Source organism: Tamandua tetradactyla, chromosome 24 (assembly GCF_023851605.1).
Source record: "Tamandua tetradactyla isolate mTamTet1 chromosome 24, mTamTet1.pri, whole genome shotgun sequence".
NCBI lineage: Eukaryota > Metazoa > Chordata > Mammalia > Pilosa > Myrmecophagidae > Tamandua > Tamandua tetradactyla.
This window is the reverse complement of record NC_135350.1, coordinates 16,502,118-16,646,296: the sequence shown is the minus strand read 5'-3', so window position 1 is coordinate 16,646,296 and position 144,179 is coordinate 16,502,118.

Below are 144,179 nucleotides of genomic sequence, written 5' to 3'. Positions count from 1 at the left end.
TAGCCTGCTATTTAGAAATAAGAATGAAGGCAGTCAGGTTGGAATTAAGGTAATTCAGCATACAAGGGTAAGGAAGACATTTCTTTTATTTTAGTACCTCATTTATTCTATGAGATCAAAGCAAGAGCAGTTTATTTTTTCCAGAACCTAAATTTTGTGTAGCACATTATCTAACCCAATCTGTCTAGATAGATCCGTTAAACAACCAAAACATAGGGAGCCCAGCATGGGAATGAGGGCTGGTAATCCTGTTTAGCTTAATGTAATGCCTGGATACATTCCAGAGTATGTTAAGCAGATAATCAAAGCTATTGGTAAAGTCCCCTGAGGGATGGGATAAAAAAGTATGGACTATTAAACTTTACCACCTGAAACCCTTGATACTATGTCAAACATTACTGACTCCCAAGTCAACAGGCCAAGCTCTTAATCTTGAGGTTTACTCTTCTGAAGTTTATTTATGTAGCTTAAGGAGAAATTTAGCATATCTATAGTTATGCCTAAAAGTTACTTCCAGAGGACCTCTTTTGTTGTTTAAATCTGGCCTCTTTCCCTAAGCCCAACTCTGCAAGTAAAATCATTCCTTACCCCCTACGTGGGACATGACACCAGTGAAAGTTTCCCTGGCAACGTGGGAGATAACTCCCAGAGATGTTCCTGGCCCTGGCACCATGGGATTGACAATGCCTTCCTGACCAAAAGGGGGAAAAGAAGTGGAACAAATAAGTTATTAGTGGCTGAGAGAGTTCGAATAGTGTTGAGAATCTACACTGGAGTCTACTCTTACACCAGCATCAGCTGGACGTTGCTATCTATCATACTTTACCAAACCTCAACCAAATCATCCCTGCCAACACTAAAGAGCACCTAGGGCTTTATATGAGATTTGACAAAATTTCCATGCACTGTGATTACTTTCCAGAAACCTAAAACCTCCAGATGGGTTCCTAGGCCAGATAAGTCCTGAAATGTAGAGGGGCCAGCCCCTCCGAAACATCAACTAGCTCCAAATCCTTATCCCACATTATCATCAGTCATTTCCAACATGAAAAAGTTAGAATGGGCATAACCCAAATACCCTTAAAGAGTGGGAAAAAGATCAAAGGTGATGGTGGAGTTATACAGAGAAGGTAGGGTTAATAAATGTGTGTTATTGCTGAATCATTATATTGATATTTCTTTTAGTCTGCATTGTCTTGAAGCAGCTAGTAGTAAAAATTTAAAAGTGTGGAAATATAATGCACACCAATCTCTGATATCTGTTCTACAATTAATTGCTGTATTATGCTTTGAAATTTATTGCTTTTTTGTATATTTGTTATTTTTCACAAACAGGAAAAAAAATCGATTGCAATGAATGCACAGCTCCATAATGATACTGTGAGCCATTGATTGTACACTTTGGATGATTACCTGGCATGTGAATATACTGTATAAAGAAAAAAAAAACAGTGGGAGGATAAACCCAAATGAATAAAGAGACTTCCGAAGGAGGAGGGGATAGAGTGTGTAGGAGGCGACACATGTAGAGGCAAGACTGGTGTGGGAAGACGTTGAGATACATGACTTCTACTCTGGAATAATATAAATGTTTCACAAATTTTTAATAAAAGAAGACTAAATCATCAAGCACAACCACAAAAAATTTTTGATGAAAAAAACACACCAAAAGTAACCTATGACTTTGCCACCAAAAAAAAAAAATTGATTGTAGTGATGAATGCACAGCTCTGTGATTATATTGAGAAGCACTGATTGTACACTTTAAATGAATTTTATGGTGTGTGAACAAAACATATGTTTATGATTTAGTTTTCTTTTATTAAAAATTTGTGAAACATTTATATCATTCCAGAGTAAAAGTCACGTATCTCAACATCTTCCCACACCAGTCTTACCTCTACATGTGTCGCCTCCTACACACTCTATCCCCTCCTCCTCCGAAGTCTTTTTATTCATTTGGGTTTATCCTCCCATTGTTTTAAACAAATGTTTAAAATAATATGTTTTATTTTATTTAAAAATCTGCTTTAATTTGTCACATAACTAAGCATTCTCTTTCCTCCTCAATTTAGCCAGCTTCTACCAAATCTCAAAGTTTACTGTCTTGCCCTAAAATTCTTTTTAAAAACCATAGTCTCAAAACTTTATTCCAGGGTGGGCCACGGTGGCTTAGCAGGCAGAGTTCTCGTTTGACATGCAGAAGACCCAGGTTCGATTTCCAGTGTCTGCCCATGCCAAAAACCAAACAAAAGAACCACTTTATTCCATACTTTTATGATTTGAGATTTGAACATATACTTAATAATGTACATTTCTTATAGTACAGATGGCTCAAAACAGCTGAAGAAATGCGATTATGTCAATAAGTTTTTTGGATTTAGAAATCTGCTGGGAAGAAAACCTGCAGTTTTTTTACTATAACTCTTGGCGCAGCTTTCTTTGTCGTAGATGTAACACTGCAGCAAATCTGAGGCCTGAAGTTCTCCAGCTAATTGCATTTGACCAGCTCCTGAGCCTGGATTCCTGTCTACTCGAATGTCCAGTATAAATCATTGCTAGTTGAAGAGGCTCTCTAATGTATTTTGCAGAAAGAATTGAAAATGAAGACAAACAATATTCTTTTTAAATAATGACATTTTAACTTCTGGGATAAAGACACATTTATGTACATGAGCTGTACCCCAAGAGGAAGCCACTTGTTCCTCCATTCACTGTAGTGGCCAGATAAATATTTGTCCTGTATTGAAGGTACCTGGGGTCTATAACCTTCTTTGAGAAAGAAGAATCATTTTTATAGCTTTGTCTACCACTATGTTGACCTTTCAAACTGTAATTCACTCTCACCCTTCATTCAGCCTTCCCACTCGATTCTAATAGCCACATTATAAACCCACTTAGTGCTCAATTACATTATTGAATTTTTAAAAATATTTATGATTTGATATGCTATCTGGGCTCCATTTCTTAATAGTATCAGAAGAAAAGAGATGATGGGGTAAATACGGAAAAATTTTCACAGTATGCTGAGCAATGATTCAATGGGGACTCATAATTCTATTTTACATATTTTTGTATATGCTTGAAATTTCCATAAGGAAAAGTAAAAATAATCTCTGACTCAATATTTAGATTTGTGTATGTCTTCAGTTGTGTGTGTGTGTGTGTGTGTGTATAGGTGTGTGTGCATGTGCTGCATAGGAATGTGTCCACCTTTTTCTTTTAATTGTAAATTCCTGAACCATAGGGGCAATAAAGTTTCCTTTTGAATAAATTAACCATTGGTGGGACATAGATATTATGTGTACTCAGAGTTAGAGGGGATATAAAAAGTATGTCTTTGACCTCAAACTCTTTACAATTTTAGCCAGAATAATTACCATACAAAAACAATTAAAATTAGAAATGGAATATCATTGCAAGATTTAAATATTTTAGAGAATAATCAGAGAATTAAAACAAGAATTCAATGTGGAGGGCATATTTGTCAGGCCTTTGAGATAAATCAGATATGAGGGTGCTAGGAAAAGAGAAATGGCTTCCTCTGCAATCTCCCCTAGTTCTTTTGTAACTTACTTTATAAAATGGATAAACTGCTCAAAAGTTTAACAGACAAACAGTTAATGACTTCCAAAATAATTGAAGGGGAGTGAGAATCAGGGATTCCTAGAGTCATAACTATTTGGTGGATGTTGCTTTTAGCTCATTGCTGACTATAATATTTTAATGACATTTGCACATAGGGAGAAAAGTTTGATGTTCTGCATAGTATTGGCATCTCTTTTGGTTTGAAACATTTATACTCCAAAGGGACTATTTTTATCTAGTTCCATGGAGACAGAGTTTGGTATAAGAATGGGAATTTTAGCAACCACAACACAAATTTATGTGCTTATTCTAAGATATTCTTTCCAGGGAAAGACCTGCTGGGTCTAAATAAAATCTGAAAAGGTTTTTCCAGAGGTCTGAATAAGCCAACACCAATTTTGGCACTGAAATCTCCACATAATACAAAATATGTTACGGGAAGCAAATTTTCCTACATCTGCCAAACTGGTGGGTAAACCATATTACACATCTGCTGGGACTAAAGTTTTCCAAGTTTTGGGTGGGTTGTCAATTTTCACTGATATAATAATAATAAACTTCAGTGGGGCAGATATCAGGTTTGGATTTTCATCTTGAGTTAAATTAATTGAAAGATAACTTATTCTCTTACCTCAACTCAAAGAGTCTGATAACTGAAACCAAATTTTCTTTGCCATCAGTTTGGACTTTGTCCAATATTTAAGTTCAGTCACAAGCAATAAGAGAAGGAAAGTGTTTTTCCTACATGATTGTCAGCCTTTTAAAAATGTTCAATAAATATGTGTTGAACAAATAAATGTATAATTCCTCACAAGCATAAAGTATCACTATGTTTTGTACAAGAAACAAAAAGTATTCAACATGAAACTTCTTTACCAACCCATGAAAAAAACAAAGTAATTTTCAACTTAAATATATCCTTTTATTCAGGATCCTATATATGTTTTATATATTCATTTGGTAATTATTTTCTACCCAAGGTCTAGAAAATGACCTGTGAATTTCTCATGGGTTTTTATATCATCTAGATAGCCATTTATTTGAATGTAGGGAATTATTTGATAGTTTTTTTCCCATTAATTCTCATTAACAAAAATGCAGGCTCAGCAACCTTTCTAATACCACAAAAGTAAATTTCAGTGGGTCAGCTCAAATTTGGCTTGAAAAGTTGTTGAGAAGCTTATCAGTTTATATGTAGTCTTCTTAAAGAATATGGACTAATATGGCCTTAGTTGCTTCTCGTATAATTGTAGCAAGGGCCTTAAATTATTGATCAGCTCTTTCACTAATAATACACCCCAGTTAACCATGGAAATTTCCATATTAGTTGATTGTATCTTGATGTTTACTTAGACTCTGATAAAGTCCTTTAATCAGGTATCAGGCCCTATTTGGAATTGAACAAATCATATTTTTTTCCTCCTAAACCAGACAATATTTTTGCCAGTTTTGGTTTCTTACTATGCTTTTTGGTACACAAATAAGCACAGTAAATGTTAATATGCATGCTGTTAAATTTTATTAGAGTTGTACTTATCCAGTCATTTATAAAATTACCTGTAAGGAAATGTTACCTGTTTGTCCATATTTATTCATCCATCCATCCATCCATCTGCAAAGGTTTATTAAACTTCTACTGTGTAAATATGGAGAAATTTAGTGTGTGTATGTATATATAATATATATATTTATATAAATAATGTGTCAGCTTGATTTCCAAGTGTTGACAGCATAGAGGGGAAAAATAAGCATGTGCAAACTAGCTAAAATAAAAGACTGCATAAGGTATACATGAAACAAAATAATTGCTAAAGTATGAAAGTTTAGAAGTATGTGGTATGTTTAGGAAATTGCAAATTGGTAAGTGGTATGTGTAGCTTCAGTATAGAGCATATAAAAGAATGGAAGTTGGAGGTAACAAGAAAAAAAAGTTGATGTCGGAGGTTGGAGAGACTTAAATACTGCGCTAGACAATTCAAACTTAGTTCTGTAAGCAATGTGGCCACTGAAGGTTTTTGAGTAGAGAGATGTCCTGATCAGATTCATGATTTAGGAAAACACAGTTGGGGGTGGTATGAAGGATATGTTGGAAAGTGAGAGATGGTTGGCTATCATTTATGAGGTTCTCACAATACCCATGCAAAGGAGGTGAAGTTTCAGTGGTGGGCAGAATGAAAAGGATTTAACAACCGGCCGATATAAGGAGTCATGAAGAGGAAGAGGACTAAGAAAATTTTGAGCCTTCCAACCTCGGAACCTTAGAGGATTTGGTGGTGTTGAGAGAACTGAGCAAGCAGATTACAAGAGTGAGATACATTTTTGTGTATTGCATGTCCTGAGTTTGAGGGAAATGAGGTCTATCAGTGTGTTTGGAAGGCAACTGAAAGTTTGGATCTAGAGATCAGAATAGAAAAATGAAAGGAAAAGAAAGAAGAATATATAAGGGAGGGAGTGTCCTTAGGCAATCTTCTTAGTGTTTTCCATCATCTAATTATATAGCAACATAGATGTACACGGTAGTTTATTTTATTTTGTTTGCTTTTTAAATCAAGAGAATCATTGCAATCCATAATTAGGAAGAGCTGGATATGATGGACACCAAAGACAGGCACACTTCTGGAGAAGAAAAAACTGCAAAGAAGCTTGAACAAAGGATTCCAAGAGGTCAAGGACACTTAGGAAAGAATGAAGTCACTGGAGGTATAAAAAAAAAAAAAAAAAAGCAAGTGGTGATCAACAGATCAACAGTGAAAACAAGATCTATTAGTTTAGACATTTAAAAAGTTGGAAATGTAGGGGTAAGTAGGATGAATGGTACAAAATATAAATTGCAGATGGGAAAGGGATAAGTTTTTGGCAGTGGAGAGGAGGCAGAAAACTTGTCTCTGAAGTCAAGAAGAATTGCTTGTAGCTTGAGTCTCATATGGACAGGAATGAGTTACTGGAGAGGACTCACTGAAATGTGGGAGATCAAGATGGGAATAAAATGGTGGAAAAAGTACTAAAGGAAACAAGAAAAGTTGGGATTAAAAGCCCAGCTGGAGAGTTAGTGTTAGAAAAGAGCAAAATTTTTTCTTTCTCTGATTCTGAAAACACACATACTATTGATGGAGAGAAGCTCAGTGTATTTGCAGTTCAAGAGCTCTGTCTTCTGGGTGAAGTAAGAAGTTCAAGTTCCCTCCTTCCCTTACTTCAAGTTCATTTGCTGAAAATAAGGAATGTAGAATATCTTGTATTTCTGAAATAAAATTGGCTGTTATATTATTTTATGATAGACTGCTGGATTCAATTTGCTAAAATTTTATTTAGAATTTCAACATTTATATTCATCTGCGAGATTGATTTGCTTCATTTTTTTAATATCATGCTAAGTTTTGGCATAATCGTAATAATAGCTACTTTCCAAAACATTTTGTATATGGGAATTATCTGCTCCTTGAGAGTCTGAAAGAACTCATTTCTAAAACAACTGAGACTAGTATATTTTATGAACAAAGCTGAAAAACTTTGGTTCTGTCCTAATTATAGTACTACTCAGGTCTTATATCTTTTGTGTATTATATTGTAAATATATTGTAATTTTTTACATCCTCATTGATGCAAGAGTTATATAAGAGTCTTTCAAAATTTCCTAGTGATTAGTTATTTTCAATTTTAATTACTTATTGACATTAAAATTTAGTGCATTTGTAATTTCAAATTGAGTGATATAATTTCCACTTTTAGGAATAATTGACATTCTATATGTGGCTTGATATATGATTAATTCTTGCAAATATTGCAATAGTGCATTAATGCATATTATATATTATATACTTTTGAGTATTCTAGAAGACATGGATTTGAGGTCTTAAAAATTACAAGAGAGTACAGCTTCTTTGTAAAAGAATGGGGCAGGGGCAGCATAAAATCTGAATGGCATTCAATGTAGATATATTTGCAAAAGACCCATCTAACATTTGAAAAAAAGAAAGAAATGAAGCAGCAGAATTAAAATCTGTCTTGGAGGCAACAAGTCCTAAATCTGACATTGCAGGAAAAAGCTTGAAAAAAATTTTTAGTAGTTTTCAGAAAGAGAAGATAAAAAGAGTGAAAAAAACATTATACATATAGAAGATAAAGAGAAGAAATATAAACTAAAATGTTTTGCTATTTTCAGGTAAGAAGCCAGTCTACTGGGACAAAGAAGCAACAATCAAATCTGTGATAGAAACTTTCTAAGCTAAAATAATATACTATAGTTATTAGACAAAAAGACTCAAGCAGTTCCAGAAAAAACAAAACCCTCAATCTTTTTACTGTATTAATGATACATAATTAATGATAAAAAAGTCTTAATTTTTGAGCAGGTGAAACAAAGCTAAACATGATAACTATAGAGAAAATGTCCAGCTAGCTTTGGTCTTCTCTCTGACAGTTGGCATCTGAAGAGAAGGAAATGAGTTAGAATTAATAAGGAAAGATATGAAGAACACAAAATACATTTTCTCATGTAAAGGGTCAGAAGATGCACCACCCATATATAACATCATCTTCTTAATTAATGACTTTTAATATATAATCAAATAGGTTAAAGGTTTAAGTAAAATTAAGACCAGTTTGCTGCAGCATGACTAACAGCAATGAAACCAATAAAACGAGAAGATATCTAAATGAATCTTACAAATCTGGGCAAAAACAAATGCAACTATAACAATTTATTCTTAAAAGAAAATATTTAAACTATAAAACCATAAATTCAATAACTATAATCTGTGTTTATGGATTGTGTGAACAAAAACATGACAAATATTTGGATGAGATTAGAACAGCAAGAATTCAAACTATACATTTTTACTTTTTGTTTGATGATAAGACAACATAGGTACAATGGTGTTAAAAATTCTGGAGGAAAAAGTAATATATTTGCTCAAAAATGCTGCTGATGCTAAAAGCAGAAAAGAAGAAGAAATTCCATATTGCATAAAATAAAAATGAAAAGTAAAACTAAAGAGGAATTGAAGACAAAAAGCATGACAAGATAGAAGTGTAATAGGGAAAGAATATAGTGTATCTGGGTAATAGAATGAAAACATTTTATTCTGTTCTGATCTGACCCTACAAATTGTACCTATACACCCCAAACACATATTCTTTTTATTCTTTTGCACATTTCAGGTCATTTTCTAAATTCTCTAATATATTCTTGACTTTCTTATAGGAAAACATTTTCAGAGAAATGTTTTTCTTTTGGATTTTCAGCATGATGCTGATGGATAGCTGCCGTGATATATTTTTTCCTCTTGCATGGAGTGAATTATGTCCACGTCTAAGCCTTCCAGCCCACTCAAACTCTTTAATCTGGACCTGGAGGATCAGTTGACAGGCATAATGCATAGTTATTTCTTAGTGGAGTTTCACGCAATGCAGTCTGCAGAAATGAGTAAGGTTAAGAATTAGTTAGACCCTCTGATTCTTCTTCCATTCTGTGAATCTGGGAAACTCTCTTCCCAGCTGAAGCAGAAGATCAGGGTTTTATTCTCTGGATATGGAAAATATATGCTTTCTTCCCTGGCATAGAGGAGGTGGGCACTAATCACAGCTGGGAGAGGGGTAAGGGAAAGTTCGTTGAGATTTCTCAGTCTTTTTCCCCTATCCCTTTCTGAGAATGCTGTGTAGCATCTTATAGTTTTTAGGAAGGAGATTTATGGTGTGAACAGCACAGTAGAGAAGATGGAAGGATAAGATGTCAAGGTTTCCTTCCTGAGAGAGCTAGTAAATTATCTTACACTTACAGTCAATGAGTGTCGTTTATGCATATAGCTTTTTGATATACAACACATAAGGCAGATAACAAAATAACAGCAGGTATTTAAGGAAACATAAGGCATAGAATATGAAGAGAACATAACTCAAAGGAAACCCAGTACTAAGGTAGAAAAATGAACATAATGTATCTGTTAATAATAGTAGGATGCTTCGGAAAAAAAAACAAAACAAAAACAAAAGTTGGAAATAAAAAAGATTTCCTATAAATTATAAACAGGACAGCATAATTGAACAATTCAGTAGAAGAGGTGGAAGATGAGGCTGAGAAACTTCCCAAGAAACTGAGCAAAAATGTTAAAGATGAAAAATAGGAAAGAAAATAAAATGTTAGGACTAGTACAGAAAGTTCAACAACAAAATCAGAGGAATTTGAAAAGGGAGATCAGAAGAAATATATAACATCATCAAAGGCCTATTTCAAGAAAAATTTCTAGATCAAAAGGATATAGTTTTCCAAAGTGTTTAGTCTACCAACTACCTTATATAATGCAAGTAAATAGTCACCCAAGTACACATAATTAATTGTGCAATTTCAGACTTAATGGCTAACAGCACAGCCTATTTTCTGCTTTCCTTCAAATTTTTAAAAGATTTTAAATTTTAAAGATATTTTTATGTTGTCAATTTGATTTTTTTTATGCTTTCTGCCTTTTGTGCCTCTGAGGAGTACCTGTCTCACTCAAATAGTATTAAAAAAATGCACCTAGGCTGTCATCCTTCTGTAATTACTTTGGTATAGGATGTAAGGTAAGCGCTAATCTTATTTTATTTTATAGTTTTGCAAAATAAATGGAAGTATCCGCATCATTTGCTGAATAATTAATATACCTTTTGTTTATTAGGTACAAATTGTTTAATAGTACAAATTTACTATTAACTAATCATATATTTGCATATATACTATTTTGTCAATATAATGCAATATGAATGTATATTTGGTTTCTAGAGTATTAATTGTTTTTTATTTTTCTGTTGTTATAAAAGGGTATATACATTGGTTACTTGTTCTTTTCTAGTATCCTTTTCCAGAAATTCATTGACTATTCTCATCCGAAGTTATTTTTTAAAAAGAACTATAGAAGAAAACTTTCCCAAGATTAAAACAAATAAACCAACCAGCAAACAAAATATTAAATTCTGATTGTTATGTCATTAAATTTAAAATTGAATTTAGAGATAGTCACCTCATAACACTGAATTTTCCCTTTTGTGAATGTAGAATTTCTTTTCACTCTTTAAAGACTTTTAAATAGACCTGCTATTTTAAGAGTTCATCATTTTCTCCATATACTCATTTATATTTTCCTTTTATAACCATATATATCTTATGTTCACTTTTTTGGCTATAATTTGTGGGGTCTTTCACTTGTTATATTAACTAATTATTGAGGGAATCTGAGGACATTGTGTGTGATGTGGCTGTGTGTGTGTATATGAGCATAGACATACATATATGCATGTGTTTTTAAATGATTTACTTTATTTCACACTTTCTTTGCTTCTAAAGTTACTCCAATTATTCTTTTGGACTTTTTAGATAAATGGTCATATCAACAGTAGTTTTGCACTTCTTGTGGCTGCTGGGCTTAAACCATACTAAATTTGAAGATCCACAAATAAATCTCATGTCCATTCACTTGAAGCTATATGTCATTTCTTCTCCTGAAATTTTATCTCACTCTTTGAATTCCTACTAATTCCTCAGGTTATAATGTGCACATTCCTTCTCCAATATTCTTTAAGCCTTGGTCAGGCTCCCTGCTTATGTATTCCAATGTGGTCGTGCCTATAGGAGGACTTGCAGCATTGTATTGAAATGTGTAATGACTTGCCTGTCTCCTCTTCAGCACTGTAAACTACTGTGAAGGTGGGGACTTCATCCTGCCCAGTGCTTTGCCAGGTGATTAGAATATAGGAGGCTCCTCAATAATGTTGTTGCTTTACAAGCCAAAAACACCTGTTGCGAGTTTAATGCGTGCTTTTTATAAGCTAGGAATTATAAATAATTACTGATTATGTTTAATATGTTTAATATTTAATAAGAAAACACTAAGTAGTATCTAATATCTTTTTTACAATTAAGGAACCTGAGGTTCAGAGAGGTTAAGATTATTCAAGGTCACAGCTAGTGTGGTGAATATAGGCTACAAATTCACAACCAGAACTGAAATATTGGGTTACCAAACCAATAAGAATAGAGATGAAAGGGTGAATTTGAAAGATTTAGGAAGTGGAATTGGCAAAACTTGTTGATTAATTGGGTACTGCTGTGCAGGAAAGATTGCAGTCAAGGATAGCTGGCACAGTTCTCGTTTCAGGACACTGACCTTCCAGTAGGAGAAGACAGCAGGATTGGAGTTAAGGAAGAATCAAGGAATGCTGGTTTGCACATCTTGAGTTTCATATATCAGTGGGACATCCAAGTAGAGTTGCCAAGAGGGCAGTTAATATACGGTTCCATAGCACAGTGTGGAAGTTAGGTCAGAGGTCTGGAGTCTATACTAAGAACAGTTTAAAACACTCTAAGCACAGAAACAAAGTTATGTAAAGTAATACTTGGGGACTAATAACGTTATATCAAAATACTGCTGAAAAGGATAATAAATAAAATGAAATAAAATTATAATGCAATAAAAACATTCCCTGAAGTCTGTTCCAGAGTTCAAGGCTGAATAAAAAGTCTGATTCTAATACTGTAAAAGTAATAATAGGATATAGTTGAAATCAGTATAAAGTCATTGAATAGAGAAAATACATCCTGGAATGTGAAAAATTCTCTACTAGGAAATAATAAAAAGCCCACTAATGAGCATTTTGAGGTTCAACCTAGAAAATGAACTAAATGACAGAGGGTAACTATGAAGTTCCGAACAGGGATGTGTCTTGTGAGCTGCACCAGTTCTGGGGAAACTTCTGAAAAGCGAGCTCTTTCTTCTGCCAAATTTCCTAATGGGTCTCCTCATGGCTTGTTTGTGTCAGGTTGAGAATCTTAGCCAGTGATCTTTTTTAACCTTTTGGCCTCTTCCTTCTATACCTGCTTCTGTAGACATAAAGGTAAATTGAGATTGTCTATTGCTGATCACAGCACTCCCACCTCCTCTCCACTCCCAAGCAATTTGAACCAAGTGAATCATATTTTCCAACTGATTCACATTATAATTCTAGACACGCCTTAGCCTCTTGGATTATCTAGTTTCACTTTACAATGGAATCGAATTTCTCACCTCTTTTGTGGTCCATGTCTTTAGGATACATTTCTAGACTCCAGGGTACCTGCAGTGGACTAATACTTTCTTAAGGTGATACAAATTCTCAGTCTCTAAATAATCATCTGTATTTAAGTGTTTAATGTAGTATCTTTTTGACAATGGTGTGCAATAATAATGAAATTTTAAAATGTAAGTGTAGAATAGCAAAATAAAATAATAATGAAAAAAAAGACATGAAAAATTACTTCCCCGAGTACATCTGTTAGAAATTTATAGTCCTTTTGATTACCCAAATATTCACAGAATAACTTATAATCAGATTTCAGAACATTCAAAGGTGGAATGATAAAGAGGCAGAAAAACATGGTATCAAGGATTTTAACATGCTATTTCAGAAAAGGAACACCAATGTGCTTAGAAAAGAGCTGGTAAAAGGGAGAATTATGAGCATAACAATGAAGGGAAATGCTTTCTAGAAAATATTAGACCAGTTTAACTCTCAAAATAAATTATACTTCAATAGTTCACATTTGTGGTATACTTGGTACCTCATTGATTATTCTTGGCTGAAATACAATGAAACACTGTAATATTCCTGCTTTTGGATACCATCTACTACCTCCAAAGATCTATTTTGATTATTATAACTATTACTATCATTTTTTAATGCTAGATCTGCTGAAGGTTGAAAGTAATAAACACAAGCTCCTTTATTTCTTAAGGCCATAGCCAGCTTTTAAAAAGGGAACATAATATTATTACATATAATATAATGTATACCACATATGTCATATATCTGACATATTATGATAACATATAATAATGTTATAATATTGTATTATGCAAGACTTGGGGGTCAAAGATCTGGTAGGATTTTCCATTCCACCTCTTACTAGTTGTATGATATTGGGCAAAGTATTCCACTTCTCTAAGCCTCAATTTCCTTATCTTTAATTTAGGTTTATAATATTTCTCTGAAACTTTTTTTTTGAAAAGATTAAATGACATAATGTATATGAGGTACCTTTTGCTTAATACATCGTGGCCACTATTATTAAGAAAAAATACATAGCACAAAATCATATGGTACCCTGGGAAAATTGTGTATTTGTCCAGATCTTTATGATGGACATTAAAATTACCCTTGTTAAAAATTGTTTTGGGCGGGCCACGGTGGCTCAGCAGGCACAGTTCTTGCCTGTCATGCCGAAGACCTGGGTTTGAGTCCCAGTGCCTGCCCATGCGAAAAAAAAAATGTTTCAAAGACATAATTTGCCAAAATTTAGCTTTTCAACTGAGCACATATATGAGCAGTTTATAATCCAAGAGAAAATAGACTAAAATGCATTTCTGCCTCAATAAGGGTCTCTTCTCCTAGCATCTATGTGAAATTAAAATATCTTCAGGATATATAAACTGTCAGTATACTTTGAAGACTTATTAAATAATTTGTTTCAGTTTAGGGTTCTGTGAAACGATTCCTTATAAAATATATATTTTTATGGGCATCGATGACTTCCTCAGCAAAATAGGCAGATTGAATCGTTTTGAAGATCTTTCACTTTCAGGTCTCATTTATGGCTTTTCCTTCATGCAGAGGATGCCTCTTTAAATAGAAATTTGGAATTAGTAGAGGGAAAGAAGAAAGGGAGACCAATCCTAGTTGTTCCCAAAGGGCTCTTTATGAGAATACTTTCAGGGATTCCCCATTACTGTAAGCTACACCCTGAATAATAACTCATACACTAAGAACAACAAAATACCTCTGCATTCACCACAATTAAGTGAATGAAATGATCTTTTAAGAAAAAAATGAGAGAGATTCAATGATCTTCCAGTGGAAAACCAATTATCTGTCCAAAGAATCATAGTCATACAGTGAGTTCAGTATTTGATGCTGAATTAAAAACAAAATGAAACTGCTGTAACACTAAGAATCCATGTGGTCAGAGTGCACGGTCAGCTCTGAAAATGGACAGATGCCACATCTGAATAACTAACCGCTGTTCTGGTTGCTAAGCTTCATCCAATGCAGGAAGAGATTCATACTAGTGATATTTCTTAATGTATTCATTCCTTTCTTTTTTTTTTTCTTTTTTGCATTGGCAGGCACCGGGAATCAAAGCCAGGTCTCCCTCCGGCATGGCAGGTGGGACCTCTGCCTGCTGAGCTACCATGGCCCACCCAATTTCATTTATCTATTTCTCTGCTACTGACTAAATTCTTAGAAGTCTTTTTTTGTTCTTCTTCTTCTTTTTTTTTTTTTCGCACGGGCAGGCACTGGGAATTGAACCCGGCTCTACGGCATGGCAGATAAGAATTCTACCACAAAGCCACCATAGCCGGCCCAATTTAGAAGTTTTTTAATCCATCATTTAACTGGTACACAATTAATAGGTAAAAATAAAATGAAATGTAGCTATTATAATAATAGCGGGCATATATACTACATTGCAAATGGTTTTAAAATATTTTGAACTATCTACATACTTACATGTTTGTATAAATGATATTATAAGCAACTATTTCCTGCTTTCAAACTTCATTACCATTAAAATTTCCTTGGAATATGCCTGTTCCTTCTAAATGCCATTCAAAATTCTGGTTTAGAAACAGAACTAAATTCACATAGGAGGTAGGTTAATTATAATTGCATTATGTTAAAGTGATTCTTCTTTCGACATCTCTTCATTTTTGCTCACATAGCTTTACCAACCTACAAATGGTCCAGAATGCACCATTTTCATACACACAGAGGAGAGGAGAACTGGAGGTTTTTGGTAAACAGCAGTAATTACTGACACGGATGGACTACATCTCCATTCAGGTGTTCCATAGGCATAGACATAGTAAAATAAACAAAGAAATGGTTGAAACAGATGTATCAATCCAATGTCTATGTCATAGGAGCAGATATTTGTCCTTGCCTTTCTTGCTATCCCAAAGAAACAAATTCACAATTAAAGTACCTCTTAAAAGGAAAAAAAAGAATAACTGAATAAATTTCATAGTAGACAGATTTCATTCATTTTTAAGTACTCTAAAATGAATTTCCCTGAAGTTTTTGTAATGTGATTCAATTTACACAAAATGCACTGATTTTACAGAAACACATTGGTTATATAAGTGCATAACTTTACCAAAGTTCTGCCAGACACAAGGTACTAGCAACTTGGCTCCTTTCATGACCTATGTGGATAGAATTCAGTTAAACCGGGACTGTAAAATTTGTAAAAGTGATCTTTTCTTTCTTGACTACATTTACTATGTCCATTTGTGATTAATCAACATGCTTGATATGAAGGCCCCTTTCCTCTCTCAACATAAAAATGGACTGGAGTAGTTTTCAGAGTGATAGATAATGTCAGAAATAAATCTTTCTGTTAAACAAACAAACAAACTGTTATGTAAATTTTTCATAGGTGCCATTAGTTCTTTGTTTTTCTAAAGGTAGACACTTTGGAAATGATGATATATTCTTTTATATTTACTCCCAAAGATTTCTGAATCATAATTGGGAAAGATGTAAAAGACAATGGAGGTAGGGGGATGGGTCTTATTTTCAGTTGGGATCCTTTAGTTCGGGAATCTGAGAGTTCCTCAAGAGGATAAAAAAAAATGAATAAAGAATTATTTTTCCTTTAAAGGGCAATTAACCGGATGGCTTCAGCCTCTTCAATCTCCCATTGGGTTTTCCATGCATGTCTGAAGAAGGACATTTTGATTAGAGCTTGCTATTCACTTTGGATCCCCATGCTTCTACTTAATTTGTTTGTTGTGCATGGCTTTGTTACTTACCTTGAAGAAAAAGAGAGAGAGAAAATTAAGTTTAATTTAATTTAATTAATCTAATTAAATATATTAGAATAAAAATAATAAAATAATAAAATAATTCAGTCTCTTACTTCACCCTATCTCATTTTCTACATTTTGCTCCATATTTGTCTTCTTATTTCTTTATTGTTTCTCTTCCCCATCTAGAATGTAAGCTCCATGTGAGCAGGGTCTGTATTTACATTATTATTATGTTTAGTGTCTAGAAGTATCTACCATAGAGTAGTTACTAAAAAATTCACAATGAATAAAGAGGGGATGAATTGGTTAAGATACCCTTTCCCTAACTGATAATTCAGAAGCTGGATTACATATTTATTTTAATTTTTCAGAATGGAGGAGATGAGAGGAAGTAGTATACAATTTTAAGTACATGTGAGAATCCAGGTTTTGAGGAGAGACAGCTTTGCATAGCATCATGCATTTAAGTCTACAACTTTCACAGGACAATTCCAGTCATGAGGTAAATTGAAATTATTAGTGTAATTCCAACCTATGCTCCCGGGTCTTGGTCAGTTTCACTGCTATATAATTGACCTCTAGATGATTGGTTCAAATAAACATTAGTGAGAAAGGCTCTGTTCTATTCCTGCTGCTCAGCATGGCTGAAGTCCCATGAGCTTTACAAAGAAGGAAAAGGAGTAAAACAATTAATTCTTCTCTGGAAAGACTAACAGATGTTTCTTACACTATCAGATGACTGAGGAAACAGAGTACATCTGGTCATTAAAAACCTGTAAAAGAATTACATGATTTATTTAGAGAAGAGTCGACACTGTAGTGACTTTGGAAGGGATGCGTACTTATGTTTAAATTTCACTAACATTTCAGTAGTGATGATACACCAAAATTAACATACCAGGTGTTAGTAAGTACATTTCTGGAAGTGGGATCTCTTTTAAAAAAATTGGGGGCTTGCTTTACTCAAGTGAAACATACTGCCTTATGTTTCAAGATTTCAAACATCTGAAGTCCATACGGTTTTGTGATTACCACCCATAAATGTATGGTAGAGAGACTTAATTTGAATAAGTGCATAGTGGTCCCATAATTATACATGAACATTTCAACATCAATAATAAACTTATTACCATGTTCATTAGCTAGGTTGCCTTGCTACCAAAATTCACTACATGAATTTGACAGAATAACTGAATTTAAAGCATTAGGCAATCGAGGTCTTTGCTAGTGTAGAAATCTCTTACTTTTTAAGAACAATTTTTTTGTAATTAGGCATCATGATCATTTTTATTAACATTTTATAATTTTGTAGACTTTAGAATTCATAATCTTCTTTCCTTTTCATCATCAGAAACTAAAAATTGATTCATCTTTCATTTATCATCTTTTGGAAAAATTTATTCATTATATAAATCTGCTCCATCTTTGCTGATTTAATAAGGGAAAAGTTGAAAATTCATTTAGAAAGGAGGAGGTTCCAGTATCTTTAGTTAGTGTCTTTTTATAGGTTATTAGAGAATTAGAATTTTCCAATTTAAGAGAAATGTCATTTGTGTTTATCTACTTTTCTTGATTGGTTCCACAAATAAATTTAGATGTTAGTTAAACTTGCCTATGCTCTTTAATAACTACCTTCCTATGAAAAATGCTTCCTGTGATATTTTGTGTAAAGCAACTTCCCTCATTTCCTAATTTGGGAATTATGTTCCTCCCCATGTAAACAGTTTGTCCCTATGTACTTTATTAACCAACTTCATTAAGTGATGGTAATAGTGGAAGTTGCTTTAAGACATAGGCAATGAGAAAAACTGAATATTAGATCTTTATCGTTTTGATAAGCTAGCTATCAGATTCCAACACTGAGATTAGTTTACGCCCAGGATATATCATATGGGGATATTGTCACTGGTAAGGAACTTTTGACTAGAATAGACTGAAAGTGTGTGAAATACTTTACTTGTTCAAATCAAGAGCCTCAGGGCTCTATGGAATCACTTTCATTCTATAAATAACCAGGTATAAAACTGATCTTTTCTCCCAAGAACTACAGGTTTGTTTAAGAGATAGAAACAAATGATGAGTATAACAAAAGATGGCAATGCGTGCTTATATGGGAGGAAAATCAAAGTGTGGAGGGAGCAGAGGAAAAGAGACAAATGGTAAAAGTCTTATTCAAAAAGGAACATTTGAATAGTGATGTGAAATATGGCTAGAGCTTTTCATGAGGATGTGTTAGGATGCCTTCAAAGGCATTGGAGGAGTATTTCAGTGTCGTAAGTCTCAGCTGCTCCAGAATTGGATGATGTATTGTGCACTCTCTGATGTACAGCAAAAGCAATTTCTGATTAGTGAATAGAGCCACCCCAGGATATCCTCCTGACCCCAACGTGCTCTTTGGTCTACACAATCCTTGTCCTGGGTGGCTTACCTGATGAGACTGCACATAGGCAGAAGTTTAGGCTCCAAGAGGTCTAGGAGTACCCAGATTCTTTAGTGTGTGCTGAAGATTAAAGGGAATAGGAGCTCAGAGAAGAACATGAGAGAAGTCCCTGCACAAGAGTGAGGGGATGGCAATAAGTTGTTTCTCCACATAAAAACGTTTCCCTTATTGTCTACCCACGTACCCCCACCCCTGCAATATAGTTGGGTGTGATATGAGTGGGTAAATTTATCTGGTGCTTCTAAGAGGCAGAAGCATTGGAAGGAAATTTGGGAAATCTCTCTTTTGAATAAGGGTTTAAATGGATTATTGCTTGACTTCTATGACATGAGCTATATCAGGTATTAAAGAAATTTCCTAAGATTTTGCCTTTGATGGTGAGTAAATCTGCCATAGTTTTTGTACTCAGCCTCTAGCTTGCTGGAGAAAAGTTACTAAACTCAAAATCATATCATAATTTTAAAACTGCAAATAAACTATTATTAGACTAGTTTGGTGGGTATTCACTCCATTTTCCTATAGGGATATTTTATTTTCATAAAGTTCACCAGCTTTCATGCAAAACCTTCAGCAGGTTTACACTAATAATCTATCTAACATACTTCCAAATGTCTGAATTTCTATCACACTCAATCCAGGCTGGCCTCTGGGAACCCCAGACCCCGTATTTAGTCATTTGAACCATGCTCAAAAAACTAGTGAAATGACTCCCTCAAGGACACACAGAAAATCAGACAGGCATTTCTCCTTAATGCACTGGAGACTATTATATGTAGTCATTCACCCAGTTATAGAAAGCTGGAAAATTATGACTAGGTAAGTAGAAACAGCAATAATTCCATTTATTTGTTATGGCATAGGTAGGTAACTCACATGCCTTTAGGGACCAGCAGGTGACAAAAAAAAAAAATGAAGCTGGCAGGTGAAATTCAGTAGGTGGTGGTAGAGTATATTGTGCACTGCTGAGACCTTGTCCATCTTAATGAGTTCAAAATTTTAATAACGTATTAGCCACCCAAAATATATCTGCGTATGAAATTCACTTCAGAAGCTTATATGTACTTAAACTTTCTGAGGATAAAAATATGTGATCCTTAGGATGAGTGAGGGTTAAATGAAATAATCTATTAAAATAGTGCCTGGCAGATAGATGGTAAGCACTCCTTATTGTTAGCTATTAGCTATTATCACTAAATAAGAATCCTTCCTTTGCTCATTGGCAGTATAATCTTTATCATGCATTATATTTTCATGTAAGCTAGAGTATGTTTCACTGATGTCTGTCAATTCTTTAGTAACCCATCATTCACTCAACAGTACTTAATGAGCAGTCACTAAGTGCAAATATTGTCCTAGGAGCTGAGTTCAATGGTAAACAAGAGACAAAGCTCTTGCTTTCACTGAGATTAATCTAGTGGTAATAATAGACGCTGTGGGGATTTGGAGCTGTACATACCTCAGAAAAACATATGCTTAAGCTTAATCCATTCCTGTGGGTGTGAACCCATAGCAAATAGGACTTTTTGATGAAGTTACTTCAGTTAAAGTATAGTCTGCCTCAATCAGAATGAGTCTTAATCCTATTACTGGAGTCTTGTATAAGCAGAATGAAATTCAGGTGGAAAGAGAGAAAACCATAGAGGGAGCAGCCAGAAGCTGGTATCAACTGAACCTGGAAGACAAGGGAGAGGCCAGAAAAGGCCAGTTATTCATTTGCATGTTGTTTATTCTCCACTTTTGTCTTTGAAGAAACAGAATTTGTCCTCATTGGAATAATCATTCTAGGCTTTGATTTGTTTTCCTTAATCATTGTATCTCTGTAAGCCTCAGCTTATGTGGACTTATTGAATACCTGAGATACTGTAATAATGCAACATGAAATTTTCTGATTTTATTTGATGCTCCTATACTAAAGGGAACCGGTTTTATAGAATTAAGAAATAGTATATAAAAGCCACAATTCCATAATTGGGATGCAGTTTGTGACCAATGTATAGGGTAATATTTTTCTCTTAGTCTTGTGTTGTAGATTGTGTCTCCCCAAAAGATATGTTCAGGCTTTAACCCCTAGTTGCGTGAATATGATTTTATTTGGAAATAAAATCTAAGAAAATGCTATTAGCTAAAATGAGGTCAAACTGGAAAAAGTAGATGCTAATCCAATATGACTGGTGACATAAAAGGGAAATGTAAAAGGGAAAATTGGATACAGACAGACAGACACAGAGGGAAGACAGCTATGTGACAGAGACAAGGTTATGGGACAAGCCAAAGAATGCCATGGATTGCTGGCAAGTCACTACCAGAGCCCTTATCAGCATAGGAAGCACAGCCCTGCTGAAACCTTGATTCAGACTTCTTATCTCCAGAACTGTAGGACAATAAACATGTGTTCTTTTAAGCCACCTAGGTTATGGCACTTTGTTATGGCAGCTCTAGCAAACTAAGATACCATGGATTTAGAAACCAAAGATACAGAAGTGGAGGTGGCTCTTTTCATCATTATACCTATTCACAGAGTCATAAAAATTCTTCACCCATTTTGAGACTATTGATGTGGTAATTTAGAGGTTTTTAGTATCCAAGGGTCCACTATTGTTCCCTAATTTAGAATAATACTTCCGCATAACCATTTTGGGATTATCATTCCAGAAACAAAATGGGGGGTTATTGACTATAGGCAATTAAGTCTAATTATCTAGGAAAAATAAGGGACAAAGAGAATGTATGGAAGCCCAAGGATTCTTTGTGAGGACTCGTTTAATGACCACTATCAATGATTGAGGCTTTTGGAAGATATTTCAGAGGCAAGGCCTCTAAGTTACAAATCACTCAGGAATAAAAATTTGGGCCATCCCATGGTGCAATGAAACTTGACTGGGTGATGCGCTGACCAATGGCAAGAAGTAAATAGAGTGGAGACAGGATGGAGGATGTTGTGATGCCATTTATGGCAGTTGCAGAAAAGAGCATATATCTATTTTCATATTTTGTTTCTTGCTGTGCTATATATAGATATATTTTAATTTTTTGTCAAATCCTTCCCATTTCCTCCCACTCATGTTAGTTATTCTATAAGTTATAGAAATATCAATATAAGACCATGAAGAATTAGTGACAAAGGGCATAATCTGAGATCCTGGATTTGGATTTGGATGCAATAAACATTAGGATGATGGATGACATTTATTGAAGTAATAAATATATTTTCATTGTATAAGTAGTAGTTGTATTATGTAAGTCAGGGGCGCTTTTAAATATTATATATCTGTATCATCTATTCATCTACCTATCTAGGAAGAAGAGTGCATGAACTATAGTGAATATTGTGAATATTTTACTGGTTGTCCAGCCAGCATTTAACTTCACTTTTCTTTAGTTCAATTTTTGTTTTGGAAATTGTTCTAGTTTGCTAGCTGCCAGAATGCAATATATGAGACATGGAAAGGCTTTTAAAAGGGAAATTTAATAAGCTGTGAGTTAACAAGTTTTAGGCCACAGAAATGTTCCAATTAAAGCAAATCTATAGAAATGTCGAATGTAAGGCATCCAGGGAAAGATACCTTGATTCAAGAATACAGATGAAGTTCATTCAGGGTTTCTGTTTCAAATGGAAAGGCACGTGGCGAACATTTGCTAACAGTCATCCTAATTATACAGGAAAAGCCAATAGTCTATGCAAGGGGTATAGCACAACACAGAGCCATAAGGGCTGGTTCAATCAGTCTTAAAAGAATTTCGAAAGTGGTGGAAGGGGCGGGCCACAGTGGCTCAGCAGGCAGAGTTCCTGCCTGCCATGCCGGAGACCTGGGTTCGATTCCCGGTGCCTGCTCATGTGAAAAATATATTTATATAGTGGAAGAACATGAAGGTGGGCTTGTGTGGATATGGACTCTAAGTATGCAGGGCCAGTGTATGCCAGATATTGTGGGCCATGTTTAGAAATCTATTCCCTTATACTAAAGAGGGAAACCACTTCAGGAGTTTTAACCCAGAGAGCAACATACTTAGATTTGCATTTTGAAATAATCACCCTTTAATACTCCTGCACTCCTACATTGCTATGTTAATGAACGTAACATAGCAATGCTTTTCAATATCTGTTTGTAATTTACTATTCATTACCCTTCTTTGAAAAAAATGCTCTAAATTATTCTTACTTGTATATCAATCCAGATAAACTATTACTTATATCGAGTTTTCCACAAAGGCCCTATTGGGATTTTCATTCATTCACAAACTAATTATTTCTTTAGCTCCAGACTCTTGTGAATTTTCTTTGTGGGGAAGGAAGAAAACACAGAAAATGAACATGTCAGACAAGTTCTCTGCTTTTGTGGAATTTTAAGTTTAGTTTTAGCTTTACTTATAAGTTAATACAGAAAAATGTACCTTTTATAATATCTAGTCACTTTCTAGATGTATAATCTTTCTCTTCAATTATCTAATATTTTTTTAAAATAGTTAATAGTAAAATTAATTTAGATTCTTCCTATTTATTTTTGGGTATTAGAAATGCTTAAACCATAAAGAGACGTATAGAGAGTATAAAATATCAAACTATATGTACCTTAAGTTTATCAGGTCCTAGTATTTTACTATATTTGCTTTATGTCTTTTATTTTTTAAGCTAAACACTTACAGAGGTACCTAAATTTTTGAATTTAGGGTTTACGATTCCCACAAACATGCTTTGTAATTTTCCTATAAATATTGCTTTAAATAGTAGGTAGTATTATTTTTTATAATTCTAAACCTCGCCTAACAGGAATAATTTCTTCTTATGTATCCTTACATAGTATGATTCTTTTGTTCAATATTATATTTTTGATATCTCTATTGGTAGAGGCAGCTCTATTTAGTTCATTTTCACTACGCTATATAATTTAATTATAAGACTGTACCACAATTTATTTATCATTTCCTCTTTGAATGACATTCAGATAATTTCCAGTTTTTTGGCTACAAAATTCAATATGATAGTGAACATTTTTGTGTTTATCTTTTTGTACATTTTATTCTCTTTATACCTAAAAACAGAGTTACAATGTATTAGGGGAAACCCATCTTCTGCTTTATTACACAATATAGGTAGTTCTTCAATAAGCTTATATAAATTTGCACTCACAAAAATGTGTGGACTACAGTCTCTTCAGACTTTTCTCGTATGTACTAAACTATCTCAGTTTTATTTTATTTTGCACTTTCCTTACAGAATGAGTTTGAGTATCAGCATATTATCGGGCAGGGTTTCTCTTTGTGAATCACTTTTTCAACTCATATAATCTAATTTCCTTTGCTATCAATATTTACAGTCCATGGCAAAAAAATAAGGTTAATGCCAACTTATCAAGTCTTTTTGTTTTCAGCCTCCTCTTTGTGGTGGTTTATAATAGTTTCAGTTCCCAGATTGCATTTTTCTATCTCTTTTTAAATTAAATTTAAAAAACATTGTTTGATATACAGATCAGATAAAACCTTAATATTTCATTATAATTCATTCTTAAGGACTCCATGATTAATTGACCGTTGCTGGTGACCTATGCAGGTCAGACTGTTCTGATTGTCACATGGCCCCAGCTGTCTATTATTGTCATGGTCCACATTTACCTACTGGTGTCACTCCCTAGACTTTACCTCTAGAGGATATTCTCATTCTCACTGAGATTCTGGAGCTTGGTATAACTACAGTGCAGCCTGCAAACAGTGAACAACATGACTGTTACAGATACTGTTGCTTCCTGTGCCAATATATGCCTCGATATTTTAGCAGAAGAAATATCTTTTTAGCCCTCTTTAGGGACATAGGGAGAAAATAAATGGGATGCACATAAATGGTTAAAGCAAAACTCTACTTCTTAATGCTTTTGAATTCCATCTTCTATATTTGCTCCAAAGATTTCTGGCATCTCAACTTCTTGTAGAGAGGGTCAGTGTTGTATCCAGGTTCATTAAAGATTCTCGCAAAATTTAGAAACATACTACTGTAAACAAATTTTCTAGTAAGTGTGTCTATTTTGACAAATTGTGACCAACCTAAATTTTATTTTGCCTACGTTTGTCATGTACTCGCAAAGTCCAAAATAAGAATCTTTTTCTTTTTAACAATATAAACCAGCAAATTCCTGCCATTTTTTTTCATTTGTTAACCTTCTCAACACAAGTTTAGTCCTATATTTGACACCGTTGGGCATTCTGGAGTCTGGTTCTAGTTATTGGACTAATGACAAAGGACTAAGACATGAAAGGAATTGCTAACTACCTCCTATATGGGAGCCTCCTCAGGAGAAGAAATAACAGCATTTCTTTAAGCCAAGAAGGAAAGGCAATTTCCAAAGATTGAAAAGAACTTCTTCCTTAGGCAATGGCAGTAAATGGAGAGTGCTTCATAGGGGAAGATGCTATGAATCATTTGTTCCTTCTCTACTTCCCCATTTAAATAGCCCAAGTTTCAACTTTGTAATCAATGTCTTATGGCTACAAATAAAAACCAAATAAAGACGTTTGTTGTGTGCTGCTAAACTTCAGCATTAGTGGAATTCCTAGTCTTTGACGAGCTTTGGTTTATTCCTTAAAGTGGTAATTTGAGCTTTTAAGCTTGGAATTCTTTTGCAATGTTATAGAAATTAGCTACCCTACTGTAGAGTGCTTGAGTTACTCATGATCTACAAAATGCTTTATAGTGCCAGCAACTTTGTCCTCCTGAAACTTGCTCTCAGTGAGACTTGATTTTAGATAATAGGTGATTATCAAATTGGCTATTTTATCATAGAGTGCCAAAGTTTTTATCCTAGAATCTAAAACAATATGAATGGATATTATTGGTCTTCTATCCCATCTCACCGACACAGTCCTAAACACCCTCCATTTTCAAAGTGCCTATTCTCAGTTTATTTTCTTGAACAATTTCTCTATCAGTGGGGGTGTTTCCTTGCAAGTAGTTGAAGTTGGTTTGGCTAACTTAAGCAAAAGGTAAATTTGTTGAATGCATAAGGGAGACACTGAGAGTTTAAAATAGTTAGAAAGACTGAGAACAAGGTTTGAAAATGGACTGGGACCAAGGCAATTCTGAGACCAAGGGGTAGAATTACAGGAAGAGATAACAGCGTTGACTGGTGCTGCCATTGAGTTGAATTAGCTACACCTCTTTCTTCCATCCTTGAGGAATGACTTCATTTTTTACATTATCCCCAGAAGATAGTATCCAATTATGCAAGTTTAGGTCATTTACTGGGTAGCAAAGAAGGGAATTATGATTCTGTTTGAAAGAAGAAATACATACTGGGTGACTAAAATGACAAATGTGTTCTGCAGGTGGGAAAATGATGAGTCAATATCACTTTTGAAAAAAAGATGCAATGTTTTGTTTTCATGTTTTGACACAGTGTGAACTATTTTAATATAGGAATTGAACTAATTTTAAATTGTCATAATTATTTGATTTGTCTTATTTTATGCTTTCTGACATCTATGTTTCTTTATGCTCCCATCTCTCAAGAGTTTATGATCTTAGGGCAGTGCTACAGTGGCTCAGTGGCAGAATTCTTATCTGTCATGCTGAAGGCTGGTTATCCGGGTTCAATTCCCAGTGCCTGCCTATGCAAAAAAAGAAAAAAAAAGTTTATAATTTAAAAAATGTATATATAAAAGTGTAAACACATAAAATAGAGTTCTTCACAATATGAAAATATTATGTTCTTAACAAACTTCATGTACTATATCATATATTTTTAACTTTTTTAATTATAAAATTTAACACATATATAAAGCAAAGAAAGAAAAAAACAATTATTTTCAAAGCACATTTCAACAAGTAGTTACAGAACAGATCCAAGAGCTGGTCATGGGCTATCGTTCCATCATCTCAGATATTTCCTTCTAGCTTCAAAACTCTGGAGACTAGAAGGAATATTAATATAGTGATTAAGCAGCCGTACACATTTGTTAAATCTCATTTTCTCTGTTCTACTTCCTCCTTCTCCTTTAATCCTTCTCCCGTTCTATAGGGATCTTTAGGGAATGCCTGTTCTAACTTTTTCATGTGGGGAAGAGGTGTCCACACTAAAGGATAGGGGATGTAACTAATTGATAATCTTGGAGAGGCTGGTCCCTCTAGGTTTCAGGATTTATCTGAAGGTTTAGAGTACACACACTATCATCTTTTACCTTGCATTTTAATTTACCGTAGACCTTGCCAAATTGGCTTTGTTTTAAACTCTAATTGAGGCCTGATCTCTTTCTTGGTTACCTCAACTGTTAATGTATCCCAGGAAAATACCAGCTGATACACATAAAGCTCAGTGTCTCATGATCCAGAAATACATCCACAACTTCAGGCTGTCATTTTTTTTGAGCATTTTCTAAGAGAGACCTTAGTGTATTTGCTCTTTAGTTATTGGCCCATTCTGCACAGCCCATTACCTCCAAGATTAATCAGTTTCTTATGTGCCCCTCAGCATCCCTCCTTTCTGTAGCCACACCAGATTCCATTATATCACCATTCACCACTATACTTCTCAATCATTGTATCTGTTTCTTCCCCCTCCATCTATTAGACATCTATTATACTTTACATGATTTATTAAGATATACAAACACATCTTTGGGAAACTACCTGTTGCATGCAATTTTTTTTTTTGGTGTATTTGATTTGTTTCTGACAAAAAATACTCAATATCTGATACTTTTGACTTTGCACTCTATAATCTAGAGGAGACCAATGTGAAATGAGTCTTTCCTTGGACTCATTTTGGGAAAATTTTAAACATTATGCATTTGTCTCAGGTTTAGCATAGTATACTTTTGAGACCCATAAGACTCACATATAATGCAAAATGTTTTCAGGACCAATGCAGGAAATTATAATTTCACTGTTATGAAGTGGCACAAAAATAGAAGAGTACGTCTGGGTGTGTTTGTGCATATATGTGTGTATGTGTGTGCATGTGACCCTTTTATTTTAAAAACTCACAAAGAGTAGAAGCACCCCCACAGAGATTGGTGGATTGTATTCTCTCAATATGCTCAGACCTGTTACGAATTCTTTTGGGAGAGATGTGCAGTTCCAGAGATCATTCAGGACCAGAAGCACCATTGCCAGACTGGTAACACCTGGTTGAGGGCAAGCCTCAAATGGGCTGGAAGAGCTAAATGCAGAACAAAGAGACTTGAGACAGGTAACTTTTCTGGAATGTAAGCATAAACAGAAGGATGGAGTAAGGCAGAGTAAAAACCTAACAGATTGAAACCAATAATAGGCTATTGCTAAAAAGGAAATTAATGCAGGGAATTAAAGGCCAGACAAAGTAGTGAGGTCAGTACAAAGTAGCAGATAGAAATCACACAACAAGAAATATCTATGCTGGAGAACAAAGCTGATGTTGGGGAGGTAAAGTTCATAGAGGAGGGATTGGTGCTGAGACAGATGTCAGCATGAAAGAGAAGCAAAAATTGACGACATACCCTGAAAGACAAGGAGTGAGAAACAGCAATGGTTTGGAAGAGTCTTTAGATGATGAAGCTTGTGGAAAGAAATGATGTAGAGGTGCTCCTTACATGCAATAAAATATTGCAAGGGAAACTGGTTAAATTATTTTACATTCTTTTCCTCTAGCTTTAAGAGCATGAGGAAATCTTGAAGACTGTGGGTTCGTATAATTTGATCTAATAATGTCATGTTAATAATAGATTAAGTAAACTAATATTTGTCTTTCAGGAAGAAATTTTAAATCAAAGCCCTTTAGTAGATTTTTGGATTAACATTATCTTAGGAATTGAAATTTAGTTATGAAATTGACTTTTTTCCATTGTGATATGGGGAAAATATTTTTTAACTTTCATCATAGGACATTTAAAATACGCATAAAAATAGAGAAAATAGCACAATGGACATCCTTTTACTCTTGCATAACTTCAACAATCATACATTTCTTACTATTTTTTGTTTCACTTATTGGCCCCAATATGCATTGTTGTTGTTTCTCAATTACTTTAAAGCAAATCCAAGAATTCTATTATTCATGTATAAATTCTTTATTAAGTTTATCTAACAGATTCTGACTCTTTCTAGAAAGCATATGTGGTGTTTGAAGCTGTCATATACCGCAGAAAAGGCCATGTTCTTATAGCCCTTTTGATTAGGTTATTTCAATTGTGATGTGAGCCGCCCCATTCAAGGTCAATCTTAATCTCTTTACTGGAGTCCTTTTTAAGAAGGAAAAGGCCCAGAAATGATACAGAGATGAAATTAAGAGAAACTCAGAAAGAAAAGACCTAGAGAAGCTAGGAGAGGATCCATGAAGTTGAGAGAGGAAACCACTGGAATCAGAAGCTGAAAGCAATGAAACCCAGGAGAAAAGGACCAGCAGATGCTGGATATTTGCCTTCCTATGTGACAGAAGTGTTTCAAATGCTGGCAACCTCTCTTCAGAGAATGTATCATCCTGTTGATGCTTTAATGTGGACATTTTCATGACCTGAGAACTGTAAACTTGTAACTTAATAAATCCCATTGTAAAAACCAATGCATTTCTGTTATATTGCATTCTGGCAGTTTTAGCTGAAACATCATAGTAATACCAGTATCATATCCAGCAAAATTTACAGTAATTGCTTAAGAACAACATTGCTTTTGTCTACAGGAAAATAGAGCTTTTACTATCTTTCTCAGGGCTATATATCACATAAAATAATTCACTTTATCTACTTGATTAAGATGTGAGAGACACTTTACATTTCATCTATAATTAGGCCACCTAGTATTATTTTCCTAGGAGTATGTTTCTGCAAATACTGACAACCTCATCATGCAGATAGATGGACTACAGATTCAGACAACGCATCCATTTTATTTCCTAGTATTCTGATCATGGCTTTTACATTTCCAGTGAGAAGATAATTGGGATAGTATCAGTGACTATCATGGATGAAAAGAAATATTTCATTTCAGCATTGGAAGAAACAAGCATCTGTCCAACTTTAGTGTTGTCTTTGGCTAGGAATGTGTAATTCTTCTCACAGTCCAGACAGGAACAAGGTGGAAGGGACATGTGTTAATTCTTTGTTAACCAGGAACCTCTGTTATAGGTGCTGATGTGAAAGACATTAGGGCACAGATGCCTGAAAAAGCCTAAAAAGATTCTGAAAAAATAGTTTTTCCCATCTGTTTGCTTCTAGAAAAGACCACATAAACCATTTCAGATACCAGAAAGAAATTCTCAGGGACAACTACTTACTTAAAGTTTTCATGCATTCATACAAATAAAAATTCAGATAGTAAAAGGATGATATAGAAAATAATGCTTCTATTGAAAATGACAATTGTTATTTCATGAGCCTATATTACTGCTTTTTGAGGGCTTTTTTGACTTGTATTTCATGTTAGGTGTTCTGTGAGTTAACTCTCTATTATGAAGGCATTTATAGTAAGAAAATGGTGGCATATATGGGTGGTACAGTGTCAACTAAGGTTTTTTATAGGAAAGCTCTATATTGAGGCTGAAAATGAACTCAGTATTAGATCTTGTTGAGTCCATAGACTTTATCTTATTAATTTCTTAATCTCACTAGCACCTGGGTCAGTGCTTTGAACAAGGTAAAAATAGCTTAATGGATTGTCAAAACCTCTTTTTAAAATTGAAGTTTAAAAATATTTATTAACTATGGGAATATGGCAGAGTAAGAAGTTCCAGGAATAAGTTCCAGGAATAAGTTCTTCCACCAGAACAGCTATTAAACAGAAACTGTCTGAATCAGTTATTTTGAAATTCTGGAGTCTGATAGAACACTGTATAACGTTTGAAAAAGAGACTGGCAAATTACGTTGAATGCCAGTAAATTGTGCTCTTTCCATTGCCCATCCCCCAATATTGCACCAGTGTAGATTGCTGGACATACAAATCCAGTTCCCCAAGATTAGTAGTATGGAGGAGTCGTGGTCTGATCACTGATCACTGCTTTTGATTAGTTACGTCAGATTGATGGGGTCCTGACTCTGATGATGGCCATTCTTTCAACCAGCCATGGAAAAAGGCAGTGGAAGAGACTTAAATATGCTATTCTAACTCAGTTGTATAGGACAATTGGAGGACTCTATTTGCCGGGCAGGTACTGAGTCAAGAAAACACAGCCTCCGGGACTCGTGGAAGAAGCTCATGGTGCCCTTCTTGGCCCTCTCTCATTCTCTCCTCTGACCAGTTTAGAGCCAATTTTTCCTTTCTGTATCCCTGACCTTATTACTGCTGGGAAGAGCTGACCTGTGAACTTGCTCCCCTTCCAGGGAAAAACAGCTTTAAACAATGAAAGCAGTGTAAGAAACAATTCAGTGAGGTGCTTGGGACAAAGGCTTACCTGCTTTAAGTCTTTGATAGGGAAAAGGTCTGTTTCCCAGGAAACAAATGGTGCATTCAAACTCCTGTAACCATAGAATTCCTAAGGCTACTAGCATGCGCAAGCCCAGTACAAGGCATAGACCCAGAAATACAGAGAGGCTACTATACATTACAGTTGCCTTGGGCTGACCTTCCTTATAGGAGGTCTAACCTCTGGAGAGCACAAACCAATGCAAAGTCAATTTTTCAAAGATGTGAAAGATGTTTTTTGCTTAGGCTTGCTTGGTTTTATTAGCTTGTGACACTCAAGAAAGTCTCTGTCATATCAATAGCTAGATACAAGCTCAAGAAACAGCCCAGGGACTGAATCTCAGAATTAACAATTTAAATTATTAAAATGCATAGTGCATAACAAAAGATGGCAAGACAAAGAAAAACAGGAAATTATGGCTCATGCAAAGGAAAAGAATAGAAATCCAGGAAATAGCAACAGAGAAGACCAGATTGTATATATACTGGACCAGGACTTTAAAAACTGATTCAATAAAATCAAGGAGATGAAGGAAAAGACACAAGAGAACTACAGGATAGCAGAAAACAATGAATGAACAAAATGAGACTCTCAATAAAGAGATATTTTAAAAAGAAACTAAACAGAATTACTGGAATTGAAGACTATAACAGCTAAAATGAAAAGTTTCCAGGAGGGTTTCAACAGCAGATTTCAGCTGAAAAAAGAAAGAATCAGTGAACTTGAAGATCAAACAGTCAGGATGAGGAGCAGAAAAGAAAAAGATTTATAAAAAGCAAAAATAGCTCAAGACATCTGTGGGTCAACATCAAGAGTACCAATATATGCATTATGGGAGTTCCAGAAGGAGCAGAAAGAGAGATGGGGCAGAAGAAACTTTCAAAGAAATAGTCAGAAAATGTCCCAAATTTAGAGAAGACATGAACATGCACATTCAAGCCAGCCCAGAGAACACCAAAAAGGATAAACCTGAAGAAAAATAGGCCCCATCAAGAATAGGAGATCTCAACAAAACAATTACTAGTAAAGAGATTGAACTAGTTATCAAATACCTCCCAAACCAAGAAAAGTCCAATACCAGATGTCCCCTCAACAAGGGAATTTTACCAAACATCCCCCAAAGACTTACTCCAATTGCATTCAAATACTTCCAAAAAAATTGAAGTTGTTGGGAATCTCATGGATTCATTCTATGAAGCCAGTATCACCCTCGTATCAAAGCCAAATAGAGACACCACAAGAAAGTAAAATTACGACCAACACCACTTATGCTTATATATGCAAAAATTCTCAAAAACTTCTAGCAAACCAAATCTAATAACATATTATATGAATTATATACTGTGATCAAGATGGATTTATCTCTGGTATGCAAGTGTGGTTCAATATAAGAAAATTAATGCAATATACTACAGTAACAGAGTGAAGGAAGAAAACCCATGCTCATCTCAATTGATGCAAAAATGACATTGGACAAAATCCAGCACCTACTCTTGTTAAAAATACTTTGAAAAACAGGAATAGAAGGAAACTTCCTCAACATGATAAAGGACATATATGAAAAACCTGCAACTAACATCCTTTCTAATGGTGAAAGTCTGAAAATTTTCTCTCTAAGATCTGGAACAAGACAATGAGGCTCACTGTCACCAATATTATTCAACATTTGCCCTAAAAGTTCTTACCAGAGCAATTAAGAAAGAAAAAGAAATAAAAGGTATCCAAATTGAAAAGGAAGAAATAAAATTTCCCTATTTATAGGTGATATGGTTCTATATACAGAATATCCTAAATATCCACAACAAAACTCCTGAAGCTAAATCAATTCAGAAAAGTGTCTGGGTACAAGAAGAACACCGAAAATCAGTACTGTATTGTCATGGTCAGGTTCATGTGTCAACTTGGCCAGGTAATGGTGCCTGTTTGACTAGTTGTGCAAGTGCTGGCCTGTCTGTTGCTATGAAGACATTTCATAGAATTAAATAATGATCACATCAACTGCATCCACAGCTGATTGCATTTTAATCAGCAAGGAAACTGTCTTCTACAATAAGTGACATCTAATCTAATCACTGGAAGGCTTTTAAGGAGGATTCAGAAGAGACAGTTTCTCTTCCTGCTTTGGCCAGTGAGCCTCTCCTGTGGAGTTTGTCCAGACCATCCATCAGAATCATCAGCTTCACAGCCTGCCTTATGGATTTTGGACTCTACATTCCCACAGTTACATGAGACACTTTAATATTGTCTCATGTGACCATGAATATTTCCTGCTGATTCTGTTTCTATAGAGAACCCTAGCTAATACAACTTGGTATTAGGAATGGTTCTGAAGAAGCAGAATCTTAAAAATGTTTTTTTTTTTTTATGATTGGTTTTCTACTCTGGGTTCAAAGGCACTAAGGACTCTGATTCCCATAATCAGAATGATACTGCCAATTCATGGGGTGAGTTGGCAAAAGAGATCATCAAAATAACACCATTGGGGTGGGCCACGGTGGCTCAGCAGGCAAGGATGCTTACCTGCCATGCCAGAGGACCCGGGTTTGCTTCCCGGTGCCTGCCCATGTAAAAAAAAATAAATAAATAACACCGTTGGATTCTTCTAATGCTTCACTTATTTGAAACCAGGCTCTGGGGGATAATGTTTTTGACACCTTTATGGAGTTTTGTGGAAATAGGACATATAAAGATGTTGGCAGGTTGTTGTTAAATACACTGTATACATTAATGAGTGAAAGAGATGGGCTTAAGGCTTCAAATGAGAGGCTTATACACCATCTGACAGATGTAAATGTTTCTGTGAGTGTCCTGAAGGAAAATCTTATTTCCTGTAGCCATAGACATGAAATCTCTGAAAATCAGATTCGGAATCTTATTGTTAGAGTAGCAACTTTACAATGTAAACTGAAATCTCAATCTTGCATGTTGTCTGCCATTAAAGTTAGGGGATTGATTGGAAATGAATGGGGCCCTTAAAAATGGGATGGCATCATATGGATGGATAATGATGCCAGTGGCAAGGTTGAAACCCTAGGTCATGCTGAGTCTTCTCTATATAACCCTGTAATAGTCTGCCCTGAGGACACAGCCACCCCACCACCAGCCTGCCCTGAGGAGTTGGCCACCCATCCTCCACCTGAAAGAATTAGCCCCAGAGTGATTAATTCTGTTTTACCAGATGAAACTGCAAATGAATGCCCTGAAGCAAATGGCTTGGAAAATACTTCTAATTCTTTTCATGACCTACCCTGCCACCCCTCATTTCTTCCAGACCTATAACAAGACTAAAGTCCCAATAGGCCCTTAAGGTGAGGTACAGAGTATCACCAATGAGGAAGAATGGTGTACTTCAAAAGAAGTGTGTGAGTTTTCCAATTTATATAGACAGAAATCAGAGGAATATGTCTGGAAATGGCTTTTAAGGGTGTGGGATAATGGTGGAAGGAATATAAAGCTGCATCAAGGTGAATTTATTGATGTAGGGTCCACTAAGCCCACTGCATTCAATGTTATAACTCGAGAGGTTAAAAACGGCATTAAGAGTTTGTTTGGATAGTTGGCTGAAACATGGATCAAAAGGTGGCCGACATTATCTGAGATCTAAATGCCAGAACTACCTTGGTATAATGTAGATGAGGGGGTCCAGAGACTTAGAAAGTTTGGGATCTTAGAGTGGATTTATCATGGAAACCCTACTCTTCCACCCCAAGAATATCTGGAGGATGCAACTTTTACCAGAACAATGATAAATAAATTTGTGAGACTAAGCCACCATCCCTGAAGAGCTCTGTAGTTGCACTTCTCTGTAGGCAAGATATTACTGTAGGAATTGCTGTCACTGAGCTGGAATCTTTAAACACAATGGGGATGACTGGATCCTGAGTTGGCAGAAGCCAGGTGGTAGCACCTAATCACCAAAGACAAGGTGGATGTGGCTATTATAATAGACAGCAAACTCAAAGAGGGAGTCAAAATACTCTAACTCATAGAGATTTGTGGCATTGGCTAGTATGTCATGGGGTATCTAGAAATACAATAGATGGGCAATCTACTAAATTCTTGTTTGAGCTGTATAAACAAAAGAGTTCTAGGTCAAGTGAATGGAAGTCTAACCTGAATTACAAAAACACAGAGTCACAACCCTTTAATCAATTTCCAGAATTGAGACAGTTTACAGACCCAGAGCCCCTCGAGTGAAGGGAAGTCCAGGTCCCTTTGAGGGAGAACCCGGTTACACTGCCACAAATTTATATTGTTAATCTTCCTCCATGCCTTCCCCAAGGAGACTGATGATCTTTACCAGGGTAACTGTGCATTGGGGAAAAGAAATGATCAGATGTTTTGGGGATTATTAGACACTGGTTCAGAAGTGACATTAATTCCAGGGGACCCAAACTATCACTCTGGTCCATCAGTCAGAGTAGGAGCTAATGGAGTTCAGGTGATCAATGGAGTTTTAGTTTAGGTCTGTCTCAGTTTCTGCCTCTAGACCCATTCTGTAGTTATTTCCCCAGTTCCAGAATGCATAATTGGAATAGACATACTGAGCAACTGGCAGAATCCCCACATTGGCCCTCTAACTCATGAATTGAGGGCTATTATGGTGGAAAAGTCCAAGTGGAAGCCATTAGAACTGCCCCTACCAAGCAAATAGTAAATCAGAAGCAATGCTGGATTCCTGGAGGGATTGCAGAGATTACTGCCACCCTTAAGGACTTGAAGAATGCAGGGGTGGTGATTCCCACCACATCCCCATTCAATTCTCCTATTTGGCCTGTGCAGAAAACAGATGGGTCTTGGAGGATGAGAGTGGAGTATCAAAAGCTCAACGAGGTGGTAATTCCAATTGCAGTGGCTATTCTAGGTGTGGTATTGTTGCTTGAGCTAATCAATACATCTCCTGGTACCTGGTATGCAGCTATTGATCTGGCAAATGTTTTTTCTCAATAGCCATTAGTAAGGGCCGCCAGAAATAGTTTCTTTCATCTGGCAAGGTCAACAATATACTTTTACTGTCCTACCTCAAGGGTATAAAACTCTTCAGCCCTATGTCATACTCTTGTCTGCAGGGAACTTGATCATTTCTCTCTCCCACAAGACATCACACTGGCCCATAATATTGATGATATCATGTTGATTGGAGCTAATGAGCGAGAAGTCGTAACTACTCTAGCCTTATTGGTGAGGCATTTGTGTGTCAGAGGATGGGAGATAAATTCAACAAAAATACTTCCACTTCAGTGAAATTTCTAGGTGTCCAGTGGTGTGGGGCATGTTAAGATACCCCTTCTAAGGTAAAGGATATGTTGGTGCATCTGGCCCCTCCTATGAACAAAAATGAGGCAGAATGCCTAGTTGGTGTCTTTGGATTTTAGCAACAACATATTCCTCATTTGGGTGTGCTATAACAGCCCATTTATTGAGTGACCAGAAAGACTGCTAATTTTTAGTGGGAACCTGAATAAAAGGCAGCTCTGCCACAGGTCCAGGCTGTTGTACAAGCTGCTCTGCCACTTGGACCAGATCCAATGGGGCTAGAAGTGTCAGTGGCAAACAGAGATGCTGTCTGGGCCTTTGGCAGGCTCCTGTAGAAGAATCACAATGCAAAGCCTTAGAATTTTGGAGCAAAGCCTTACAATCTGTTGAAGATAAATACTCTCCTTTGGAGAAACAACTTTTGGCCTGCTATTGGGCCTTAGTACAGACTGAATGCTTAACCATGGGTCACCAAGTTACCATGAGACCTGAGTTACTTATCATGGGCTGAGTGTTGTCTGACTCACCAAGCCATAAAGTTGGGCATGCACATCAGCACTCCATCATAAAACAGAAATGGTGTATATGAGATAGGGCCATAGCAGGTCCTGAAGGCACAAGCAAGTTACATGATAGAGTAACCCAGATGCCCTGGTCCTCACTTCTGCCACATTATCTTCTCTTTACCAGACCAGAGCTATGGCCTCTTAGGGAGTTCCTTACAGTGAATTGGCTGAGGAAGAGAAAACTCATGCCTGGTTTACAGATGGTTCAGCACGATATGCAGGTACCACCCAAAAGTGGATAACTACAGCACTACAACTCCTTTTTGGGGAATCCTTGAAGGATAGTGGTAAAGAGAAATTCTCCCAGTGGGGAGAATTTTGAGCAGTGCACCTGGTTGTTCATTTTGCTTGGAAAGAGAACTGGCCAGAGGTGTGTTTGTATACTGACTCATGGACTGTTGCTAATAGTTTGGCTGGATGGTCAAGGATTTGGAAAAAGCATGATTGGAAAATTGGTGACAAAGAGGTCTGGGGAAGAGGTATGTTGATAGACCTTTCTGAGCAGGCTAAAAACATGAAGATATTTGTGTCCCAAGAGACTGCACAACAGAGGGTGATTTCAGCAGAGGAAGGTTTTAATAATCAAGTGGATAAGATGACCTGTTCTGTGGATACCAGTCAGCCTCTTTCCTCAGCAACTCTTGTCATTGCCAAATGGGCTCATGAACAAAATGGCCATGGTGGTAGATAGTAGGTTATGCATGGGCTCAGCAACATGGACTTCCACTCACCAAGGCTGACCTAGCTACAGCAACTGATGAGTGCCCAATCTGCCAGCAGCAGAGACCCACACTCAGCCCCTGATATGGCACATTCCCCACGGTGACCAGCTGGCTACATGGTGGAAGGTTGATTATATTGGACCACTTTATTAATGGAAGGGGGAGTGATTTATTCTAACTGGAGTAGGCACATACTTTGGATATGGGTTTGCTTTCCTGCACACAATGCTTCTGCAAAAACTACCATCTGTGGACTTACAGAATGCCTTATCCATTGTTGTGGTATTCTATACAGCATTGCTTCTGATCAAGGAACACACTTCACAGCAAATGAAGTGTGGGAATGTGCACATGCTCATGGAATTTTCTCTTCTTACCATGTTCCCCATCAGCCTGAGGCAACTGGATTGATAGAACAGTGGAATGGCCTTTTGAAAACTCAATTACACTGCCAATTAGGTGGAAATATCTTTCAGGGCTGGGGTGAGGTTCTCCAAGAGGCTGTGTATGGCTCTGAGTCAGCATCCACTGTTTGGTGCTGTTTCTCCCATACCCTGGATCTATGTGTCCAGGAACCAAGGGGTGGAAATGGAAGTGGGACACTCACTATTACCCCTAGCAATCCACTAGGACAATTTTTGCTTCCTGTCTCTCTGACCTTGAGCTCTGCTGATCTACAGGTTTTAGTTCCAGAAAAGGGAGTGCTTCCACCAGGAGAAACAGCAATGATTCCATTGAACTGGAATTTAAGACAGCCACCTGGTCACTTTGGGCTACTCATGCCCCTGGATCAATACGCCAAGAAGTTGATTATTTACTGGCTGGGGTGATTGACCCTGACTATCAGGGGGAAATAGGATTACAATTACATACTGGAGGTAAAGAAGAGTTTTCCTGGAATATAGAGGATCCCCTAGGACATATTTTAGTACTACCATGCTCTGTGATTAAAATCAATAGAAAACCACAACAATCCAATCCAGGCAAGACTACTAATGGCTCTGAAACTTCAAGAATGAAGGCTTGGGTTTTCCCACCAGGCAAAGAACCATTACCAGTTGAAGTGCTTGCTGAGGATAAAGGGAATATGGAATGGGTAGTGGAAGGAAGTACTGATAAATATGAACTATGACCATGTGATGTTATAGAAATGAGGACTGTAATGCCTTTTTGTTCGTGTTATAGTATTTAAGTTGTAAGATATGTATGTAAGTTTAAGAATGAATGTTACCCAAAGACTTGCACCCTATTCTGGGGAGATTTAATGCATTTCCAGTTGTACATGGGAGAGTTGAATATTGTTAGGTGATGAAAAATGTGCCCTTTATTATTTTCTATTTAGAGATTAAGCATGGTTTAAGGTGATATGTATAGCTGCCCAATTTGACAAGGGGTGGAACGTCATGTTCAGGTTCATGTGTCAACTCGGTGGGGTGGTGGTGCCTGTTTGTCTGGTTGGGCAAGTGCTGGCCTGTCTCTTGGTATGAAGACATTTCACAGAAATAAATCATGATCACTTCAGCTGCATGTGCAGCTGATTGCATTTGTAATCAGCCAAGTGGAATGTCTTCTGCAATAAGTGACATCTAATCTAATCAATGAAAGGCTTTTAAGAAGAAACAGTTTCTCTTTCTGCTTCAACTGATGAGCCTCTCCTGCAGATTCATCTAGATCCTTCATCAGAGTCATCAGCTTCACAGTCTGTCCCATCAGTTTCGGATTCTACGTTCTCATGTTTACATGAGACACTTTTATAAATTTTATATCTACAGGTATTTCCTGCTGATTCTGTTCCTCCTCAGAAACCTAGCTAATACATGTATCTATACACAAGATTCTTCCCATGAAGAATTGGAAGAAATTAAGAAAAATAATTCATTTACAGTGCCAATTAAAGAATCAAATATCTAGGAATAAATCTAAACAAGGATGTAAAGACATGCACACAGAAACTAGAAAACATTGCCAAAAGAAATCAAAGAAGGCCTAAATAAATGAAAGGACATTCCATGTTCATGGATTGGAAGACTCAATATTGTTAAGATGTCAATCCTACACAAAGCAATTTATAGATTCAGCATTATCCAATGAAAATCCCAACAACCTCTTCACAAATGGAAAAGCCAATCATCAAATTAATACAGAAATGTAAGTGGCCCTGAATATTCAAAACCATTTTGAAAAAGAAAAATGAGATTGGAGGACTCAAACATCCCGTCTTAAAATCTATTATAAAGCTACAGTAATCAAAACAGTATGGGACTTGCACAAGGCGCTATATAGATTAATGGAATCATACTGAAATCTCAGAAATCAATCTTAACATTTATGTCTAACTGATTTTTGACAAGGAGACAAAAACCACTTAGTTGGGAAAGAATAGTCTCTTCAGCAAATAATGACCTGAAAACTGGTTCTCTCTTGCAGGTGAAAGAAGGATGAGCCTAAATTCAGACCTCATACAAAAATCAACTGAAATGGATCAAAGACCTAAGTTGAAGAGTCAGAACTCTCAAATTACTCAAAGAAAATGTAAGGAATCATCTTCAGTACCTTGTGTTAAGCAATGGTTTCTTAGAACATAAAACTCAAAGCACAAATAAAAAAGACAAATAGGTAAATGATACCAGGTCAAAAATTAAAACTTTTGTGCTTCAGAAGACTTTAACATGAAAGTAAAAAAACTACATACACAATAGGAGAAAATATTTTTTGAAACTCCATATCTGATAAAGGTTTACTGTCCAGAATATGTAAATACATTATTCAACTTAACAACTAAAAGACAATCCAATTTAAAAATGGGCTTAAGGTTTCAATAGACTTCTCTCCAAAGAAAATATATCAATACCAAAAAGCACGTGAAAAGATGCTCAACACCATTAGGTAGCAGGGAAATGCAAGTCGAGCCGTGAGATACCATTTATCACACCAATTAGAATGATTGCTATTTAAAAAAGAAGAAAATTACAAGTGTTAGAGAGGATGAGGAGAATTAGCAATACCCATTCACTGATTGTGGCAACAAAGTGATGCAGTCACTATAGAAGACAGTTTAGTGTTTCTCACATGATTAAACACAGAATTATCATATGACCTGGCAATCCTTCTAGTAAGTATATACGCAAAAGAATTGAAAGCTGAGACTCAGATATTTACTTATTGATATTCATAATGGCATCATCCGTAGTTGCCAAAGATGGAAGCAGTCTAAGTGTCCATCATTCAATGAATAGATGAACAAAATATATTTAAACACAATGGAATATTATTCATCCATAAAAAGGATTACAGTTCTGACACCTGTAATAACATGGATGAACAAGCTGAAGACATCGTGTTAGCTGATATAAAGCAGACCCTGAAGGGCAAATATTGTATGATTTTTTAATATGAAACAATTAGAATAAGCAAACTCACAGAGTCAGAATCTTGAATACAGGTTATCCATGGAATGGAGCAGGAATCAGTAATGGGAATTTAAGGTTGAAAATGTACAATGTTCCTATTTGGAATGATGGAAGTGTTTTGATGATGGATGGTGGTAACAGTAGCACAAAACTGTGAACACAATTAACAGCTATGAAATATATATATATATATATATATATATATATATATAATTAAAAAGGAAATAATAGATTGTATATTTGGTAATTGCATACATTTAAAAAAAATCCTGGAACTGCACTATATACTGAACCCCAAGTTAAACCATAGACTATGGTTAATATTACAATATATACATGTGCTTTCATCAATGAAAATAAATGTACCATGTCAATGGAAGGTGTCAATGACAGGGTGGTATAGAGGGCTTCTGCAATATAGGCACGATTTTTCTGTAAACCCACAACTTCCACAATAAAACAGAAAGCAATATAATCTTTTTACTGCTAAAGATATACTGTGATATAATGTTTCTTGATAGACATGATGAGAGTGCTTTGAAAATCAAAATAATCTATTCTGAAAAATCCTCAGAATGTGCTCTTTTATTTCTATCAGTGGATTACCATGCAAAAATATGGTATTCTTAAAGCCCCAGAACTTTTTCATATTGTCCTAAATATCTTACATAAATTCATATTTTTGCTAATAATTTTAGGCTTTATGTCTGTAAGTAATTGCCTTACAGAATGAACTCCTCTTTCACAAATGTCATGTAGTTTCCATTACCAACTCACCTATCAAAAAGTTTGAATTTATCCAAAAAAGGAAAGTAGAAAAGAAAAAAGAAATCAACATTTCAATGTGCATCTATGTCAATACTTTTTAATAAGAAACTATCAGGAATATCTCTGAGAGGATGTCCTGGAGTTCTTCACACAAAACTGATTACTGCTGATGTCAGATTCCATTCCTGTTATTTTTGGAGGCTAGCATTATCTACTGCCTCATAAATGACTCTTCTCAAGTCTGACTTAGATTGTCAAAGAAAAATATAAACAACAATGAGATGCAGGCCAATATAAATATTAATTTAAAAACTATGACCCAAGGTCCAAAATGAAGTAAGTTTTTTGGCTAACATCTGCAGTTTTGCTAAGCTCTCTGCACTTGGAATAAATGAGAAACAAAAAGGAAAAAAGAGATCAGGGGAGAAAATATTAATGCTAATAAACACAACAGCTTATGAGAGAAAGCAGAGCTAGAAGTGAGGTGTGCACTTTCTTCAATAGCCCAATATTAATCTGGTGAATGGACATTTCTTTCCCAATCCCAGTTTGTTTAAGCATATAGGAATCTCAATTATTCTTTGGATCATGGTATTGCATTCCCCAATACACCAATATAGGTTTTCCTCTAAAAGCCTGCTGTGCCACACAGCTTCTCATCACCCTTAAAGAGGTCAAGTTTGGTTCCATGTTTTCCCATAGAGTTCTGCTCAGTCTTCTGGAATTGAGCCACTAGGGAGAGTCCTGCAGGGAAAATCATGTTGCCAAGGAAGATATCACACTTGCTGTTTATTTCTTTATGGGCTAAAGACTTTCTTACGTAATTGAACAGATGCCTTTGAGTCTTATGCTTAATGCACTTTACAGTTTACAACATGCTTTTATATTACATGGACACATTTGCCTTTTAATTCAATAGTTTCTTTTCAGATATGGAAAATGTCAACAGAATGCATGCAAGGGCCAGAACTTATAGCTATTACAAAACAAATAGGTTTCAAATATTTTAAAGAAGCCAACTTCACTTTCTTAATACAGCACCATAATTTAAAAGGGCAGAATGAAAAACAATTTGACCTCTGCTACACCTGGAGAAGATATTTAACTTGGATCATGAATATTAAATTCTCACAAGGCCCACATACATTAAATAGAATAAGAAAAATATATATGCCTTAGTTGGCCAGGCTGCTATGACAAATGCCACACAATGGGTTAATATAAACACCATTTTTGTCTCAGAGTTTTGAAGGCTAGATGTTCAAAATCAAGGTGTCAGCAGTGCTATGTATTCTCCCCGAAGTCTACAACATTCTGGTACTTGATTGCCACAATCCTTGGGGTTCCTTAACTTGCATTTCTGCCTTCTATGAATGGAGCTGTGCTTGATGTTTACTTCCTGTTTCTGTGGCCTTCTGCTTTCTGAATTTCCTCTCTGATAAGGCCTCCAGCAATACAGGTGAAGGTCCACCTTGATTCAGTTTAGCCACACCTAAATAAGATCTTAGAAGATCCTGTTCACAAATGAATCCACACATTAACTGATAATACACCTTCAAAAGGTCCTATTTAGGCGGGCTATGGTGGCTCAGCAACCAGAGCTCTTGCCTGCCATGCTGGAGACCCGGGTTCAATTCCGGGTTCCTGCCCATGCAAAAAAAAAAAAAAAGGTCCTATTCACAAATGAGTTTATACTAACAGCATTGCTGGTTAAGATTAAGAGAATGTCTTTTTTTGGGGGGTAAATAACTCTACCACAGTATGGGAAAAATGTATTTGCCAATGTGAATATCTGACATCACCTTGGACACAGTAGTCATTTGATATGGTAATTTGTTTGAAGCTTAGTTGGGAATTATTTGATGGGACAAGTGTATTTTGAATGCCACTACTGCTACCTAGAGCAGTGCTATGAAAAAGTGAATAATATAAAATGTTAGAAAATGCTGTCTCTTGAGTTACATAATTATTAAAGAATCTTAGGTATTTAATAGTGACTGACTAGTCTTGTGGCAGGGTGTGCCAGTTTGAACATGTGGTGGACCCCAGAAAAGTCATGTCCTTTAATCTTCATTCAGTATTGCTGGGTGGGAGCATTTTGATTGTTTCCATGGAGATGTGACTTACCCAATTGTGGGTGCTAACTTTTTTTTTTTTTTTACATGGGCAGGCACCAGGAATCGAACCTGGGTCCTTGGGCATGGCAGGCAAGCATTCCTACCTGCTGAGCCACCATGGCCCACCCAGTGGGTGGTAACTTTTGATTAGATGATTTCCATGAAGGTGTGTTTCCACCCATTGAAGGTGGAGTTGTTTACTGGAATCCTTTAAAAGAGGAAACATTCTGGAGAGAGTCCCTTTTGTAGAGTCACAAGAAAGCTAGCAGATGCCGACATGTTCACCATGTGCCCTTCCAGCTGACAGAGAAACATTGAATGTCATCAGCCTTTTTGAACCAAGATATCTTTCCCATGATGCCTTAAATTAGACATTTTTATAGAAGTGTTTTAATTGGGACATTTTCTCCGCCTTAGAACTGTAACCTAGCAATTCATTAAACTCCCCTTTTCTAAAGCCATTCTGTTTCTGGTATGTAGCATTCCAGCAGTTAGCAAACCAGAACACAAGGCAAAGTTTACCACAGGCTAGAAGTGTGTTGCTTGTAAAGTGATTGAGATCTTTTTAGGGGGAGTTATTGCTGTGTCTATTTCTTTAAAGTGGAGCTCTCATTTGTACATCACAGTTACAAAATAATATTTATTGAGTGATAGGATGGAAAAATAAAAAAAAATTAAAAAGGGAGGTGTGGGCCAGTTACATAAAAGTAGTAAAGACTTTATTAAAAGGGTGTCAAAGCCTACAATATACATATTTTTTCTGAAAAGAGATCATTAAAATCAAAGAGTGATGATTTTATATTTGAAAAATATGTTCAGTATTTTCTGATAAATGCAGTTTATCTCATCATTTTATCTTTTTTGAAGAAATCTTTGAAGAGATATAAAATTATTCATGGTTTTTAGTTTCTAAAAGGCTTACCTACATTTATTGATTTCATTAACTGGGCGAATGTCCTCATGGCAGTTATGTTTTAGAGACTAACACAGTCTTACAAGGGCAAGATGTTTTAGAATCTATTCTTTGAATAAATTGACACCTTGAATAGAGCCCCTGGTCAAAGTGTGAATTTGTCCTATACAGAAATATAATTTGGGTTAAGTTCATGGTACCACAAAGATTTGCATAATTACAGAAATATAATTTGGGTTAAGTTCATGGTACCACAGAGATGAAACTCTCTGTGAATTTAAATAAGCTCATCGGAATTTTAGTTCCGAATGTTCTAATCTCAGATAAATGCAGTATGTGCATTGTGAGAAATCTAGTCATGAAAGGAAAGAGTGGTGCTGTAGATATCAGAAGCATTGGAATGCCTAAACTACCATTAGTAAACTGATGTTTACTGCTAAATTACATTGTCTAGGTCTGTTGTCTCATTTGTGTGGTGAGAAGATTGGACCAAATCAGCTTAAGTTCTATGCCTCCCCTATGTATTTTATTTTTTATAATTTCTAGAATTGTCCATTTGAGTTATGTATTTTGTTTCCAGCCAGTATAGGCTGATACACTCTATATTAATTGCTTTAAGGTGAGTTTTAGGGAATCAAATTTGTTCTTTCACTAAATTTCATTCTGCAAAATTTTACTAATGCCATTAAATTCTACATTTTCCCAATAATTGTTTAAATTAAGTCATTTGTCTCTGGAAACTAACTTTGGCCTTTTGATAACCCACTTTCCTGCTCTAGGCAAACTGAAAAATCTGACTCAGGAAATAATTTCATAATGTCTTGTCACACAATAAGAAAAAGATATCTCTCCCATCCTCTCTCTCTCTCTCTCTTTCTTCCCCCTTTTATTTCTATTCTCTCTTTCTTTTTCTCTATCACCCTTTCTCATACATGCAAATACACACAGACACTCTGACAAAAAATGAGCATGAAAAACTAAATTATTTTTAATATTTTCCCCATGTATTTGATAATAAATTGCAAAAGTATACTGTCTCAATAACAAAAATACCACAATAGACCAACATGACAGAATAAGATGCTCCAGGGTGTGATTCCTCAAAAAAATCTTTGAACCACTGCTCCAAACTTTCAGTCATCATCTTCGAAACTACAGAAAATGGTTAAATGGTCACAATAACTAGGTGAGTGCCAAATCAAGAAAACTCAGCTTTAAAAATGGTAGAAACTCATGCTGTGGAGTCAGCCTGAGCTCCCATTGTAGGAGGTATTTAAGGCAATACATTTCCCTCTCAGCACTTCCTTTGCTACATCCCATAAATTTTGGCATGTGGTATTTTCATTTTGATTTGCCTCAAGATATTTACTGATTTCTCTTCTAAGTCCTTCCTTGACCATTGGTTGTATAAGGATGTGTGTTTACCCTCTATATATTTGTGAATTTTTGGCCTTCTGCCTGTTATTGATTTCTACCTGCATTCCATTATAATCTGAGAAAGTGTATCATATAATTTCAGACTTTTTAAATTTACTGAGACTTGCCTTGTGACTCAGCGTATGATTTGTCCTTGAGAATGATCCATAAGCACTTAAGAAAAAAGTGTATCCTGCTGTTGTGGGGTGTAATGTTCTGTAAATGTCTGTTAGGTCTAGTTCATTTATCATATTATTCAAAATCTGTTTCCTTATTGATCCTCTGTCTAGATGTTCTATGCATTGATGAGAGAGAGGAATTGAAGTATCAAACTATCATGGTAGAGGTGTCCATTTCTCTATTCAATGTTGTCTGTGTTTACATCATGTATTTTGGAGCACTCTGGCTCAGTGCATAAGTATTTATGATCATTTTATCTTTTTGTTGAACTGCTCCTTTTATTAACGCATTGTGCCCTTCTTTGTCTCTTTTAATTATTTTATATCCAAAGTCTAATTTGTTGGATATTAAAATCGTTTCCCCCTGCTCTTTTTTGGTTCTTGTTTGCATGAAATATCTTCACTGAACTTTTCACTTTCAGTCTATTTTTGTCCTTGGGTGTAAAGTGAGTTTCCTGTGGACAGCATATAGATGGGTCCTGTTTTTAAATCCATTCTCCTGGTTTATGTATTTTGATTGTGGAATTTAATACACTAACATTTAATGTTAATACTATAAAGGCAGAACTTCATCCTACCATTTTGTTTTTTGGATTTTATATGTCATATCTAACTTTTTCTCTTTTTACCCTTACTGATGGTCTTGATTTTTACACTCTTCTCCAGACCTCTTTCTCCTGTTTTTTCCTATCTGCCTGTGTGCTCCATTTAATATTTCTTGCAGCGCCAGTCTTTTGGTCACAAATTCTGTCTGTGACTGTTTTCTGGAAATACTTTAACCTTCCCCTCATCTTTGAAGTACAGTTTTACTGGGCATAGAATTCTTGGTTAACAGTTTTTCTATTTCAGAATCTTAAATATATCATACCACTGCCTTCTCACATGCATGGTTTCTGCTGATAAACCCACACATGGTCTTATTGAGTTTCCCTTGCATGTGTTGGATTGCTTTTCTCTTGCTGCTTTCAGAGCTCTCTTTGTCTTTGATATTTAACAATTTGATTAGTACATGTCTTGGAGTAGGTCTATCTGTATCCACTCTGTTTTGGGTACATTGCACTTCTTGGATCTATAATTTTATGCCTTTCACAAGATAGGAAAATTTTCAGTGATCATTTCTTTCATTAGTCTTTCTGCTCTTTTTTTTCCTTCTCTTGTCCTTCTGGGACAACCATAACATATATTTGTGCACTTCCTGTTGTCATTCAGTTCCCTGAGACTCTGGTCATATTTTTCCATCTTTTCCCTGTATTTCCTCTTGTGTATTGGACTTCAGACGTTCTGCCCTCTAGTTCACTGATTCTTTCTTATGCTTCTTCAAATCTATTGTTGTAGATTTCCATTGTTTTTGTTTCATCTCTTTTATTATGTCTTCCATTCCCATAAGTGTTGTGATTTGTTTTTTCAAATTTTTGTGTTCCTTATGCTTACCCAATGCCTTCTTTATAATCTCCCTCAGCTAATTGATTTGATTTTTGATGATATTTTGCATGTGTTCAAACATCCTGAATTAGTTGTTTCAACTCTTGTATTTCATTTGAAGTGTTGATTTGTTCCTTTAACTGAGCCATATCTTCAATTTTTCTAGTATGTGACTTACTGTTTCGCTAGTGTAATTCCCTTAATTAGCTTTCTCTGGAGGTTGTTTTCACTCTTTTACCTAAAGTTTTCCTGTTGGATGGCTTTGTTCTCTATCTGTTCTTAGGCATTCAGTTCAACTTTTTTTTTACACCTCTAGCATAGGTTCTGTTTAACTGATCAGAAGTTTTCAGCTCTCATTTTTATGTTTCTTGCCTGCCTACATGGAACCTCTTTTTTCTCTTCAGATGTTATTAATGCCAGTCAGGTTTTCCCAGACCATTTGTCCCATGTTTCAGGATGATAGAGTAGCCAGTATCAAATTTTTCTGGTGGGGAGACCCAGAGGTTTTCAGACTTTCCGATGAAGCCTCTATATGGTGCTTTTCCTATCCTACTCAGCATTTGGAACTTGCCAACCTGCAGCACCCCCTTGTGTCTTCAGTGACAGTAACCTTTCCCTGCTGTGTGGTTGAGACAGAGTCTGAGGTAGTAGGCACGCTTTGATGACCTCTGTTTTCCAGTTCCTGTGGCCTGAATTCCTAGAAGGAAGGCTTCCATTTGAGCTGGGGCCTGCCCCTTTTCTTGGAGAACATATACCCTTTAGGGAATTAACCCTTTTTACCTGACTAGTTATTTTGTCTCTCAGACATGACTCAATTTCACCCTTACCTAGGGCAGTAATGGAACCTGAGCACTTGTCATTCTATCTAATGAGCTGTTAAGAAGCCAAAAAAAAAACATACCTTTTGAGAGCTGGACACCCATTCCTCAGATATGCCAATCAACTGTTAGTTGGTATGGGGCTTGGTGTGACCCCAGGCTCTATGTGCACTCTTTTCTTTGGGTCCAGCCCTTTCCAAGTATTTTGTGCTGTCCAACTCTAAAAACCTCTGTTTTTTGTTTTGTTGTCATTTTTTGTTTGTTTCTATCAGCCCCATCACCTCTCTTGTTGGGGAACAGACTCTTAGTTCCTTTAGTGCTTACTCCAGGTTTATCTGTGCTTGGGGCCTATTTTCAGTAGTCAGTATTTGTTTATTAATTTCACAATTGGAGCTTAGTTGAGCTAAGTCCTTGCTATTAGTAAAAGCTGTTTCCTTTCCCCTTGGAGAACCAGCTTGCCATGTCCGTTGGAGAGGGGCACTGGCCTCTGCAGCTTGGGAGACTTACAGTTCTGTGTGGGATCTCAGCCATTCCACCCATTCTAGACTGGTGTACAATATGTATCCAGTCACTGATGTCCTTCCAACAGTTGTTCCATGCATTTCCTGGGTATTTACTAGTTGCTCTGGAAGAGGAACTAAAATACCACACCTTATTATGTGGCCATCTTGTCCTGGCTGCCACATCCACTCAATTGGGAAAGAAAAAATCTTTTCAACAAATGGTATGAGAAAAACTGGATACGAATATGTAAAAGAATGAAGTAGGAGCCCTATCTCACACTATATACAAAAATTAACTGAAAATGGAACAAGGTCCTAAATATAAGAACCAAGACTTTAAAGCTCCTAGAAGAAAACTTAGGGAAGCATCTTCAGGATCTTGTGTTAGGCAATGGTTTCTTAGACTTTACACCCAAAGCACAAGGAACAAAATAAAAAATAGATATTTGACCTTGTCAAAACAAAAAACTTTTGTGTATCAAAAGACTTTATCACAAAAGTAAAAAGACAACATAATGACAGAAAATATTTGGAAATCACATATATTCTATAAGGGTTTTAATATTGACAATATATAAATAAATCCCTAAAGCAACACTATAAAGACAAATAATCCAATTTAAAAATGGGGAAAAAGTTTGAATAGACATTTCTCCAAAGAGGATGTAGAAATAGCTAAAAATGCATGAAAAGATACTCAATATCACTAGCTTTTAGAGAAATTCAAATCAAAACCAAATGAGATACATTTTCACAACCACTAGAATAACTACTATTGAAAAAACAAAATTCGCAAGTGTTGGGGAGGATATGCAGAAATAGGAACACTCATTCGTTGCTGGTGGGAATGTAAAATGGTATAGCACCTCAGAAAGCTAAGCATAGAATTACCATGTGATCCTACAATCCCTCTACTAAGAATATACCCAAAGTAATTGAAAGCAGGGCCTTCAGCAGATATTTGCACAACAATATTCACAGCAGCTATATATATATATATATATATATATATATTCAATGGAATATTATTCAGCATTAAAAGGAATTAAGTTCTGGTTCACATGACAAGATGGATAAACTTTTTTTAGCTTCTGAGTTTCTATTATTTATTTATTTTTTTATTAAAAAAATTAACTAACACAACATTTAGAAATCATTCCATTCTGCATATGCAATCAGTGATTCTTAATATCATCACATAGATGCATGATCATCATTTCTTAGTGCATTTTCATTGATTTAGAAAAAGAAATAGCAAGACAACAGCAAAAGAAATAAAATGATAATATAGGAAAAAAAATAAAAATAAAAAATACAAAAAATATATAAAAAACAAAAAACAAAAACAAGCAAACAAAAAAACTATAGCTCAGATGCAGCTTCATTCAGTGTTTTAACATAATTACATTACAATTAGGTAGTATTGTGCTGTCCATTTCTGAGTTTTTGTATTCAGTCTTGTTGCACAGTCTGTATCCCTACAGCTCCAATTACCCATTATCTTACCCTATTTCTAACTCCTGATGGTCTCTGTTACCAATGACATATTCCAAGTTTATTCTCTAATGTCAGTTCACATCAGTGGGACCATACAGTATTTGTCCTTGAGTTTTTGGCTAGTCTCACTCAGCATAATGTTCTCTAGGTCCATCCATGTTATTACATGCTTCATAAGTTTAGTCAGTCTTAAAGCTGCATGATATTCCATCGTATGTATATACCACAGTTTGTTTAGCCACTCTTCTGTTGATGGACATTTTGGCTGTTTCCATCTCTTTGCAATTGTAAATAACGCTGCTATAAACATTGGTGTGCAAATGTCCGTTTGTGTCTTTGCCCTTAAGTCCTTTGAGTAGATACCTAGCAATGGTATTGCTGGGTCGTATGGCAATTCTATATTCAGCTTTTTGAGGAACCGCCAAACTGCCTTCCACAGTGGTTGCACCATTTGACATTCCCACCAACAGTGGATAAGTGTGCCTCTTTCTCCGCATCCTCTCCAGCACTTGTCATTTTCTGTTTTGTTGATAGTGGCCATTCTGGTGGGTGTGAGATGGTATCTCATTGTGATTTTGATTTGCATTTCTCTAATGGCCAAGGACATTGAGCATCTCTTCATGTGCCTTTTGGCCATTTGTATTTCCTCTTCTGAGAGGTGTCTGTTCAAGTCTTTTTCCCATTTTGTAATTGGGTTGGCTGTCTTTCTGTTGTTGAGTTGAGCAATCTCTTTATAAATTCTGGATACTAGACCTTTATCTGATATGTCGTTTCCAAATATTGTCTCCCATCGTGTAGGCTGTCTTTCTACTTTCTTGATGAAGTTCTTTGATTCACAAAAGTGTTTAATTTTGAGGAGCTCCCATTTATTTATTTCCTTCTTCAGTACTCTTGCTTTAGGTTTAAGGTCCATAAAACCGCCTCCAATTGTAAGATTCATAAGATATCTCCCTACATTTTCCTCTAACTGTTTTATGGTCTTAGACCTAATGTTTAGATCTTTGATCCATTTTGAGTTAACTTTTGTATAGGGTGTGAGATATGGGTCCTCTTTCATTCTTTTGCATATGGATATCCAGTTCTCTAGGCACCATTTATTGAAGAGACTGTTCTGTCCCAAATGAGTTGGCTTGACTGCCTTATCAAAGATCAGATGTCCATAGACGAGAGGGTCTATATCTGAACACTCTATTCAATTCCATTGGTCAATATATCTATCTTTATGCCAATACCATGCTGTTTTGACCACTGTGGCTTCATAATATGCCTTAAAGTCTGGCAGCATGAGACCTCCAGCTTCGTTTTTTTTCCTCAAGATACTTTTAGCAATTCGGGGCATTCTGTCCTTCCAGATAAATTTGCTTGTTGGTTTTTCTATTTCTGAAAAATAAGTTGTTGGAATTTTGATTGGTATTGCATTGAATCTGTAAATCAATTTAAGTAGAATTGACATATTAACTATATTTAGTCTCCAATCCATGAACACGGTATGCCCTTCCATCTATTTAGGTCTTCTGTGATTTCTTTTAACAGTTTTTTTGTAGTTTTCTTTGTATAGGTCTTTTTTCTCTTTAGTTAAATTTATTCCTAAGTATTTTATTCTTTTAGTTGCAATTGTAAACGGAATTCGTTTCTTGATTTTCCCCTCAGATTGTTCATTGCTAGTGTATAGAAACACTACAGATTTTTGAATGTTGATCTTGTAACCTGCTACTTTGCTGTACTCATTTATTAGCTCTAGTAGTTTTGTTGTGTATTTTTCTGTGTTTTCGATGTGTAGCATCATATCATCTGCAAACAGTGATAGTTTTACTTCTTCCTTTCCAATTTTGATGCCTTGTATTTCTTTTTCTTGTCTAATTGCTCTGGCTAGAACCTCCAACACGATGTTGAATAATAGTGGTGTTAATGGACATCCTTGTCTTGTTCCTGATCTTAGGGGGAAAGTTTTCAATTTTTCCCCATTGAGGATGATATTAGCTGTGGGTTTTTCATATATTCCCTTTATTGTTTTAAGGAAGTTCCCTTGTATTCCTATCCTTTGAGTGTTTTCAACAGGAAAGGATGTTGAATCTTGTCAAATGCCTTCTCTGCATCAATTGAGATGATCATGTGATTTTTCTGCTTTGATTTGTTGATACTGTGATTACATTAATTGATTTTCTTATGTTGAACCATCCTTGCATACCTGGGATGAATCCTACTTGGTCATGATGTATAATTCTTTTAATGTGTTGCCGGATTTGATTTGCTAGAATTTTGTTGAGGATTTTTGCATCTATATTTATTAGAGAGATTGGTCTGTAGTTTTCTTTTTTTGTAATATCTTTGTCTGGTTTTTGTATGAGGGTGATGTTGGCTTCATAGAATGAATTAGGTAGCTTTCCCTCCACTTTGATTTTTTTGAAGAGTTTGAGCAGAGTTGGTACTAATTCTTTCTGGAATGTTTGGTAAAATTCACATGTGAAGCCATCTGGTCCTGGACTTTTCTTTTTGGGAAGTTTTTGAATGACTGATTCAATTTCTTTACTTGTGATTGGTTTGTTGAGGTCATTTATTTCTTCTTGAGTCAAAGATGGTTGTCCATGCCTTTCTAGGAACTTGTCCATTTCATCTACATTGTTGTATTTATTAGCATAAAGTTGTTCATAGTATCCTGTTATTACCTCCTTTATTTCTGTGAGGTCAGTGGTTATGTCTCCTCTTCCATTTCTGATCTTATTTATTTGCATCCTCTCTCTTCTTCTTTTTCTCAATCTTGCTAAAGGCCCATCAATCTTTTTGATTTTCTCATAGAACCAACTTCTGGTCTTATTGATTTTCTCTATTGTTTTCATGTTCTCAATTTCATTTGTTTCTGCTCTAATCTTTGTTATTTCTTTCCTTTTGCTTCCTTTGGGGTTAGTTTGCTGTTCTTTCTCCCATTCTTCCAAGTGGACAGTTAATTCCTGAATTTTTGCTCTTTCTTCTTTTCTGATATAGGCATTTAGGGCAATAAATTTCCCTCTTAGCACTGCCTTTGCTGCGTCCCATAGGTTTTGATATGTTGTGTTTTCATTTTCATTCGCCTCGAGATATTTACTAATTTCTCTTGTAATTTCTTCCTTGACACACTGGTTGTTTAAGAGTGTGTTGTTGAGCCTCCACGTATTTGTGAATTTTCTGGCACTCTGCCTATTATTGATTTCCAACTTCATTCCTTTATGATCCGAGAAGGTGTTGTGTATGATTTCAATCTTTTTAAATTTGTTGAGACTTGCTTTGTGACCCAGCATATGGTCTATCTTTGAGAATGATCCATGAGCACTTGAGAAAAAGGTGTATCCTGCTGTTGTGGGGTGTAATGTCCTATAAATGTTAAGTCTAGCTCATTTATTGTAATATTCAAATTCTCTGTTTCTTTATTGATCCTCTGTCTAGATATTCTGTCCATTGATGAGAGTGGGGAATTGAAGTCTCCAACTATTATGGTAGATGTGTCTATTTCCCTTTTCAGTAATTGCAGTGTATTCCTCATGTATTTTGGGTCATTCTGATTCAGTGCATAAATATTTATGATTGTTATGTCTTCTTGTTTAATTGTTCCCTTTATTAGTAGATAGTATCCTTCTTTGTCTCTTTTAACTGTTTTACATTTGAAGTCTAATTTGTTGGATATTAGTATAGCTACTCCTGCTCTTTTCTGGTTGTTATTTGCATGAAATATCTTTTCCCAACCTTTCACTTTCAACCTATGTTTTATCTTTGGGTGTAAGGTGTGTTTCCTATAGACAGCATATAGAAGAATCCTGTTTTTTAATCCATTCTGCCAGTCTATGTCTTTTCATTGGGGAGTTCAGTCCTTTAACATTTAGTGTTATTACTGTTTGGGTAATACTTTCCTCTACCATTTTGCCTTTTGTATTATTTATATCATATCTGATTTTCCTTCTTTCTACACTCTTCTCCATACCTCTCTCTTCTGTCTTTTCATATCTGACTCTAGTGCTTCCTTTAGTATTTCTTGTAGAGCTGGTCTCTTGGTCACAAATTCTCTCAGTGACTTTTTGTCTGAAAATGTTTTAATTTCTCCCTCATTTTTGAAAGACAATTTTGCTGGATATAGAAGTCTTGGTTGGCAGTTTTTCTCTTTTAGTAATTTAAATATATCATCCCACTGTCTTCTTGCTTTCATGGTTTCTACTGAGAAATCTACACATGGTCTTATTGGGTTTCCCTTGTATGTGATGGATTGTTTTTCTCTTGCTGCTTTCAAGATCCTCTCTTTCTCTTTGACCTCTGACATTCTAACTAGTAAGTGTCTTGGAGAATGCCTATCTGGATCTATTCTCTTTGGGGTGTGCTGCACTTCTTGGATCTGTAATTTTAGCTCTTTCATAAGAGTTGGGAAATTTTCAGTGATAATTTCTTCCATTAGTTTTTCTCCTCCTTTTCCCTTCTCTTCTCCTTCTGGGACACCCACAACACGTATATTTGTGTGCTTCATATTATCATTCAATTCCCTGAGCCCCTGCTCAAATTTTTCCATTCTTTTCCTATATTTTCTGTTTCTTTTTGGATCCATCCTCCAGTTCACTAATTCTAGCCTCTGTCTCTTTAAATCTACCATTGTAGGTTTCCATTGTTTTTTCTATCTTTTCTACTTTGTCCTTCAATCCCATAAGTTCTGTGATTTGTTTTTTCAGACTTTCCATTTCTTCTTTTTGTTCATCCCATGCCTTCTTCATGTCCTCCCTCAATTTATTGATTTGATTTTTGAAGAGATTTTCCATATCTGTTCGTATATTCAGAATTAGTTGTCTCAGCTCCTGTATCTCATTTGAGTTATTGGTTTGTTCCTTTGACTGGGCCATATCTTCAATTTTCCTAGTGTGATTTGTTATTTTTTGCTGGCATCTGGGCATTTAATCAGATTTCCCTGAGTGTGGGACCCAACAGGTTGAAAGACTTTCCTGTGAAGTCTCTGGGCTCTGTTTTTCTTATCCTGCCCAGTATGTGGTCCTTGTCTGTCTGCGGGTCCCACCAGCAAAAGATGTTGTGGCTCCTTTAACTTTGGAAGACTTTCACTGCTGGGTGTGTGGTGGAGACAGAGGAAAAGTTGTAGGTTGGTTTTAATGACTTCAAATTGTGAAGTCCTGGGATCTGAATTCCTTGAGAGAGGGATTCCACCTGAGTTGCATTTCCACCCCCCACAGGGAAGGTTCAGGTGGTAGAGAGCCCTGAAAGCAGCCTGCCTCTGTGTTCGTAGCAGTCGCAACCTGTGTAATCCCAGCGCTGAGCGCAGAGGCAACCCAGCCTCCACAGAAACAGCTGTGGAAGGCTCTGTTTCACCCCCTTTCCTCTTTTTCAGTTAGCCCAATAGGCGACTTCCACCTTGATCGGTTTTGCCTGAGCTGAGGGTCTATTTTTAGTAGCCAGAAGTTGTTCATTAATGCCACTATTGGTGTTAGGTTGGACTCAGTCTCTACTACTGTTGGAGACTCTTTCCTTTCCCTCCCAGAAGCCACACATGTGGAAGGGGCTCCAGCCGCCGGCCGCCGCGGGCTGAGGAACCGCCGATCCGAGGCTCCCAGCCGGCCCGGGAAGCCACGTGTGTGGGAGGGGCTCCGGTCGCTGGCCGCTGCAGCTTGGAGAACTGCTGATCTGAGTCTCTCAGCCAGACCGGGAAGGAGGGAGGGAGGGGGGCCGGCCGCCAGCTGCCGCAGCCTGGGGAAGCGCGCACCACTCGGGGACCTCACCACAGCAGAGTCTCGTAGCCAGTCCAGCCATTCCAGACTGGGGTACACTGTGTGTCTGGTCTCTGTCGTGGCTCTTGGAGCTGTTCTGTACAGTTTCTATTTATTTAGTAGTTGTTCTGGAGGAGGAACTAAGACATGCACACCTTACTAAACCGCCATCTTCTCCCCTTGAAAATCAAGATGGATAAACTTTGAAGACATTATGTTGAGTGAAAAAAGTCAGGCACCAAAGGACAAATAGTGAATGATCTCTCTGATATGAAGTCATTAGAATAAGCAAGCTCACACAATTGGAATCTAGAATTAGGTTATGAAAGGCTCAGTTGAGGAGTAAAGAGTGGGGAGCTAATACTTAATTTGTACAGAATTTCTACTTGGGTTGATAGTGAAGTTTTTTTTTTAAATGGATGGTGGTAATGGGGGTACAACAGTGTAACTGTAATTACCAGAACTGAATTATATATGTGAAGGTGTTTAAAAGGGAAATTTTAGGTTGTATATGGGTTACTAAAATAACAATTGAAGATAAACTTAGGACTGTACAACTAAGTGAACCCTATTTTAAATGTTGGACTATAAGTAATAGGACAATTATGAAAATGTTCTTTCATGAATGATGACAAATGTATCACACGAAGTCAAAGTGTTAATTGTGTGGATATACTGGGAAATATATACCCTAATATAAACTAAGGACTGTAGTTAATAATGCAGTTATATTTTTCATCACTTGTAACAAAGGTACCAGACTAATACAAAGTGCTAATAATGATGTAGGTGTGACAACATAGGAATGCTGTATTTTTTATGTGACTTTTCTGAAAACCTGCAACATCTCTAATTAAAAAAAATTAAGTAATGAAAAAAATGTATAAATAGTAACAAGTACAACAAAAATGTGGGGAGATGAAGGGGAAAAGGAACAGTATTTATTATACTATTGAAGATAAGTTGATATCAGAACACTCATGATTGTTACAAATTTAGTATGTAAAATTTGAGCCCTAAGTTAACCACACAAAAAATTTTGATTATGTAGAGAGAAATGACAAAGGTTTCAAAATGGTACACTTCAAAAAATCAAACAAATATGAAAGTTGTGATTAACAGAAGGATTGAGGTACAATAAAAGGTGTAAGAATGCAAAGACTAAATAACAAAATGGCAGAAGAAAATCCTGCATTATCAGTAGTTAGTTTAAAGATAAATTGATTAAGCTGTACAGTAAAAGACAGAGACTGGCAGATCGGATTAATAAAAAGAAAAGTTTGATCCAAGTATCTACGGTGTACAAGAAGCTCACCTTCAATTTAAAGGTACAAGTGCTTGAAAGTGAAAGGATAGAAAAAATAGATCATGCACAAAAAATTGTGATAGGAATATTAATATCAGATAAACAAGGCTTTAAGTAAAAAACCATACAAGGAACAAAGAAGTTAATTGCATATTGATTTAAGGGCCAATTCAAGAAGAAGACATAAAACTATAAATATATATGCATCTCCCAACAGTGTCCCAAAATATATGAAAGAAACATAGACAGATTTGAAGGAATAAATAATCAGTTCTACATTAATAGTAGGAGATTTTAATATACTGCTTTCAATAGTGGATGGATTACCTGAACAGAAGATCTTAAAGGACACAGAAGACTTGAGCAATACTACAAACCTAGACATAAGAGACATTTATAGAACACTTCAACAAACTGCTGAATTAAATATTCTTTAATGCAAGTGGGTCATTCTTCAGGATAGACCATATAAGGACACAGTACAAGTCTCAATAAATTTTAAAACATGGAAATCATGCAATGTATTTTCTTTGAAGAAAATGGAATGAAGCCAGGAATCAACAACAGTGGGAGACACAGAAAATTCACAAATATGTGGAAATTATACAATATACTCTAAATAAACCACAGAGTCAAAGAAGAAATCACAAGAGAAAGTAGGAAATATCTTGAGGTCAATGAAAATGAGAGCACAACATATCAAAATTTATGACATAGAGCAATGACAGTGCTGAGAAGAAAATTTATAGCTCTAAACACATTAAAAAAGAATATCTGAAATCAGTGATCTAACCACAGCCTAGGAAAAATAGAGGAAGAAAGCAAACTAAACCAAAATTAGCAGAAGGAAGGAAATAACAAAGGTTAGAATGAACAGAAATTAAATAGACAATAAAAATAGAAAAAATAAGCTAAACAATATTTTATTTCTTTGAAAAAATCAATAAAATTGACAAAATTAAGGTAGACTGACAAAGAGAAAAGTGAGATGGTGCAAATAATTAGTATGAGTGATGAAAGGGGCTTTACTATCACTTCACAAAAAAATAAGAAGGACTTTAACAGGATTCTAAGAACAATTATATCCCAACAAATTATATAATCTAGATGAAATGGACATATTCCTATGAATACACAAACTACCTATACTGACTTGAGAAGAAATAGAAGGTCTCAAAAGACCAATAATAAGTAGTGATACTGAATCAGTAATCTGAAATCTTCCAGCAAAGAAAAACCCAGGACCAAACAGCTTCACAGATGAATTTCAACAAATATTCCTAGAAGAATTAATAACAAATCTTACAAAAATGCTTCCAAAAAATTAAAGAAGAAGGAACAATTCCTAACTCATTCTATGACAACAATATCAACCTATGACTGAAGCTATATAAAGATACAAATAATTATCCCTCTTGACTATAGATGTAAAAAACCCCAATAAAATTCTAGCAAACATAATCCAATCACACATTAAAAGAATTATACATCATGATTAAGTAAGATTTATCCCAGTTATGCAACAGTGGGACAATGTAAGAATAGCCATTAATGTAATATACCACATTAATAGAATTAAGCAAAAAAAAACAATCCATGATTATCCCAATTAATGCCAAAAAGGCATTTGCAAAAGTCTTGCACCCTGTTTTGATTACAAACATTTAGAAAAACAAGAATACAAGGGAATGTCCTCAACATGATAAAGGTCTTAAATGAAGAAAACCTCACAGCTAACATCCAAGATCTGGAACAAGACAAAAATACCCTCTGCCATCATGACTATTCACATTGTGCTGGAAGTTCTACCCAGCACAGTTAGACAGAAAAAGAAATAAAAAGCATCCAAATTTCAAAATAATAATAATAATAATAATAATAATAATAATAATAATACTTTCCCTACTTTCAGATTACTTGATTCTATATACAGAAAATCCTGAAAAATTCACAGTAAAACTCCTGGACCTAATAAATGAATTCAGCAAAGTGACAGGATACCATATCAATATACAAAAATCATTCATGTTTCTATACACCAGGAAAGAGCACTCTGTAAATACTTTTTTCAAAATTCATTTATAATAGCAACTAAAAGAATAAAACACATAGAAATGAATTTAACAAAGGATGTAAAGGACTTGTACAGAGAAAACTACAAAAAAAATCAAAGAAGACCAAAACTAATAGGAGGATGTTCTGTGTTCATGGATTGGAAGACCAAAACTTGTTAAGATGTCAGTTTTACCCCAACTGATTTACAGAGTCAATGAATTCCCACTCACCCTTCCTTACAAAAATGGAAAAGTCATTAATCAAATTAATATAGAAAGTTAGGGGCCTTGAATAGCCAAAATCATTTTCAAAAAGAAGAAAGAATATGGAGAACTCACTCTTCCTTATTTTAAAATTTACTATAATGTATAGTAATCAAATCAGTGTGTTATTGGCACAAGGACCAATATATGAATACTAGAATTGCATTGAGAGTTCAGAAATCAAACCTCAGATCTATGGCCAATTCCTTTTTGACAAATTGTCAAATCCACAGAATCAGCAACTAATAGTTTTTAAACAAATGGCTCTGGGAAATCTAGATATATGTGTGCAGAGGAATAAAGGCAGATCCTTACCTCACACTATATTCAAAAATTAACTCAAAATAGATCAAAGAGATAAATATAACAATCCAAGCCATAAAAATTCTAGGAAAAAACATAGGAAAGCATCTTCATGACCTTGTGCTAGGCAATGGTCTCTTAGAATTTTTGCTAAAAGCACAAGCAACAAAAGAAAAACTAGGTAATAGGGGCTTCACCAAAATTAAAGACTTTATGCATTAAAGGACTTTATTATAAAAATAAAAAGCAACCTACAGAATTGGAGAAAATATTTGGAAGCAACCTATCTGATGTGTCTAATATTCAGAAAATATAAAGAATTCTACACTTTAACAATAAAAAAACAACTCAACTCAAAAAGTACAAAAGACTTGGTTGGATAGACATTACTTCAAGGAAGATATACAAATTGTCAATAAGTACATGAAATGATGCTCAGTGTCATTAACCTCAGTAAATATAAATCAAAACCACAAGGGGATAATATTTCACATTCAGATAAAATGACTGCTGTTACAATTGAAAATAAAAAGTGTTGGGTAGGATGTGGAGAAATAGGTAAATTTGTTCATGTTTGGTAAGAATCTAAAATGGTGTAGCTACTGTAGAAAACAGCTTCACAGTTCCTGAAAAAGTTGTATACAGAATTATCACGTGACTTGGAAATCAGAATTTTAGGTATATATCCCAAATAATTAACAATTAAATTGCTATTTACAATCTATATTCATAATGGCATTATTCACAATTGCTCAAAAATGAATGAACCCAAATGTTTGGCATCAGATAAATGAAGAAATAAAATGTGATGTATACCTCCAATGAAATGTTATTAATGTGTAACAGTTATGAAGTTCTGATATATGTGATAACATGGATGAACCTTTAAGGCATCATGTTGAGTAAAATAAGCCCGATACAAAAGGACACATATTGTATGATCTCGCTGATATGGAATAATTAGAATAAATAAATTTATAAACTCAAAAACTTGTGAACAGTTTACCAGAGGCTGTGGTCAGTGGAGAAAATGAGGAATAATACTTAATTGGTACAGAGTTTCTGTTTGTGGTAACGGAAAAATTTCGGTAATGGATGGAGTTGATGGTAGCACAGTATTGCAAACATAATTAACACCAATGGATTATATATTTGAATGTGGCTGAAAGGGGAAATTTTAGGTTGCATATGTATTACTAGAATAAGTATTTTTCAAAACAGGAAGTCACAAAACAGTGAACCCTAGTGCAAACTATTGACCATAGTTAATAATATAATTATACTAAGATTGCTTCATCAATTGTAGCAAAACTACAACACTAATAGCAAAGTGTTAATAATGGAAAAAACTGAGTGCATGAGGGAGTATAAGCAAACTATATTTTTTGTATGATTCCTCTTTAAACCTATGTAAATTCAAGTAACATAAAATGTGTACTCTTTTGTATCTGTGTTGATGTATGAAGCACATGTGTATGGCTTAGTTTGCTTATTTTCACTGCTGTATATTGCTCCATTTTGTAAATATTCCACAATTTATTTATCCATTCTACTGTTGATGGACATTTGTGCTGTTCTGTTTTAGACTTTTGCAAATAGTACTGCTATAAACATTTTCATATATAACTTTGGCTAAATATATGTATATGTATTCTGTTTTTATTAAGCTTCAGTCATGATTGTTTGAAAGTTTTATTGTAGGCTTTTCTTCTGTATGCAAAATAAAGGCTTACAATAATTTTTTTTGTCATAAATAGAGAAGTACATATCAGGTCTAAGCTTTAAAATCATTTCAAAATATATCATTTTTTAAGAGTACATGCTGTCAAGGGTGAGCCATATTAATACCTAGGATTGTATTTTTTGGTCATAGTTGATTTTTAGTAGCTATTGCTAAAAATTTTTCAAAGTGATTGTACTGATTTATACTTGCAAAAATGTCTGTGTTTTCTTGTTATTTAAAATACTTGTCAACACTTGATATTTTCTTTCTTTAATTTTAGCCATTAGTCTGTGTGTGTATGTGCATGAGCATAATGGCAGCATATAGTGGTTTAAATGTGAGCTTCTAAGATAAACAAACACTATCTTTTGAGATGCTTATTGATAATTTGATAGCTTTTTGCAAATGTGTAAATTATCTTTTGAATACTATTTTTCAGATTTGTATTGGTTGTTTGAATTTTTCTTACTTTCTAAATTCCTTGAATACAGATATGAGCCTTTGACTGGTATCTTTGAGTAAATAAAAATTCTTAAGTTTATTTAGTCATATTTATCAAACTTTTTGGATGGCTATTCATTTTTTACATCCTATTCAAAAATTTCTACCAAAGTCTCATGAAGATCGGCTTTATTATTTGACTTCCAAATCTTAGCTGCCTTTGTCATTGAGAATTTTTCAGAAAGCATCTTTCATAATGCCATGGCAAAATCAATAAAAAAATAAAAAAGTAAACCAAAAATAAAACATATCCACCCCAGCATGTGCTTTTTTGTGGCTATTAAAATACCTCTTTGTCTTGTATTGGAGGGTTGAGTTTAAAGAACTATTTCTTCTAAATATTAATTTCCTTTTTTTTGTTTTGACAAAAGGCGTCAGAGAAATTGCCTAAGTGCTATGTGTTTACAGTTCTGCAGTTTTTGTTGGCTACTGGAATTTACCCAAGAAACTGTTACATATCTAATTTCCATTTTGTTTCAATGAAATAATTATTGTACTTGGAATTTTTAGAAATGTTTGTTGTTTTTGCAATGCTTGATTTTTTTACTCTTGTGCCAATAAGAGAATTCATCCATAGGTTTTCAAAGATAAAGGGTTTAATAGGTTTATAAATCTGTATTCATAATATATTGCAATATTTATTTTGAATATAGTGAAATTAAACCAAGAGAAAGGAAAATAAATCTGAAGAAAGAATGGAAAGAGAATAAAAAGGAGGAGAGACAAAGAATAAATGTTGAAGACTCTAAATGTAACTCTTTATGGGAAAATGCTTACTAACATCATCTGTGCTTATTAGAATGATGTGCACATTCAGTTTTCATGTGCATGTGTTCTAGTTTGCTAGCTGCCAGAATGCAATATACCAGAATCAGAATGGCTTTTAAAAAAGGGAATTTAATAAGTTGCTAGTTTACAGTTCTAAGGCTGAGAAAATGTCCCAATTAAAACAAGTCTATAGAAATGTCCAATTTAAGGCATCCAGGGAAAGATACCTTGGTTCAAGAAGGCCGACGATGTTCAACATTTCTCTCTCAGCTGGAAGAGCACATGGAGAACATGGCAGAGTCTGCTTGCTTTCTCATGGCTCTACCAAAAAGGACTCTCTCCAAAATGTTTCCTTTTTTAAAGGATTCCAGTAAGCAACTTCACCTTCAGTGGGTGGAGACACACCTCCATGGAAATCATCTAATCAAGTTGCCACCCACAATTGGGTGGGTCACATTTCCATGGGAACCATCAATATGCTCCCACCCAGCAATATTGAATGAGGATTAAAGGGCATGGCTTTTCTGGGTCCACCACAGATTCAGACTGGCACATTCCACCCTTTGGACCCCCAAAAGACATGCTCTTTCCAAATGCAAAATACATCATTGCATGGCAATATCAGAAAACCTTAAACCTTTCAGTAGCAATACAAATGTAGTACAAAATTAGAGACAGTATAAAATCTCATCAAGTCAGTTACAGGCATGGTCTGTCCAAAGGCAAAATTCTCTCCATTTGCTCTGGACCTTTAAAAACTTACAACAAGTTATTTGCTGCCAACATACCAAGGAGGAATACTCATAGGATACATATATACATTTCCATAGGGAGAAAGGAACACAGGGGTCACTGGACCCATACAGTTTCAAAAACCTGCAGGGCAAAGTCCATTTGATTTCAAAGTTTGAGAGTCATTTATCCTTAGGGTTTTAGAAAGCAGCAGTCCCACCCTTTCCAAGGGCCTACACAGAGGCCTGACTCTCTATGAATATAACCTTGAGGGACATTGGGGAGACCACCATTTTCTCAGCTCCACCCTCTCCAAGCATTGGAGCCACACCTGGGCTCTCTGCCATCTCCGGGGCACACACTCAACCTCTCCATGTGGAATCTCCCCAAATCCTAAGGAATGTGTCTCACCCTCTCCAAGGCCTGAGGCGGCATGACTCTTCCACTGCAATGAAGTGGAAGGCTCATCCTCTGCCTTTGGGGCAAACTCACCCTCTTCACGGGTTTGGGTGGGTCCACTCTCCTGGCCTGAGGCTTCTTGACTTCAGACCTCAGCCTCCATGGTTTTGCCTCTGAAGCTGTTTTCCCTCCAATGTGTACCTTCTCTGAACCCCCCAGTCCAGACTGGCAGCGGCTCTGTTTATACAGGTCCCACAGCACTCGCGTTGACTTTCTATGCAGTAGCCTTGGCTCATGCCCATCAGACGTAAAGAGTTTCCACAAATCCTTCCTGGATAACTCCGTGTCCGATCCTTTCTCTGAAATGGCTGACTAGTTTCACATTTGATTAAATCCTCACACAGGGTGCAATTCTCTGGGGTCTCCCTTTCTGGAGGCCCAGAGTTTTCCAGGACCTCAATTTCTCATTTTTTTTTTTACTCAAGAGTTCAGTTTTCAGCTTATCTCTCTCCTGTCGCATTTCACTATAAGCTGTGAGGAGAAACCAGGCTACCCTTTTGACATTTAATTTGGAGATCTCTTCTACTAAATATCCAAGTTTGTGGCTTTTAAAATCTGCCTTCCAGCCAAAGCCATTAGTCAACTTTGCCAGATTATATGCCATTTTAAAACAAGGATTGCCTTTCTTCCAGTCTGTAATGACATAGGTCTCATTTCTGTCTAAGACTTTATCAGAAGTGTCTTTAGAGTTCACATTTCTACCGACAATCTCTTCAAAGCATTCTAGACCTTCTCTATCAAGCTTCTCAAAACTCCTCCAGATTCTTCCCCTTATCTATTTAAAAAGCTGTTTCAATATATTTGGTATTTGCAAACTGCAGCAGCACCCCACTCCTGGTACCAAAATCTGTTCTAGTTTGCTAGCTGCCAGAATGCAATATACCAGGATCAGAATGGCTTCTAAAAATGGGAATTTAATAAGTTGCTAGTTTACAGTTTTAAGGCCGAGAAAATGTCCCAATTAAAACAAGTCTTTAGAAATGTCCAATTTAAGGCATCTGGGGAAAGATACCTTGGTTCAAGAAGGCTGACGACATTCAATGTTTTTCTCTTAGCTGGAAGGGCACATGGGGAACATGGCAGTGTCTGCTGGCTTTCTTGTGGCTCTACCAAAAAGGACTCTCTCTAAAATGTTTCCTCTTTTAAAGGATTCCAGTAAACAACTCCACCTTCAAGTGAGTGGAGACACACCTCCATAGAAATCATCTAATCAAGTTACCACCCACAATTGGGTGGTTCATATCTTCATGGAAACAGTCAATATGCTCCCACCCAGCAATACTGAATGAGGATTAAAGGGCATGGTTTTTCTGGGGTCCACCACAGAATCAGACTGACACAGCATGTATGTATGTAAATACACACACAGCTCATACAAACACATATACAAAATTTTATATCTTTTCATTGTATTTTTCAAACTTACTATAATAAATATAATAATGTCATATTCAGAAAGATACTACTACTATTATAAAGCTGAATGTTGGATATGAAACATACAAAAATTCCCATGGCTACAACGTTAACAAGTAGATGATATTTTATCTTATTTTATTTGTGTATGCTGTATGGCAGGGGTAATATTTCATTCTTTTTCCATGTGAGTATCCCATTATTGCAACAGCATTTGTTGAATTTTTGTTTGCTTGCTTTTTCTTTCTTTCTTTGCTCGTTTGCTTTGTTGCTGTGTAGTGCATGGGCTGGAACTTGAACCTGGGTCTCCTGCATGGCAGGTGAGAATTCAACCATTGAACTACCCTTGCACTCCCAATATTATTTTAATGAAAGCCTTTGTTTTATATTTTTAAACATCATATACATCTTTCTAAAGTGGGTTTGATGTCTTAGACTCACAAAACTAAATGAAAAGTTAGCTTGAATTATGAAACCAGAATCATTACACATTAAAAAAAAATCTTGATTAAGACCTTCCCTATGGTCTTGGATCATAACTGAGCATAAATAGTAAGAAGTTCATGCAGTTAAAATAACTGTGGCTATGACATATCTCTTATTGTGCTAATTTTATGCACAATATGCTTCTGAAGTTAAAGCTAATTAAAACAATGTATGTATAAAAATGACTAACATTTATTTAGGAGGATATTGTTTCATGTGTGGGCCCTTTAAATCATGGTGAACATGGTTAATTTAGTAGTCGCCACACAGTCTGGAAATCTCAGATGAGTGCTAATACAAAATGTAATATATGTATTATTGGTTTATAGAGAATAACATGTTGAAGCTTACACAATACTTATCTTTGCATCTGTCTTCCCAGCTATTGCTCTTAGTGTGTCCAAAACAAGGCTCTTCGTTAAAAAAATAGACTTTATCATATCACATTTGTAGTTTGAACATGAAGCAAATGATAGAATGAGTAGAATATTAAAGGTAACAGACATAAGTAAGAGACTGCAGCTGTGAAAATGAATCAGTTACAAATTCTTTGGGCTGCAAGTAACTTAAAGTCTGACAACAATAGCTTAAACAAAGACAGATGATTTAAAACAAAGTTTTAATTACAAAGAGTACTTAATGACATCAGGATATTTTTCATCATGGTCAGAAAATGCCTACTGTACCTACAGTCATTGTCTCCAAATTCCAAACAGGGCAAAAGGTAAAGGAGAATGAGAGCATTAGAACACTTTTATGTCTTATTGGCCATCATGTTGTTATGTGGCTATCCATGACTACTAAGGAACCTGGGAAAGCTGTGTGTAGAGCATGTAGGGAAGAAAAGGATTGAACATGGATGCCAGCTTAGTCAAGTTACAGTGTCTTTCAGAGTTGGGAGAAATAGTTCTTAAAATTTTAATCTTAATTTTTTTTTCTAATGGGCTTATTTTAAAATTAATGTTTTCTAGTTTAGGATAGATTTAGATTTATAGAAAACTTGCAAGCATAGTGTGTTAGTTTGCAAGCTGCCAAAATGTGATATACCAGAATGGAAATGACTTTTACAAAACTGTAATTAAATAAGTCACAAGTTTACAGTTATAAGGAAGTGAAAGTGTCTGAACTAAGGCATTCAGTGAAAAATTCCTTAATTCAAGGAAGGCTGATGCATCTGCAATACATCTGCCAGCTGGGACAATACATTGGTCCCTTGCTCCTGGGCTCCATTGTTTTCAGCCTTTGTTCCTGTGGAGGTTCCTCACTTTACTTCTCCAGGGCTGCCTTTAACCTCTTGGCTTCCCTTGGCTCTCTCCAGGTTCTGGCTTGCTTACCATCTCATGGCAGTTTCTGTTGGGCTCTAAGCATCTCCAAACATCTGCATCTCTGTTCTCCACGTGTCTGCCTCGGCGTCAGCCCTTCTGTGAAATTTCTGTTGGCTCTGGAGCTTCTGTTGTTTCTCAGGCTCTGTCATTTCTGTAGGCTCTGTGTGCTCTGCGCTCTCTTTAAAATGTTTACCTCTTTTAAAGGATTCCAGTAATTCAATCAAGACCCACTTCGAATGGGCAGAGTCACATCTCTATCTAATCAAAAGTTAATACCCATGCCTATATGGAGATAATCTAATCACAAGATTCCAACCTACCTTGCTGAATCAGGTTTAAAAGAAATGGATTTAGTCACAAGATTTAGTCCCACAAGATTTAATCAGGATTAAAACATGGCTTTTCTGGGGTACATGTTTTCAAACCGGCACACATAGTATGTGGAATTTGTGTATAATCCTCTCCTACCTTCCCATCTTATTCACAATTACATTACTGGTGCATTTGTGGTGACTATGGAGCCAACACTGGTACATTGCTACTAGCCAGTTTCTTTGGATTTCACTAGCTTTTACCCAATGTCCCTTTATGATCCAGAATCCCTCCCACTCAGGACACCACATAACATTTAGTCATACTGTCTCCTTATCCTTGGGTCTGTGTCAGTTTCTCAGATTTTCCTTGCTTTTGATGACCTTGACAATTTATGAGGAATACTGGTACTTGAGGTATTTTGTAAAATGTCTCTCAATTTGGGTTTGTCTGATATATTTCTCATGGGTTAGATTGAGGTTATAGATATTGGGGAGGGAAACCACCAAGTTGAAGTTCTTTTATCATCTTCATGTTGGAGTAACTGCATCAACATGAATTGTTAGTGATAATTTTAGCTTTGGCTCCTTGCCTGAAGTAGTATTTGCCATATTTCTCTACTATAAATTACCCTTTCCCTCTTTTCATACTGTACTTTTTGAGAGGAAGTCCATAGACACAGCCCACTTCTAAGGAGTGTATAGTTATGTTCTACAACCTTGGAATTCCTCCATTTGGGAGATTTGCCTCTTCTCCCTATATACTTACTCATTCATTTCCTTATGTTATAGGGACTCATGGACATTTATTTTATACTTTGAATTACAATGCAATATTACTTTATTTATGTTGTTATTCACACTGTTCCAGCCTTGGCCTTTGTGAGTTCATCCAGTCTGGTTCCCACATCCCTTAACATCCCACACAAATGGGCTATTTTTGAATGATAATGGATTATTTCCCAAAAATAATAATTTAAAAGTTATTATTATGATTATGCTTAAACCCTAGTTTCATCACTCATTAAGTACGTTACTTTGAGCACTGGAAGATAGACTCATTCTCCTCATTTTTAAAAAGACAAAAGGAAAATAGCTATTTCATTGAGTCATTATGAATATTAAAGTTAATTCATGTAGAGTTTGGAACAGTGCTTGGTACAAAGAGCGTGATGAAAAATACAAACAATTATTGTAGTATTACTGTGAAGGTCAAAATAATTATGAGAGAAAATTGGAAGCATCAGTTGCTCAAATGTTGTTTCACAATCATACCAAGTTCCTGAGGTTTCAGCAGTTTGCTTACCAACTCTGGCCCAGTGGTTTAGAGTTGAAAATGAGTGGTCTACATTCACTCTTGTGATTAGCAAAGTTAAAAGAAATGTAAAAACTCTAAAATTTAAAAGTAATAATACTGAAGACTGTATTAATTAAACAGAATCTAGATGGAAGAGGTTAATAAAATAATAGATGACATTGAGCTTTGTCAATCTGTAGTAAAATAAAACAAATTGCACCATCACTTACATTTTAAAAATAGTTTCTATTTAGTGGCTATCCTTAAATTAATGACTTTATTTTCTAAAAAATTACTGGTAAGTAATTTTACATACCATAATTTAGTGGGTTTTAGTATATTCATAATACTGTGCAACCATCACTGCTATCAAGTTGCAAAATATTTTCATCATCCCCCCAAAAAACTCCATTTCCATAAATAAACATTCTCTATTCCCCTCCTTCCAGTAGATTTTGGAAATCACTGAACTACTTTCTGTCTCTATGGGTTTACCTTTTCTGTACATTTCTATAAATAGAATCATATAAAATATGTCATTTGTTTCAGGCTTCTTTCAGTTAGTATCACGTTTCCTAGGTTCATGATGTTATGGAAAGAATCAGTACCTCATTACTTTTTATGACTGAATAATATTTAATTTTATTTTATACTGTGCATTATTTATACATCTGTCAGTTGATGGAGTGGTAAAATGACGGCCTGAGGATTGAAGGCATGCCCCACCATGCATGTGGAGCACTTCAGCAAAGACTGAGAGATTTATTGCTTCCAGGCATTTAAGCAAATCTGTGTATAAACTATCACTAAGCTAATTGAGGAGAGACTGGCCACACATGACAAAACATAACTTACATAATTAGCTCTGGAAATCCACTCAACTAACAACAGCAGCAACAGTAACAACAAACCCTAGTGTTCAAGGGATCTGATTTTAAGAGCTGCCACATAGCAATACTTACAAGGTCACTTTTCTTCTTTAAATGTTTGGTAGACTTCATCAGTGAAACCATCTGTTCCCCAGATTTTCTGTGAAGTAATTTATAAATTATTATTTCATGTCTTTATTGTCTATTCAGATTTCTAGTTTCTTCTTGTGTCAGTTTCCATGGTTTGTTCATTTCTAGAAATTTATCTATTTCATCTAGAATATTTAATTGGTTGGCAAACTGTTTATAGTACTGCCTTATAAGACTTTTTATTTCTGTTTGGTGGTCATAATGTCACTTGTTTCATTCTGATTTAAGGAATTTGACATCTCCTTATTTATTGATTGTCTAGCCAATGGATTGTTGACTTTGTTGATCTTTTCAGAAAACCAATTATTGTTTTGTTGATTTTCTTTATTTAATGTTTTTTTCTAGTTCATTTATATCCTCTCTAATCTTTATGATATCCTCAATTATTCTTGCTTGAGTATTTAGTTTGTTTTTCTTTTTCTAACTTTGAAAGATAAAGGGTAGTTTATTTGAGACAGTCTTTTATAAGAGGCATTAGCAGCTAAAAATTTCCTCTAATTACTTCTTGTCACTGCATTCCATGATTTTTTTATATGGTGTGCTTTCATTTTAATTCACCTCATGCTATTTTCTAATTTCCTTTGTGAGTTTTTCTTTGACCCATGGATTATTTAGGAAGGCATTGCTTAATCTCAACATAATAATGAACTGCCCAAGTATTATTCTGCTGATGACATGTAATTTCATTCCACTGTGGTCAAAGGATATACTTAGTACTATTTCAATACTTTACATTTATTGAGATATGCTTTAAGAGATAGTGTATGGTCTATCCTAGAGACTAATCCATGTGTGCTTGAAAAGAATGTTCTTGGGTGGAGTATTCTATAGTTGTGTTACATCTACTTGGCTTTTAATGTTATCAAGGCTTCTATATTGTTGATTTTCTGCCCAGTTGTTTTCCCCATTATTGAAAATGGGGTATTGAAATCTCCAACTGCTATTGTTGAATTGCCTATTTCTACCTTCAGTTATTTACGTTTTCACTTTATGTATGTTGGGCACCTGTTTTAGATGCATATATGTTTATAATTTTTATGTCTTCTATATGGATTGACCTTTTTATTACAAAATGTCCTTCTTTGCCACTAGTAGTAACAATTATTGTCTCAGTGTCTTTTTTTTTACTGATATTAATATAGCCATTCCAGCCCTCTTTTCATTATTGTTTGCATGATATACCCTTTCCATCCTTTTACTTTCAGTCTATTTTTGTTTTGGGGCTTAAAACATTTCTTCCAGACCACATATTTGATCATTTCATATATATATATATATATATATATATATATACATCCATTCTACCAATGTCTGTCGGTTGATTGGAATTAAATCCATTTCTATTATATATATTGTAGATAATGTAAGATTTTTGTCTGCCATTTTGCCATTGATTTTTTTTATGTGAATGTCTTTTTGTTCTTCTATTTCTCCATTATTGCATTCATTTGCATTAACTATATGCTCTTTTAGTATATGATTTTAATTTATTTGCCATTTCCTTAACTTTATTTTTAAAAGTATCTTCTTAGTGGTTATACTATGGATTACAATTAACACCTTAATTTACAATGTTATAACTCCAATTAATACAGATTTATTTCAATATTATATGAAAATTTTTCTCTGTATGGGTCTGTTCATTTTGTACTGCCATATAAATATATAATTGTCATGTAAACTCCATCTCTAAGTGCTTTGTGCCCATCAACAGAGATTTAATAATAACAGTTTTATATAGTTGTCTATTAAATCACATAGAGAAAAAAGAGCTAAATTAAAAGATACCTATATTGCCTTTTATATTTGTCTCTGTAGCTTATTGTTTCTTTTAATCTTTTCATGTGAATTTATTTTTCATTTCATTTCAGCCTGAAGGTTTCCATTTAGCATTTTTCATAGATAAGGTTTGATAGCATTCAATTTTCTGAGTTTTTTGTTTATCTTGGAGTTTCCTATTTTCATCTTCATTTTTGAAGGATAGTTTTGCTGGATACAGAATTCTTACTTGACACTTTTTTTTTCCTTTCTGTACTTATAAATCTTTCACCCTACCACCTTTAGATCTTCTGATGAGAAATAGATGTTAATATTAATGAAGATCCCTTATATATAATAAGCCAATTCTCTTTGTCTTTTGAAAGTTTGATTTTGTTATGTCTCTTTGTGGATTTCTTTGAGTTTGTGGTACTTGGAGTTTATTGAGCAGTGTGGAGATGAAGATTAAATTTTTTATCCAATTTGGGTAATTTTCAAGTATTATTTTTTCAAATACACTTTTGTCCTGTCTCTCTTTTACTTTTGTGACTCCAATTATGTATATGCTGATATGCATGATGGTGTTCCATTGGTATCTGAGGTTCTGTTCATTTTTCTTCTTTCTTTTACTTTCTGTTTCTTGATTAGACAATCTCAATTGATTTAGTTTTCAAGTTCACTGATTCTTTCTTATGCAAGTTTAAATCTGCTTTTGAGTTCATCTAGTAAATTCAAATATTTTAAGTAATTTTTATATCTTTATTGATATTCTCTCTTAAGTGAGATATCATTCTTATACTTTCCTTCAGGTTTGACATGGTTTCCTTTATATCTTTAAACATACTTTTTAATAACTGATTTAAAGTCTCAATTAGTAATTCTGACATCTGTGATTCCTTAGGTACAATTTCTATTGACCTTCTTTTGTTTTGTCTTGTTTTTCTTATTAATATTCTCTCTTGAGACATCATTCTCATACTTTCCTTTGGTTTTAGACATGTTTTCCTTTACTTCTTTGAACAATATTTTTAGTAACTGATTTAAAGTCTTAGCTTAGTAATTCCAACATCAGGGATTCCTTAGGGACCATTTCTGTTGACTGTTTTTTTTTTCAGTGTATAAGGAATACATTCTAGTTTCTTTGCATGTAATTTTTCTTGAACAGTGGATATTTTAAATAATTTTGCATGACAACTCTTAAAATAAGATTTCCCCACTCCAGTGTTCAATGTCACTGTTGCTGTTGTTTGTTTAGTACCATATTTGAACTAATTATGGAAAGTCTACATACTTTATCATGTGTGGCCACTAAAGCTTCTGATCAGTTAGCTTAGTGAGCAGCTTATGATTATAGAGAGATTTCCTAAAGTACCTGGAACCAATAAATCTCTCTGATTTTTCTGAGGAACTCAGTGTGCATGTTGAGATGCACATTCAGTGTTCAGGCAATCAGTTTAAAACACTGCCTGAGCCTTTGCTTTCTGATTATGAGTTCCTCAAGGTCAGCCAAACATGAAAGCTCAGGTTGTTCTCAAGTATTCCTAGATATACATACATCCCTGTATATGTATCTGGTGTTCTAGATCCCAGTAACAAATTGAAGCTTTTCAAAGCCCCTATTGGGCATTTCGTTGCCTGTATTTTCTGTTCAAGTTTTTTGGTCAACATCTTGTTTTTCTGTAATCAACATCACAGGTAGCTGTAATGTTCAACAATTGCTGTTGGTATTTTTTCTCCATAAACATCCTGGGAAATACTTTTCACAATGAAGGAGCTCTTATTCATATCAGGTAAAAAGCTCTTTTTCATATCAACCCTGTAAGTGGTGGTTTCTAGGGAGATTCAAAACATGGCAAATAATGATTATTCTTTTCAAGCGATGGCTTTGAAAATGCCAAACCTTTTATGTTCCTTCAATGGCTGCTGCTAAGTGGTTATTTTTTCCTTTGATTGTGGGTCTGTTGGTTGTAAAGAATACTGTGGACCTGGAGAAAGAGAGAAGTGTTGGATTGGGTCAAGTTAAAATGCCACAAAGCTCACTATTACTATCATAATTCATCCCTTTTTCTTGAATAAGTAAACTTTGGATTACAATGTATTTCCATGATTTCTAGAGTTCTAAAATAGTTGATTTTGAAAACTTTTGCCAATGTTCCTAATGCTTTTATGGAAGAATTTTTAGAAGTCTTTACCATATCATTCCACTGGCCTTGGCTTTTAATGTTTAGTTTTTAAAAAAATGATAATTATGAAGTTTACCTCCCTTTTCTATACTTATTTATTGAAAAAAAATTGTCAACTGAAATGCCATAATGTGGTAGCCAATGCTAGGTAATGTATATTAATTTTATACTGTATTTTTAACCAAATAAGGAAAAACTATAACCCAAATAGTAATTTTTAAGTTTTTATCTACTTTGATAAAAACTTAAAAATTTGAAGGGGTTATTTCTCAACCTTGAAATATTTATAACAGAAATTTTCAAAAGGTGTTTACTGAAATACTAGTACTACAGAAATCACAATTGCAAGAGAGAAAAGAAGCCATAGATAAATAGGTTTGAGGAGTTCTGACTAAAACACACTTAAGAAGATTGTTTTATTACAGGACTTCTCAGAATCTTTTATAACCTACTGTAACTTAGAAAAATCTAAGATGGGGAATATTGCATGTAATATTTCCAAATTTATGATTTTGGGAAGAGTTTTTTTAAATAGAACATGACCAATTATCTGCAGGGCACCCACTAGTTACAGAATATTTGCTTTAGAGCATTATTTTTTGGCATTTTTATCTCAAATTATTTTGAAAGATTTATTATTTGCCTCAATGAAAAATAATAAAATATTGAATTTTTAAAAGTAAAAGTTTTAACTTTGGTAAAACATTTTAAAGAATATCTAAGCATCTAATAAAGAAAATTTCAGAAAAGAGAAATTCCAGTTTTGGAGCTGACAACAATTCATTTCTGTATTTGATGAATTTTTCAGTAAACTTTCTGATGTTTTAATACAGTGACCAGGTATGATGATATATAGTTCAAAATTATTGAACCATTGAAAGCTGTATCAAACATTACTTTAAAACATATATACTTATAAATGTTCTGAAAAGTTCCTTGTCATTCATACTTAAGTATGAGTATTCAAATAATTGATGGTATTTAGAATATTTTATATTTATTTTTTTCTTCTGCAAAAATATTATTGTTCCTAATCCAAAGGCTGTACCTGTGAAGGGCTCCATTTCCATCCCTCACAGCCGGCTTAATTCCAGTTTTAAAATATCAACTCTAGATTAAGATGCAGTGGAAGACATCCTCATGAATATTTCCTTTTAGGCACAGCATAAAAAAGTCATATTCAACTCTCTTGGAAATCTAGAGGATGAATGAGACTGACAAATGATTCAACTGATGCTGAATAAAAAAAAGAAAACATTAAACAAAAAATGGTATAAGAGAAATGGGAAATTTACTAGTCCAAACCCTATCCCAACTCTTGGATCTGTATGGTGGTTTGTGTGACAATTGATGGTGGCTCTGCAGTGCGGGAACATTCTACCATGATCTCTGATGACTTAACCACCTTCATCAGTGGTATGGCAACTCATGTGCATTCAGACACAGGAATCTGAGGCCCCATACACCCATGATGGTGCTTTAATGGTCTGGGTTCATTCAGTGAAGTTCCCTGAAAACTGGTGCTAGGGAAATCACAGACATACCTACTGACCATCTCTCAGTCCTCACCTACCCTCATCTCCTTTTCAATTGTGTGCTAATGTTTCAGCCTGTTTCCATTCCAGAACCTAGAGGAGGTGTAAGGTTTAATGAAAAGGCCATACTAGACCTTAAATTTATAAACCAGGATTAAGCAGCCCCAGATACCTAAAGCAGGAATTTTCTGTGGCAGTCATGCCTCCCTCTCGGTTGGATAAATGCTTCACACTCAAACAGCATGGGTCTCTCTCATGATGCAAAGTGGGATGCATAGAGCTGCCATCCATTGACACTGATCAGAGCAATAGGCATCTCCAAGAGACTTGCCACGATGAGGTCTCTTCCCTTTTTACTTTTGAACTCTTTATGAAATGTAGGTAAAAAAGTGATTTTCTGAAAGTTTCTGTTGTGCTTGAGTTTATGTTTTCATGACGTACCATGTAGCAGTTGAATTAACTTCAGTTGCAGCACTTTGGCAAGTCATGCATATCTCCAGATTGAATTCATAGGTTCTGTGGGCTGATGCAGGGTGTGTGCTGGTTTGAGTGTGCTAGTTTGAAAGTGTTTTGTACTCCAGAAATGCCATGTCCTTTAATCCTCATTCAATATTGCTAGGTGGGATCTTTTCTATTGTTTTCATGAAGATGTGATCCAGCCAATCGTGGGTGGTAAATTTTGATTAGATGGTTTACATGGAGATATATCTCCACCCAATCGAGATGGGTGCTGGAACCAGTTAAGAGGGAATCATTTTTAAAAAATCTTCAGTGCTGACAGAGCCCATACAGCCAGAGATCTTTGGAGATGCAGAAGGAAAATGCTCATGGGGAAGCCTTAGGGAATTAGTGATGAAAGCTAGCAGACCTTACCATGAGCCATCCCAGCTAAGAGAAGTGTCCAGAAGCCAGTGACCCCAGCAGACACCAGTCACCTGCTTTCATGGCTGACAGAGGTGTTCTGGATGGTATCACATTTTCTTGAGTGAAAGTAACCTCTTGATGGTGCCTTAATTTGGACATTTTCATGGAACTAGACCTGTAAACTTGCAACTTAACAAACTCCCTTTTTAAAAGCCATTCTGTTTCTGGTATATTGCATTCCAGCACCTTTAACAAACTGAAACAAGGTGTCTTTGTAAATTGATCCCACTTGGTAAACTTAGAACATGGGTCTGGGACAACTGGGAGCAATAGAGAAGGTATTTGTTATGTTCAAGCGATCTTTAATAAGATTTAGTGCTAATTTCTCATTAGAAACCGTGAAGGCAAAGAAGGCAAGATTTAAAAGTATAGAAAAGAAAAACTGTCAGTCCAGAATTCTATATCTGGAAAAACCTGTCAATTAAAAATGACAGTGAGGGTAAGGTGATCACAGATAAACAAAAACCACGAGGTCATCATCAAGAGACCTGCCCTACAAGAAATGCTAAAGGGAGTTCTTCAGATTGAAAGGACTGTAGATAGTAGTTGGAGCAGTATGAAGAAATAAATTTCTTTAGTTATGGTAATTACATGGGTAAATTAAAATTCCAGCAGCATTATATTTCATATGTAGCTCTGGTTTTTATCTTCTATAAAATTTAGAATACAATTGAGTAATAAATAATGATATTTCTATGCCATCGACCTAGTAAATATAAAGAGGTAATATGTGACAGAAACAACATAAAGAGGGGTATACAATCAGAGAATGGTTATGCTATTGAAATCAAACTGGTATCCTTCCAAACTAAATGGCTATTGATTTAGATTGTTAAATATGAATCATATGGTAACCACAAAGAAAATATTTTAAAAATATACAAAATCAGAAATGAGAACTGGATCGATTAGTTTCATTAGAAAAGCTCAACTATGCACAAAAGAATATCAACTCTCAACTCATAGGCACCAAGCTTAGGGACTCTCAGGTGAGGATTCAAGTTGTGTCTAGGTAAACAGGGCTTTACACTATAGGGCATAGCAGTCCTGGCTAGAAACCTCCTGTTTTGGTTTGCTAAAGTTGATGAAATGCAGTATACCAGAAATGGTCTGGCTTTTAACAATGGGGATTTATTAACTTATAATTTACAGTTCTTATGCCATGAAAATGTTCAATTTAAGGCATTAACAGGATTCTGGAGACAGACGGCCAGCATTTGGGCTCCTCTGTCACATAGTATGGAACTTTGGGTCATCTGCTATTCCTTCTCTCCTGGATTTCCTTTCTTTCAGCTTCTGGCTTCAGTGTGTCCCTGCCTCAGCTTCTCTGGTGCTCTTCTCTGTGAGCTTCTCTTAATCTCATATTTCAGCTTCTGTATTTGTTTTATCCTCTTATAAGTGTGTGCTGATTTGAAGCTATTATGTACCCCAGAAAAGCCATGTCCTTTAATCCTCATTCAATATTGCTGGGCGGCATCTTTTTTATTGTCTCCATGGAGATGTGACCCACTCAACGGTGGGTGGTAACGTTTGGTTAGATGGCTTCCATGGAGATGTGTCTCCACCCATTCAAGGTAGGGTTGCTTACTGGAGCCTTTAAGAGGGAACCATTTTGGAAAAAAGCGTTAGAACCAACAGAAACAACAGAACCAAGAGAGCCCACACAAAGCTCCAGAGACCTTTGGAGATGCATAAGGAGAACACCCCCAGGGATGCCTTATGAAATGAGAAGCCAGGAGAGAAAGCTAGCAGACACCGTCATGTGCCTTTCTTGCTGACAGAGGTGTTCTGGACCCATCGGCCTGTCTTGAATCAAGGTCTCTTTTCCTGGATGCCTTAGTTGGAACACTTTCATGGCACTTGCAACTTCATAAATTTCCTTTTTAAAAGCCATTCAATTTCTGGTGTACTGCATTCAGCAGCTTGCAAACTAAAACAAAGGAGCTCCAGAAAGAGGATTAAGATCCACCTTGAGCTGTGACCCACCTCATTCAGCAACTAACCAAAAAGTCCCAACTACACTAAGTCTGCACCTACAGAAAGGGTTAAAGGAACATGGTCTTTTCTGGGGTACAGAACATCAAACTACTATACTTCCCTATTTTAAAATGAAAACAATATTTTATCAAAACTTCTTCGCACTGTAAAGAAATTTAAATAAAATATTAAGTTTGATAATCAAGAGGAAAAGAAAATTGCTAACAAAAAACAGGGCAAGATTTTTTGCCAAGGAAAATCCTTTTATTAATGACAGGAAGTAAAACTATATTGTGTGGCTGATATTACTTATTTGTAAAATGACTATTAATAAAATAGCCACATTATGAAATAATTTTTTCTCATATTTTTCTTTGTTGTTGTTAAGTTCTACAATAAGTGGTATAATTACTGCTTATAACTTACTTGAATTAATTAAATCCCTTAAGTACATAGAAATAAGACTAGAGAAAAATTTGATAACATGATAGAAAATATGTATGACACATTGCTGAAGAAAAAACAATAAGCAATAACTAGGATATAACAGGACAAAGCATTTCCTGAAAAATAAAAAAGTGTGAATCAAAGTTGAACAAATTCACAGCATCAAAATAAAAAGTAGATAAAGAACACAGGTACTTTTATTGTTAATTTCTGATTTGTGATGCTACAGACCTACAGATACTAAGGCAGAAAGTGAACATCACCTGCTAATAGGAAAATAAAAATCACATTGTCCTCAGATTCCTTCATGATTTTAGATGCTAGAATAAAGTGGAACTAATATTAAGTGGAATATGAAGTAGAAATAACGGGAGCATGGATGTGACTGAAGCCCATCCCTTCCCGATAAAATTAATAGGGATTCTCAACAATGTTGTTCACATAACAGGAAATGCACATTTACAAATATCACAGATCAAGTGGGAAACAGAATATACTGACAGTCAATAAAAATTGGATTAGTTGAACAAACAAACTGTCACTATGATAAATTCAGTGACAAAATAAAATGTGACCATTTTCAATTTCCAAGGAAACACATAATGGGAAATGAATACACCAAAATAACTTGTCGAAAACTCTTTAGACTCAATGAATTTCTTAATTTTTATTGGTAGGTGTCAAATTATCTAGCTTTATTTTAATTGCTGAGAATAAAAACATACTTGGATAAGTTCTTTATTGCTGCTGTGACAAATTATCGTAAGTTTAGTGGCTTAAAATAAATCAAAGGTATTGTCTTACAGTTATGTAGATAAAAGCCCAACGTGGAATTTACTGGGCTAAGATCAAAGCTTTAGCAAGGTGCAGTCCTTTCTGGAGGCTCTAGGGGAAAATACATTTCCTTGCCTTTTATAGCCTCTAGAGGGCATCCACTTTCCTTGTCTCATGCCCTCTTTCTTCCATCTGCAAGCCATAAAGGTCAGGCCAAGTCCTTACTCTGACCTCTCACTAGTTCTCTCCTCTTTTCTATCTTGAGCGTAACCTTTGCATGACTTGCTAGCTGAAGCAGTATAAGCCAGTAGCAAAGTATCTGGTTTTGTTCTTCAGGTATGATTAACTGAGGTATAATTACTTATTGTAGAACTTAACAACAACAAAGAAAAACATGAGAAACAATTATTTCATAATGTGGCTATTTTATTAATAGTCATTTTACAAATAAGTAATATCAGCCAGACAATATAGAAAAATATTTCAAAATTTTAGCAAGAACAAACATCAAAACAAAAACACTTAGATCTAAATATACTCTGAAGAAACAAAGAAAGAAATAGAATAAAGGGGTGGGGAAGTAACAGTTAATGGTGAGAACACACACGCAAATGAACTACTTCCCTAAAATAAATATTATCAGAGGGAAGAGAAGATATTTCATCTGCAAAACAGAGTACAGAAAAGTTAGACAGAAAGAGTGAACACTTGGAAACTAAAATTGCAGTTGCCTAATCAAAACCTCAATATAACTTTTGGAATATAATTTACTGGTGTACTCAGAAAATAAAACAAAGGATAAAAAAGATTTTTTTTAATAGAAAATATAAAAGATCTGGAGGATCAATCCAGTAAATCCATTATCTGACTAATAGGAGTTCAAGAAACAGGGAATTGAATATGTGGAAAAGAGAGAAAGAATTAAGAAATGATAATAATAATGTAACAGCTTTTTGATAGGCTTTCAACTCCTTAAAAATACAGAGGGAAAAATTTTCAACCAAGAATTAAATACATGTCTAAACTAACAATTAAAATGAAGGGATGGAATAAATATATTTTCAGAAAAGCAAAGAGTCACAAAATTCACTTCTCCACCCTCCCTTTCTCAGAAGAGTATTTGATGATATGTTCAGCAAAACAAAGGATGCAAGCAAACAAATAAACAAACAAACAAAAGATCCGGAGTGAAAAAGCAAGGACTCCCAATGAAAGTCAAGAAAGAAGCTTTCAGGAGGGCATCTGTGCTAGGACTCTCATATGACCACGTGCCCATTGCTAAACCAATCATTATGCCGAGATTAATGCAATGATTTAATTGTCCAAATTTGGTCCAGTAGCACTTCCACCCCTACCAGAGACAGGGCTGAACTCAAAACCACAGGATTTGAAGGGGGGGGGGGGTTTGCTCCAAACAAATTGAAATGTAATTTACTAGAAGATATTAAATTGTGCCCATCCACACTCTTATTAGGATTCATGCCAGCATATCAAATACCTGGAGGAGAGAGAAATGTGTATAAGGCGTGCAGATTTTAATGTTCACTCATTCAGTCATCCTTCATTCCTTCAATGAAAGGAACAAAGTTCTTGCTCTCATAGAGCAACTTTCTAATGCAGGAGGCAGGCAATAAACAAGTAATACATAGAAACATATTCTGTGTGACACGAATGAAACAATCCTCAGCAGTAAGACAACAGAACCCCATTTTGCTAGAGAAGGCAAAATTGAAATATAATTGCCAGTTGAAGTATGCCGTAGCTATAACATTTTTGTTTTAAATTTTCTATTTTGGTGGGAAAGTTATAGTATTACACTATTGTAGAACAAATAGAACAGTTATTTTTAATACAGTTGATTCCACGTATCGTTGGTGATCTATCTCCTTTACAACCCTTATAAAATGTTTTCTCTCCTGGGAATTTGGAGTGGAGGTAGAGTGTCAGTGTCTTGTCACAGAACATACCCCCGTTTCCACCCACTCCGCTGTCCTGCATACATGTGGGGGCCATATGTATGGAAGATAAACATTCCATTGTGGGAAAGGTGACATGCAGCTAGAAGAAATATCTGCTCTAGTTTCTAGAATGACTGTTTTACTGGCTATAAAAGATGCTTCCAGCCTTGGATTTATCTTTCTTCAGTTGTAGAATTCTCCAGTGTGTGAGAAGTGGGAGGCATAGCCTTGACCACTTTCCTTTCCTCCTATCTCTGAGGGAAGAGAACATAGAATAATGAAAATTGTTTATTTGGGAAAACAATATTCTTTGGCTTCCAAAATTTGGTCCTGATCAAACAAAAGTAGCATAGTTAGCATTATCATAGAATAATACTTTAATAATTAAGAATTTAAACTTATATTAGAAATATGAGTTTGCTTTATGATAATACAAAATAAAATTAACATCTTTTCTAGTATGTAAGCTGCCAGAATGTGATATACCAGAAACAGAATAGTTTTTCTAAAATGGGAATTTATTAAGTTGCAAGTTTACATTTCTAAGGCTGTGAAAATGTCCAAATTAAGGCACCAACATGAGGCTACCTTCATTCAAGAAAGGATGATGAAGTTCAGGGTTTTTCTCTGTGCTGCACACATGGCGAGATCTGCTAGCTCTCTCTTCAGTGGCTTCCCAGGAACTCCGTCTACTCTGTTGGCTGTCGGTCTGGTGGCTCTCGTGGTTCTCAAGCTTTTTCCAAAATGGTTCCCTCTTAAAGGGCTTCAGTATGCAACCCCACCTTGAATGAGTGGAGACACATCTCCATGGAAACAATAAAAATAAATGCCGTGGGGTGCATGGGTGGTTCAGTGCCTTCTATGAGGGAGACTTGGGTTTAATTCCTGGACCATGCACCCCTCCCCCCCCAAAAAAAAGAAAAAAAAAATACCATGTAGCAATATTGAATGAGGATTAAAGGACATGGCTTTTCTGGGGTACACAATTCAAATCGGCACACCATCGTAAGACAATGTTAGAACATTAAATGCTGTATTAAAATATTGAAAATCAGAATGTTTGAAATACTTGTTTCATGTAAATTTTTAGCTGCCTTCTCATTTGAATTTTTATTGAATCATTTCAATTTCTCATTCATAAAAGGCTATTATTGCCTAATAATCTACAACTTCTTTTTTTTTTAAGAGCGGAGCCCATTGTGGCCCCCTCATCAGCATTTAAGTTATGAATACATTCCTTTGAGAGAAAAGGGAGAAAAATTAATAAAAAATTAGGTATGTACACAAAGCTTTAACTTGTTGAGAGAAAGCATTTTCTTCAATTAAAGTACAATTTTAGCAAAATGAAGTGGAGAAAGCCAAAACTTAGAGGATAAAATGTATCGTTGAACTTTATATATGTAGAAGTGGTTAATAAAAGTTAAACTACACACAACTTGGTTAAAATGCACAAAAAGGCATTATTTAAATTCATTAATAATGTGTTTTTATGTTTGGCCACTTCAAAATATTTATACTGTATCTATTTGTGATAGTTAATTTCATATATCAACTTGGCTAGATTATGGCGGCCAACTGTTTGTTCAAGCAAGCACTGGTCTGATTTTACTGTGAGCATATTTAGTAGATGCATTTACATTTCAAAGAGGACATTGCCTTCAGCATTGAGGGCAGTTTCTTCATCCAATCAGTTGGAGGTCTTAAAGATCAGAAATCAAATTTCAGAAATTGGAAGGAATTTCTGCCTTAACTTTAGTCAGACAGCTTCCCCTGGGAAATACAGATTTGCCAGACTTCAGGGTCAACTTGCAGCCTGACCTATAGAATTTGGACTTGCCAGATCCCAGGGTTGCATGAGCTAATTCTTCAAAGTAATCTATATATGGGAGAGAACTAGTGAGGAGAATGGTGGAATAGGGAGCTCTCAAATTCACTCCTCTTCCAAAAACAGCTACTGGGCAGGCAGAAACTATCTGCAGCAACTGTTCTGAGGTTCTAGAGGCTAGGGCAGCACATCCAGTGAAGAGCAGGACAAACAGATAAAGAAATTATGTTAAAAAAAACTGTGAGTAACTCAATCCACAGCAGCCACCAGCACACATTCCCTAATCTTGAGATGCATTGATGTGGGTGCAGTGACTGGTCAGCTGCTGGAGATGTACAGGGATGTCAGTAGACTTGAATAGACATTTTCCAAAGAAGAAATGCAAACTGCTATAAAGCACATGAAAAGATGCTTAACATCACTATCTATTAAGGAAATGCAAATCAAAATCACAATGAGATATCATTTCACACGTACTAGAATGGCCACTATTAAAAAAACAGAAACTGGAAGTGTTGGAGAGGCAGGGTAGCATATTAGGTTAGGAATGAAGGATACGGGTCTCCACTACTGCTGATCTTTGTAACCGTGTAAATGTTACTTTACACCTCACTGCATTTGCTTCCACATCTCCTCACTGGGAATAATAATAGTTCTTACCTCATAGGACTCTTGCAAAGATAAAAAGTGAGTATTTGTGAAGCCTGGCATGTATAAGAGTTCATAAAATTTCAGTTATTATTTTTTATGGACTTAAAAATATACCATGTTGTATTTAAATGGGTATTTAGATTTATGTATTATCTGTATATAGTTTGAAAATCTAAGTATGATGTCTTTCAGTACTATTCTTCATTCTATTTATTTTCTAAGCATTGGATTCCTTGTACTCTTTAATAAATTATGAACAAATATATTATTTATCAGTCTCATTGTACAATTGCATAGGGGATTTCATTTTTTTTTTTAAACTGGCAGGTTCTGGGAGGGAAAACTTCAAATGACTTCCTTATCAATCATTTTTCAATGCTTTCCCTATACTTGAGTTTATGCAGGCTTTTAAAAAATGTTTTAATAGTGTATATTATGTAAAATATCTTGGAAATGAATGTTTTCACTACAAATAAATAGAGTGTAATAAATTATAAAGTAATGAACCCAAAGAAAGAAATGGAAGCAAATTACAACATTCACATAAGTTGAAATATTCATATGGTCCTAGAAAATAGCATTTATCCCTCAGAAAGACTAAGAATTTAAACAGTATAGACAGACATGACAAACTTTAGTTAATTGTTGAAAAGTTAACATTTTGTTTCTTGTCTCTTACTCTTCAAGTGAAAGCCTTTGGGCAAAGCAAAAATGAATGCATTTGTGCTTAAGAATTTAATTATTGTCAGTTATAATTTCTGATATGTAATTTTCTTTGGAAATATTACCAAAGAAAAATTTCTTTCTCTGGCTTACAATATTTGAAGAAATAATTATTACAGCAAAAATAATAGTAGCGCTTGCATTTATTAAACATATGCTTGTCCCATACTGAAGTGCAAGATGCAAGTGAGGGACATTAATCAATAATTAACAGTTTGGAAAAATGGAGGGTCCAGGGCTTGGAAAATACCTGATTGAATCTAATCTGTTAATTTGAAATACTGTATTAGTTTTCTAGGGCTACTGTTACAAGAAAAATTTATTCTCTAACAATTTTGGAGGCTGGGAGTCCAAAATCAAGTTGTCAGCAGAACCAGGCTTCATCTCTAGGTTCTAGGAAAGAATTGTTCCTTGCCTCTTCCTAGTTTTCGGTGACCCCAAGTATTTCTTGGCTTGTGGCAGCAAAATTCCAATGTGTCTTCACATGAGTATATTCTCTCTGTGCATCTCCACCTTCACTTGGTGTTCTCCTCTGTGTTGGTCTGTCTGTCTCTTCTCCTCCTCTTTTAGGGAAGCCAGTCCTTGAATTAGGGCCCATTCTTATTCAATAAGACCCCAATTTTATTGCATCTGCCAAGATCCTATTTCCAAACAAGGTCATATTTATAGGTACTGTGGGCAAATGTTTCAACATATCTTTTTGGAGGACAAAATTCAACTCATGTTGGTGACCAAGGTTAAACACACATGCATGTGCACACATGCACACACACGCACAAACAGCTTTGAGTTGTTAATGGATTATCCATATTACATAAATTCTCTAGCGTAAGAAGATTGCTTCATCTCTTCCTTGGATTTGTCTGCACAGATGTAACTATGGACACTTCAAGCTTCAGTGAACTCTCCTACTAGTTTACAACCTTACAAGGGTGTTTTACTGCCAGCAGAACATTGGCCATAAATGTCTATTAGTCAAAATAACTGCAGCAGTTTTATAAGGCCTGTGAGTACATATTTCCCAGTCTGCTTCTCTTTAAATTACTAAGAATGCAAAAATAACCAATAGTTTGACCTTTTAAATCACAAATTGGATAGGCTTACCATTAAAGTACATTGTAAATGTGTTTCCCATTATTTAGCTCATTTAGCATATTCAGCAGTGAGCATTCAAATGTTTTGAGTTTTTTATTTTAATTCACAGGGTAAAATTTGATGATTTTTCAATCCATCGGGAGGGTTAAAAGACTAGAATACAATTGCAACACTGCTAATGGATCATTATTAACCATCTGCATAATAGATAACATAAAAAATTCAATAGGCTGGGAAAGTATTTGGTTCAGTGTTAATCACCCAGATTTTCTTATTGTAGAAAGTTAACATAACTTGTTCAATTTGGAAAATAAATGTGACTGTGTCACATCATGAGAACAAAAAAAATAAATAACTGGAATTAAGGTTTATGATATAAAATATTACCTTAAGTGCTACAGAAACATACAGGTTGAAGGAATGAACAATAATGAAATGAAGAAACCAATACAAATGGTTTCAAACTCAGCATAACTAATATTAGATTATAGCAGGCTTCTTAGTATAAGTGGAAGTATTCATATGATTTTCTTTTCCCTAGTAAGTTGATGCCTTTTATCTTCAAATTCATTTACCTGAAAAATACTTTCTAAGCCTAAGGAAACATAAACATTTTAAAAACTTATATTTAAAAATATGTTATCATTTATATCTATATTTTGAATTAATTCACTTTGGTGTGGATGAAAATACTATGATGCTATAAAAATGCATGGAATAAAGTATCTGGTGTCATGTCAGAGATATCATTGAGAGGGTTCTTACAAAATTCAAAAAGTTAATCAGGCCCATCATAATTAATTACTATAAACTGGAGTTCACAGGTGTGTTGACAGGAAAGCATCAATTCAACTGTCCTGGTCAGATGCAACTGGGACCTGGACTACTTGCAACCATTTCATTCAATACATTGTAATGGCATTCTAAAGGGGAGATATTTTTCAGGTTCTGTCTGTTTACCTCAGTGTGTATATGTATATACACAAAGATGTAATCTGCAATTCCCTTATTCAATGAAACCTTATAAAGTGATAAACAAGTGTGCTTTCTCATTAAAATTTATAAAATAAACATTCATTTCTTTAGACATATAGACAGAAGACTTATTTTTAGACTGCTATTCCTGGATTATTTATTGATTTTTTAAAGTGTTAGCTAATCTCTTTCACTGGCTTCGTGCAGCCTTCTGTCGCACTTTCTTCATACTAAGCTCCTATATGTAATATCTTTCCAACCTACCCCATCTTTTCAACATTTTTCTATTTCCTTAAAAATAATGCTACAGTGGGAAGAGGGTCTATTTATTGTATAAGCAGGTAACATTTGAGAGAAAGGTGCTACACAGATATAATACACTATTATTAGAAGATCAAACCCTAATTGAAAGTAAGGAAGGCTTTGCCCTTTACTTTTCATCTTGGAAAAGGTGAAGTGGTTTATAATAAACCAAAGGAAATGAAAGCTCTGATGAGAGAGATGGGCATGCAGGTGGCTGATATTGGCCAAGATTGCCTACAGTTTACTGATGAGCTGCACGTAGTACAGCAAGCCTGTATTTGATTTCAGAACGCGTGACATAAAGGTAAAAATGTGTTCCATTAAAATCAAATTCCAAATGTGTTTCATTAAAACAAGATTTTGAGGACTATCCAGATAATATGTAGGCCCTTTTTTACATAGAATATCGAAATGCATAAAGTTTCTCAATGAGCAGGACAGTCGTCTGTGTTTTCTTTGAATTGGCTGCTTGTTATTTGTACAGAGTTCTCTGTAGATTTGTACAGAGCTCTTTGCCTTTGAAAGGGTGATTGTGGTAAGTAAAAGACCTCAACAATAAAATTATGGCAACTGTTACTGTTCAAGTATCTATCAGCCAAAAGAATGATATAAAGAGAAGTAGTCAATTAAGGAGCTTTCAACCATGTAATCTCCATTTGTGTTATGGTGAAAACAAAACCACTAATGTGAGAAAGAGCAAGCTAGCATAGCTGTTAACATAATGGTATTCTTGCAACAATATGATGCATTGATTCTGTGTTTTAAAATGTATGTTATTGTTTCTCATATAATAAACTAATCCTGATATTATTCTTTATTTTTAAAATCCATTTTGATCTAATATACATGTAACAACTCTTTCCAGTTACCCTTCTAAATATATATTGTGGTTATGGTTGTGGTTGTGTAAGAGGCATTTGTGTGTGTGTGTGTGTGTGTGTTTTCTTAGTACACTTAGAATGTATATTATTATTTCCCACCTCCGTACCCTGACCACCAGTCCCCCTTCAATGAAGTGGATTTTAGTTATTGGAGTGAACAAAATAGCACACTAGTGTTCTAAAGGGTTCCCCAATTGTAATGTGTAGCCTAGTTTAGGATAAAATGAAAATGAGTTGGAAAATAGTCTATATAGTTTGTTGTTGTTGTTGTTTTTATATTCTTAACTGTAACGACATACTTGAATTACTACTGACCTAGCTATTTCACCCAGCTAAAGCACTCTTTAACTAGATGATAATTAGTTTAATCTTTTCATAAAACATTTTAGTTTATTTCTTTCATATTTTTTTGTTCCCAGGCCTTAAATTAAAAATACTTTGTGCCTTATACTTCACAGTCAATAGCTTAACTAGTAATTATCCTAGCCATCAGGAAGTTTAATCATAATGTGATTACCATACTTCCATTCCTGAAATTTAGAAAATCACATTTGAAGATAAAATGTTTAATAATTAGGAACAAGGACTCCTTTAAACTGGTGGTTTCACAACTCACAAATGAGAGGACCGTGAGAAGTTGCTTAACTTCTTTAAGACTCAGTTCTTTTCTTCCAGCGTAAAATGGAAAGAATAATACTTATCTAGCAGCATTACGATAAAAAATTAATAGAAGTAATTCATAAAGCATTTAATGGAGCAATTCAGGGTGAAGTTAGCTCCATTTTGAGGGAAGATCTGAGGAGGCATGAGGGAGGGGAGTTGTGAGCAGAAAAGGAAACGCTTAAAAAGCCTGTTCACTAGAGCTTATTTCTGGGAAACTACAGATCAGTTTCTTTTCCTGCTGTTTCTGCCCAGGGGAGTGTTAAGTAAAAAGTCATATAATTGCACACCCAGGTTACCTCTCTCCTACCACTGACCAATGTCTCCGTATGGTGGACACTCAGGACTTAGGAAAGGTGGAGACTTACTCTGCTGGTTCCTTATGTGGGACCTGACTGGTTCCTGAGGTTACTGTCCTCGTCCTAACCATCTACAGAACACTGAACTCCTAGAAGAGAAGAGCAAAGCAATCGTCAATGTCAAGCACAAAATAAGTAATTAAGAGCAAAGGAAGTGCATCTTTGGTTGTTGATATGCCACTTGCCCATCTAACATGATTCAGGGCCAGTCCTGTTGAGAAAGGAGGTGGAAAATGTAACTGGAGATTTCTATAGGGATCCAACATTTCCACAGGGACAAAATGAGCCAAAGTTTCCAAAGTAATTGCTTTTGTTGGGTTCACAAAAGAAACAAACAACTAAATCAGGAAATAAGTGTCCCCTGTTTTAGCTTGAATATTATCCCAGGGTGGACATCAGGTAATCTGAGATACATTTTCATCTATAAACTCAGAATGATGGATTAATTGTTTATTAAGTTTACATCTAGCTCCAAAATTACAGCCAGGAATGGTACAGCACAGCTAAAACTACCAGCGACTAACCCAGGTCCTGTTAATGGCTGATTATTTCATCTTCAAAAAGTAGTTTGAGACATGACTGTCCCATGGGGAGAATAAATAAGTTCAGTGCAGATGGACTCAGCCTTTTCAATAGTATAACATGCTTACAAATGTTTCAGCAAAATGCTTTGGAAACAATTTTACCTGTTGGTTGGTACTTTATCTGAAACTGTTGAATGATATATAATGAACCAAAATGACACTCAACAACTCAGAACTTAGATGCAATGCCTGCATTCACATATTTTACTCAACTTTTATCTGAAAAAATATCCAGAGATCTCATGAAAGATGATTTTCTCTATTAACTTTTTGGATACCTAGAACTTTAATAAACCAAAGTCAATGGAAACCAGCCATTAGCTGATTTTTCTCTGCTTCCTAATTTTAGTCAGCTCAAACACTTGTCTTACACTAATGTGGAAATACAGACTCTTGAGTCAGACTAATCAAAACTGCAGAAAGACTAGAATGAATAAGTTAGTCATGAAGTACTTTTTAACTTCTATGTAGGCTTGTGTTTCAGTTTGGGATGGTGATGAAAACTTCAGTTTAGATTTTGTGTAATCTGCTTGATGGACCATATTAGAAAATTAAGTTACCGGTCCCTACAATGTAACTGTGCTTGCATTTATGTCTTACTTTCAAAATGTGAGAAATGGGGAGAATCTATCTATCTATATATCTATCTATATACACATATATATACCAATTTGAAATCAAAATTGCTTAAAATCTTAAACTGCTTAAATGATTTCATAATTGTAGCATTATAAACTGTTGTAATCATATACTTCTTGGGAACCAGAGAAAGCAATGCTTTTTCCCCAGGAATTTGATAAAATGTAGTGCAGTCACATTAATATAAGCTCATTCCTTTTCTAAAAGAAAAAAAATCAAGGAAATAATAACAGGTGTTGGGCTAGGTAACAGTCTCTTGTGATTAAAAAAATAACAATGAAGGATTTTAATGGGAAAACTCTAAGTGCTGGAAGTGCTGGAAGAACAGGTTGAAGATTAGAATTAGAATCCACATGGGAAAGAAGGAGGTAAACTCTTTACCATAAATCATACAGTTACTTAATTTGAAATCAAACATGAACCTGAACATGTGTCATACAATCTAGCAAAATACACCTGGGTTTTATTAAGAGGGTGTGAGCCAAAGACCAAAATGTTTTAGACAAGCTTGAGCAGATCCCTCGAAAAAAAAAAAAACAAACATACTGCATCTTGCTCTTGGAAAATAAAACCCAAAAGCCCAAATACACCAATTTCAGATAGTTGATGGACTGGTATTCCAAACATACAAACTGTATATGAAAATCAATGCAATGTAGGAACAGCACACATTTTAGAATGATAAAGTTTTGGGTTCAAATCTTAACATTTTTGACTTACTAGCTGTGTGATTTTGAGCATAATAGTTAACTTCTCATCATTTCAATATCTTCATTTCCAAAATGGGCACTTTTACAATTCTATTTTATAGGATTTATAAATCCTATTTATAGCATTTTACATGTATTGTGTAAAATAATCACAATACATGTAAAATGCTCAATACAGCAGCACAACATAAGACCTCAATGAATGATAGCTACTTTTATTTTTATTGTAAATTGAGGCTTGACTTAGTGCTATAAAGTCTCTTCAAGGAATATTAAATTAAAAGAAGCCAAGAAACATACCTGTTCTTAATCGCCATTTAAAATCTATCCATTCTCAAACCCTACAACGCATTAGGAAGTTTTTCTGATGAGGAAGTTTTCGTGATGAATTTTTGTGAAATTTATTTTATTTTATTTTCATATTTTTTAGAAAAGTTACAAGAAGAATAAGAGTAACTCAAATGTGACCTTTACCCATATTCACCAACTGGATATTTTTGCCCCATTTGCTTTGTTATATTCTCCCTCTTTCTCCTCTTTCTTCTTTTTCTCTCAGTCTCTCTCTCTCAATTCACAAAGCCCCAAATGTGTGAATGCGTACATGTAGAGACATACACACACACACATTTTCTATTTATCTGAAACATTTTTCAGTCAGTTGGAAATATTTTCCTGCCTTACCATAATTACTTCAGTGAATATACCCTAAAAGCAAGGACATTCCCTTATGTAATCTCAGTACTCAGTAAAGTCATCAAAAAGAGGAAATTTGACATTGATACAATACCATTATCCAATCCACGGTCCTTATTAAAATTTGATGAATTGTTCCAATGTCATCCTTTATAACTATTTTTACCCAGGCCTGCATTCAATTCAGAATCATGCAGTACATTTTGTTTTAATGTTTCTTTAGTCTTTTCTTTTAAGCAGCTTTGTTGAGATATAGTTCATATCCCAAGTAATTTACCCATGTAAAGTGTACAATTCAATGTTTTTTAGTATACTCACAGATATTGTGATGATTATCACCGTCAATTTTAAGGGCTTTTCATCACCACAAAAAGATACCTTGTACCCTTTACCTGTCATCACCCTATCCCCAAACCCTCCAATACTAAGAAACCACAAATATACTTTCTGTTCCTATACATCAACCCATTCTGGATATTTCATATAAATGGAATTGCATATTGTGTAATTTTTTGTGGTTTGCATTTTTAACTTAGCATAATGCTTTCAAAGGCCATCATTGTAACAGCATGTATCAGTATTTCATATGTATTTATGTCTGAAAAATATTCTAAATTTTGTTTATCGATTCATTAGCTGATGGAAATTTGGATAGTTTTCTTTTTTTTTTACCATTATAAATAACGTTGCCATAAATATTCATATGTGTTTTAGTGTGAGCATAATTTTCATTTTTCTTGGGGATATATCTAGGAATGAAATTTCTGGCTCATATGGTAACTCTGTTTAATCATTTGAGAAACTGCAAAATTGTTTTCTAAATTAGCTACAGCATTTTACCTCCCCACTAGCAGTGTGCGAGGTGCTCAATTTTTCCAAATCCTTGTCAACACTGTTATTATCTGACTTTTTCATTCTATTCATCCTAATGAGTTTAACGTGGTCTTGGCTTGCATTTTCTTGCTGATTAATGATGTTGAGCATCTTTTTTGTATGTTCTTACTGGACATTTGTTTATCTTCCTTGGAAAAATGCCTATTCAGATCCTTTACTGTGTTTTAATTGGCATATATATGTATGTATGTATTTTTGACATGGGCAGTCTCCAGGAATTGAACCCCAGTCTCTGGCACGGCAGTGAGAATCCTGCTACTGAGCCACTGTTGCACCTCCCAGTTTATATTTCTTTTTATTATTGAGTTGTAAGAATACTTTATGTATCCTAGAAACAAGTCCTGTATCAGATAAACGATTTGCAGATATTTTTCCCATTCTGCTGGTTGTCTTTTCATTTTCTTGATAGAGTCCTAAGAGGAGCAAAACTGTTAAGTATGATCAAATGCAGTTGATGTGTATTTTATTTGTTTGCTCATGCTGTTGGTGTCATATCTAAGAATATATCGGTAAATCCAGGATTTAGCCCTATATTTTCTTTTAAAAGCTTTATAGTTTCGCTTCTACGTTTGGGTCTTTCATCCATTTTTTACTCATTTTTGATATCTGGGATGAGGCGTGTGTCCACCAATTTAAATTTGCAGGTGACAATCCAGTTGTGTCACCACTATTTATTGAAAAGTCTATTCCATCAACAGTGAATGCTTCTGGCATCCTTGTAAAAACAAATCAGTTGACCACAGCCACATGGCTTTATTTCTGGTATTTCAATTTTATCCTATTGGTTTGTATGTCTATCCACATACCAATAATTCATTCTATTGCTATTATTACTTTATAGTAAGTTATGAAATTGGGATGTGTGAGTCCTCCAACTTCACTCTCTTTCAAGATTGTTTTGGCTGTTGTGGAACTGTTGCAATGACTTAAAAATTTTAGAATTAACTCATTAATTCCTACAAAGAAGTCAGCTGTGATTCTGAAAGGTATTGAACTAAACCTGTTGATTACTTTGGGTAATATTACCATCTTAAGAATTTTCTTCTCTCTATTTTATGTAGGTTTAGTTTGCTCTTCTTTTTTCCATGTCTTAAGATGGAAGGTTAGGTTATTGATTAATGATTTTTCTCCTTTTTATTATAGGCATTCTCAGCTATAAATTTCACTCTAGGCACTGAATCAGCTACATCTCATAAGTTTTCATGTGTTTTGTCTTTCTTTTCATTTGTCTCAAAGTATTTAATTTCCCTTTTTACTTCCTCCTTGGCTCACTGATTATTTAGGAGTTTTAATTCCCACATATTTGTGTGTTTCCCAGATTTATTTGTCCCTAATTTCTAATTTCACTTCACTGTGGTCAGAGAATATACCTTCATTTTATTTCTTCCTTTTAAATTTAATGAGGCATGTTTAATGGCCTAGTATGTGATTTATCCTTAATTCCATGAGCACTTGAGAAGAAATTATATTCTGCTGATGTTAGGAGGAATAATCTATATATGTCTGTTAGGTCTAGTGGGTTTATAGCAGCACTTAAATCCATCTGTGTTTATAGTGGCATTAATTTCCCTCATTATTCTCCTTGTTAGTTGTTCTATTCATTATAAGAATAAATAAACTGCAAAATGACCTCTTGATTCCTTTTGAAATCTCTTAGCCACTGGAACTTTATTTTATTTCATTTCTTTTACCCCTTTTAGTCAAGAAGGCATTCCCAACCCCATGATGCCAGGGTCAGGTTCATCCTTGAGAGTCATGTCCCATGTAGCAAGAGGAAGGCAGTGAATTTATTAACAGAGTTGACTTAGAGAGGTCACATATGAGCAACAAAAGAAGTTCTCTGGGGGTGACCCTTAGGCATGATTATAAGTCTTGCCAATGCAGAAATAAGTTTCATAAGGGCAAGCCTCAAGATTGAAGGCTGGATTATTACATTGGAAGTCACTAATGCTTGAGAGAATATCAGAAATTTCCCAGGTGGGGAAGTTTAATAATTCCATTTATTTTAGCTGCAAAGTCCCCTCAAGGGGACTTTGCAAATACAGTTTTATTTTCTGCCCCAAATACTCGGAAATGTATCAGGGAATTGCATTAACAGTACAGAGTAATAAGATTTCATTTGCTACTCTAGGTTCCATGTAATTAGGTGGTTTAAATACACTGACTAAAAGGGTTACATTTGATAGTATGCGACAGAAAATTTAAATTTTGGACAAAATAAACACCTCCTTCTTTGGTCTCATGCAAAAGTTGTAGTTTTAAAATATGGACAATATCATCTTTTACCCTGTATTCTGATTTACCTTAGTCTTAACCATATCTGTTTCATTTATCTCTCAAATTGAAGTCTGATCTCTTTTTCAGCTTCTTTAACAGTTGCTGTGTGGAGTAATGAGGATTTTCAGAGCAGTAGAACTCTAACTCTGAGCCTCGGTGTCACACAGATACCTACATTTCCAGAGAGCTAATGGATTACACACAAAGGGCACAGAATCTCAGAATTTAGAAATAACAGTTAACACCAAGAAATAAATTTGACTCCTGTCAGAGCTTACAATCTAAGAACCTTTCCAATGAGCTTTATTAAACATCTGTACTCTAAATCATCGATCGCCCTATTCTTGTTCACTTTCCATCTCCTGATCACCTATACTCCCAAATTCAAATCTCTGAGTTTTTTCATTATAGTTACTTTATATTAGTGAGATAATATAATATTTGTCCTTTCGCTTCTGGCTTATTTCACTCAACATAATATCCCTCAGGTTTCATTCACCTAGTTGAATGTCTCAAGACTTCATTCTCTCTGCAACCACACAATACTCCATTGCATGTATACACCACAGTTGTCCCTGAATTCATATAGTCAATATACCCATAGGCCACCTCCATCAATTGGTACTTGCTTAAATTTATTCCTAATAATTTTCTTCTTTTTGTTGCTATTGTAAATGACATTTTTCTTGAGTTCCTCCTCAGATTTCTATTGATTTTTGCTTGTTGATCTTGTATCCTGCCACTTTACTATACTTGTTTATTAGCTCTAGTAGCTTTTCAAGATTTTCTACATATAGGATCATGCCATCTGCAAACAGTGAAAGTTTTACTTCTTTCCAATTTAGATACCTTTTTTATCTTTTTCTTGCCTAATCATTCTGACCAGCACACAGTTGAATAATAGTGGTAACAGTGGGCATTTTTGACTTTTTCCTGATTGTAGTGGGAATGTTTTCAGTCTTTATCCATTGAGTATGATGTTAGCTATGGTTTTTCATTCACAGCCTTTATCATATTGAGGAAGTTTCCTTTGAAGTGTTTTTTATCAAGAAAACATGCTGAATTATGTCAAATGCCTTTATCCTCTTTGATTTGTTGATGTGGTGTATTACATGAATAGATTTTCTTATGTTGAACCAGTCTTGCATACCTGGAATAAAACTCACTTGGTCATGTGTATAATTCTGTAAATGTGCTGCTGAATTCAATTTACAAGTATTTTGTTGAAGATTTATGCCTCCATATTAATTAAAGAGTTTGGTCTGTAATTTTCTTCTTATGTAGTGTCTTCGGCTTTGGTTTAAGGTAATGTTGGCTTCATATGATGAGTTGGATACCTTTCCCTCCTTTTCAATATTTTTTTGAAGACTTGAGCAGGGTTGAAATTAATTCTTTCTTGAATTCTTGGTGGAATTCACATGTGAAGCTACCTGCTCCTGGACTGTTCTTTTTGGGGAGTTTTTGATGACTTATTCATCTCTTTACTTGTGATTGATTGTTGAATTCTCCTATTTCTTCTTGAGACAATGTTGGTTGTTCATGCTTTTCTAGAAAGTTGTACATTTTATCTATGTTGTCCAATTTGTTAAAGTTAGTTACTCATAGTATCCTCTCACTATCTCCTTTATTTCTGTGGGGTCCCTAGTTAAGTTCTCCCCCCCCATTTCTGATTTTATTTATTGAATTCTTTCTCTCCTTTTTTCTCAGTTTAGCTAATAGTCTATTGATTTGATTGATTTTCTCAAAGAATCAACTTCTGGTTTTGTTGATTTTCTCTATCATTTACATATTCTCAATTTCATTTATTTCTGCTCTAATCTTTGTTAATTCCTTCTTTCTGTTTGCTTTTGGGTTATTTTCTGTTCATTTTCTAGGCCCTCCAGGTGGGCAGCTAAGTCCTTGATTTTTGCTCTTTCTTCTTTTTCAATATAGGTGTTTAGAGCAATAAATTTCCCTTTCACCACTGCCTTTGCTGCATCCCATATGTTTTAATGTATTGTGTTCTCATTTTTATTGCCTTGGGATATTTACTTATTTCTCTTGTGATTTATTCCTTGACCCACTGGCTGTTTAAGAGTGTGTTGTTTAGCTTCCATATATTTGTGAATTTCCCAGCCCTATGTTGGTTATTGATTTCCAATTTCATTCCATTAGATCCATGGAAATATTTTGTATAATTTTGATCTTTTACATTTATTGAGACCTGCTTTTTGATCCAACATGTGATCTATCTTGGAGAATATCCATGAGCACTTGAGAAAAATGTATTCCTGGCTGTTGTGGGATTCAATGTTCTGTAAATACCTTAACATCAAGCTCATTTATCATGTTAGCTCATTTATCATGTTACTCAAGATCTCTGTTTGCTGTTGTTTCTCTGTCTAGATGTTCTATCCATTGGTGAGAGTGGTGTATTCAAGTCTCTGGCTATTATTATAGAGGTGTCAACTTCTTTGTTCAGTGCTGTCAGTGTTTGCCTGATGTATTTTGGGGTATTCTGGCTTGGTAAATAAATATTTATGATTGTTATTTTTTATTAATATATTGTCCCCTATATTAATACATAATGTCTTTCATTATTTCTTTTAATTGTTTTACATTTGAAATCTAAATTGTCTGATATTAGTATAGCTAACCTCACTCTTTTCTGGTTGTGTGCCTGACATACCATTTTCCAACATTCACTTTCAGCTTATTTATGTCCTTGGTTCTAAATCGAGTCTCTTGTACACAACATATAAATGGATCTTGCTTCTTTTTGTGTGTGTGTGTGTGTTTTGAATTTCACATGTCATATCTTATTTTTTATCTCCTTTTACCCTTCCTGATATTCTTCATTTCTATATTCTTCTCCAAACCTCCTCCTCTTGTCTTTTCCTGCCTGTCTGTAGTACTCCCTCTAGTATTTCCTGTAGAGCAGGTCTCTTGTCCATGAACTTTCTCAGTGTTCAGTGTCTGAGAAAGTGTTCAGTGTCTGTTTATCTGTAAATATTTTAAACTTCTCCTTATTATTATTATTATTATTATTATTATTATTATTTTGGCATGGGCAGGCATTGGGAATTGAACTCAGGTTTCTAGCATGGCAGGTGAGAATTCTACCACTAAGTCATCGTCGCACCACCCTCCCCTCATTTTTGAAGGACAGTTTTAACAGATTCCTGGTTGTAATGTTTCTCTTCAAGTATCTTAAATATATCATACCACAGTTCCCTAACGTCCATGGTTTCTACTGAGATCCACATTATTGAGGTCTCTTTGTATGTTTTGAATTACTTTTCTCTTGCTCCTTTCAGAATCTTCTCTTTGCCTTTGACACCTGACAATCTGATTATTAAGTCTTATAGTAGATCTATTTGGATCTATTCTCTCTGGGGTGTGCTGTGCTTCTTGGACCTATAATTTTATGTCTTTCATAAGACGATAAATTTTAAGAGATTATTTCCTCAATCATTCTTTCTTCCCCTTTTCACTTTTGTGTCCTTCTGGGACACCCATAACATGTATCTTCATGCACTTAACGTTGCCATTCAATTCCCTGAGACTCTGCTCATATTTTTTCCACTTTTTTCCTATCTGTTCTTTTGTGTGTAGATTTCAGATTTCCTCTCCTCTAGTTCACTAATACTTTATTCTACTTCTTCAAATTTGCAATTGTAGGTCTCCATTGTGTTTTTTCATCTGTTCTATTGTGCCTTTCATTCCCATAAGTTCTGGCATCTATTTTTGCAAGATTTTGAGTTCTTCTGTATGGTCATCTCTTTTGTAATATTTTATTTCAAATCATTGAATTGAACATCTTTAATTTGTTGCTTCAACTTCTTTTTCTCATTCAATGTGTTAGCTTGTCCCTTTGACTGGGCTTTATCTCTGTGCATAACAGTATGACTCATTACTTTTTTGCTGGTTTCTAGGCATGATTTTCTTGATTAATTTATTTTTGAGGTCATCTTTCTCTCTTTTGCCTAAGGTTTCTTGTTAGTTGGCTTTGTTCTCTGTTTTTTGACATTTGATTCAACTTATTCGGGATCTCTAGCATAGCTTCTGTTCAACTGATTATGATTTTTCAGCTCTTATTTTTCTGATTCTTGCCTTGCCTATATAGAAGTTTTTGAGATTGCCGTTATTTTGTATGCCCACCCCCCCACACACACACCCAGGTCAAAGCTCTCTCTTCCCTCTTCTTCCTCAAGGAATATTGATCTGCTGTCTGTTTTGTTATTCTGGATTTATATGTTTTAACACTCCTTTCATTACCTGTAGCAATTTTTACCTATAGTTCTGGCTCTGAGAAGACTGTCTCCCCAAATAGTATTGACTCCAGTCAGATGTTCCCAGGCAAGACAGGCCCTGGAATCATGAAGGGGGATAATCAGTATCCTCATTCCCTGGGAATGAGACCCAGCAGAATGCCAGTCTTTCCTATGAAGACTCTTAATTCTTTACTCTCCTGTCCAGCCAAGCAGATGGCACTTCTCAGCCTACTGCTCTCCACAGGCATTAAGTGGTACTGTCTCTTTAATTTTCCACAGACCCTGTCCCTGCCTGGGGTGTGGTTGAGACAGAGGCTGAGGTTGAAGGCTAAGGTAAGACTCCATTTCCTGGGGTCTGAGTTCGCTAAATGATAGTCACTACCTGTGCCTTGCCCCCAACCTTCTTTTTGTGAGGGGGCCAAGGAAGAGCCACTCTTCAGCCCCCTATTCACTGCAGGCTGGAAATGTTGCAGAACTCCCAAATAGCCCCCTTTCTTTCTGCAGGGAGCAAATTTGAGACAGTCTGGGGGGAGCATATTCAGACAGGCAGGGCTCCACTTTTGAAACTGCTGCTGTTGTCCCAGTCCCTGGGATCTAAATTCTCTGAGTGAGAGCTGCCACTTGCAATGGGCCCTGCCTCCCTATTTTCTTGGTAAAGACGAGCCATTAGGGAACTGTCTCTTTTTCCACTTGATTAGTTATTTTGCCTCTCTGTCATTCCTTAATTCCATCCTTGTCTGTTGCAGAGCTGAAAATGGAGAAAGTTCTTCTGCTTTCTTTAATGGGTTTTTTAAAAGATAAAGAGATGAACAAACTGTTCCCAAAACTGGTCCTTAGACACCTGGGTTTGCCAATCAAGAGCTGGCAAAGAGATTCTTTTTTTAGGTCACAGCTTTTTTCCATACTCTGAGCTCAGAAACTCCAGAAACCTGATTTTGGGGTTTTTATTTTATCATCAACCCTGCCTCCTCCCACTGTGGGTGGTGTTAATATAGATATCTGGATTTCTTTTTTGTTTGAATTGTAGATTTATTTGTGCTCAGAGCTTTTATTCAGCACCTGAATTTGTTAATCAAATCCACATTAGAATGTGTAAGCTCTTTCTCCCTTGCTCCTAGTAGAGAGGTCTTCTGTTTCCCACCAGGAAGAGACCTGAGTCAGGCTGCTGTGCCTGTAGTGGAGGGGCACCAGCCTCCACCACTGAAGAATTTACTTACAATGTTATGCTGTGATTTATCAGTCTTGGCTCTTCACATCATTCCAGGCTGCTGTACAATGTGTGTCTGATCACAGAAGTCCCCCAAACAGTTGTTCCAGACAGTTTCTGGCTATTTACTAGCTGCCATAGAGGACAAATTAAATCCCACACCTCCCTACACAGCCATCTTGTCCCACCCTCACTACATGCATGTGAGCTGATCAGAATCAGCTTCATTTTTTTGTTCCTCTAATCCTCCTTTTAAAGCTTTACTTTGCATTGAGTGAATATTTTCTAATGTAATATTTTAATTTATTTAGTGACCTTATTGTATTTTTGAATTATTCCCTTAGTTGTCACTCTACTGCTTACTATATACATATTAACTGATCAAGATCAGCTTCAGTTTTATACTAATAGCTCCAATGATATATAGAAATGTTGTAACTGTGCACTTCCACTCATTTTCCCCTTTTGTGATATTATTATTACATTACATCTATAAATGTTTCAGAACCCAAAATGCATTGCTATATCTACTAATTTGCTTATGTGCTTTTTAAAACCTTAGAGAATAAAAGAGATCAAATATATATGTATAGGTTTTATTATAACATTATTTATCATTTCTGGTTTTATTAATTTGTTCTTGTGGATTAGACTTAGCATCTAGTGTTATTTACTTAGCTTAATATAGATTTGTTGCCATCCACTTCTTTTCAGCTGTTATTGGTAGATATATTAGAAGGAGAGTAAATTGTGATTAGTGCACTTGAACAAATTGAGGATGTCTTTACCTTTTTCCTTTCCTTTTTTTTTAATTTTTGAGTGGAAGTTACCCACATCACCCTGACATTTTTGCTCTGCAACTCAATGCAGTAATTTTTACAAGGATCGCTTACTCATACTGGAATGACTATGCTTGTTCAGAGAGTCCAAATCCAATTCTGAGATTTCAATAGTTGAAAGCCCTTTTTGCTTTTCCCTTTGTCACTTCCTCCAATATCATTTTTATTAGCAAAGGTTTCACTGTGATCTCTGCGACTTCTCTGTGTCTCTCAATTGGTCATAACTTGGAGAATAAACATAGTGGTGTTTTTTACTATGTTCCCTTGAAACTCTGGCAACCTCAAACATCCAAAAAATATAGGGTCATGTTGAAAAGGTTTAAGAAATTTTAAAAAGAAAATAGATTGGAAAGAAAGTAAAGATGCAAAAAATGGACTGAAAAAGAAAATAAATTAAAGAATAATGCAATGCTGTAAGAGAAGTAGAGGACTTGATATAATTATCAAAGGCCAATATTAAGACTAAAAATACTAAAATAGTGATATGGAAGATAAAAAGTGTTCTACAAATTACAATAAAAAGGACAAAGGGATGAAAATTGTGAAAAAAAGTAACATTGAGAAGAGCGAATATTGATCCAACAAAGAATAATTGTCATTTATTAAAAAAGTCTTTGAAATGTTCTTCCCCCAGAAATTGTCTCAGTTGCTCCCTTCTAATCTTTATTAAATTTCATCTTATTCTGACTCCCCATTCACTACTGAAGTCAGCACCATATCACCACCAACACTCTAAATTCCTCCCCTTATTTTTCTTTTATCAAAGCATTTATTATTTTTGAACTTAACCATATTTTGCTCATTCTTGTTGTTTATCTCTTCCAATTAGAGAAGTAACCCAGAGACCTGAGTTCTTTGCTTGTTGTTACCCAATGTACTGTAATCACACAGCAGTTGCTAAATAAATCTTTGCTGTTTGAACAAACAGTTCTATTTCATATTTGTGGAAGTTCTAATCAATACAGTAAGACAAGAAAGAAAATAATGAATAAAGTTTGGACAAGAGGAAACTAAACTTTCTCTTTTTTTGAATAATGTGGTTATGTCTGTAGAAAACCTAAAATATCTTCAGATAATTTATTGTAATTAATAAGAAAGTTAAGCAAAGACTCTGTAAAAAATTGTCTGTAAATGTTAACTGCACTTTAAATTTGTCATCAAAGAAAACATATTTTTAGAGATGGGACTTAGAATAGCAATAGTTAATGAAAAGCACCTAGAAATTAATCCCACAAAAACATGCAATAGGTCAAGATGGCGGCTTAACAACATGCATGTTTTAGTTCATCCTCCAGAACAACTGCTAAATAACCAGAAACAGTACAGAACAGCTCCTGGGGCCACGTCAGTGACCAGACACAGAGCGTACCCCAGTCTGGACCAGTTGCGAGCACCCAGTTGGACCAGCTGCGAGCACCCCCCAAAACCGTGAGTTCCCAAAGCTGCGGCAGCCAGTGCCCCTCCCCCACAGGCCACTTCCCAGAGCGGAAAGGAAAGGACTTTACCAGCAGCAGTGACTGGGCACAATCAAACACCAATTGTGGAACTAATTAACAAATTCTGACTACTAAAAATAGGCCCCCAGCTTAGGTGAACCTGATCAAAGCAGAGGTTGCTCATTTTTGCCCCGGCACCAAGGGGGCAGGACTGACAGAAAAAGGGGGAAAAAAAAGAAGGAAACAGGTTTTTGTGGCTGTGTATCTACAAAGGCTTGACTGCCTCTGGATACAGCGGCAGGACTTTTCAGGCTGCAACTGCCCCAGGCATAGGCAGAAGTGAGCTCTTTTGGGGGCTTATCTGGAGCCTGTTCCTTCCCCAGGGGAGGGGTGAAGGCCCACCCAGGTGGAATCCCTCCATCAAGGAATTCAGACACCAGTGCTTGGTAATTTGAAGCCATTAAAACCAGCCTACAACCTCTCCTCTGTCTCCAACAAACCCCCAGCCAAAGTTAAAGGTACCGCATCATCTTATACTGGTGGGACCTGCAGTCAGACAAGCGCCACATACTGGACAGGATAAGAAAAACAGAGTCCAGAGACTTCACAGGAAAGTCTTTCAACCTGCTGGGTCTCATGCTCAGGGAAAACCGATGCAGGTGACTCTTTCCTCCTGATAGGAGGCCAGTTTGGTCTGGGAAAATCTGGGTGGGGTCTATAATATCTAAGCAGACCCTCCTAAGTGTGTGGAGGGGGAAAGGTACCACACAAGCAGAGCAAGAAACAAGAAAATAAGAACTGAAAAATTCTCCTCTGTTAAACAAAACTTAAGCTAAAGGTTCAGATAAAGCTGAACAGAATGTCAAAGAACAGATAGACAACAAATTCATCCAGCAAGAAAACCCTAGATAAAAGAAGTGAAAGCAATCTCCAGAATAAACTAATTAAGGTAATTAAATGCCTAGACGCCAGCAAAAAATAACAAATCACACTAAGGAAATTGAAGATCTGGCCCAGTCAAAGGAACAAACCAACAATTCAAATGACATACAGGAGCTGAAACAACTAATTCAGAATATACGAACAGACATGGAAAACCTCATCAAAAACCAAATCAATGAATTGAGGGAGGATATAAAAAAGGCAAGGAAGGAACAAAAAGAAGAAACTGAGAGTCTGAAAAAACAAATCACAGAACTTATGGGAATGAAAGACACAGTAGAAGAGATGAAAAAAACAATGGAAACCTACAATGGTAGATTTCAAGAGGCAGAACATAGGATTAATGAACCGGAGGACAGAACATCTGAAATCCAACAAGAAACAGAAACTATAGGAAAAAAAAATGGAAAAATATGAGCAGGGACTCAGGGAATTGAAAGACAATATGAAGCGCATGAATATACGTGTTGTGGGTGTCCCAGAAGGAGAAGAGAAGGGAAAAGGAGGAGAAAAACTAATGGAGGAAATTATCACTGAAAATTTCCCAACTCTTATGAAAGACTTAAAATTACAGATCCAAGAAGTGCAGCATACCCCAAAGAGAACAGATCCAAATAGGCATACTCCAAGACATTTAATAATCAGAATGTCAGAGGTCAAAGAGAAAGAGAGGATCTTGAAAGCAGCAAGAGAAAAGCAATCCATCACATACAAGGGAAGCCCAATAAGACTATACGCAGATCTCTCAGCAGAAACCATGGAGGCGAGAAGACAGTGGGATAACATATTTAAATTATTAAAAGAGAAAAACTGCCAACCAAGAATTCTATATCCAGCAAAATTGTCCTTCAAAAATGAGGGAGAAATGAAAACATTTTCAGACAAAAAATCACTGAGAGAATTTGTGACCAAGAGACCAGCTCTGCAAGAAATACTAAAGGGAACACTAGAGATAGATACAAAGACAGAAGAGAGAGGTGTGGAGAAGAGTGTAGAAAGGAAGACTATGAGTAAAGGTAAAAGGAAGGAAAATTAGATATGACATATAAAATCCAGAAGGCAAAATAGTAGAAGAAAGTACTACCCATTCAGTAATAACACTGAGTGTTAATGGATTAAACTCTCCAATCAAAAGACATAGTCTGGCAGAATGGTTTAAAAAACAGGACCCAAGTATATGCTGTCTCTACTCAAAGGTCACAAGGCCAAGGACACAAATGGACATTTACATTTTTATAGCAGCATTATTCACAATTGCCAAGTGATGGAAACAGTCAAAATGTCCATCAACAGACAGTTGACTAAACAAACTGTGACATTTACATAAGATGTAATATTATGCAGCTGTAAGACAGAATAAAGTTATGAAGTATGTAACAACATGAATGGACCTTAAGGACATTATGCTGAGTGTGATTAGCCAGAAACAAAAGGACAAATACTGTATGGTCTCACTGATATGAACTGACGTTAGTGAATAAACTTAGAATATTTCCTTGGTAACAGAGACCATCAGGAGATAGAAATAGGGTGAGATATTGGGTGATTGGAGCTGAAGTGATACAGATTGTGCAGCAGGACTGAATATAAAATCTCAGATATGGACAGAACAATACTACCTAACTGTAAAGTAATTATGTTAAAACACTGAATGAACCTGCATGTGAGAATGACAGAGGGAGGAGGACTGGGGACATAAATGAAATCAGAAAGAAAGATAGATGGTAAAGATCGAGATGGTATAATCTAGGAATGCCTAGAGTGTATAATAATAGTGAAATGTACAATGTACAAATTTAAGAAATGTTTTTGCCTGAGGAAGAACAAAGGAATGTTATTATTGCAGGGTGTTGAAAATAGATGATAATTAATACTTTAAAATGTCACCTTATGTGTGAGACTAAAGCAAAAAATGTTTATTTGTTACAAAATTTATATTTTGACTAGAGCATTTCCTAATATAACTCATGTAGATAGTTTGATCGAATGTCATAAGTACTTGGAATCTCAGGTAGCACATGAGATTTCATTGGTTTGTCCAGAGTGATGCCCCGATGAATCCCAGAGTGATTTGATCAGTGACTGGAAAAGTATTTGCAAGCCCCCTTCAGGGAATGATGAGAGTGGGGAGAAATTCAACTTCCCCAAGTTGAATTCTTGATATTCTCACAAGCAGTGTGGACAGCCAAAGCTATAGGCTGAGCCCCCAGGCTTGGGGTTTGTTCACATGAAACTTAACCCCACAAAGAATAGGTCAAGTCTACTTAAAATTTAGGCCTAAGAGTCACCCCCAAGAGAGCCTCTATTGTTGCTCAGATGTGGCCTCTCTCTCCAGCCAACATGACGAGCAGTCTCACCACCCTTCCCCTCTCTGCATGGGACATAACTCCCAGGGGTGTGGACCTTCCTGGCAACGTGGGACAGAAATCCTGGAATGAGCTGAGACTCAGCATCAAGGGACTGAGAAAAACCCTAGAATGAGCTGAGAATTAACATCAAGGGATTGAGAGAATCTTCTCGACCAAAGGGGGAAGAGTGAAATGAGACTAAGTGTCAATGGCTGAGAGATTCCAAACAGAGTTGAGAGGTTATCCTGGAGGTTATTCTTATGCATTAAGTAGATATCACCTTGTTGTTCAAGGTGTAGTGGAGAGGCTGGAGGGAACTGCCTGAAAATGTAGAGCTGTGTTCCAGAGCTGTTTCTTGATGATGATTGAACAATGATATAGCTTTCACAATGAGACTCTGCGAATGTGAAAACCTTGTGTCTGATGCTCCTTTTAGCTACTATATCGGCAGAAGAGTAGAACATATGGAATAAAAATAAATAATAGGGGGAACAAATGTTAAAATAAATTTAGTTTGAAATGCTAGTGGTAAATGAAAGCGAGGGGTAAGGGGTATGGTATGTATAATCTTTTTTTTCTCTGTTATCGTTTTATTTCTTTTTCTGTTGTCTTTTTATTTCTTTTTCTAAATTGATGCAAATGTTCTAAGAAATGATGAATATGCAACTATGTGATGATATTAAGAATTACCGATTGTATATGTAGAATGGAATGATCTCTTAATGTTTTGTTTGTTAATTTTTTTAATTAATAAAAAAAGTTAAAAAATAACATGCAATATCTACAAAGAGAAAATTAAAAAAATATATATGAAAGATATTAAGGAAGTTCTAAAATAGATAGATATGCCATGTCCATGAATAGGAAGATTAAATGTTGTATTGATACATATGCTTCACAAATTGTTCAATGTATTTAGTCATAAAAAATCACAATCATAATGGAACTTTATAATATGAATCTGAAATTTATATGGCACAGCAAAGATTATAGATAGCCAAGCTTTTACTGAAGAAGACCAAGATGAGGTCAACTTATTCTACCATATATGTTATTGTGGTAGAATAAATTATGGACCCCAGGGGAGAAATATCCTTAATTTTAATCCATTCCTGTGTGTGAATTCATTGTAAATAGGACATTCTGAAGATGTTATTTTTAGTTAAAGTGTGGCCCAACTGAATGAGGTTGTATCTTAAACCTATTATTGGAGGTTTTATGAAGAGAAAACCACATAGAAAAACAGAAGCTGGAAATCAAAGGAACTTGAAAGAGAAAGGAAAAGACACTATCATGTGATGGGAAAGCCATGGAACCCAAGGACTGTTGCCCAGCCAGAATGCTACCTGGAGAAAACAAGACTTCAAGCCTCTGAAACCATGAGCTAATAAATTCCCGTTGGTAAGCCAATGTATTATGTGGTATTTGTCATGGAAACTGGAAAACTAAGACATTTGTCTTATTATAATTATAGTACTGTGTTGGTTTGAAAGGATGTGTGTACCCTTGAAAAGCCGTGTTTTAATCAAAATCCCATTTTGTATAAGGCAGTATAACCCCTATTCAATACCATATGTAATTAGATCATCTCCCTAGAGGTATAACCCAATCAAGAGTGGTTGTTAAACTGGATTATGGGAGATGTGTTTCCACCCATTTGGGTGGGTCTTGACTGGTTTATTGGAGGTCTATGAAAGAGGAAACATTTTGGAGAATAGGAAATTCAGAGAGAGCAGAGAATGCTGTAGCACCACGAAGCAGAGTCCACCAGCCAGCGATCTTTGGAGATGAAGAAGGAAAATGCCTCCCAGGGAGCTTCATGAAACAGGAAGCCAGGAGAGAAAGCTAGCAGATGATGCCATGTTTGCCATGTGCCTTTCCAGCCGAGAGAGAAGTCCTGACTGTGTTCACCATGTGCCTTCTCACTTGAGAGAGAGAGACTCTGAACTTCATGGGCCTTCTTGAACCAAGGTATCTTTCCCTGCATGCCTTTGGTGGGACATTTCTATAGACTTGCTTTAATTTGGACATTTTCTCAGCCTTAGAACTGTAAACTAGCAACTTATTAAATTTCTCTTTTTAAAAGCCATCCCATTTCTGGTATATTGCATTCTGGCAGCTAGCAAACTAGAACAAGTACCTGACAGTTTCTTTGGGTCAGGGATAGAAAAAGACATATGAAGACATATGAAGTAAAATAGAGCATCCAGACATAAATAGATGTGACCCCAGTAAAAAAAGAAGGAATCCATATATACATGAAAATTTGATTTGTGACATGACTGACACTATAAATCAGTAGGTATTGAGTGATGGAGAAACTTGTTTATATATACGGGAAAAAATAAAATTAGATCCTTAACACATGACATATGAGAAAATTAATTTCATACATAATACATTAAAACTTAAACAAAATATAGTTACATGTAATAAAGTTTCATAAAACATGAAGCAAAAATGACAGACCTGAAAGAAGAGAAAAATCCACCATTGTGTTTATTTTTCTTTCTCAGTAATTTATAGAAGTAGAAGGAAATTCAACAAGGATAAATTGAACATTCATAAAATATGCTATAAGCTAAACCATAAAAGAAGTTTCAATAAAATGAAAAAATCATACAAAGTATTTTCTCTGATCACAGGGAATTAAATTAGAAATTAACAGAAAAATTTGGAAATCACCAAATATTTGGAAATTAAATGATGTATTGTTAAATAACCCGTGGTTGTAAAGCAACCTGCCAGCAAAAGAATCCATTGCTGGTCTGCCAACACTGTTTAAGGAAATCAAAGGCACTTAATGGTAGTTGTAGGTGTTTTGTAGATGCTCTATATCAGAATTAGTTCCCTTTCCTCTATTGTTAGATTTTTTTTTCATGAATGGGTGTTGAATTGATGAATCACAATAGCCAAAGCCTTCATTAGTGGACACTCATGTTTTTAGGCCCGTGAATGTCACCATCCCTGCCAGCATGGCTACTCCATCCATGATCCCATTGCATGGGTAGAAGTTGGATGACATTACTGGTTGAGGCATTCTGTTAACTTGGTGCTTTGATGCACTTCTACCATAAATGATCTCTAGTAGGCATAAGCTGCAATAGAAGGATACATGCTGTTTCCTCTCACATAGGCTCAGCCACATGCCTCTTTCCCATATAACCTCATTTCTGGTTTTCCTGTCTTTCTCCTTTATTCCTTCCAGGCCAGTTACCAATCATCCAGGCACTTGCTATTGCCTATTAATCCCTGTAAATACAACTCTTACTTCACACAGTATCACAAAATGACCATGCAAATGAAACCAAGTTATTTTAATAATCAAAGATAAATTAAAATTGTTCTGTGACCTTCAACAATTTCTATAAAGGCTTTAAAAATTCTCTTAGTGTTGGCTATAAATGTACATGGGGATAAAAAAAGTAAAACTAATATTTATTTATTGCACTGTAAAATAAAACACTATAAATATTGAAAATTAAAGTTTTGTTTCTTTGCAAAAATTACCAAGAATAGTTAGAATATGGCTTGCCTTTTTCTCATTGTATAACTTACAGTATGAGGACAAGCATTTTTTCTATACTTTGGTGAATTGTCACACTTCTCTCTAAATTTAGATCAGCTTTTGTCCTCTAGATTTCAATGTTGTGAAATACCTCCAAAAGTCCCTTTAATGCGAAGCTATTTACTAAAGCATTATTCTCTCCCTTTTGGACAATCCATCCTTTTTATCGCAACCAACTTTCCTCATTTATGTTATAAGTTCACCTTCACTACATGCCTCTGGCTGAAAATGTAGACTTTCAAATGGTTGTAGTATCAACATTCCTTTGATCGACCATTTGTTCTTTAACTCCATTTATGTTTGATTCAAATCCTGCCAAGTTATTTGCACAGTGTAGTAAAAGTTTCTGCCATACTGCATGCAATCCAAAGTAGAAACAAATGTTCTATTTTAACCATAAGTGTACTTTTTGTTCCAAGGGCAATTTAAAGTAAAGGATGTTAAAATGACTTTACCTTGTTTTTTATATTAATCTTACTTTTGTCAATATGATTCATATCACAGCTTCTTGTAGACTTACAACTCATCCTATCTTCATTTTGCTGTTGCCATTTTCAAATCTGATCACATCTGATTTCACTTACATTATTTTCATTTCTTTGCCTGACTTTCATCTTTACTGACCAATTCCTTTGATTCACCAATTTTGCAAAATATCATGTGGCTTTATCACTGGGAGACAAAGTGGCAATACAACTATATGTTTTTCTGTGTGAGCATGAACTAAATTACAGATGTAGGGTGAAAAATCATTTTCAGACCTTGAAAGAAGTGAAGTGATTGGTCACCGATCATGATGCACATTTGTTATTTTTGTAGTATTTGTGGACTGAGGTGCTAACAGTAAAGTTTGTGCTTTATGTAGTTTACTCATAGTTGATGTGCCATGGTGACTGAAACTTGAACTGTGTTGTTGAAGGACTGGTGTTATTTAATTAAATCATGGTACCTGAAATTCATGTGTTTGGAAACCATGCAAAGTGAAAACTGTTTGTATCCCTTGCAGATACAGAATCAGCAAGAATCCATTGCTGATCCCCCAATGCTGAAACACCCTTCAAGGAGATCAAAGGCACTCGATGGTAGCTGTAGGTGTTTTGTGTATATCAGAATTAGCTCATGCTTCTCTCTCCTCATAAAGTAGATGGCCAGTTCCAGTGCTTAACTCTGCCTTATCAGAGGAATTCATCTGTTCACTGTATTTCAAGGTCATTAGTAAATGCAGCTGTAGTGCAACAGTAGTCCATTTCACCTTGGCTGTACATACCAAAGCAGGCTTGGACTTTTTTTTGCCTCAATGTGGTTGTAGGGAGCTTCCCACAGGGCTATAGGTGTGTGAGGATGGAGAATGTGGATGCAAAGCTAATGGGGAATATGGAAGTCTGGGTTTCCAGTTCTTACAGATCACCTTGTGCCTTTTGGATCTGCTCAAGCCTAATCCCTGAGTTAATGCCTGACTCAAAGCAGTTTGAGTGTATGTGTAGGTGTGTGTCTCTGTGTGCATCATTGTGAATAATATGCATTCAAAGGAAAATAATTGAAAGTGACATATGGCAGCTGTGATAAGCCTTCCTTAAGAAACAGATGAAACATCTCTGGCCTACTTTTATCTTCATTCCCTTGACTTTTCTGTGGCCTGAAATGTGTTTGTTTGTTCCTATGTTTGATGTTGAACATCATATTCTGGGCATTAGAGAGTAAACAACTGGGAAGACCTTGCATTCTGGAAGACTTTTTGGAGTACAGCTCTTCTTAAGCCCTTGCCCTCTTACCTTTAGACATTTTTTATATGTGAGAGAAGGTAGCTTCTATGTTGGAAAAGCTATTGCTATTTTGGGTTTTCTCCCTTAACAGCCAAATCTAATTCAAACTGATACACATACCTCATATATTAAGTGAATTAATAGATAGAAAGCATTCAGGACTATTACTGGTAAGTTATTAAATGTTGCCTATTATTGCTAATCAAATATATACACATTTAAACAATGAGAAAACAATTTTTCATGTTTTATTGTGAGATAAATAATAAAATAATGGATAATAATGCTGTAGGATGTTTAAAGTTTGTAAAATTGATTGGTCAAACTAAAAATGATTGATATTTTATGGGTAGAAATGTTCTTTATGGATGAAACTTCACAAGGAGCAGAACTTGCAACTGGATCAAACAAAATTAAATGATCTATGATAAGTAAAGACAGGCATGTGATAGACCAACAGAAGCAAAATTAAAATTGAAATTGTATTCAAATCAATGTGTATGCTAAAAATCCAAACAGTACTACAAGGCTTAAAGGAAAATAACAATTCCCTGCCAAATTCTTCTTCCTCCCAAATTATCTCATTTAAAATTTTTGTACTGGAATTTACCTCTACATTTTTAAATAATATGCTGTTCTAGTTTGCAAGCTGCCGGAATGTGATATACCAGAAACAGAAGGGCTTTTAAGGAGGGGAATTTACTAAATTGCAAGTTTACAGTTCTAAGGCCATGAAAATGTCCAAATTAAGGCAAGTCTTTAAGAGTGTCCAAATTAAGGCATCCAGGGAAAGATATTTTGGTTCAAGAAAGTCAGTGATGTCCCGGGTTTCTCTCTCAGCTGCAAAGGCACATGGTGATGTCTGCAAGCTTTCTCTCCAGGAATCTTCAATGGCTTCCCCTGGGCTCTGGTCATTCTGTTGGCTCCATCGGTTCTGGTGGCTCTAAAGCATTTTTCAAAACGGTTCCACCTTAAAGGGCTCCAGTAAGCAATCCCACCTTAAATGGGTGAGTCATATCTCCATGGAAACAATGAAAAAGTGCTTCCACCCAGAAATATTGAATGAGGATTAAAGGACATGGCTTTTCTGGGGTACATTATAGCTTCAAACTGGCACGTATGCTTATGCTATTCCTTGAATTTTAAATATTTATTATCTACTTTCTGCTTATTAAAGTGGGTTAGAATTAACATCGAAAACACACATGAAAACATGCTTTCCCCCTAACTTTCAAATACATCACAGTCTTTAATTATGTCAGTGTTCATTCTTTACATCATTATGATTAAGTGTGCAGTTTTCATAGCTGAGTCAGGATGTGCACTCTTACAATATACCCTGTCTTTCCTAGAGTTACTAATTGTCTTCTGCTGTGTGTCTTTAAATTTTTGCATAACTATTGTTAATTCTTCTTAGGCTTTTCAAAAGAAATGCCAAAACCCTCTCAGTACTCTAGCCATATGCATCAGGAACTCTATCCATTTCATGTTAGCATCCCTCCTGCAGTCTTCTGTATAGTCACTTTAATTAGACTGGTTGCCCTGCGGGCCAGTCACAGAGTTTCCACATTGTTACCTCTGTCTTAGTAGCTGTTTTAGCCCTGTTTCTGTGATTCGTGGATTCCATTTATTGCTGTTTCTAAACTTCTGTCATTTTTGTGATATGCCATATCCACTAGCTTCCTGAGAAAAGGTACATGGGATCTAAGTGTTTACAGAATTTCAATGTCTGAAAAAATAGGTTTTCTCTCATCAAATCTTACTCTTAGTTTGAAGAGATACAGAATTCTAGGCTGTAAATAATTTTTCCTAAGAATTTTGAAAGAATTGCTACTCTGCTTCTGTGTTCCAGTATCATGAGGATTTCTTATGCCATTTTTATGCTCCATCGGTATGTGAAGTATTTTCTTTCACTTCTAGATGCTCTCAGAATTGTTATACTTTTTATTTTATTTTTTAATGGTTTATGGGGAGTTTTTCCTATAAGTTAGAAACTCACGCTTTCCAATTTCAAAATATACTACAAAGTTACAGTGTTCCAAACATTGTGTTATTGGCATAAGGATAGACAAGTTTACCAATGAAATAGCATTGAAAGTTCAAAAATGTTTCCATACATCTATGGCCAATTGATTTTTTAGACAAGTGCCAAATTGACTGCAATGGGGAAAGAGCAGTCTCTTAAACAAGTGGCATTGGCAAAACTGGATATTCACATGTAAAAGAATAAACTTGGACCCTTTCCTCACACCAAATAAAAATCAACTCAAAATGGATCAATTAACTTGTGCCAGTTTGAAACTATCATGTACTCCAGAAAAGCCCTGTTTTCTTGATCCACTCTTGTGGGGACAACTGTTTCTGTTAAACCTGATTCAATATTGTGGTGTAGAAACTTGATTAGATCATCTCCACAGAGATGTGGTGCCCAGTTGTCAGTGTGGACTTTTGATTAGATGGAAATGTGACTCCAGCCATTCAAGGCTGGCACTGATTAGTTTACTAGAATCCTTTAAAAAGCATTTGAAAAACAGAGATGCAGATATTGCTTCAAAGCTGACAGAGACAGGAATGTTCGGAGATGCTTTGAGTTCTGACAAAGAAGGCAGGTGCCTAGACTTGAGCAGAGCCCAGCAGACATCACCCTATGCCTTCCCGTGAGAGACTAAGCAAGCCAGAACCTGGAGTTGTGTCCTAGAGGAGCTCAGTGAAGACCCACAGATGCTGAGAGAGGAAACCACTGACATCAGAAGCTCGAAGCAATGGAACTGGGAACAAGCACCAGCAGATACCAGGCTCATTGCTGCCCAGCTGACACAAGTATTCCAAATGGGCTCCAACCTTTTGTGAGTGAAGGTAACTTCTTGTTGGTATCTTAATTTGGACATTTGTTACAGCCTTAGAACTGTAAACTTGTACCTGCTAAATTCCCATTTTAAAAGCTGTTCCATTTCTGGTGTACTGTGTTCTGGCAAATTAACAAACAAATACAGACTTAAATATAAGAGATAAAACTATTAGAAGACAAATGGCAGCAAATCTTCATGACCTGGGATTCAGCATTGGTTTCTTAGATATGAAATCAAAAGCAAGAACAACAAAGAAACAATAGATAAATTTAATTTCATTAAAATGAAAAACTTATGTGTACTCAAGAACATTGTCAAGGGCTTCAAGGAAGATAGAGGACTGGAGTGTAGCGAGTTCACTCCTGCTCCGTGAAACAAGACAGAAAACGGGCAGAAAATGCCCAGGACTGCAGGTCCTGAGATGCGAGTAATCTAGGAGGGTCTTTAGGCAGTTTTCGGGCGGTAGGAGGCGCAGGTGAGAGCCAGTGGGACAGGTGACTGGGATCCCCACTGGGTGGTCTATGGTGTACCAGGGAGGTGCGATAGGAGGGAACTGACCCTCCTCAGCTCCAAGTTGCACAGCTGCCGGCTGGAGAAACCTCCCCACGTGGTTGCGGTGGGCAGCACTGCAGGGAGCCCAGAGGCCAGTGATCTTCGGGGTGGGGGTAGTGATCACCCCATCAGGTGCTGGAATAGCCGGCCTGCAGTCACAGTATCTGGCAGGCCCCCAGTGCTGTGGATCAGCTGATCAGTTGGTTGGCTCCCCAGTCCCTGGCAGGGAACCACCAGTTAGCTGCCACTGGCAGAACAGCCACCCTGTTGAGCAGCGAACTTGGAGTCACTCCTGCCAGAAGAGGCGGGGCTGAGGTAGGAGTAGATTCGAGCGTGCCATCTGCTGGCCGTATGTGGTAAGTGCAGGTCAGGTGCTCCAGACAAGGAAGGGAGAGCTTAAGGGCAGACGAGCCTCACGGTCGCCACCTTCTGGGAAGAAGGGGTAAGTGCAGGTAAGCTAACTCCCTATCTGCCTAGGTCTTTATTTTTATTTTTTTAATTTTTTCTTCTTAATATTCCTTTTTTATTGTCCCCTTTTAAAGCATATTCTTTCTATATATTTTCATTAGTAATATAATTGTCTTTTTATTATTTTTAAAAATTTTTATGGATAACATATATTTTACTCAGTTTCTATATTTTATTTCACATGTTATTTTTTATTATTCCATTTCATTTATTTTTATTATTACTATTATTATTTTTCTCTTAAAATTTCCCTCCCTTTGGTGGGTGCCAGCCTGACTTCATTCCCAGTATATCCTGTGGTGTCTCCAGTGCCTACTACTGTTGAGGTATATTTTGTTGTGGTTCTAGTTTTTGTGTTTCATATTTTTATTATATTGTTATTTTACTTTATTATTATCATCATCTCTTCTTTTTTTTTCTTTTCTTATTTATTTATTTTTCTTGCATGTGTGCAGAGGCTAGGAGTCCACCTTTGGTCTCCTGCATGGTAGTCAGCCATCCTGCCACTGGAGTACCCGTGCACTCTGGCCAACCTTATAATAGACTTTTAAGTTGAATTGTATCCCCTACATGAGATTCTGACCTTGATTTGGTAGAGAATAACTGCAAAGTGCAAAAGAAAGCATTCAGCAAAAATGGCCCAGCCAAATGGGATGACCCAGCCAAATGACCAAATAAAAATTCCAGACCGGACACAGAATATGGAACAACTATTCAAGGGTATTTATAAAGAAATAAAGTATATTGAGAAGACAGTAGAAAGAAGAATTTGGGAGATTAAAGAGAAAAATGGTAAATCTCGCAGAAATGAAAGATACAGTAGATCAAACTAAAAATATACTGGAGACACACAATAGCAGATTCAAAGAAGCAGAAGGAAGAATAAATAAGTTAGAAGATAGAACAATAGAATTAGAGCACACAAAAGAACAAATGGCAAGAAAGATGGAAAAAATGGCAACTGGATCTTTGGGAAATGATGGATAATAAGAGGTGCAAAAATAAGCATTATTGGTGTTCCAGAAGGAGAAGAGAGGAGTGCAGGGTTGGGAAATTTAGTTGAATATATAATCCAAGAAAACTTCCCAACCCTTATAAAAGACACGAACTTGCACATCAAAGAGGCCAAGTGAACTCTAAACAAGCCCATTCCAAGACACATACTAATCAGACTGTTACATGTTGAAGAGAAACAAAGTACTGAAAACAGCATGAGAAGAGCAGTCTTCTACATACACGGGGAAACACATGAGCCTGACTTCAGACTATTCAACAGGCACCGTGGAAGCAAAAAGGCAGTGATATGATGTTTTTAAGATCCTGAATGAGTAAAGCTTTTAACCAAGAAATCTTTATCCAGTCAAATTATCCTTCCAAATTGAGTGGAAGATTAAAATCTTCAAAGATAAAGAAAGATTGAGAGAACTAGTCAACAAGAGACCAGCTCTACAAGAAAAACCAAAGGCAGCCTTGTCAGCTGATAAAAAAATAGGAGAGTGAGGTCTGGAGGAGGTCATAGAATTGAAGAATATGAGTAAAGGTAATTTAAAAGAAAAGAGAGAGGGAAGGAAAATAATATAGAGATCTGACAAATAAAAACTAAAGGACTAAGATGGTAGAATCAAGAACTACTTTTACAGTAATTACTTTGAATATTAATGGACTAAACCCACTAATTAAAAGATACAGACTGATAGAATGGGTCAAAAAACATATTCCATCTATATGCTGTTTACAAGGGATGCATCTTAGACTCAAGGACACAGTTAAATTGAAAGTGAAAGGATGGAAAAAGATCTTCTATGCAAACTGTAATCAAAAGAAAGAAGGAGTAGTTACACTAACATCAAACGAAATAGACTAAATGTAAAGGCGTCATAAGAAACAAAGAAGGACACTACATATTAATAAAAGGGGACATTCACGAGGAAAAAATAACAATTATAAATGTGTATCTTCCCAATCAATGAGCTCCAAAGTACATGAGGCACATATTGGAAAAACTGAAGGGAGCTATGGACATATCAACAGTAATAATGTGAGACTTCAATGCATCACTCTTTGCTATAGATAAAACCACACAGAGGATCAACAAGGAAATAGAGAACCTGAACAATAAGATAAATGAATTAGATCTGATAGACATATATCAATCATTATATCCCCAAAACACCAAGATACACATTCTTCTCTAGTGCACATGGAACATTCTCCAGGGTAGATCGTATACTGGACATAAACTGAGTCTCTATAAATTTAACAAGTTTGAAATTATTCAAAGCATTTTCTCTGATCACAATGGAATAAAGTTGGAAATTAATAATCACCAAAGAAACAGAGCTTTCACAAATATATGGAGACTAAACAACACACTCTTAAATAATCAGTGGGTCAAGGAAGAAATTGCTAGAGAAATCAGTAAATAATGGAGATGAATAATAATGAGAATACAACATATCAAAACTTAAGGGATGCAGCAAAGACAGTGTGGAGGGGAACATTTATTGCCCAAATGCTTATATTAAAAAACAAGAATGAGAAAAACTTGAGGGTTTAACTGCTTACCTGGAGAATTTAGAGAAAGAACAGCAAACTAACCCCAAAGCAAATTAAAAAGGAGAAGTAATAAAGACTAAAGCAGAAATAAACAAACTGGAGAACAATGAAACAATAGAAAGAACCATCAAAATTAAAAGTTGATTCTCTGAGAAAATTGATGAAACTGATGGCCCCCTTGCTAGATTAACAAAAAAAAAAAAAAAAGAGAGAGAGGACACAAATAAATAAAATTAGAAATGCAGTGGGGGTTGTTACCACAGATCATGAAGAACTTTTAAAAAATCATAAGAGAATATTATGAACAGTTATATGCCAACAAACTAGACAAATTAGATGAAATAGACAAATTCCTAGAAATACACAAATTACCTGTACTGACTCAAGAAGAGATAGAAGATCTCAACAAGCCAACTACAAGTAAAGAGATCCAATCAGTCACCAAAAATCTTTCCACAAAAAACCCAGTACCTGAGAATTTTATCAAACCTTTCAAAAAGAATTGACACCAATCATGCTTAAACTCTTCAAAAACAAAATGAAGAAAAAAGAATACTACATAACTTATTATATGAAGGTAACATCACTCTAATACCAAAATCAGATAAAGATGATACAAGAAAAGAAAACTATAGACCAATCTCCCTAATAAACATAGATGCAAAAATTCTTAATGCTAGCAAATTGTATCCAATACCATATTAAAAGAATTATGCCTCATGATCAAGTGGGATTCATTCTAGGAATGCAAGCGTGGTTCAACATAAGAAAAGCAATCAATGTAATATGGCACATTAACAAACCAAATGGGGAAAATCACATGATCATATCGACTGATGCTGAAAAGCATTTGACAAAATCTAGCATCTTCCCCTGATAAAACACTTCAAAAGTTAGGCATTGAAGGTAACTTTATCAACTTCATAAAGGGCATATATGAAAAACCCATAGCCAGCAACATACTTAATGGTGAGAAATTGAAAGCATTCCCTTTGAGATTGGGGACAAGATAAGGATGCCCATTGTCACCTCTATTATTCAACATTTTATTAGAAGTACTAGCTGGAGCAATTAGTAGGAGAAAGAAATACAAGGCATCCAACTAGGAAGGGAGGAAGTAAAACTTTCATTATTTGCAGATGACATGATCATATACTTAGAAAATCCTGAGAAATCTACAGTAAATCTAGTTGACTATTAAACAAATTCAGCAAAGTGACAGGATATAAGATTAATGTACAAAAATCAATAATGTTTCTATACACAAGCAATGACCTATCTGAGGTGACAACTAAGGAAAAAATCCATTCAGAATAGTGACCAGAAGAATTAGGTATCTAGGAATAAGCCTAATGAGGGATATCAAGGACTAATACATAGAAAATTTAAAAACAAATTGCTAAAAGGAATAAAAATTACCTAAATAGATGGAAAGATAGTCCATGCTCATGGATAGGAAGGTTGAATATCATCAAGATGTCAGTCCTACCCAAACTGATCTACAGATTCAATGCAATAGCAATAAAAATCCCAACAGTCTACTTTGAAGACTTGGAAACACTGGTTATCAAATTTATATGGAAGGGAAAGAGACCTTGAATAGCTAAAGGTATCCTAAAAAAGAAGAACAAACTGAGAGGTCTATCACTTCCTGACTTTAAAGCTTACTATAACACCACAGTGGTCAAAATAGCACGGTACTAGCATGAAGACAGAGGGACTGACCAGTGGAATAGAATTGAGAGTGCAGAGATGACCACCAAATTTATGGACATTTGATCTTCAACAAGGCCCCCAAAACCACTGAATTGGGACAGAATATTCTTTTCAATAAATGGGCATGGGAGAACTGGATTTCAATAGCCAAAAGAATGAAAGAGGACCCCTACCTTATACCTTCAACAAAAATTAATTCAAAATGGTGCAAAGACCTCAATGTAAGAGCCAGTGCAATAAAAATTCTTGAAACAAATGTAGGAAACATCCTCAAGATCTACTAATAAGAGGTAGCTTCTTAAACTTTACATCTAAAGCAAAGCTGTGAAAGAAAAAATAGACAAATGAAACTCCTTAAGATCAAGAGCTTCTGTGCCTCAAATGACTTTGTTAAAAAGCTGAAGAGGCAGCCAACTCAATGGGAGAAAATATTTGGAAACCACATATTGGATAAACGCTTGATATCCTGTGTACATAAAGAAATTATACAGCTCACCAACAAAAGAACAAACAACCCAATTATAAAATGGGCAGAGGAAATGAGTGGGCATTTTTCTGAAGAGCAAATATAGATGGCTGAAAAGCACATGAAGAACTGCTCATCTTCATTGGCTATAAGGGAAATGCAATTAAGATGGCAATGAGATATCACCTCACACCTATAAGAATGGCTGCTATTAAACAAACAGGAAACTATAATTGTTGGAGAGGATGCAGAGAAATTAGATCACATATTCACTGTTGGTGGGAATGTAAAATGGTTCAGCTGCTGTGGGAATCAGTTTGGTGATTCCTCAGAAAACTAAATATTGAGTTGCCCTTTGACCTGGCAATACCAATACTCGGTATATACCCAGGAGAGTTGAGGGCAGTGACACAGAGTGACATTTTCTCACTGATATTCATAGCAGCACTATTCACAATTGCCAAGAGATGGACACCATCCAGGTGCCCATCAACAGATAGACAAAATGTGATATTTATATGTGATGGAACATTAGGCAGCATTTAGACAAAGTGATGTCCCAAAACATATGACAACATGGATGAAACTTGAGGACACAATGCTGAGTGAAATAAGTCAGACACAAAAAGACAGGTACTATATTATTTAATTGTTATTACTCTGCTAAAACCACCAGTGTTTTGGTGAAGTTAGAAGGAAAAGTCTAAGTTGCGGGCATGGTAACCCAAGACAAACTCGGGGACTGTTCTGTAGCTGATTGTTGAAGTGTGCTTCAAAAATTATTACTTGCTTACTTCCTTTTCTTTGTATATATGTGTTATATTTTAAAACTGAAAAATGGTTAAAAAAACTATACGCAGTTATATTAACATTAGGTAAAATAAATTCTGATATAAAATATTTGAAAATATTTAGAACATAGTTCACTATTATAGCAAAGTTGATATTTGTAATAACTTTTTATCTGATATTTTGAAAATGCATATGGTTTTGATAGTTAATCAAATGGCATTTAAGATACTGTTTAATATTTAAAATTCAAGTAACTCTGATATTTGTATTTATAGATTTTTTCCTTCCCTGCTTTAATTTTAAATTGGTTTATGAAACATTGTACAAACAGGCTTTACGAAGATTACTTAGATTTTTTTTTAAATACACCTATGGATAAGCTAATTTAGATATATATTTTAGACGGTTAAGATTTCTATTTGTTAATTGTAAAAACATTTTTATCTTCATATTTTCCTGAAATCAGGAAAATATTTAGTAACATAGGTCATTACTATAGCAATGCAGATATTTTTAAAAACTTTCTACTTGGTATTTTGAGAACATTCACAGTTTTGACAGCGGATCAAATGGTATTTAAGTTAGTGTTTAATACTTAGAATTGAAGAACTTTGCTATCTATGTAGATTTTTTTCTTGTTGCCTTAATTTTAAATTGGTTTACAAAACTTACTGTGCAAACACAGGCCTTACAATGATTATATGGATACTTTATTTAAATATGCCTATGGGTAAGCCATTGTTGGTGGTTCCAAGTGTATCGTTTGTTTTCTTAAATAAATTTTAAAAAATAACATTGTCAAGAAAGCGAAAAGATAAGCAACATAATGGAGAAAATAGTTGAAAGCCATATATCAAATAAAGGCTTAATTTCCAGAATATTTAGATAACTTTTGCAGTGAAATAACAAAAAGACACACAAGCCAATTAAAAAATGGGCAAAAGACTTGACCAGACATTTTTCCAAAGAAGATATACAAATGGCCAATAGGCATATGAAAATATTCTCAGTATCACTTGGCATTAGGGAAATGCAAATCAAAACCACAATGATAGTTCAGTAGTAGAATTCTTGCCTGACACATGGGAGATCTGAGTTTGATTCCCAGCCCATGCCCCCTCCCCCCTCCCCAGAAAAATAGTTGTGGACAAAATTCCTTATGATATATATATACATGATATATGATATAAATATATATATATGTATATATCAAAAACAATTGAATGGTTAGATGTAAGTGGGCAGAGGCAGAGTGTTGGAAAAGGGACTACAAATGATCAGAAAGGGAGAAGAGCCATATGGGTCAACCAAACAGAAAGTTGAACGTGAGGGAGATACCTGCACTACTTCTCTGGGAAGGAGTTAATGCTTCTGTCCATTCCTGAGGCCAGCCTTTCTACTCTTCTCTGAAGTTCCACCATCTGTAAAAAAAACAATAGTAATACTGCCAACTTCAAACAATTGTTATGAAAGTAAACACATTATCAATGAAGATAAATATGTAAATACTAATTGATAAATACATATTAGCTATTTTTATTTTTACTAACAATTTATACTGACCCAAATTCTCCATTCTGCCCAACTTTAAGGTCCTGAACTGTGCATATGACTGTCAGAAAGAAATTAAGGAACTAATGGCATGGGATCTGTGGAGGTATAAATTGGTATTACACTAAATTTTTGTACCATAATAGATTAAATTACAGCAAATCTCTGGTCATTCAAAATCCAAATGTCCATCACTGTACCCTTTCTAAATTTTTTATTAGAGAAGTTATGGGTTTGCAGAACAATCATGCATAAAATACAGGATTCCCATGTACTATCTTATTATTACTTCCTTGCATTGGTGTGGAACATTTGTTACAATTGGTAAAAGCTCATTTCTTAATTGTACTATTGACTACAGTCCATGGTTGAACTTAGGGTTCACTGTTTGTTAGTGTAGTCCCATGAATTTATAATTTTTTGTTCTATTACCATATACATGACCTAACATTCCCCCTTTATTTACATTCAGATATACATTTCAGTGCGATTAATCAAATTCACAATGGTGTGCTCCCTCACCACCACCCATTATCAAAACATTTCCATGATTCCAGTTAGGAACTTTGTACGTTTTAAGCCTTTGCTTTCTATTCCCTAGCCACACTCTGTCCCCTGGTAATCTATACTCTAGAATCTGACTCTGAGTTTGCTTGTTCTAATTGTTTCATATCAGTAAGATCTTACAATATTTGTCATTTTGTGTCTGGCTTATTTCACTCAAGATGATATCTTCAAGGTTCATCCATGTCACATGTATCAGAATTTCATTCCCCATTGTGCTCTTTAAATACCACAGTGAATTACCATAAAAGGTAGAATTTTCAAAACAGACTCAAATGAATTACCGTCTTACCCAACACCAAACTTTACTAATGATTCAAAAGATTATAAGCAAGAAGCAGCCACGAATATAGTATTCCTTTCCCGGAGGGCTGGAATCTTTAAAGCAAAGCAGCTTCTTAATTGTCCCTTTCCCACACTGGGAGTGGAAAACAAATGCTAACAATGTGCGATGTGCACGTCAGCTTAGAGTAAGTCATTTAGGTTTAGAGCTCCTTAGTTTTTATATTTGGTTAGTCATTCAGGGGCAAAGAGGTTACAGGACTCATTTCCCATTCTCCAGCCAGCTGTATCTCCTATGAATGCATAAACTCCAGGTTAATTTATAATATGCAATATAGACAGATAGCAATATATAGGCATATATTGGGCAATTCATCATTTAGATAAAAAAAATCCACAGAATCCACTATTAGTGTTTTTACCAGGAGAGTAGGTGGATAGAACCCAAGATTTCCTTTGGCCTGTTATTAATTCTATCAGCCCTATGTGGGCTTTTGATGGATGATCAGGCACAATTTAAGGGCACGGCCTCTAGATCTACCTTGCCTGGATCCAAACTCTGGCTTTGCCATTTGGCAAATTATTTAATCAGAATCGCCTCATTTTTTCTCAACTGTATAATGGGCATAATCATAGAACTCTTCCCATAAAATTACCTTCAGGTTTTAATGTTAATTCATATAATGCACTTAGAATAGTGCAAAGCATATCATCAGGTTTCAATAATATTAGACAATAAATTAAAATGTTACTATGATCCTAGATGTGGCTCTGTGAATTAGATCTATTTTTTGGTGTAACGTTTATCAATTTTTTTCTACTTGTTCTTTCTCTTCTGCCTGGAAATAAGTCCTAATTTCCATCCCACAGGTACCCCTTCCTGCCCCTTTTCAAGTCCCACCTCACCATATTTCTGTTAAAAGAATAAGGAGAGGAAAGGTTCACTGAATAAAGCAAATGTATCATTTGGTTGGTTAAGAGCTTGTAAAATATTGCTGGAGATGGGTTATTTCTCTGGTTTCCTTCACAAAGCCATGGACACTGTTCTCAAAGTTCTCTGAGATGGGTTACATAAAGCTCTAGCAAGCTAAGGGCCATAGAGCAGAAAAAGTTATATGGATGGCTTTATGTTTCTCTAACCGTGATAATGTTTTTTATTCTGTCTCCTTTCATCATCCACACTGGCCCAGGCTTAATTAAGTTCTTCCTCAATTCAGTGTTTATAGCCCTCCTCTCTACACCGTTAATCTGCCTCCTCCAAAAATTCCTCAAAATTAGCCATGTATTAATGATCTGTTCAAGTCATGTCCTGCTTGGATATGATCTCTGACCCTATGCTTCAACACAACACACTCTTTTTCATGAATTCAGGGCTTTTCAAAATGTGATCCCAAACTCTCCAGCTGTATCTCTTACTACTCACTGACATCTAATCAGTTCCCTAGATATGTTGGATCATGCCCTGTTCCCTGAAGTCATCATAGTTTTTGTCTGTTTGTCTTTTGTTTTAAATTTCTTAACTTCAAGGCTTTGATCCTTCTGTTCCCTCTGATTGGTCTGCTCTTCCCACCCTTTATCTATCCGATCAGTTCTTACTCATCTTCAAGTTCTGATTACAAAATTACCCTGATCACATAGGTACAGTTAGTTCCTCCCTCCACAGTCTTCATTTAGCACAGTAGTTTTCACAGTGGAATATAGGAGGGGATGAGAATTCATTAAGGGACTTAAAAGCATACTACACGCTGAGCTTTTTCTCTTCTTTCAGAATTAATGTTAACCGTACTTTGATGGGACAATTCTTTATGGCAGTTAAATCATATAATATTTGCTCACAGGTCCACTCATGCATTCCAAACATAGTTAGGAAATGTTCCTTCCATTCTGATGGAGATTTTTACTTAAAGTTGACTCTACATATAAGTTATTCTAGAGGTTGTCTAATACGAATTCTTAAAGGCAGCATTTGTTTCATTTTCCCCTGATCAAATAATAATAGCTCACTCTCAAATCCCCTTCCCAGAGAGTTTTATAGAGAAATGTAGAAAATGTCATGAGTTTGTGTATGTAAAATATGTTTCATTGCACCTAAATCAAACTGTACTTTTCAGGGTACTTCTGCATACACTCAGATAACATATTTGTTTGCTCTGATCAATGGTGTATAAGCTATGATCTCCCAAAATATTGTTTTTATTTTTCCAAAACGGAGAAGTAGAAGAAAAATGAGAGCCCTCTGGTGGGCAATACTTTAAGTTCCAAATATCAATGTGGCATTTTCCAGATAGGGTTTTCTAAAGTTTAAATAAACATTTTATTTCTAAATCAGAAAACATAAGATGAACATTAAAAAATTATTTCAACTCCTTAAATACAATTAAATTAAATTTCCATAGAAAAGTAGATCCTTGAGTCTTGAAAAAATCGATTCTGTCAGTTTTTGTCACCTCAGTGCTTGCTTTACTGGAGGGACTGACCCCTTTTAACAATTTTTTTGTCATGGACAGATACAGGGACTCGAACCCCAGTCTCCAGTGTTTCAGGTGCACATTCTACCACTGAACTATCTTTGCATTGCCTGGTGGGACTGATTGTTAATACTCCCTATCTCTTCTCTTTCTCACATCACCCCATTATTTCTTATTCATGTGATGAATATGATGATTATTTTACTTATATGATGAATAAATTACATATCATCATTTTATTTAAATGCTGCTTCTCTTATGCAACTTATACTTTCAGAAGATTAAGAAACAGGATGTCTTACAGTCACTGTTCTTATTTTAAAACTGAGACAGTGGTGAAAAAACTGTGATGTACTTAAAATCATAATAAGTTAATGTCATTGCAGGTGCACATTACATGTAGTGTGTTTAGAGATACTTTACACCTTAATTGGTCCAAGTCGTCTGTAAATTAATTTGGCAAGTGCTTAATGTTGTTTCCTGACATTTAGAGGGCTTCCAATAATTCCTTGATGAATGAATGAATGAACTGAAAAACTACCAGTAGGGAGGCAGCAGAGTGGACTATGGGGCCTTCCTTTTATCTAAATCCCTATATGACAATTTCCACATGGATTATAATTTTCTTTTTATATCTGCTTATTTACTAGATGAGTGCCTTGCAAAGCACTAATCGCCTTATTTGTTCAAAGCATCTAGCATAGTGCTCTTTTAAGGAGTTAAGAAGCATGTTAGCCTAGGTTCTCCTGAACAACAGAGAAATTATATATATTTGTTATAGTGACCATAGGGCTCATTTGACCACAGTGATTGAAAACTTCAAATTCTATACAGCAGGCTGCAAGCTGGAAACCCCAATGAAGGTGTAGTTAAATTCCCCAAGATAACCTGACTGGCTTAAAATAGGGGCAGTAATTCTTCTGTATGGCTTCTGAAATCCTCAACTGTGACTTTATGACCTCAAATTGATTGGATGAGGAGATTCCACTGATTGTTGAGAGCAATCTCTTTTGTTGCTTGGAGATAAAATCAGCTGTAAATGCAATAAACTGAATATAAATGCTAATCCATCTATGAAATGTTCTCATGGTAACAATTAAATCAATGTTTGCTTGACCAAACAACTGGACACCATAACCTAGGCAGGCTGACACATGAACTTAATCAACACAATATACTTCTTGTCAACTTGGCATCCATATACCTCTCTTTAACCACATTAAATCACCAAACATAATAACATAGTCAAACTGTCACCTGACAAAATACAACTCTCCTGGTGTACAACCCTAAATGCACTAATCTTTTCCCCAGAAGAGGATGCAATTCCCTGAGTGATATTCATTCATATCCTTGATATACTGTTACTTAAATCCTATGACATAAAGTTAATAAAGCATACAATAAGGAGATAAGAGAGGGAGGAAAACAAAGAGATATTTGTTTCATGTATATACACAAACATAATGATGACAAAACAAGGAAGAAAAATACTCATAACATTACAGTCCTCATTTCTGTGACTGGTAATATGGTCATAACTTATGTTTATAATTACCTTCTTCCATTGCTCAGTCGATATTCCACCCTCAGCAAGCATCTCAAACTGGTCATTGTTCTTTGTCTGGTGGGATGAACCAAACCTTCATTCTGAAGCATCTTGACCACTAGTATTGCTTGGATTGGGTTGGTATTGTTTTCCTTTGACTTTAATCACAAGATGTAGTAATAATAATAGATACCCTAGGGGATCTCTTTTATCTAGGTAAACTCTTCTTTACCTCCATCATGTAGTTGCAATTTATTTCCCCCCTTGATAGTCAAGATCAATCAGAGTAATTCCCTTTACGGTATGTTGATTCAGAGGCATGAGGCACCCCAAGTGGCCAAGTGGCAGTCTTAACTTCCAGTTCAATGGTGTATCTCCTGATAGAATCACTCCTTCTTTTGGAACTCGGGCCTGTAGACCAACAGAGAGCAAAGTCACAGGGATAGGAAACTAAAAATTTTCCAGTGTATCACCAGGAGTAATAGTGAGTGGAGCCACTCCAATTTCAAGCCCTTTATTCCTGGACCCATGAATCCTGGTTATGAGAGAAACAGCACCACAGAGCGGATGCTGATTTAGAGCATATATAGCCTCCTGAAAAATACTGCTCAAGCCCTTCAAGGTATTGCCACCCACTTGGTACCTGTTCTAGTTTGCTAGCTGCCAGAATGCAATATACCGGAAACAGAATGGCCTTTAAAAAGGGGAATTTAATTAGTTGCTAGTTCACAGTTCTAAGGCTGTGAAATTGTCCAAATTAAAACAAGTCTATAGAAATGTCCAATCTAAGGCATCTAAGGAAAGATAACTCAATTCAAGAAGTCATATGACAATCATGTCTCTCTTTCAGCTGGAAGGGTACATGGTAAACATGGTGGTGTCTGCAAGCTTTCTCTCCAGACCTCTTGTTTCATGAAAATCCCCAGGAGGTGTTTTTCTTCTTCATCTCCAAAGGTTGCTGGCAGGTGAACTCTGTGATTCTCTCATCCTCTGTCATGGTTCTGCAGCAATCTCCTCTTTCTCAAAAGGTCACTGGTTGATCGACCGTCTGCTTCATGGTTCTGAGGCATTCTCTACTCTCTCAGAATCTCCAGCTTTCTCCAAAATGTTTCCTGTTTTGTAGGATTCCAGTAAACTAATTAAGACCCACCTGAATGGGTCGCACCACATCTCCATGTAATTAAGTTTAATACCCACAATGGATTGAGTAATATCTCCATGGAAATAACTTAATCAAGTTTTCAACCTATAATACTGAATAGGGATTAGAAGAAACCATTGTTCCCCCAAGATTGATTAGGCTTAAAACATGGCTTTATGTACTAGGTGTACATAAATCCTTTCAAACCAGCACATAATTGAGTCTTCAAAAAAGAATTCTATCAATTCAGCTACTTCAGGATGATGGGGAACATGGTAAGATCAGTGAATTCAATGGGCATGAGCCCATTGTCACACTTTATAAGCTATGAAATGAATTCCATGATCAATAGCAATGCTGTGTGAGATACCATGATGTTAAATAGGCATTGTGTAAGTCCACAGATGGTAGCATTGGCAGAATGGAAGTCATATTTGTTTCCAGAATAAGTGTCTATTCTACTAACAATAAAATGTTGCCTCTTCCATGGTGGATATGGCTTAAGATAATCAATTTCCCAGTAGGTAGGAGGCCAATCATCATGGGGACTGGTTGTTGCTCTCCACTGCTAGCAAATTGGGTACTAAGCAGTAGTCGTAGCCAGGTTGGCCTTGATAAGTAGAAATCTATGTTGTTGAGCCCATTCATAACCTCCATCTCTACCACCATGGCCACTTTGTTCATGAGCACACTGTCCAATGATGGGAGGAAAGAGGCTACCTGACATTCACATAACAGGTTATACTATCCTCTTGATTATGACTATTAAAATCCTCTGATGAGGCCACTGTCTGGTAAACATTCACATGGGACGCAAATATCTTCATTTTTTGCTCATTCAGAAAAGTCTATTTACACATTTCTTCCCAAGTCTTCTTCGTTACCAATTTTCCAATCATGATCCTTTCAATTCTCTGACCTCCCAGTCAAACAATTGGATATATTACAACTCATCATACTATATCATACAATTTCAGGAATATATAAAATGAGTGAATATTGAAACATAAATCAATGGTAAAATGCATGCATTTAAAACTGTCTTTTAGCCAATTGGCTCCGCATTTTCTACGTGTCCTTGGTGTCCAGTCATTTTTAAGAAGTCCTAACAACTTAATTTCAGGTGTGTGTTCATTATAGAGGTGGGACTCCAGAATGTTGCCTGATATTTTTTAGGAAACCCAAATTGTATCCTGTAATAAGCATTTGGAATGAATACACTCACCATTAAAAAGGTTAACAGAGAAAGAAGAGTCCCCATGGGTACATGTCAGAGAAATGGACTTGTAACTTTAAAAAATAAGACAGATTCTCCTTATTGCCTCTATTTCTTCCTGATAGTAATTTAGTTACTTGAAGAAATACAATTCTTGGGATATAAGTCACTGTTTTGAAGAAGAGAACAAATTATTTCTTAAACCTTTCTTTTTCTCTTCAGCTCTGAAACCATGATTTCAATACAGGAATTATGGTATTAGTCATCAAACCATAACTCTTATTTTCTGAAAACTTTATCATTAGAGACTAATTTTATGGGGAAAAGTGAATGAGACTTGGGACAATCATCTATTGACCTATATAATCAGTTTCTAGCAGAGAATAAAGATCCAAATCAAATTTTCTTTTCTAATAACCTCGACTGCACAGTTATAATGGATTTTCAAAACCACTATAATGGAAGGTGCTTTCCTATTTTAAGTCCTTGAATTCATTATATTTTGGAAATACTCAGAAACAGATTGTCAAATTTTGGCATTATAGGAACAAAATATTAGAAAACTTGGTTCAGCATTATTGAAGATGAGATATTAAATCCATTCTGACCCCTTCTCATCAGTTAGCCCTATCAGTATTTCCTGCCAATACTCCTTCCCATTACTTAAAACTATTAATATGGTATATTTTAAATTTTGAGGAAATATAAGTTCTTGTGTGTGACATTCTACCTTCCCTGATCTCATTTCATATTTTAGAAGTTAAAACTAGAGGATTTCCAGTCAACCAAGACAGTGGTAATAGATGCTCGAGGGCACAAATCCCCACAGAATCTTTGAACAGCTACCCAAAACTGGCAGAGTCATTTTCTCAAAACTCCAGAAAACAGTTCAAGGGTTTCAATAAGTGGGTAAGTTCCAAGTCAAGAAAATCAATAAAAAGCTGCTTGAAAAATTGTAGGCATTTTTCAGTGCCTACCCCTCCCAGCAAAGTGTGGAGCCAGCCTGTACTACTACTGTGGGCCCCTAGCCCTGTTCCAGGTGAAAGCAGGGTAACTTCTATGTGCACACTGGGGTACCTGTAAGTTAGTTCCAATCTATCCTGTCTGAAAGACTGAAGTATGGAATGTGTCTAGGATTTACCCTCCTAGAACCTGCCCTAAAGGTGGAGAAGAAGCTTGCTGACAGCTAAAGCAATGTAAAAGAACAATTAATGTGAAATGTCCTGGTGCAAAGGACTACCTGCACTATCATACAGCAGAGCACCCAGGAACATGCAAAATTCTATTTCAAAGGTAGTATACCAGGCATTGGAACTCTGTCAGATGTTAACAGGGGGATTCCAAAGGCCACAAGCAAGCATAAAATCAGAAAAAGTAGCAGGCTTCATAGCTCCACAAGACTCAGATGAGACAGAGAGGACCCTACACTTTGCATTCACCTTGCCTTATTCACTTGGTCTCAATGGAAGGGATAAACTCTGCAGGAAACCACTACCAGCTAAAGCAAGACCAATTTTCAAAGACTGTAAAGAGTACTCTTTGTTTTGGTTTGTTTGTTAGTTCCATTATATCACTATCTGGATACAAACTTAAGAAACAGATAGTTCAAGGACTAAATCCCAGTGATAACACTTTAAAATATTAAAATGTACAGTGTGCAAAAAAGATTGTAAGCCAAAGGAATAGGAAAAGGTGACCCATCCAAAGGAATAAAGGTAAGAAATCAAGAAAATATCAACAATAAGGACCAGACTTTAGACATACCAAAGACACACAAAAATATGATCCTCAATATGCTCAAGGGGATAAAGGAAAGTGCAGAGAAAAAAACTAAAGGATAGGAGGAAAGCAATAATGAACAATATGAGAATCTGTTTAAGATTCTTAATAGTAACCAAACATAAACACATGAGTCAAAGACTATAATAACTGAAATGAAAATTCCCTGGAGGATTTCAATAAGATCAGGGGTAGCAGAATAAAGATTTAGTGATATAAAAGACAAGACAGTTAAAATTATTCAGGCCAAGAAGCAGAAAGGTAAAAGACTAAAAAAGAGTAAACGGAGCCTAAGAAATCTGAGGGACATCATCAAGCATGCTAATTTATGCATTATGAGAGCTCCAGTAGGAGAAAACTTCCCAAATATAGCAAGGGATATAAATGTGCACATTAGAGAATCCAAATGAGCCCCAAACACAATAAATAGAAAGAGAACCACATTCACACATATAGTAATCAATGACAAGGAGAGAATTGTGAAAGCTGCAAGAGAAAAGCAATAAGTTGTGTACAAGGGAATCTCAATAAGATTAATTGCTGCTTTCTCATTAGAAATCATGGAGGCAAGAAGGCAATGTGACATAATATCTTAAGTGCTGAAATAAAGCAATTGCCAACCAAAAGACATTATTTCAAAAATAAGGGAGAGATTAAACATTCTCAGATAAACAAAACCTGAAGAAGTTAGGTCAGCCCTCCAAGAAATGCTGGAGGGAGTCTACTATATTTAAAGGATAGGACAATAGAGAGAAGATAAACATAACTTAAAGAAATAGAGACCTCCTGCAAAGGTAATCACATGTGTAATTATAAATGCCAGCATTATTGTATGGTATGTTTTGCTACGCAACTCCACTTCTTATGTCTTACAGGTTCCAAATGGAAAGGCACAGAAAGTAGTGATAAGCCTTTGGCTTTGAACATATAACATATGAAGATACATTTTATAGCAAATACAACTAAAAGTGTGGCTGGAAGGATAAAAGAATACTGTTTGTGTATGCTATTGAAGGTAAGCTGGCCTCAAAATCAAATATGATTTCTATAGATTTAGGATATTAAATTTTAACCCCATGGTAACACAAAGAAAATACATAAAACATATATTCAGAAAGATATGAGAGGGAATTCAAAATGTTATAATACAAAAAATCAAATAAATATGAAAGTAGGTAAGCAGGCCACAGTGGTTCAAGAGTTAGAGTTCTCACCTGCCATGCTGGAGACCCAGGTTTGATTCCCAGTGCCTGCCCATGCAAAAAAGAAAAAAGAAAAAAGAAAGAAAAGAAAAAAATATACATCAAAGCAGGTATTAGAAGAATTGAGGGTCAAAAAGAAAATAATATATACAAACACAAGCAAGCAAAATGGCAGAAGAAAAGCCCTGCATTATCAGTAGTTATCTAAATTATAAGTGGATTAAACTCTCTGTCAAAAGGCAAAGATTGGCAGAATGAATTAAAAAAAAAAAGCTGTGGTCCAACTAGTGCTGTTTACAGGAGACTCACTTTAAATTCAAAGACATGGGTAGGTTGAAAGTAAATGGATGGGAAAAAATATATACCATGCAAATAGTAACCAAAAGAGTGTGGTAGCTATACCAATATCAGGTAAAATAGGTTTTATGTCTAAAACTGTTAATGAGAAACAAAGAAGATGAATATATACTAATAAAGGGGCCAATTCACAAAAAGACACAGTAGTCATAAATATATATGAGCCTAATGTCAGGGCCCTAAAATATGTGAAGCAAATACTGACAGATTTGGAGAGAGAAAAATTACAGTCCCAAATCAATAGTTAGAGACTTCAATATGCCACTTTCAAAAATGGATAGAACATCTGGACAGATGATCAACAAGGAAGTAGATGATTTGAATGACACTCTAAAACAGCTAGACCTAACAGATGGATATATAGACTACTTCAGCCAACAGCAGCAGAATTCACACTCTTCTCTAGGGCATATAGGTCACACTCCAGGACAGACAATATGTTAGGCCATGTTCTCGTTTGCTAGCTGCTGGAATGCAACACACCAGAGACAGATTGGCTTTTAACAAAAGGGGATTTATTTCATTAGTTCTTCAGAGGAAAGGCAGCTAACTTTCAACTGAGGTTCTTGCTTACGTGGGAAGGCACAGGGTAATCTGGCCAGGCCTCTGGGTTCCAACAACTTTCCCTGGGGTGATTTCTTTCTGCATCTCCAAAAGCCTGGGCTGAGCTGCAAGTGCTGAGATGAGGTATGCTGAGCTGCTTGGGCTGTGCTGCGTTGTGCTCTCTCATTTAAACACAGACAATTAAGTCAAATGTCATTCATTGCAGCAAGCATGCCTCCTAGCTGACTGCAGATGTAATCAGCAACAGATGATGTTCACATACCATTGGCTCATGTCCACAGCAACAGAACAGGTGCCTTCACCTGGCCAAGTTGACAACTGAATCTAACTACCACAGGCCACAAAACAAGCCTCAATAAATTCAAAATATTGAAATCATATCATGTATCTTCTCTGACCACAATGGAATGAAGCTACTAGAAATCAATAAAGAAGGGCAACTGAAAAATTTATAGATATGTAGAAATAAAATAATGCATGCCTTTTTGTTTTTTATTTTCTATTTTTTTAATAATCAATATCATGGGTTTATTGAAAAAGAAACTCCTCAAGCATGGAAAGCTCAAAGTAAGTAATCAAAGTAAGAATCTCAAAGTAATTAGCAGGTTACATTGGCTTATAAAGACAACTAGAGAATTCCCAAAGTAGAAATGAAAATAGCTGGTTGACATTAAGGTTCCTTATTATAAAGTAGGGCCAGAAATGATCCTTATAAAGCCAGAATGATCATAGATTGTTTATTACCATATATTTGTCTATTTCTGATAGGATATTTCTTTTGTACTGAAGCCAGCTTATTTCCAATTGTTGCTTCTGCAGCTTTTGCAGGGTAAATTTCATTTTTCCAGAATGTCCCCATTTTATTTTCATTTTTTATTGTGAAATATGACATATATTTAAAAAGCAATTAATTTCAAAGTACATTTTAACAAATAGTTATATAACAGATTTCAGAGTTTGGTATGGGTTACTGTTCCACAATTTTAGGTTTTGCCTTCTAGCTGCTCCAAAACACTAGAGACTAAAAGAAGCATCAATATAATGATTCAACAGTCAATTGTTAAATCCTATCTTCTGTTATAACCTTCTTTTCCTTTCATCCTTCTTCCAACCTTTAGTGACATTTGAGGTATACTATTCCAACTTTCTCATGTTGAAAAGGGGTGTTGATAATATGGATTATGGGGCTCAAACAAGTTGATGTTTGTGGGGAGACTGTCTCCTTTGGGTTTCAGGACTTATCTGACCTAGGAACCCATCTGCAGGTTGTAGGTTTCTGTAAAGTAATTATCTTAATACATGAAACTTTTGTAGAGTCTCAGAGAGAGCCAAAGGTGTTCTTTAGGGTTAAGAAGAGTGGTTTTGGTTGGAGATTGGCAAACTGTGGTAACTAGCAATATCTAGCTGAAGTTTGTATAAGAGTAGCCCCCAGAAAAGCCTCTCAACTCTATTAGAACTATCTTAGCCATTGATATCTTATTTTACTACATTTCTTTTCCCACTTTTGGTCAGGTCAGACAATCCCTGGGAGTCATGTACCATGTTGCCAGAGAGACTTTCACTCCTGATATCATGTTCCATGTAGCAGGGAAGATAATTATTTTACTTGCAAATTTGTGCTTAGAGAGTGAGAGAGAGAGGCCACATCTGAGCAACAAAAGATGTTTCCTGGAAGTAATTCTTAGACTTCATTATAGGTCAGCTTATCTTCTCCTCTACAGAAATAAGCTTCACAAGAGCAAGCCTCAAGATCAAGGACTTGGCCTATTGACTTGGGAGTCCCTAATATTTGAGAAAGTATCAGAGGTTTCAGGTGGTAAAGCTTAATAGTTCTATATTTTTTCTCCTCTCCCTCAAGGGACATTGCCAATGCTTTTTCAATTATCTGCTCAACCTACTTCGGGGTTGTATCTATGTGTTTCCTTAAGTTATACAGAATTACAAGCCCTAATTCCCAGTCTGGATTCCATGTGTGTGGGTTTTTTAAATGAGCTATCCAGATAGATTGAGTTAAATTATGTGCAACGTAAATGACATACTCTAAGCCAATGGAGTCAAAGAAAGGGTCAAAAGGAAAGTAGGAAAAATCTTGAGGCAAATTAAAATGAAAACAGAACATACCAAAACATATGGGATACAACAAAGGCAGTGCTGAGAGAGAAATTTATACTTATAAATTTTACCATTAAAAAGAAGAAATATCTCAAATCAGAAACTTAACCTCACAACTAGTAAATACATACAAACCAGGATCCTAATGCAAACCATGGAATGTAGTTAGTACAATTATAATTATGATCTTTTATCAATTCTAACAAATGTACCACACTAATGTGAGATATCGATAATGAAGGGAGGGTATTCTATGGGAACTCTGTATTTTCTGCATAATTTTTCTGTAACTATATATCTTCTTTAATTAAAAAGAACTAAAATTCTCATCTTGCATATGACTGGAGTTATCTTCTTTGCAATCGCATTTTAATAAGAAAATAATGAAGCTATCTATTTCTCACAATTAAGTAGACTCAATTGTGTTTAGAAAGCCATCCTCATACAGCTTACCTAAAAAATTTTTAAGAATTATTTCAAATATAGATGTCAAAATATACCTTTAATAATTTGAAATGTTGAAAGTTCAAACACAACAGCTAAAAGACAGAGACTGTCAGCTTGAACTAAAAACAAGTTCCAACTACTCGCTTTCCACAAGAAACTCACTTTAAAGACATGGAGAGTTTGAAAGTGAAAGAATGGGAAAGACATATCATGAAAACACCAACCAAAAGAAATCTAGAGTAGCTATATTCATACCAGGCAAAGCAGAAATCAGAACAAGTATATTATCGAGGATAAAGGGGGACATTACAAAACAAATGCAAAATTATTTCTCCAATGAGATATAATGAATACCATATGTGAATACTCCTAACAATAGTGCATCAAAATAGATAATGGTAACTTTGATTTTGGGTTGTAACCATTATGTTCGGGACATGGATTTTATAGGCCAACAGGACAGCATCCAGAAGAAGAGAAACCAATGGTTCCAGTGATGCCATTTTAAGATGAGAAAATACATCATGTAGGACCTTGAGAATTCTTTTCAGATCCCACTGGCTACAAGAGGATCACTTCCAGCACCAATCAATATCAGGCATAGATTCTCAAAGTCAGGGATGATTCTCAATGTGTTACACTGGCAAGAAAGTGCCACTGAGATTGGTAGAGGGCCTCATCCCTGAACAGTGAATTCCTGAACTAAATCAGGTACTATCAGCAAGAGAGATATGAGGAATGGATTCAGAGAAGCACCCCAGATAACTACGATGTCATTTATGGTCAGCACCATCCTTCAGTTGCCTCAGTGGACTCTCTGCCTCAGCTCTCTTTTCCTTCTGCTGCCTGAGGGCTTTTCAGAAAGTCAAATAAGCACAAGACTTCAGATTCTGACATGCATGGCTGATTCAGTCAGTGGGCACTTACCAGTTATAAGAATTTGGGAAAGCCTTACTCTCTTTGAATTTCATTTGTCTCATCATAAGGAGATAATAAGAGCAGTCTCTCAAGTTTGTTGTAAAATATAAAATAAGATTAATACATTAATTTCACAAATAGATTTGAGTTCTTTCCTTGTGACAAATACTACTGTATGGGCTGGAATTACAGAGGTGACTAAAGGGGATATGGCCCCTTTTTCTCATGGAACTTTTGGGGGAGGGACTAAGCAAGTGAAGTGAGAATAGAAAAAAGAAAATGGAATAAAATGAAAGGAAGGTAAAAGGTGAGAGAATGAAGGAGAAAGAAATTTGGATAATCTTAAGTGATTTAAAAAATAAAATGTGGTATGCAATATGAATGTGATTGGCTACATGAGCTAAAATGTCAGGAAAATTATTTCTATGAAGCATGGTAGGTTGAAAGAGAGCAAGCATCTTTACAAAGAATGGTTCAAGTATACTGGGATACAAAATCACTGAGGTGAAACTGAATAATATCATTGGGGATATAATTACTATTTTTATTGCACCTGTACTCTGGGTCTGACTATGTGTCTTAAATATAAGCCTTCACTTAATGCCATGACCACTCAGAGAGCAAAGCACTAGGGTTGTTATTTCATTTTTACAGCATTGGGAACACTGAACCTCAATGAAGTCAAACAGTTTGTCCAGGTCAATAGCTAGTAAATAGAAGTACCCAGTAATAAACCTAGAGAGAAGACAATTAAAATACAAATAAGCATTCACATGAAAAGTGTCAATCTGTCCATAATCAAAGAAAAAAATTACTCTGGGCAGCCAGGAAACCAAGCTAAAAATAATTTCAGATACATAGCTGATTAAATGGGAGAAATAAAGCATTTCTACAGATTCTAGCAATTACATGAAAGTACCAAAACAGAGGGCAATGAACAATGAAGCTAAACTTGTTCTAGGGATATATGCCCAGTGAGGGTAGGTCAGAATTTGGGTTTTAACAGGCCACATTCCCTAGATACAGGCGACAAATATTGAGTCACAACACCTTCACAGAAGACATATCCTAAAAAGGAACCCCCTTTGTGAATACTCTAGGGAAGAAATACATCCTCTTAGAAGATACAGTGGGAATATCTACTTGCCTTAGCCTTAATATTGAGGAAAAGTGAGGGAGACACAAGGTCACAGTTACAGGACTTGGAATTAACATTTAATCCACCTGTTTGGGTGAAAATCATAAAGAGGGAACAATTTTGTTTCACATTCAGAAAGCTGCATAGGAGAATTAGAAAACTCTATAGAGAAACATTTCTTAAAATCTGTTTTCAAAGAATTATAACAGATATACCTTCAGGGAATATGAATTGACAAGAAAGATAAAATAAAATACAAGAAAGCCAGGGAGTATCAATCAGCGTCTGTATAAATAGATGGAAAATATTGGAATTTTAATACATGATTTCAAAATAAATATGATTAACATGTTTAACAAAATAAGAGAGGATTTTGAAAGCATAATGGATGAGTAAGAGACTATACCATATTTCCAGATTTGAATGAGTTTCAAATATAATTTCTAGAAATAAAATTATTGAACTTAAAAAGTCAATGAATATGCTAAACATCATAATAGATACAGCTGAAAAGACATCTAATGAACTTGAAGATATATCTGGAGAAATTATGTAGAATGGAGCATAGAGAGACAAGGAATGGAAAATACAGGAGAGGAAATCAGACAGAATAAAGTGAGAAATGTGTGATGCTTGACATGTGTAGTTGGAGTGGTAGAAACCAAGGAGCACACTTGGGAGAGGAAATTTACTGATTTATGACCTAAATTATTTTGAATTAGGCAACTGGAACATAATCTATCCATATTGTATTCATTTCTTATTGCTGCTGCAACAAAGTACCATAAATATAGTGGCTTAGAGCAACACGAATGCATTCTATTAGAGATCTGGAGGCCAAACGTTTAAAATGGAGCAAAAAAGCTGGGTTCCTTCTGGAGAGTCTATGATAGAATCCACCTCCTTGCCTTTTGCAGCTTTTAGAGACTGCTTCTTCATGTTCCTACATCGCTATGACCTTACTTCTTCTGGTTCCACATCTCCTCCTCACAGACCCACCTGCCTTGTGGCTACATTGGGCCATTCGTATAATTCAAGTTAATCTCTCCATCTCAAAATCCTTAACTTAATCAAAAGCGTAAAGTCTCTTTTACCATATAAGATAACATATTGACAGGTTCTGGAAATTAGGATTTGGACATATTTGCGGGACCATTATCCAGGCTACCAAATCTAGATGTGCAAAAATGAGACTGAAGATCACCAAAAGCAGAGAGAATGTTTTGAAAGAAGGCAGGATGGAAAAAGAGGTTACATACAAAAAAAAATGACAATTATACTGGCAATTGACTTCCAAATGTCTCTAATGAAACCACACGACAGTGGAACAGTGTTTTCAATATGCTGAGAGGAAAATACTGTCAACACAGAAATATAAAATGACTATTTTTCAAGAGTGAAGACAAATTAAAGACATTTCAGACATAGAAAACAGTTTACAATGAGTGACAATTTACTCATGGGAACTCTAATGTGTGTACATCATGCAGAGAAAAAGAAAAATTCCTAAATGGAAGGTTCATTATTCAAAAAAGCATTGCAAGTAAAGGCACTGATAAATATATGGATAAATTAAAACAAATACTAATTGTAAAAAGAAATTAGAACAATAATGTCAAATTTGTGTGATTTATTACAAATAGAATTAAAATATTGGAAAGCTGCCCCATTAATTAGAAGAGAAACATCTGAGTCAAAACATTTTAAGTCTTTTTCATTTTTCAGGAGTGAAAAGATTTTGATTAACTTTAGGCTTTTAAAGCCCACTTAGCATGCGAAAATATCTAAAGTAATCTGAAAAGAATAGGCTTAGAGAGCATATCCTCCAAACAGGAGAGAAAGAAGCAAAAAGATTTTTAAAAAGATCAGTTCAAAAGAACATGAGAAAGAAGAAAACTGTAACAAAAGGGGAAATCGAGAACAAGTGGAGAGTATAAAGAAAGACAGTATAAATTTAAAAATCTATAATGACAATAAATATACAGACTAAACACTAAAATTAAAGGACAAAGACTGCCAGCAAATATACAAATAAAATTTCATAAAGTGTGTGCTTTCAAGAAAAAATAAAATGAGGTATAGAGAAGGAGAGAATAATAGAATGGAAAAGTTATACTGGGAAAAATGCAGATAAAGAAATCTGATATAGCTATATGAACAAGTGAAAATTAGAAATTAAAGCAAAAAGCATTAAAAGTGAAAATGTGGGGGTAGTGCAACAGTGGCTCAGTGGCAAATTTTTCACCTGCCATGCCGGAGACTTGGGTTCAGTTCCTGGAGCCTGCACATGTAAAAAAAGATAAAAACATGGGTCTCTTTTTATATAGATAATGTTTAAATTTACCAAAAAGCTATTGCAATTTTAAATGTTTATACACTTAACAATATATATGAATGTGTATATATATATATGATTGTGAATAATATGCATAAATATGACAAAAATATTAATACATGATTTTACATGTAACAATATTATAAGAAATAACTATTAAATCCACTATTATAGTGGAAGAATTTAACACATATTCATTGGTAATTGATAGATAGCACAGGCAAAATAATATGTAAAAGATTTTAATAACATAGCTAGTAAGCTTGATTTAATGGACATATGTTGAATAATGCATCCAACTGGAGAAAACATTTATTTTCAAGCCCATGTAGGTTATTTCCAAATATTAGCATATAATAGTCCATCAAAGTCTTACCAAATTTCAAAGAAATGATATTCATCCAATGTTTTCTGACTGCAATACAACTAAGTCAAAATCAAAGAAAAGAAGCAGTTGAAGTAAAAATTAGTAATCCAGTTTGGAAATTTCAAACATTTTTAGCTAAAGCAAATGAGAAAAATGTGGAATAAAAATATTGAAATAATTTTCTGGGACAATTGATTATTTATAAAGAAAAAAATTAGAATGGATCATCACCTCAAATCATCCACGAAAATAAATTTTAAATTTCATTTTCACTTAGATAGGCTGCAAAAAAAGAATATCACTCCTCTCCTAAAAATGAAAAAAATTCCACTTAATCAAAAAGCATACTTTTATGGCATCTCTCAGAAGGTGAGTTCACAAGGCAACCAAGAGAATGGAATGAAATAACAGAGACAAACTCCTCCAGGATGATTTGGAATATATAAACTGTTTCATCTTTGGCAGAGCACTCACAGAATAGGAGGGTACCAAAAAGTGGATAAAGATAAGGCTATAATTTTAAAAAATTCCTAAAGACCTACTATGACATAGCATCTCAATTTAAATAAACTTGGAACCCCATACACAAGGGTAGTTGACTTTAACTAGGAAACATTTTTCAAAGTCCTCCACACAGCTCATATTAGAAAGATAAGAAATGGAAAGGAATCTTGAGAGATACCACCACAAAGTCAAAGGTATACAAACAGTGATCAGCTTCTACTTGAACATAGGCAAAAATGACACCTGGACCATTGCTCATATGAAGCAAAAGCCTTAAGCTGCTAGAGACGCATCAGCAAACCATCCTATTCTCATGGTCTAACAAAGATACTCTGGTTCTGAGTAAGTATAGGAAAATGTCTTGAGCCCAGGGTTCTTCACCGATACAAAGCAACAGCTGGTATAGGAGAAGGGAAGGAAACTCTTTTTGAAATCTACCATGGACATAAAGCAGAGTTTGACTATCATAGGTGGGAAGGAAAGTTAGGAAAAATGAGAAGGTCCAAATAAGGAAGCCCAAGCAAACAGGACCTCCCTGAAACTGGTGTTGAATCAGGAGAACTAAGAAACATTACATGCTTTTTCCATCATGAGTAATCACAGAGTAATATGATATAGCATTATAAGAGGGAGAAGCAAGAGGATAGAAGAGATCTCCTTCTGTACCTCAGGCATGTAAGAACTGCTGAAACTTAAGGGAGAGTGGGTAACATCACCAAGATGGCAGACTGAGATGCTCCAGGACTCTGTCCTCCCAGAGAAATTTTAATCACTAGCAAAAACAGGCATGACTGTCTTGTTCAGAGTTCTGGAAAAGTTAATGGATGTTAGTAGGTGGGTGAATGCTGAATAAAGAAAAAGGTAACTTTAAAACAGTAGAAAAATTTCGTGGTGCCATTGTTGGTCCTTCCCTCAATAATACATTTCTGAAGGAATGGGAGGCCCTCTAGTCCCTCTTCCAGAGAGAACAGAGAAACCCTTATGCACTGATTTAGTTTTCTGGCTGCAAAAGTAAACACCATGTGATGGGTTTAGCTTAAACAATGGAAGTGCATTGACTCTCTGGTTGGAGGACAGAATGAGTCCAAACCAGGGCACTATCAAGGCAATGCTTTCTTCCTGAAGATTGTATTCTGGGGCTGGTGCCAGTGATGCTTGGCCTGGGCTCCTTTGTCACATGGCAATGCACATGGCAACTTCTTCAGCTTCTTGCTTTCCATGGCTTTCTCTCTACCTGGTGGAATTTAATTCAGCCTGAAAAGGACCCAAAACAGGATTAAGATACATCCTGATTGAATTGGGCCACACTTTAACTGAAGTAGCCTAATCAAAGGTCCTATTTATAATGGGTTCATACCACACTAATGTCTGTACTCTGGATCCCAAAAAGACATGTTCTTTCTACATATAAAATACATTCTTACATAACAACACCCCCAAATCCTTATTCAGAAGCAGTACTAAGTACAAAGTCTTATCAAAATCAGTTTTAGTTATGATCTGTCCTGGTGTACAATTCCCCTTTCTCTGTGGACCTTTGAAACCCAGAGAACAAGTTATCTTCTTCTAGTATATAAGGAAGGGACAGGCATAGGGTAAACATTGTCATTCCAGAAGGGAGACAATGGAAGGAAAACAGGTGTCACAAGTCCCAAATAATTCCAAAACCCAGTAAGGAAAACGCCATTAGATTTTAAGGTCTGAGAATTACATATGGATTGATGTTTTAGCCTTCAGGCCTGATGGCACAACAACCCCATACATTCTCAGTGCCTCCCCAAACATGGGTGAAGGTTTCACTCTCTCCATGCATTGAGGTGGCTACAGGTCTCTCTACAACCCCCAAGACACAAGCCCCACCCTAATAGAGCACTGAATGTTGAGGCATAGGTCCCACCCTCTCCAAGCTTCAGAATGGTGTTCAGGCTCTATACAGATGTTAGGACACAGGTACCTCCCTCTCCATATATTGGGATGGTAGCCAAACTCTCTGTGAACACTAGAGCTCAGGCCCACCATCTCTGAGCATTGGAGTGGCAACACTCTTCCCAAGCAATGGGATGCCACACCCACCACATCTGAGTGCTGTTGGGACCCATGATGTGCTCCTACAAGCACAGGGGAAGACTTGCCTTTTCCACACAAATGGGTGAGGCTGAACTCTTGGCCCAAAGAGATATCATTGGTCCAGACCTCTGTTTCATGATTCTGCCCTTGAAGTCATTCTTTTCAATTTGTCCTTTCTCTGTTCTTTTCAGTCCAGCTGGCAGCGTTTGGACTCACACAAATTTCACAAAAAACTTGTTGACATAACTTGCAGTTCACAGGGACCCAAATCATCTCACAGAAGGCCTTTCCACAAACCCTTCCTAAATAACTGCATTTTCCAATCCTGAGTTCTGAATTGGCTGCCTGGATCCATGTTCAGTTAAATCCTACATGGAGCCCTATTCTCTTGGAACTCACTTTCTGGAAGCTCAGGGAGGTCCCTGATAAGAGAAATTTATGGCCCTAGTCTCAGAGCACACTATCTGGATAATTCAGATTTTTTCAAAGCATCAATTTCTGTTTTCTTTGTGTTTGAGAATGCAGTAATCAGCTTATCTCTTTCATCTTACATTTTACTAC